The 144,179-nt window shown below is 42.5% G+C and overlaps 5 protein-coding genes across 7 annotated transcripts; 4 read left to right on the top strand and 1 right to left on the bottom strand.

The window, feature by feature from the left end:
* The first annotated feature begins 5,535 nt into the window (after nucleotides 1–5,535).
* LOC115129013 (retinol dehydrogenase 11-like) lies at nucleotides 5,536–9,866 on the top strand. 3 transcript variants are annotated; one of them, XM_029659153.2, is made up of 7 exons: nucleotides 5,536–6,044; nucleotides 6,637–6,771; nucleotides 7,020–7,259; nucleotides 7,419–7,580; nucleotides 7,672–7,791; nucleotides 8,621–8,825; nucleotides 9,556–9,866. In XM_029659153.2, exons 1-7 carry the CDS (start codon nucleotides 5,978–5,980, stop codon nucleotides 9,650–9,652), a joined length of 1,026 nt encoding a protein of 341 aa, XP_029515013.1. In that variant the 5' UTR covers nucleotides 5,536–5,977; the 3' UTR covers nucleotides 9,653–9,866. The 3 variants fall into 3 exon arrangements, with proteins under 3 accessions (XP_029515013.1, XP_029515014.1, XP_029515015.1); XM_029659154.2 differs by having other exon boundaries at nucleotides 5,538–6,044; nucleotides 7,068–7,259; XM_029659155.2 differs by lacking the exon at nucleotides 5,536–6,044 and adding an exon at nucleotides 6,105–6,364.
* A 501-nt stretch (nucleotides 9,867–10,367) lies between these two features.
* Nucleotides 10,368–38,576, top strand: LOC115128440 (vacuolar protein sorting-associated protein 45-like). Its single transcript, XM_029658289.2, has 15 exons — nucleotides 10,368–10,642; nucleotides 12,248–12,382; nucleotides 13,072–13,132; nucleotides 15,048–15,127; nucleotides 15,383–15,451; nucleotides 15,627–15,764; nucleotides 15,839–15,949; nucleotides 17,302–17,436; nucleotides 19,610–19,723; nucleotides 19,970–20,137; nucleotides 21,767–21,925; nucleotides 22,144–22,251; nucleotides 22,369–22,490; nucleotides 22,814–22,945; nucleotides 37,917–38,576. The coding sequence occupies exons 1-15, from the start codon at nucleotides 10,550–10,552 to the stop codon at nucleotides 37,999–38,001; spliced, it is 1,710 nt and encodes a 569-aa protein (XP_029514149.1). The 5' UTR covers nucleotides 10,368–10,549; the 3' UTR covers nucleotides 38,002–38,576.
* A 1,685-nt stretch (nucleotides 38,577–40,261) lies between these two features.
* Nucleotides 40,262–58,732, top strand: LOC115128441 (pleckstrin homology domain-containing family O member 1-A-like). Its single transcript, XM_029658290.2, has 6 exons — nucleotides 40,262–40,513; nucleotides 41,133–41,279; nucleotides 52,044–52,184; nucleotides 54,408–54,512; nucleotides 55,229–55,330; nucleotides 55,482–58,732. Exons 1-6 carry the CDS (start codon nucleotides 40,487–40,489, stop codon nucleotides 56,814–56,816), a joined length of 1,857 nt encoding a protein of 618 aa, XP_029514150.2. The 5' UTR covers nucleotides 40,262–40,486; the 3' UTR covers nucleotides 56,817–58,732.
* A 17,861-nt stretch (nucleotides 58,733–76,593) lies between these two features.
* On the bottom strand, nucleotides 76,594–91,988 carry LOC115128442 (acidic leucine-rich nuclear phosphoprotein 32 family member E-like). Its single transcript, XM_029658291.2, has 7 exons — nucleotides 91,784–91,988; nucleotides 83,936–84,085; nucleotides 83,643–83,765; nucleotides 81,371–81,533; nucleotides 81,163–81,281; nucleotides 81,000–81,042; nucleotides 76,594–78,419 (listed from the first exon to the last, which is right to left on the bottom strand). Exons 1-7 carry the CDS (start codon nucleotides 91,835–91,837, stop codon nucleotides 78,334–78,336), a joined length of 738 nt encoding a protein of 245 aa, XP_029514151.1. The 5' UTR covers nucleotides 91,838–91,988; the 3' UTR covers nucleotides 76,594–78,333.
* Nucleotides 91,989–138,899: 46,911 nt separating this feature from the next.
* LOC115129014 (cocaine- and amphetamine-regulated transcript protein-like) lies at nucleotides 138,900–140,554 on the top strand. Its single transcript, XM_029659156.2, has 3 exons — nucleotides 138,900–139,217; nucleotides 139,946–140,035; nucleotides 140,261–140,554. Exons 1-3 carry the CDS (start codon nucleotides 139,071–139,073, stop codon nucleotides 140,366–140,368), a joined length of 345 nt encoding a protein of 114 aa, XP_029515016.1. The 5' UTR covers nucleotides 138,900–139,070; the 3' UTR covers nucleotides 140,369–140,554.
* Nucleotides 140,555–144,179: the final 3,625 nt, after the last annotated feature.

The raw sequence follows: 144,179 nt of genomic DNA on the forward strand, positions 1-144,179 counted from the left end.
ACTTCCCGTTTTTGATGTCGACGCTCTGATTCGCTACAATCCTAAAAACATGGGCGGGGTGCCCATCTCCATCCTGAAAAGCACACGATTATGTTGACGTCTTCCAAAAATCGAATTTGCAACTCCTAATACACCCGCAGATATAATTTTGGTGTAAATTGTATGACTATTTCCACATTATGCATATTCCAATTCGATGCGTTTCTTAGTACAAGTTGTCAGATAGTTTGTTACAATGTTGCAGCCAAATGTAAAAGTCTCACCACTTTCGCTTTCAAAAAATCGTAGAAACTGCAATTACCAGAATCAATAGTAGCATGCTAATCTAACGTTACCTCCTAACTAACGTTAATATAGTTCATCTTCCATTTCAACATGTTTTGAAGAATGATCTGCAAATGAAAAAAGTTACTTGCACGACCATCTTAACCAGCACTGCTCTCAAACGCCAACCCGCGATAAAGTTATGGCCCCACAACCAAACTAACATTTAGCTAGTTTATACTTCTGAATGTCTTCCTTAAAATGTTGGGGGATTTGTGTGTATTGTTAGGTATTGCTGCACCGTTGCAGTAGTAAATATAAGCATTTCACTGCACCTGGGATAACATCTGCAAAATATGTTTAAAAATAACATTTGATTTGAGCTAGGCTAAAACAGAGACTGGCGGAACAATTCAAAACGTAGCTAGCTCGTGCTTGTGTTCATTGAAATAAATAGACGAGGACGTAGGTGTTGGCTAGCTAACTTATTTAGCCTGCTAACAATCTGTATGTAGCCTCGAACACCAGTCCAGCTGCCCGATATAAAACCAGGGTCGGGTGACAACTGGAAGTATTAGCAGTGGCTGACTAACGAAGCTAGTTAACTAACAAACCGACAAAATTGGTTAGCAAACTGCTAGCTAGCTAACATTATTGCTAGCTAGCTAATAATTCACGTATCGAACTGGCTGGATAACGACGGTATAACTAAAGTTAGCTAGCTGAGCTATCTATCTACTATTGTTCTGTATGTGAACATGAACCATAGCTAGCGATATGGGCAACCGCCTAAAACAAATATAGCTTTACCTGCCTAGGCAAAGCGAAAGCTAGCTAGTAGCTAGGTACCGGTAAACGTAATTTTACGCGGTGGCGCTGGTATACGTACAGGAGCGACCCCCTCTGGTAGACGATGGGTTTAGCTCAGCTATCTAGTTATATAACCTAAATTACAAAATTCACGCGACCAACCATCAACCCCAGTAATTCAGTCAAACAATGTTTACGCATATTTCCTCAATGTTGCAGTTGATTAGATTATTTCCAAATGCACTACTAACTCAATATCTATATCAGTGTAGCTTGCCAACAGTATGATTACCAGATTTGTACTTATAATAAAATAACTTACATGAATTATGAATAATTAGCCAATGCAAAATCTAGCTATAGCTTTTTGTCCTATTTGCCTTGACTATCGCTCTTTTAAAATGGTAGCCCAAAATAGGTGGCACACTAGGTCCTACCCATACCTCAGTGGGTCCTACCCATAGACTTGGTCCTTCCATGTGTCATCATAGCAAAAGTTGAGGTATTAGTAGTACACTCAACCACAGGGACTATGCCACTTCTGCTACTAATGTCGAAATTGAGGGGGAGCACTATTAAATGGAATACTAACTGAAATATGGAAACTGACTGTAGACCTAAACTCTGCAAAAAAAGAAACGTCCCCTTTTCAGGACCCTGTCTTTCAAAGATAATTCATAAAAATCTAAATAACTTCCTATGCTTGTTCAATGAACCATGAACAATTAATGAACATGCACCTGTGGAACGGTCATTAACTTCTTCAGAATTGGTGTCCCTTCCACAGGACAGTTGAACAAACACAGGCTAATTCGATTAGCATGAGGTTTTATTTATTTTACGAGGCAAATCATATAAGAACAAATTCTTATTTTCAATAACAGCCTAGGAACAGTGGGTTAACTGCCTTGTTCAGGGGCAGAACAACAGATTTTTACCTTGTCAGCTCGGGGATTCGATCTTGCAACCTTTCGGTTATAAGTCTCTAGCCACTGCCACCCCACATTTCCCAGGACATAGACATATCTAACATTAAATTATTGTTAATCTAACTGCACTGTCCAATTTACAGTAGCTATTACAGTGAAATAATACCATGCTATTGTTTGAGGAGAGTGCACAATTTGAACATGAAAAGTTATTAATAAACAAATTGGGCACATTTGGGCAGGCTTGATACAAAAGTTTGAACAGAAATGCAATGTTTCATTGGATCAGTCTAACACTTTGCACATACACTGATGTCATCTAGTGGCCTAAATCTAATACATCATGGCCTTTCTCTTGCATTTCAAAGATGATGGTACAAAATGAATGGTTGAACGGTTGGTTTTTTCTTTGTATTATCTTTTACCAGATCTATTGTGTTATATTCTACTACATTCCTATCACATTTCAAAAAACGTCAAAGTGTTTCCTTTCAAATGGTACCAGGAATATGCATATCCTATCTTCAGGGCCTAAGCTACAGACAGTTAGATTTGGGTGTCATTTTAGGCGAAAACTGAAAAAAAGGGGCTAATCCTTATGAGGTTTTAATCGCAGGGACTTTGTGGATGAGCTAGAGGAGGAGTTTGGTCTGGGTGCGTCGGACGGAGGAGATCTGCCCTTCGTAACCATCAGAACACAACAGGGCTTCAAGTACACCATGAGGGAGGAGTTCACGTGAGTTACAGACATATACTCAAAGATAATTTGGGACCCTGTCTTTCAAAGATAATTTGTAAAAATCCAAATAACTTCACAGATCTTCATTGTAAAGGGTTTAAACACTGTTTTCCATGCTTGTTCAATGAACCATAAACAATTAATGAACATGCACCTGTGGAACGATCGTTAAGACACTTACAGCTTACAGACGGTAGGCAATTAAGGTCACAGTTATGAAAACTTAGGACACTAAAGAGGCCTTTCTACTGACTCTGAAAAACACCAAAAGAAAGATGCCCAGGGTCCCTGCTCATCTGCGTGAACGTGCCTTAGGCATGCTGCAAGGAGGCATGAGGACTGCAGATGTGGCCAGGGAAATAAATTGCAATGTCCATACTGTGAGACGCCAAAGACAGCGCTACAGGGAGACAGGACGGACAGCTGATCGTCCTCACAGTGGCAGACCATGTGTAAACAACACCTGCACAGGATCGGTACATCCAAACATCACACCTGTGGGACAGGTACAGGATGGCAACAACAACAGCCCGAGTTACACCAGGAACAGACAATGCCTCCATCAGTGCTCAGACTGTCCACAATACGCTGAGAGAGGCTGGACTGAGGGCTTGTAGGCATGTTGTAAGGTAGGTCCTCACCAGACATCACCGGCAACAACGTCACCTATGGAAACAAACCCACCGTTGCTGGACCAGACAGGACTGGCAAAAAGTGCTCTTCACTGACGAGTCACGGTTTTGTCTCACCAGGGGTGATGGTCGGATTTGCGTTCACCGTCGAAGGAATGAGCATTACACCGAGACCTGTACTCTGGAGCGGGATCGATTTGGAGGTGGAGAGTTCGTCATGGTCTGGGGCGGTGTGTCACAGCATCAACGGACTGAGCTTGTTGTCAATGCAGCCAATCTCAACGCTGTGCATTACATCCTCCTCCCTCATGTGGTACCCTTCCTGCAGGCTCATCCTGACATGACCCTCCAGCATGACAATGCCACCAGCCATACTGCTCGTTCTGTGCGTGATTTCCTGCAAGACAGGAATGTCAGTGTTCTGCCATGGCCAGCGAAGAGCCCGGATGTCAATCCCATTGAGCACGTCTGGGACCTGTTGGATCGGAGTGTGAGGGCTAGGGCCATTCCCCCCAGAAATGTCCAGGAACTTGCAGGTGCCTTGTTGGAAGAGTGGGGTAACATCTCACAGCAAGAACAGGCAAATGTGGGGCAGTCCTTGAGGAGGAGATGCACCGCAGTACTTAATGCAGCTAGTGGCCACACCAGATACTGACTGTTACTTTTGATTTGACCCCCCTTTGTTCAGGGACACATTATTCAATTTCTGTTAGTCACATGTCTGTGAAACTTGTTCAGTTTATGTCAGTTTATGTCTCAGTTGTTTAATCTTGTTATGTTCATGCAAATATTTACACATGTATTTACACGTTAAGTTTGCTGAAAATAAACGCAGTTGACAGTGAGAGGAGTTTATAACCTTTCACATGTAGTAAAATATAATAACTCCTGCAGATTTATGCATTTTTTGCAGTTAAATGATACAACAAATATGTATTTTGTCTTTGTAACAGCAGTGAATTAATATTCTCTTGAGAAAATGCTAAGTGCGTGTAATGTGTGTTTTTGACTCTGTTATACAAGCAGACAGTTTTTCAACCACATAAAATAATAGTGCCCAAGACGAACTGAAGTCTAATCAGAAACGTGTTTCATTGTTTTCTCAGCTTTTCATTTCCTTAAAACCAGTCAAACTCATTACATTGGGCATTTTGCACATGATCTTTCCACTGTTTTGGAGTTATTGCGTTTTCTCCCGGTCCCTAAAGGAAACAGACAACTTCTAGGGCAACAAGTAATGAACGAAGAGAAGCTTCATGTATCTATACTGAACAAAAATATAAACATGTAAAGTGTTTTCCCATGTTTCATGACCTGAAATAAAAGATATCAGAAACTTCGATACGCACAAAAAACTTAATTCTCTCAAATCTTCTGCACAAATTGCTTTACATTTCTGTTAGTGAGCATTTCTCCTTTGCCAAGATAATCCATCCACCTGACAGGTCTGGCATATCAAGAAGCTGATTAAAATGGCATGTTCATTGCATAGGTGCACCTTGTGCTGGGGACCATAAAAGGCCACTCTAAAATGTGCAGTTTTGTCACAACACAATGCCACAGATGTCTCAATTGTTGAGGGACTGTTGTTGGCATGCTGACTGTAGGAATGTCCACCAGAGCTGTTGACAGATAATTTAATGTTAATTTCTCTACCATAAGCAACAACTCCAATGTTGTTTTAAATAATAGGGCAGTATGTGTTTGAGGAGTATTTCTGCCTTTAATAAAGTCCTTTTGTGGGGAAAAACTCATTCTGATTGGCTGGGCCTGGCTCCCAAGTGGGTGGGCATATACCCTCCCAGGCCCACCCATGGCGGTGCCCATGCCCAGTCATGTGAAATCCATTGCTGAGGGTCTAATTAATTTATTTCAATTGACTGATTTCCTTATATGTACTGTAACATAGTAAACTCGTTGAGATTGTTGCATGTTGCGTTTATATTTATGTTCAGTAAAAGGGTAGTTGATAAACAAATGGCCTACTAAATGTCTGAAATTATAAGCAGAAACTTGAAAGTAGCCAGTATGCTATACGGTCCAGTCTGGAGTATCAGCAAAACAAATGATTATGGTGGATCGAACTGCGCAGGTAGCCGACTTTTTGAAGTCATCACACACAACACCCTAATATGCGCGACTGAGCCTGCGCAGACCGCGAAAAACAACAGATGTTTACATGCCACAGTATCCCATCTAAAAATCAACATATCCCAGGCATCTTGTCCTGGTTTCACATAACCGGGATACAAGTTTTTTCGGGTTATTGTAAACGGGATATGATGTTTATATGCATCAACTCAAAAACAGAATACTTAAGTATCCCGAATAATAACGGGATATTGGTGGGCATGTAAACGTGGTCACTGACGGGTCAAGGGAGTAGTCCTGGTTTAATCGGACTATAAGACTTTAAACCTCGTATGTAAGATACTTAGACCTATCCATAGCTACTCGATCTGTATAACTGCTTGTGCTATAACAACATTTAAAGCAACCCAGTTCAAGAAGACGAGACAGACTCGATAAACTCATGATTTACCAGGCTAAAATGTAATTGTCTTGTCTGGGGTGGTCAAATTATTTTGGCAACAGCTGATAAGATGTGGAAAGAATTGAAGAAAAACCAGCTCGTCAAGTACGGCGCTGTGACCACAGTGTCAACCATCAGTAAGTCACAGCTCTACTGATATGCAAGTTATCTTGATGTATTGTAGGTTTCAGACCTCATTTCAATTACTTTTACAGTTTTTTGTAATGGTAAAATCGTTTCTAACATTTCTACATGGACATATAGTCTCGGTAAATTGTAGCCTAAGTTCAACAAAACCAGGAACTTGTTAGTAAACACTAATAAACTACCCACAGCGAGTATTGTACCGCATGACATATGTTGTGACGTACAGGATGTACAATTCTTCAGATTGTATTATACATTTATCTTGATCGACATGGAAATGAACAGAATCACTGAAGGATGATTGACCGTGGTATGTGGTTCATTTGTATTGTAGTGTCTATTTAAGGGTTGTGATTTTAAACGTGTTTATTCCCTGTAGCTCCAAGATCCTGATATATACTATTATGTGTGTAAATACTTTACAATTGCACATACAGTATATGCTACCTTGTCCATTAAGTATGTAAACAATTCCTACTCCCACAACAAAGGGTCTGTTGCATAGGCTTAAAAGGTTCATAGGTCAACATAAGAAGAAGTCAGAGTGATATTTCGTCTCAGTGCCGTTTGTCTCCAAACTAGGCTATGTTTTACTGAGAAAGTGGATCGCCGGTGGGATATGCCACAGCCGTGCCAAACTGCATGGAAGGACTGTGGTGATCACTGGTGCCAACACTGGTATCGGCAAGGAGACGGCCTGGGATATGGCCAAGAGAGGTACAGTAGGCAAATACCACTTCTCTATTGGACTGTAACTATGTTGTGATTTGCATTACCTTTCATGGGATGTCGCTTTTGAACACAAACAAGTTACAATGCAATCTGAGGGAAATTTGGGTTTAAGGGCAATTGTGGGGGCTATTCAATGGAAGGCATGAGAATAGGGGGCTTAGTGATGGGGTGTGGTAAATTTGTGGATGTTGTTCAGCTGATGATAGGACTGATCCTATATATTCTATTGGAAGGGAATGTGATGAGGGTGTTCTCAGATGGACGGTACTGCGTGTTCTCAGGAGCCCGGGTGATTATGGCTTGCCGAGACCTCACCAGGGGAGAGGCCGCTGCAACAGAGATCCGCAGTTCTACTGGAAATACTAACGTGGTGGTGCAACAACTAAACCTGGCCTCCCTCGGGTCAGTACGACAGTTTGCCAGGGAATTCATTGCCACGGAGACCCGTCTGGACATACTTATCAACAACGCAGGTGAAACTGATGCATTTAACCAACATGCTTTGAGAGCCTGAATTGTGTTGGTGTTACTCTGGGTATGTTTTGAACTATAGCATGTTTTTCGTTGTCAAAGTTGTGGGCCTGATTTTTTTTTAACCATCCGTTAAATACTCAATCCTCTATTCCTCACAGGTATAATGCTATGTCCCAAAAGCTTCACAGTGGATGGGTTTGAGAGTCAATTTGCTGTCAATCACCTAGGTCACTTCCTATTGACCAATCTTCTCCTGGACATGCTGAAAGCCTCCACCCCGAGCCGCGTCGTCACTGTGTCTAGCATCGCTCATCAAGGCGGTAAGCCCATTCTGACCAGATATTTTTGTAATAAAACAAATATCATCAATTGAGTTATAGCTTTATCTGGCTCTACCTCATTCTCTTTCAGGGAAAATCCACTATGATGACCTTAACTTTGATATGAAGGGGTACAACTCAGTAATTGCCTACAAGCAGAGTAAACTGGCCAACCTCCTCTTCTCTAGGGAGCTGGCACGAAGGACCAAAGGTGAGGGGTTGCCTTATTACAGCTCTATTACGTATTACTACTCATGTACATGTAGTTAGAAACCTAGTTATGCATAGAAAATTAGGTAATGTAACTAGGAGATTTTTCCATTTCCACTACATATCCTGTTCAATGGCTAAATGTACTGTATTGGTAATGGACCCCAGTTAACCATTTAACATAACATACATTTAAGTCATTTAGCAGACGCTCTTATCCAGAGCGACTTACAAATTGACTGGCTACTACTTTAACCAATACATGGAAATACAATACCAATGGGCCATAACTTTGTGCGGGTTCAGAAAACACCATAATAAATGCTTCAACACATACACTGTTAGTCTACATTTATTGGTTAACAATCAATGTGGATTTTACCGTAGTTATGGATGGATTTGAATTTACTTTATGGTGGTTTAGCAATGCATGGCTAAAGATAAGGGAACTAATGTTTATTAGTGGTTTCAAGCCCGTACCAAGTTGGCTGAGAAGGCTTATCTTTTGTTTTTGTAATGTGCATTGGGGTGCGGAGTGATTTGAGGCTGTTGTTGCAGAGTATCCATCAAGTATCTTGAAGTTAACCGTAAAAATAATCGGACCTATGCAATCACTGTATTTAACGATTATTTACCTATTAATGCTGTTTTCCCCCATTCTTCCCCATCAGTAGCAGTCTTAGTATGCACAACAAACATTATACAAACAAATCATGTTGCTTCAACATCAGGTCATAACTGGTGTACAGTGCATTGCTCTCTGCCACATGATGTCTCTGAATGTCAACATTCTAAGGTTAGTGGCCCTATCCCTACACTCACCCCATCAGGTACTGGAGTGACGTCGTATTCCCTGCACCCCGGGGTTATCCGGACAGAGCTGTGGCGTCACTCGCAGTCAAAGTACCCCATGCTGAGTTCCATGCTGTCAGCCCCCGCCTGGCTCCTGATGAAGACCCCCAGGGAGGGGGCCCAGACCACCATCTACTGCGCCGTCACTGAGGGGCTGGAGGAGAAGAGCGGCTACTACTTCAGGTAGTAGCATCCCACTGTGTAGAGTGAATTAGCCTAAATCGATCTCTCTTTGTGTGTGTATTTGTGTGTTAATTGGAGGGGGATGATTTTCATTTACAGTGGGAGTGTATCTTGTGTGTGTGATAGTTAAGCATCCCATCAAAAGTATGTGTGTACAATGCGGTATATATTCTGAGTGTAGACAATATACACTGAACAAAAATATAAACACAACATTTAAAGTGTTTGTCCCATATCATGAGCTGAAATAAAAGATCCCAGAAATGTTCGATACGCACAAATAGCTTGTTTCTGTCAAATTCGGTGCAAAAATGTGTTTACATCCTTTTTAGTGAGCATTTCTCTTTTGCCAAGATAATCCATCCACCTGATAAGTGTGGTATATCAAGAAGCTGTTTAAACAGCATGATCATTACACAGGTTCACCTTGTGGAGATGTATCGCGCTGCATGAAGTAAATGGTGGTCACACCAGATACTGACTGGTTTTCTGATCCTCCCACCTAACATTTCTTTAAGGTATCTGTGACCAACATATGCAAATCTGTATTCCCAGTCAGTTGAAATCCATAGATTATGGCCTAATACATTTATTTCAATTGACTGATTACTTTATATGAACTGTAAATCAGTAAAATCTTTGAAATTGTTGCCTTTATATTTTTGTTCAGTGTAAATAACTACTGTATATGTTTAGGTGAGCTTTAAGTTAGGATGTGTTTGTTTCTCAGTGACTGTCAGGTAAAGGAGCCAGCTCTTGAGGGGAGAGATGATCTTGCAGCACTGAGACTATGGGGCGTTAGCGCCGGGCTAGTGGGACTCAATTAAAACAACTGAACAACTCGCCTTGCAACACGGTGCCACTCCCAACCCCACCTGCCAGAACCCTCACGGATACTGGCATTTTTTTAAATGTTGGCTCTTAACTTTCATATCAGAAGATATCCTGTATTCTATATATATCCTGTATTCTATACATTTTCTATATTTTTTGATGTTGTCTTATAATACAGTATATTTTGATAAAACATTTTGTTCTGTATTTTATTGTATTGAAGCTTATTCTCGTTACAATGGTCTTCATGCTGAAATTCTGTATTTTTCATGTTTTCATTTAAAAAAATGTTATTTTGCTTCAGAAGTCTTTGCATGAGTAATAGTGTAGTTTTATTAATTGTAATTTTACACCCCAGTTATTTTGTCAGTTTAGCTAAACTACCTTTAAAAAGTGATACTTATTTTAAAGACTTAATAAAATTATATGCTATCTGTACATCTCAATATTTTATTTATATGTTTTCAGAAGTTGCTTGCATGCATGACATATTTCTCAAAATAACAAAATATATCCGTTTCATTTGAATGGTCTGCCCTTACCAAAATGGCGTCCTCGTCGTGCAACCATTAGCGGAGCATTGTGGGATATAACAAACACCTGCTGACTTTGGATCAGTGAAATGCATGCTCAGATTACGATTTTGCCTGTACTTTGCTCTACAAACTGGTCGTAGATCAGTCATTACACTCTTCAGTTGACCAAATGTTCACCCGGAAATGTAACTCGGGTTCATTTCGAAGCTGAGCTGAATATTTGTCAACAATAGACTCATTTAACATAAAAACGAATTGAAGCGTTGCCTGGTGCAAGAGATCTTAAGTTCATACAATTCGGCCTTTGGTTATTTTTCAAGCTATCATTGCTAAGAATTTAAGAACGTTGTCAAAATGAATGTGACACTTGCTGTCAAGCAGTATATCTCCAAAATGATAGAAAACAGCGGGCCAGGAATGAAGGTTCTGCTCATGGATAAAGAGACGGTAAGTAATGTAGATAGAATGGTTACAATGTAGTGGTTCAAACGATGGACAGTGGTTACAATGTATCAGGTTATTTTTGTTGGTACACTACATGCTCAAAAGTATGTGGACACCTACTCGTCAGACATCTCATTCCAAAATCATGGGCATTAATATGGAGTTGGTCCCCCTTTGCTGCTATAACAGCCTCCATGGTGCAGGGACTTGTTTCCATTTAGCCACATGAACATTAGTGAGGTCGGGCACTGATGTTGGTCGATTAGGCCTGGCTCGCAGTCAGCGTTCTAATTCATCCCAAATATGTTCGATGGGGTTGAGGTCAGGGCTCTGCAGGCTAGTCAAATTCTTCCATACCGATCTCAACATTTTTGTATGGACCTCGCTTTGTGCACGGGGGCATTGTCATGTTGAAACAGGAAAGGGCCAAACTGGTGCCACAAAGTTGGATGCACAGAATCGTCTAGAATGTCATTGTATGCTGTAGCGTTAAGATTTCCCTTCACTGGAACTAAGGGGCCTGGCCTGAACCATTTAAAAAAAGCCCCAGACCATTATTCCTCTTCCACCAAACTTTACAGTTGGCACTATTAATTCGGGTAGGTAGCATTCTCGTGGCATCCGCCAAAGCCAGATTCGTCCGTTGGAATGCCAGATGGTGAAGCGTGATTCATTACTCCAGAGAAAGCGTTTCCACTGCTCCAGAGTCCAATAGCTGCCAGCTTTACACCACTCCAGCCGACGATTGGCACTGCGCATGGTGATCTTAGGTTTGTGTAAGGCTGCTCGGGAATGGAAACCTATTTCATGAAGCTCCCGACGAACAGTTCATGTGCTGATGTTGCTTCCAGAGGCAGTTTGGAACTCGGTATGTTGTAATCGAGGACAGACGATTTTTACGCGCAACAGCACTCGGCAGTCCCGTTCTGTGAGCTTGCGTGGCCTACCATTTCGCTGCTGAGCCATTGTCACTCCTAGACATTTCCACTTTACAATAACAGCACTTACAATTGACTGGGGCAGCTCTAGCAGGGCAGAAATCTAATGAACGGACTTGTTGGGAAGGTGACATCCTATGGCGGTGCCTTGTTGAAAGTCACTGTGCTCTACAGTACAGGCCATTCTACTGCCAATGTTTGTCTATTGAGATTTATACACCTGTCAGCAATGGGTGTGGCTGAAATAGCCAAATATGTATTTATATTTATATAAATTAGCCACTTATTTGAAGGGATGTCCACATACTTTTGGCCATATAGTGTATGTGTTGTCTTTCTGAGACGGACACATTGAAGGAACAGAACCTTGAATTATTCACCAATTCCTGATAATTTAAAAAAAACGTGAAATCACAAAAAAGTCTCTGGACCAGTCTCTAAAATGCCATTCATATCAAATGTAGAGATTTGGTTATAAAAAAAGGAAACTTCTTCTTTAATGATTAGTATTAAATAATATAGATAGGAGAAACAAGCTTCTGATAATGTCATACTGTCAGCAGCTCCTTCCATTGGAAGATGCCAAATCTTTGGCTCATGTAGAAACAAATTTACTGCATTACAGTTGCGTTTTGTCATCATGCCTATTTGTTTGTGCTTGTCTCATCAGACCAGCATCGTCAGTGTGGTCTACACTCAATCCGAGATCCTACAGAAGGAGGTCTACTTGTTTGAAAGAATCGACTCACAGAGTCGAGACAACATGAAGCACCTCAAAGCCATCTGCTTCCTCAGGCCAACCAAGGTGCCCCAGTCACTGTATAGACATTGCAGCCAGCCTTTGCTCTGCATTAAAGGTCCAATGCAACCATTTTTATTTCTATATCAAATCATCTCTGGGTAACAACTGAGTACCTTACTGTGATTGTTTTCAATTAAAATGGTCAAAAAGAATATTGCTAGGACATGAATGTTGCTAGTACTGTCTTGGAGTGGTCTGAGTGGAGAGGAGAAAACAACTGAAAATGTGCTGTTATTGGCAGAGGGGCTTAGAACTCTTTGTTATTGGTATATTAACTTAAGTTATCTGCATGGCGATGTCAACATGGAAGGCCGAAACTCCATTCCACCAAAACAGACTGAAATTTACAAACAGCTGTTACACTAAAACCGATTATCATAATTTTCACAATTTCACAGTATTATTCCAACCTCATAGTGTGGAAATATAAATAAAACACAGGCAAATCATCTTTTTGACTGCACTGGGCCTTTAAGACTTTGTTACTTACCATCCACACACATTGTATCTACTGGATTGTGTCCATCCACAACTGTATGAATGCATATGTCAACTTTATTGTACGTATACTGTACGTATACTGATTATATTGCGTCCATACACTATGCACTATTTGGAGGCAAAGTACTTTAGTCATGCTTAGTTTTGGATTTGTATGACTCCCCTGACTTTCTCTCTGTCCTCTTTTACAGGAGAATGTGGAAAATCTGATACAGGAGCTCCGGCGACCCAAGTACAGTGTGTACTTCATCTGTAAGGACTTCTGCGCTGTTGTTTAAATCGTATGGTTCTGATTCTTGTGCAGGTTTTTAGACGGATCAAATACAGATAAAGTGGACTAAGATGTTATGTCCCTGTCTCATTTATATGGTTTAAATCTAAAGACTCAAAATTGATTGACATTGCGATTGACCACACATCAACATTTCACGGTGGCGGCTATTGCCCATACGTAAAAATGATACGGACAGTGAGTCATATGGCCATGGCTTGCTATGTAAAGCAGGCATTGAGGCATTCTGTTACGGTTCGATTGAACAATAGAATGGGCAAAACTATTGACCTTTTGAGTGTGTTATGATCTTCGGTGCCAAGTGTGCCGGTTTCTCGATCTAAGAAACGACCGGCCTCCTAGGCTTTTCATGAATTACAGTGTCTAGGACAGGGTACTCCAACCTTTTCGTGTATCACGAAATTATACATTTCGTGAGCTACACATTTTTTCAAGCTTTCAAATAGGCATATTCTTCTCTTATCCCCTGCAACCCTTCCCCGGGTACTTAGTGCACTACTTTCTCTTGTACACTATGTTTTCTGTCAATATACCTCATAAAATAATGGTTAATAAACAACTCTAAGGGGGGGCCCTATAAAATTTCCTCCAAATTAGGTCCTCAGTTACGTTTTTCCTGGTTTTAGATTTAATCTTAATTACAATTTTTCCTAGAGAAAAAACTAAATTGGATGTTATGAGTCCACGTCAATGCTTATATCACATCAGAAGACATTTTATTTAGGTCTGTAAGTAAACATTAAGATTTGAGTGTAATTCCTCTTTAATTGTGCATCTAACGAGAGGAATGTGCGTCTAACGCACTGGTCTAGCGATGGTTCTGTACTGCTGCTGCTCATTTCATGGCAAAGTTTGCAAACAATAGATACAAATGATATACTTATATACATAATATACAGTGTCACTAACTAGAAAGCTAGCTAGGAGGCATGTGCGACCGGTAGACAGTGTCCTTTGCCCCCTGCCTGTCGGGCACTTTTTTACAGCAGTTTTGTTAACAACGGTGAGGGCAGGTGGGAGCGAAAAACATTGTCTACTGCTAGCTAGGAAGGAGGAGTCCGGTAATGCAGGATTTAAAAAACTCATTCTTTAAACCCACCTCAGTCTTCAAGTATTGTGGTGGCAGCATCATGTTATGGGTATGCTTGTCATCTGCAGGGACTGGTGAATTTGTCAGGATCAAAATAAATATGAAAGGAGTTAAGCCCAGGAAAAAAGTTAGAAAACCCACCTCAGTCTTCTGAAAACCTAACCCTGCGACTAGTTTTATTTTTCAGCGAGACAATTTAATACCAAAGACACACCAGAATGACTTTCCAAGAGGTGTTGAGTGTTCCTGAATGGTCAAGTCTCAGTCCTGACTTAAATCTGCTCAAAACAATCTGAGGCACGGTTTAAATATCACTGTCCATAAATGATCCCCATCCAAATTTACGAAGCCTGAACGTTTTTGACAAAAATGATGGAACATTACGAATTGTGATTGAAAATGGAAAATATATTTGAAAATGTATTTGAATCTATTTAAAAATATATTTACAGATATGGTCTACGTTCAAGTGTCTTTTTGAAATAAACCTATTTTTTTCATATGTTTCATAAGTGACAGGTAGGACCTCAATAGCTGCAGAATACATTTTCAATTACAACTCAATGATCCAACTTTTGCATGCAAAATAACTCTTTGGGAACCTAATGCTAAGGTACCAGAGGTCAATAGAAACTCAACGTTGTCATTGGGGTAGAGAAGGTTGTGAGACGTGAGCGTGTATTTATTTGATATATTTGGTAAATACATTTTCCCAATATATTTAAATATATTCCAATATATAATTTTTCCTGTATGGGTGACATCCTCCTCATAATCCTTTCTAGACTTCAGCAACGTCATCAGTAAGAGTGAGATAAAAGCCCTGGCTGAGGCGGATGAACAGGAGGTGGTTGCAGAAGTGCAGGTAAGTTAACGCTAAGGGCAGTACTATAGGACAGTATCCATCAGTTAGGTACACAACTATTATTATTTGTAAAAAAATATATATTTTTTTGAACCTTTCGTGGTTTTTCCTACTAATCCTGATTCCACATTTTTCATAATTTCTATTTCTAGTTATAACCACTTTACAGTACGCGTCGTCTTGTAATAGCCAGGTTATCCTTTGACGTTTATACTGGAAACTAATAATTCAAATTTCTCTCATATATGACTGCAGGAGTTCTATGGAGACTTCATTGCTGTGAACCCACACCTTTTCTCCCTCAACCTCAGTGGTGTCGCAAGGGTAGGACATGCAAATATGCTATGACGCTTTGAAAATGTGACAATCTATAAAGGGGTTTATTATTCATCTGCATTGACTTTAGTTTAACGTTTTTTGTTTGTCTCTACACATGACATATTCCCTCTGTATTTTGGATCTGTTTACAGAGTGCATTCCCATCTTGTGTGTGTTGCAGGGTCGTAGCTGGGAGCCAACTCTCCTACCACGTACCACCCAGGGTCTGACCTCAGTGCTGTTGGCCCTGAAGAAATGTCCCATGATCCGCTACCAGCTGTCCTCAGACATGGCCAAGAGACTGGGAGAGAGCGTGAAGGTGACTAATATCACATGCACAACTATCGCACGCGCACGCATGCACGCAATCTCACTACCCCTCTCCTCCTCCAGCAAATCATCACCAAGGAGTATGAGCTGTTTGACTTCAGGAAGACAGAGGTGCCTCCTCTCCTGCTCATCATGGACCGCAGCGATGACGCCATCACCCCACTACTCAACCAGGTCAGAACTACACTACCGTTCAAGAGTTTGGGGTCACTTAGAAATGTCAGTGTTTTAGAAAGAAAAGCAAATTTTTTTGTCCATTAAAATAACAAATTGATCAGGAATACAGTGTAGACATTGTTAATGTTGTAAATGACTATTGTAGCTGGAAACGGCAGATTTTTAAAAATGGAATATCTACATAGGCGTACAGAGGCCTATTATCAGCAACTCCCGTGTTCCAATGGCACAGTGTGTTAGCTAATCCAAGTTTATCATTTGAAGTCTTATTGATCATTAGAAAAACCTTTTGAAATTATGTTAGCACAGCTGAAAATGGTTGTTCTGAATCAGAACAACAAAACTGGCCTTCTTTAGACTAGTTGAGTGTTTGGAGCATCAGCATTTTGAGGTTCGATTCCAGGCTCAAAATGGCCAAAATCAAATAACTTTCTTCTGAAACTCGTCAGTCTATTCTTGTTCTGATAAATGAAGGCTATTTCATGCAAGAAATTGCCAAGAAACTGAAGATCTCGTACAACGCTGTGTACTACTCCATTCACAGAATAGCGCCAACTGGCTCTAACAAGAATAGAAAGAGTAGTGTGAGGCCCTGGTGCACAACTGAGCAAGAGGACAAGTATATTAGAGTGTCTAGTTCGAGAAACAGACGCCTCACAAGTCCTCAACTGGCAGCTTCATTAAATCGTACCCGCAAAACACCAGTCTCAACGTCAACAGTGAAGAGGCGACTCCGGGGTCCTGGCCTTCTAGGCAAAGTTGCAAAGAAAAAGAGATATCTCAGACTTGCCAATAAAAAGAAAAGATTAAGATGGGCAAAAGAACACAGACACCAGACAGGGGAACTCTGCCAAGAAGGCCAGCATCCCGGAGTCGCCTCTTCACTGTTGATGTTTGTTTGAACTATTAGCCAGAAGATACATTTCAAAGATAATCAACCTGTTTTTTTAGTCTGACACCAGACTGAGCATTTTATCAGTCTGGAACCCAGGCTACATATTTACAAAAAGGTAGGCAATGACCAGGTCATCTAGTCAAACGACATACCTGTAGAATATTCACATCATTCTGATGTGTACTGCAGCCTCTGGTCACTTGGGGGCAGCAGCGTCTTATACATACATTTACCAGGCCTGCAACCTGCACACTAAACTAGGTCATGTACTCAAAGGCCCCTTGTGTCACATGTAAATGCACCATCTTTAGCGCAGATTAGAAAAGCTAATCAATTGGCAAAAACCTCATACACCCCTCATCGTTGAATGGAATTAGTAGAGATTAAATGTACTTTATTTTAATTGTGGGTTTCATTGCTTTGGTTTCATTGTTTGTTGCCCTGCTCCCTCCAGTGGACGTACCAGGCCATGGTGCACGAGCTGCTTGGCCTCAACAACAACCGTATTGACCTGTCCCGAGTCCCAGGGATCAGCAAGGAGCTGAAGGAGGTGGTGCTGTCTGCAGAGAACGATGAGTTCTATGCCAATGTGAGTCCCAGTCTCTAGGCCTGGTTCCAATTCTACACAAATGTTCCCTTCGGCATTGAGACGGTCTCATTTGAGCAGGCTGGCAGGTAGCCTAGAGCACGGTTCCCCCATGGGCCAAATTCGTTTTCTTATTGCTGGACATAAGACTGTAAAAACGGCAGCATTTCAGCACCAAGTGATTTTAATTTTGGATATCTGTTCCAAAGTATTCCCACACATAATAGAGAGATACAGGCGGGCAAAAAAGAATTTAGTCAGCCACCAATTGTGCAAGTTCTTCCACTTAAAAAGATGAGAGAGGCCTGTAATTTTCATCATAGGTACACTTCAACTATGAGAGACAAAATGAGAAAAAAAATCCAGAAAATCACATTGTAGGATTTGTAATGAATTTATTTGCAAATTATTGTGGAAAATAAGTATTTTTGGTCAATAACAAAAGTTTATCTCAATACTTTGTTATATACCCTTTGTTGGCAATGATAAAGGTCAAACGTTTTCTTTAAGTCTTCACAAGGTTTTCACACACTGTTGCTGGTATTTTGGCCCATTCCTTCATGCAGATCTCCTCTAGAGCAGTGATGTTTTGGGGCTGTTGCTGGGCAACACAGACTTTCAACTCCCTCCAAAGATTTTCTATGGGGTTAAGATCTGGAGACTGGCTAGGCCACTCCAGGACCTTGAAATGCTTCTTACGAAGCCACTCCTTTGTTGCCCGGGTGGTGTGTTTGGGATCATTGTCATGCTGAAAGACCCAGCCACGTTTCATCTTCAATGCCCTGCTGATGGAAGGAGGTTTTTACTCAAAATCTCACGATACATGTCCCCATTCATTCTTTCCTTTACACGGATCAGTCGTCCTGGTCCGTTTGCAGAAAAACAGCCCCAAAGCATGATGTTTCCACCCCCATGCTTCACAGTAGGTATGGTGTTCTTTGGATGCAACTCAGCATTCTTTGTCCTCCAAACACGACAAGTTGAGTTTTTACCAAAAAGTTATATTTTGGTTTCATCTGACCGTATAACATTCTCCCAATCTTCTTCTGGATCATCCAAATGCTCTTTAGCAAACTTCAGACGGGCCTGGACATGTACTGGCTTAAGCAGGGGGACACGTCTGGCAGTGCAGGATTTGAGTCCCTGGCGGCGTAGTGTGTTACTGATGTTACTTTGGTCCCAGCTCTCTGCAGGTCATTCACTAGGTCCCCCCGTGTGGTTCTGGGATTTTTGCTCACCGTTCTTGTGATCATTTTGACCCCACGGGGTGAGATCTTGCGTGGAGCCCCAGATCGAGGGAGATTATCAGTGGTCTTGTATGTCTTCCATTTCCTAATAATTGCTCCCACAGTTGATTTCTTCAAACCAAGCTGCTTATCTATTGCAGATTCAGTCTTCCCAGCCTGGTGCAGGTCTACAATTTTGCTTCTGGTGTCCTTTGACAGCTCTTTGGTCTTGGCCATAGTTGAGTTTGGAGTGTGACTGTTTGAGGTTGTGGACAGGTGTCTTTTATACTGATAAGAAGTTCAAACAGGTGCCATTAATACAGGTAACGAGTGGAGGACAGAGGAGCCTCTTAAAGAGGAAGTTACAGGTCTGTGAGAGCCAGAAATCTTGCTTGTTTGTAGGTGACCAAATACTTATTTTCCACCATAATTTGCAAATTAATTAATTAAAACTCCTACGATGTGATTTTCTGGATTTTTTTTTTCATTTTGTCTGTCATAGTTGAAGTGTACCTATGATGAAAATTACAGGCCTCTCATCTTTTTAAGTGGGAGAACTTGCACAATTGGTGGCTGACTAAATACTTTTTTGCCCCACTGTATGTGATCGTATACAAATGCAAGCAAGATTTGAAAGGATTCATGTTATAATCAAATGTTATATCTATTTGTTCTTCTTGTGGTAAATTTGCAGTCTACAAATTATTTGTAATTATGTTCCTGACCATCCTCTCAAGAAAAAAATAATAATAATCGGCCAGCGGCTGAATCTAGATGACGATCCCTGGCCTAGAGGTTAGGAAGGCGTCCAGCAACCCTCTGTAACAAGACTCTGAAGGAATGTCGGGCAAAATGTGTAGCAGTCGGTCAGTGAGAAAAGGTTAAAGAATTCCGACAGGGCCAGACGTTAGCTGACAACTTCCAATTCACTCTCACATTCTCTTATTCAGAATCTGTACCTGAACTTTGGAGAGATCGGCACAAACATCAAGAACCTGATGGAGGACTTCCAGAAGAAGAAGCCCAAGGAGCAACAGAAGCTGGAGTCCATCTCTGATATGAAGGTGAGAGCTGGGCACTGTAGGAACTCGATTTCCCAGTACAGGAACTCAATTTCCCAGCATGTCCTGTTGCAGTTGCTCATTTAGGACCACTAACACATCTCAGCCTCATTAGTTAATAACCACTCACAATTAGATAAATTATCTCTTCATTACAATAATGATAGGAGCTATAAATAATTGCTGCAAATTTAAGAAATGTCTTTCTGTTTTATTTTTTTAAATAATTCATTCTATTTTTCTCTGCAGGCGTTTGTGGACAACTACCCCCAGTTCAAAAAGATGTCTGGCACAGTGTCGAAGCACGTGACTGTGGTGGGCGAGCTGTCTCGCCTGGTGAGCGAGAGGCACCTGATGGAGGTGTCAGAGGTGGAGCAGGAGCTTGCCTGCCAGAATGACCACTCAAGCGCGTCACAGGTAAGACTCTGGGGTTGAAGGGATACTTCGGGATTTTGGCAACGAGGTCCTTTATCTACTTCCCCAGAGTCAGATGAACTAGTGGATACCATTTTTATGTCTCGATGTCCAGTATGTAGGAAATTATAATTAAGTCTGTCAACCAATGCTAACTAGCGTTATTTTTTAATTTACTGGTAGGAAACACATTTCTATTATTACCAATATAATTTCCTGAATTGTCTGAAATTAATCAACACTCCAGTCCTGCTCTGCACTGACTTGATGTCAGAGACTGACTAGAAATACACCACTAGATACAGTGTATTCAGACCCCTTGATTTTTTTCCCACATTGTTACGTTACAGCCTTATTCTGAAATGGTTCAATTGCTTTTTTTCCCTCATCAATCTACACACACTACCCCATAATGACAAAGCAAAAACAAATTTGTATACTTTTTGTTGTTGAAATATCACTTACATAAGTATTCAGACCCTTTACTCAGTACTTTGTTGAAGCACCTTCAGCAGAGATTACAGCATTGAGTCTTCTTGGGTATGATGCTACACGCTTGGCACACCTGTATTTGGGGAGTTTCTCCCCATTCCTCTCTGCAGATCCTCTCAAGCTTTGTCAGGTTGGATGGGGAGCTTTGTTGCACAGCTATTTTCAGGTCTCTCCAGAGATGTTCGATCGGGTTAAAGTCCAGTCTCTGGCTGGGCCACTCAAGGACATTCAGAGACTTGTCCCAAAGCCACTCCTGCATTGTCTTGGCTGTATGCTTTGTCCTGTTCTTTGGTCTTTGTCCTGTTGGAAGATGGTATTTTATCTGACATGCACTGTCAACTGTGGGACCTTTTTATATAGACAGGTGTGTGCCTTTCCAAATCATGTCCAATCAATTGTATTTACCACAGGTGGACTCCAATCAAGTTGTCGAAACATCTCAAGGATGAGCAATGGAAACAGGATGCACCTGAGCTCAATTTCGAGTCTCATAGCAAAGGGTCTGAATACTTATGTAAATGTAAATATTATCTTAAAAAATAATTATATTTTTTAAGATAATATTTTTTTATTAGCAAAAATGTATATTGGTGTCCTATCAACAATTGGTGTCCTATCACTGACACCAATGGAAATGTGACATGGGGGAGGGGCCTACAGCTCAATGTTATTTTATACAATAACACCAATAGTTCACATGAAAGCATTCAGAAAGTCACACAATATTACTTTGTGTTGGTTAAAGAGGAATACAACCCACTCCTGTATTGTATATTGACTTGGCCACTTATAATAATAGTGACTTTCAGAATACATTTACATTTAAGTCATTTAGCAGACGCTCTTATCCAGAGCGACTTACAAATTGGTGCGTTCACCTTAAGACATCCAGTGGAACAGCCACTTTACAATAGTGCATCTAAATCTTTTAAGGGGGTGAGAAGGATTACTTTATCCTATCCTAGGTATTCCTGAAAGAGGTGGGGTTTCAGGTGTCTCCGGAAGGTGGTGATTGACTCCGCTGTCCTGTTTATTGAGAATACAATAAAACACTGCACATAGAAGCCATAGTGAAGTAGCATTAAAGAATTGCAGTCTGTATTAAAGGCTATGTAAAATGTACTCCCTGTTTTTCCACAGAATGTGCGTCGGCTGCTGCAGAACCCGCGGGTGAGCGAGCTGGACGCGGTGCGCCTGGTGATGCTGTACGCACTGCGCTATGAGAGACACAGCAGCAGCATCCTGCCGGGCCTCATGGAGGAGCTCAACAGGAAGGGCGTGTCAGAGAGGCATCGCAGGGTAAGTGAACATTCTATACTGTACCACTACCTGACCCTTGGGGCAATACGAGGACTGTATACTGTTGTTGTACTCGTCTTATATTATGTAGATGTTATTATTTTGGGATCAACAATGTACATTCAGTATGTTGGTATGTTTGATGCGTCTGTTTTATCAATCTAGACTGGGTTAGAATAATCCTTTTTATCTTGTTTAACTGGCATCTTTTACCTCAGATGGTAATGTCCATGGTGGAGTATGGAGGGAAGAGGGTGAGAGGAAGTGACCTCATCAACCCCCAAGACGCAGTTGCCATCACCAAACAGTTCTTCAAGGGGCTGAAGGTACACCATTCTCCTCACAAATTATACAAATACTAGCGGTAGTTTTGTGTCCATCTAGCCACTCTCAACCAGATTCTAATAAAACACCTTTGGTTTTGGGTGCATGCGTGTCTCCAGGGAGTTGAGAATGTGTACACGCAGCATGCACCGTTACTGCAGGAGACCTTGGACCAGCTGATCAAGGGGCGGCTGAAAGACAGTCAGTTCCCTTACCTAGGACCCAGCTCCCTTCGAGACAGGTAGGGTGATATATATATATATACACACACACGCACATACACACACACACACACACACACACACACACACACACACACACACACACACACACACACACATCCACGCACACACACACAGTTAAAGACACGACCTCAGACCCTACACCTGAATAGCCAAACACACACACTTCTACACACTATCAATGATACGTAAACATTTTTTTTTTTTTAATTAAACACATATTTTGTGTGTATGAGCACATAAGCCCACAGTTCATCACCATTATTGGATGACCCCAACCGGATGGTAGCCTATCAATGATTACCATGTAGTTCCTCTTCAGGCCACAGGATATCATAGTGTTCGTCATCGGAGGGGCCACCTATGAGGAGGCGCTGGCAGTCTACAACCTGAACCGCACCATGCCAGGGGTTCGGATCGTACTGGGCGGCACCACCATCCACAATACCAAGAGGTCAGAATCATCAACCGCTCCTCGTGACCTACTGTAGTCGCCTCAGTCAATTTTCCAGACATAGCCATTAGCCAGTAGACATCCATTGTCTGTTACCAGGTCAACACATATGATCAAAATGGCTTAACCCTCTAGAGTCGACGGCCACGTGGAAATCTAATTGGCAGAATACAAAAATCCCCATAAAAAGTCTCTGTTTAACCTAGAGATATCTGTTGGGCTGCGTCTCAATCCACTACATATGCCAGTGGCGACCTTCCGCATCGGAGGCGGGGGGGTGAGCTACGGTGGTGTTTGTTATATCACGAGTCATCCCTAAAAAAATCGGTCTTCTCACGAATATGTCTGTAGCGTCCCGACCGGTTTGGCCTAACTAATATGATCGCTCCAATGGAATGATGAGACTCTCCCGAACACGGTGGTGTTCTCCGTTTTGCTCTACAACCCCCACAAGCGTCACAGGACGGAAGTCGGCACCACCGATATGTCAACTTCTGTCTGTAGCATTCGAACCGTTTTGGCTACACACTGATATGACCCCTCTATGAAAAGGTGAGACTCTCACGAACGCGTACATGTCAGTGCTATAGGGCGTCCACAAGCCTCACTTGACCTGTCTGAAGGTAGCCCGGTACCAGTTTTAAAAAATGAATGGAACTGAGTGTATAAAACATTAGGAACACCTTTCTAATATTGAGTTGCACCCCCCTTTGCCCTCAGAACAGCCTCAATTTGTCGGGGCATGGACTCTACAATGTGTCAAGCGTTCCACAGGGATGTTGACTCCAGTGCTTCCCACAGTTGTGTGAAGATGGCTGGGTGTCCTTTGGGTGGTGGACAATTCTTGATACACATGGGAAACTGTTGAGCGTGAAAACCCCAGAAGCGTTGCATTTCTTGACACACTCAAACCGGTGTGCCTGGCACCTACTGCCATACACCGTTCAAAGGCACATAAATCTTTTGTCTTGCCCATTCACCCTCTGAATTATCACCTCATCATTGGGTGAGTCAGTGTCACTGTAAGGTTTATTTTCTAGCCTACTCTAGCCTATATTATATACAGTGCCTTCGGAAAATATTCAGACCCCTTTCCATTTTCCACATTTTGTTACGTTACAGCCTTATTCTAAAATTGATTAAATAAAATAAAATCCTCAGCAATCTACACAAAATACCAAATAGTGACGAAGCAAAAACAGGTTTTTACGTATAAAAATTTGGCACGTAAACGGGCTGTCATGTGCCTTTTACTGAGGTGTGGCTTCCGTCTGGCCACTCGACCATAAAGGTCTAATTGGCTGAGTGCTGCAGAGATGGTTGTCCTTGTGGAAGGTTCTCCCATCTCCACAGAGGACCTGGAGCTCTGTCAGAGTGACCATCGTGTTCTTGGTCACCTCCCTCCCCCAATTGCTCCGTTTGGCCAGGCGGCCAGCTCTAAGAAGAGTTTTGGTGCTTTCAAACTTCTTCCGTTTAAGACTGATGGAGGCCACTGTGTTCTTGGGGACCTTCAATGCTGCAGACATTTTTTTGGTACCCTTCCCCAGATCTGTGCCTCAACACAAGCCTGTCTCGGAGCTCTACGGACAATTCCTTCGACCTCATGCCTGTGGGACCTTATATAAACATTTGTGTGCCTTTCCAAATCATGTCTAATCAATTGAATTTACCAAAGTTGGACTCCAATCAAGTTGTAGAAACATCTCAAGGAAGATGAATGGAATCAGGATGCACCTGAGCTCAATTTCAAGTCTCATAGCAAAGGGTCTGAATACATACAGTACCAGTAAAAAGTACCCAATTAAGGTGGTTTTGGATGAGTTGGACCGCAGAGTGAAGGAAAAGCAGCCAACAAGTGCTCAGCATATGTGGGAACTCCTTCAAGACGGTTGGAAAAGCATTCCAGGTAAAGCTGGTTGAGAGAATGCCAAGAGTGTGCAAAATTGTCATCAAGGCAAAGGGTGGCTACTTTGAAGAATCTCAAATATAAAATATATCTAGATTTGTTTAACACTTTTTTGGTTACTACATGATTCCATATGTGTTATTTCATAGTTTTGATGTCTTCACTATTATTCTACAATGTAAAAATAGGTGTGTCCAAGCTTTTGACTGGTACTGTATGTAAATAAAGTATTTGTTTTTTATTTTTCATACATTCGCTTTGTTATTATAGGGTATTGTGTGTAGACTGCGGAGTATTTTTATAAGGCTGTAACGTAACAAAATTTGGAAAAAGTCAAGGGGTCTGATCTTTCCGAAGGCACTGTATATATATATATAGGCTAAAGTAGGCTAGAAAATAAAGCTTCCAGTGACACTGACTCACCCGATGATGAAGATGAAGCATAGGCTACTCACCGGCGATGGGTTTGTGCCAATATGTCAAGATAAGCTACTTTGAAAAACAGTGCTGTTCACTCAAAAGTTGTTCAGAATAATCTTTTTAGCTTCTTCAGACAGATTACTCTTCTCTTTTTCAGCAGCAGGCATTTGCTTTTCAAACGGTAGGCCTAAATGTTTCTCGCGATTGTATTTAGAAATTTGGGATAGGCAAACTGACAGCCGCAACCAACCATAGAAATATAATCCATAGAGGGCAGTTCCCATTCATGTCAGGACTGTCTGCCAATGCTAGTGTACCCATGAGTTTAAAAGTAAAAATAGGGGCGGCAGGTAGCCTCGTGGAGCGTTGGGCCAGTAACCGAAAGGTTGCTAGATCGAATCCCAGAGCTGACAAGGTGAAAATCTATCGTTCTGTCCCTGAACAAGGCAGTTAACCCACTGTTCCTAGGCCGTCATTGTAAATAATAATTTGTTCTTAACTCACTTGCCTAGTTAAATAAATGTTTAAAAAGTGCCAGGGTTAGAGGTTCCAAAATCCTTCTATGGATTATATCTATGGCCACAACGCAACGAGCTGTTCTATATTTGGACTGCTTTCTGCCCTAACTGCGGCTTTCCCGGCTGTAAATGCTTGTGATTAAACTTAATCCACAGATATTTTTAGAAGCTATTAATCCTCTATCAAAATGATGCTTTCTGGTGTAGTATTTTGAATACTTTTATCTATGTCTGTTCAGACAGGAGTATTATTATGTTGGGGGGGGGGAATGTATAGCCTAAATTATTTTGATTTATCGGGGGGGTGCGGCAGCACCCCTACCTCCCGCGGCTTTGGTCCCAGTCAGTATAAGATGCAATGTCATGGCCCCGCACGCCTGTGGGGAAGACAACCTGTGGGTAGCCTATTGGCTCACGGAAAACACTTAACCTTTTTCAAATGCAGTTTTCTTGTCTCTTGTTTTAGTCAATTACAAAGTGCATTTAAGAGAAGTTCAACATGTCTAAAGATGACTTTTCAACATTGGCTGCTCCCGAGCGTTCTCAATACTTAATGTTATAAAGTCATATTGTAGGGCTTCCCTCATGGCCCTATTCATGATGGTGCTAGCAGCCACGTGAGTGAAGCTACAGTACCTTCAGAAAGGATTCACACCCCTTGACTTTGCCCCACATTTTGTTGTGTTACAGCCTGAATTTAAAATGGGATTCAATTTAGATTTTGTGTCACTGGCCAACACACAATACCCCATAATGTCTAAGTGGAATTATGTTTTTAGATTTAAAAAATATATATTACTTAAAAATGAAAAGCTGAAATGTTTTGAGTCAATAAGTATTCAACCCCTTTTGTTATAGCAAGCCTAAATAATTTCAGGAGTAAAAATGTGTTTTACAAGTCACATAATAATTTGCATGGACTCACTCTGTGTGCAATAATAGTGTTTCCTAAACAAATGTTATGACTACCTCATCTCTGTACCTCACGCATACAATTATCTGTAAGATCCCTCGGTCAAGCAGTGAATTTCAAACACATTCAACCACAAAGACCAGGGATGTTTTCCAATTACTTAAATCGGCATTAAAAATCTACGGAAGACCTGAAAATGGTTGTCTTGCAATGATCAAGAACCAACTTGAGAGCTTGAGGAATGTTGAAAATAATACATTTGGCACAATCCAGGTGTGGAATGCTCTTGGAGACTAAACCAGAAAGACTCACAGCTGTAATCGCTGCCAAAGGGACTTCTACAATGTATTGACTCGTTTGTGAATACTTATGTAAATGAGATATTTCTGTATTTAATTTTCATTAAATTAGCAAAAATGTCAAAAACATGTTTTCACGTTGTCATTATGGGGTAGTGTGTTTAGATTGGTGCGTAAAAATCTCTATTTAATCCATTTTGAATTCATGCTGTAACACAACAACATGTGGAATAAGTCAAGGGGTAGGAATACTTTCTGAAGGCACCGTAGCTACCGATGGGAACATTAAACTAGCCAAGACCAGCAAACACAAACGGACTATACAGCTACAAATAGTACTCCTGGAGTTACAAATGGCCTATATTAAACAAGTCAAATGTCTTACCTGTGAAATATATGTTTTCCACACGTATAACTAAGTGTAGCCTACTTGGACACTTCCAACTCTCCCACGCCGAATAGCCTGAAGCCACAGGACTCGTCTCGCAGGCTCTATTTCCCTGTGTGGGAGCATTGCAAACTGTAGGTTGGGATTTCTGACCTGATTACAGGTACATTGAACAACACAGTAGCTTTCTGATATGTTTTGTTATTTCTTTATTACAAAAAATTGACAATGAAGTTGGGAAAGAATGATTTTGTTTCCCCCAATTTGTTGGAATGGTCGAGGGGAACTCCTTCTTAGGACGGAATATCAACTCCGAGTCAGCCTACACTTTACGTGCAGAACACTAAGTTTCTATTCAATTTACTGAAATGACTTCGCTAATGTTAACGGGGCATTTCAGTTTTTACACAATTTACTGAGATTAACTTCAATAATGTTAAAGGGGAATTTTACTTGATGAACATTAATTTCACTCGTTACATATTTTTTTGTCAAATGTCCCTTTAATATCTAACCTTTCTGCTCATGGGGGTTCACTGTTCTGACGTTGACTACGGATATTAGTTATGATAGGTATGGTTTACTATGTCCATGTTATCCCTAGCTTGAATGGCGTCACCTAAAGAGTAATTCAACTTGCATACCTTCCTCTTTTGAACCTTATTAGTTATTTGTGTTGCTTTGTGAGGCCCTTCTTCGGAAAAGCAGTTTTTGCTTAATTAACCTGGTATTTACCGAATCGCTACTCTTCTCTCTCTCGTTCTCTCCCCCTTTTTCTCTCTGACGGTGTTGGCTGAATGAAGAGTTTGTCTACGCACAGCCTTTCTTTCCCGCTCCCTCCCTCTCCCTCCATCTATCTCTCTGTCTGACTGACAGTGTTGGCTGAATACATCATTGTTTAGCTATCTATACATATTTCTCTCTCTCGGGCTGAGCTGAATAGAACTTTGTGTGATCACGTGACACAGGGGTGCTCAGGAGATACTTCAGCGCTCTTTTTGCAGTGCCCCTTTCTGACACTCCTGTGTGGGATCACCCCTGTTCTCTTTCATCACTGGGTCTGGACACACACAAACACACACACACACACACGTCAAACCCTGACGTCAAACCATGCATTTCTCTCCCGGGTTATATGACAACTTAGTGCTCCTCATCAGCCTTTTATGAGTTTCCAACCTGAGCTGGCCTGAGATTGACCAGGTCTTACACGACAAAGGATTTAGGCAAGAGAGACCAACGGTCCCGGTTTGCAGTGTGATTACATTACCTAGGTTGCTAAGCAGCACCCATGTGCTGAGTGATGATGCTCCTTGGCCCCGCGCCTTTGACATTTATAGCGTTTGCTGACGCAACTCAGGTGAAGTGTCTCTCGCTCTCGGTTATGCAACACCATCTAACAATGTCCACCTCTGGGAATTGAACTTGCAACTTTCTTGCTCTGATCCTGAGGCGTTTCGTGTTATACTGCAGCACTCACTTTTGTGCTGCCGAAGATGATAGGTGCACCTGTGTGTGTTGTGAGGTTTATTTTTAGCGTGCTGTTGCTGTCCCATGCTAGGGAAATGCTGGTACTCGCTATATATGAGTTGTTTATATTGTTTATATTTTAGTGTCTTGATGTTGTCTCTGTTTTGTCTGTCACAGGCAGGCTTGTTTATATAAGCTGACCTTGGCATACTGTCACATGATCATATTTCAATTAACTGGTGCTAGCTGTATTTGAATTGTTATGTTGTCCAAGATTCAAAATTCTGCCCGTTTTATATTTGAGCTCTTAGGGTAGATTCTAGTGACCCTAGACAGCCGTCTCCTGTCGTTGTGACATTGAGTAAGACACTTAACCTATAGGTTGCACAGAGGGGCAGGGCAGGGCAAGGTGTTGCCCTCCTGACTGGTTGATCCTGGCTTCCAACTCTTCTGGGCATTGGTGTGTGTTGCTTGGGAGGTTGGGTTAAAAGCAACACACAAGAAAACTAAATTCTATGATCTGAACATTTTAATGCACATTGAAGTACTCTTCGAAACATCTACTTGCCCGTTATTTTGCCTTTTAATGTTGGCTGTGACGGCACGTCCCATGCTTCTTCTTTTTTTTTTTTTTAGCTCATAGCGCTGCGTGTGGCGCATTTGAACCATGTTCTACCCCCTCACCCAGAGGCACTATAAGCCAATAGGAATGGGGCTCTTTAATGCATCTTTAAGCTTCTCCTCTGTGTCTTTCCCCCTTTGTGTACTGCATGAGTTGCTCGCTTCCCATTGGTACTCACTCACAAGTTGTTTCATGATAATGTTCCCTGCAATCAGCAACACAAAGACACAGTTAACCCCTTTGGGGGATTTGTCCTAGGCCACCCTCTACTGCTGTGTACCGTCTCAGTGGGCCAAAAGCTGGAAATACAGTGCCTTCAGAAAGTATTCCCCTTGACTTATTCCACATTTTGTTGTGTTACAGTGCAATTCAAAATTGATTAAATATATATTTTTTATAGATCTCACCCATTTACACACAATTCTTCATAATGGCAAAGTGAAAACGTGTTTTTTGAATTTTTAACTAATTTATTTACAATATCTGAACATTTATTTTTCTTAAAGTTCTTCAGGCTCTGTCAAGTTGGTTGTTGATCATGGCTGGACAGACATTTTCAAGTCTTGCCATAGATTTTCAAGCTGATTTATGTCAAAACTGTAACTCAGCCACTCAGGAACATTCACTGTCTTCTTGGTAAGCAACTTCAGTGTATATTTGTCCTTGTGTTTTAGGTTATTGTCCTGTTGAAAGGTGAATTTGTTTCCCAGTGTCTGTTGGAAAGCAGACTGAACCAGGTTTCCTGCAGAATTTTTCTTGTGCCCATCTCTGTTTCGTTTCTTTTTATCCCCCCAAAAACTTGCTAGTCCTTGCGATAACATGATGCAGCCACCACCATATGTGTTACGGTTTTCATCTATCTCCTCCTCTGACGAGGAGGTGTAGCAAGGATCGGAGCAAAATGCAGTGTGGTTACTTAGATTCTTCTTTGGGGCGGCGATATTCTCCAGGCTGTGCCCAGGGTCCTTTTCCGTCCAATATCTCCTCCCAAGTCCAGAAGTCCTGTGATCGCTGCTCCTCCTGCCGCTGCTTGTCACCACGCCGCTTGGTCCTTTTGTGTTGGGTGATTCTGTTACGGTTTTCTTCTATCTCCTCCTCTGACGAGGAGGTGTAGCAAGGATCGGACCAAAATGCAGCGTGGTTACTTAGATTCATGTTTAATGAAATAAGAACAGGAACAGTACAAAAACAATAAACGTAACACGAAAACCTAAACAGCCTAATCTGGTGCAAACTAACACAGAGACAGGAACAATCACCCACGAAACACTCAAAGAATATGGCTGCCTAAATATGGTTCCCAATCAGATACAACGATAAACACCTGCCTCTGATTGAGAACCACTTCAGGCAACCATAGACTTTTCTAGAAAACCCCACTATACCACATTCCCGATACCTACAAAAAAAAACAAGACTAAACACATCACATAATAAACCCATGTCACACCCTGGCCTGAACAAAATAATAAAGAAAACACAAAATACTAAGACCAGGGCGTGACACCATGCTTGAAAATACACTGCTCCAAAAAATAAAGGGAACACTTAAACAACACAATGTAACGCCAAGTCAATCACACTTCTGTGAAATCAAACTGTCCACTTAGGAAGCAACACTGATTGACAATAAATTTCACATGCTGTCGTGCAAATGGAATAGACAACAGGTGGAAATTATAAGAAATTAGCAAGACACCCTCAATAAAGGAGTGGTTCGGCAGGTGGTGACCACAGACCACTTCTCAGTTCCTATGCTTCCTGGCTGATGTTTTGATCACTTTTGAATGCTGGCGGTGCTTTCACTCTAGTGGTAGCATGAGACGGAGTCTACAACCCACACAAGTGGCTCAGGTAGTGCAGCTCATCCAGGATGGCACATCAATGCGAGCTGTGGCAAGAAGTTTTGCTGTGTCTGTCAGCGTAGTGTCCAGAGCATGGAGGCGACAGGCCAGTACATCAGGAGACGTGGAGGAGGCCATAGGAGGGCAACAACCCAGCAGCAGGACCGCTACCTCCGCCTTTGTGCAAGGAGGAGCAGGAGGAGCACTGCCAGAGCCCTGCAAAATGACCTCCAGCAGGCCACAAATGTGCATGTGTCTGTTTCTGACCATTTGAGCAGACTCCATGAGGGTGGTATGAGGGCCCGACGTCCACAGGCAGGGGTTGTGCTTACAGCCCAACACCGTGCAGGACATTTGGCATTTGCCAGAGAACACCAAGATTGGCAAATTTGCCACTGGCGCCCTGTGCTCTTCACAGATGAAAGCAGGTTCACACTGAGCACATGTGACAGACGTGACAGAGTCTGGAGACGCCGTGGAGAACGTTCTGCTGCCTGCAACATCCTCCAGCATGATCGGTTTGGCGGTGGGTCAGTCATGGTGTGGGGTGGCATTTCTTTGGGGGGCCGCACAGCCCTCCATGTGCTCGCCAGAGGTAGCCTGACTGCCATTAGGTACCGAGATGAGATCCTCAGACCCCTTGTGAGACCATATGCTGGTGCGGTTGGCCCTGGGTTCCTCCTAATGCAAGACAATGCTAGACCTCATGTGGCTGGAGTGTGTCAGCAGTTCCTGCAAGAGGAAGGCATTGATGCTATGGACTAGCCCGCCCGTTCCCCAGACCTGAATCCAATTGAGCACATCTGGGACATCATGTCTCACTCCATCCACCAACGCCACGTTGCACCACAGACTGTCCACCTCATCAGGAGCATGCCCAGGCGTTGTAGGGAGGTCATACAGGCACGTGGAGGCCACACACACTACTGAGCCTCATTTTGACTTGTTTTAAGGACATTACATCAAAGTTGGATCAGCCTGTAGTGTGGTTTTCCACTTTAAGTTGGATTGTGACTCCAAATCCAGACCTCCATGGGTTGATCAATTTGATTTCCATTGATAATTTTTGTGTGATTTTGTTGTCAGCACATTCAACTATGTACAGAAAAAAGTATTTAATAAGAATATTTCATTCATTCAGATCTAGGATGTGTTATTTTAGTGTTCCCTTTATTTTTTTGAGCAGTGTATGAAGAGTGGTACTCTTTCCAGATAATAATGCTTTGTATTCAGGACAGAAAGTAAATTTCTTTGCTACATTTTTTGCAGTTTTACTTTAGTGCCTTATATACAAACAGGGTGCATGTTTTGGAGTAAAAAAATTAATTAACCAGCATCCTTTTTTAAACTCTGTCATTTAGGTTAGTATTGTGGAGTAACTGCAATATTCTTGATCTATCCTCAGTTTTCTCTTATCACAGTAGTTTTTCCAACAATTGTTTACAGACAGATAATTTCACTTATAATTCACTGTATCACAATTCCAGTGGGTCAGAAGTTTACATACACTAAGTTGACTGTGCTGTTAAACAGCTTGGAAAATGCCAGAAAATTATGAAACTGATAGGCTAATTGACATAATTTGAGCCAATTGTAGGTGTACCTGTGTATGTATTTCAAGGCCTACCTTCAAACTCGGTGCCTCTTTGCTTGACATCATGGGAAGATCAAAAGAAATTAGCCAAGACCTCAGAAAGAAATTGTAGACCTCCACAAGTCTGGTTCATCCTGGGGAGCAATTTCCAAATGCCTGACGGTACCACGTTCATCTGTACAAACAATAGTACGCAAGTATTAACACCATGGGACCACGCAGCCATCATACCGCTCAGGAAGGAGACGTGTTCTGTCTCCTAGAGATGAATGTACTTTGGTGCGAAAAGTGCCAATCACTCCCAGAACAACAGCAAAAGACCTTGTGAAGATGCTGGAGAAAACAGGTACAATAGTATATATATCCACAGTAAAACTAGTCCTATATCAACATAACCTGAAAGGCCACTGCTCCAAAACCGCCATAAAAAAGCCAGACTATGGTTTGCAACTGGACATGGGGACAAAGATCGTACTTTTTTGAGAAATGTCCTCTGGTCTGATGAAACAAAAATAGAACTGTTTGGCCATAATGACCATTTATGTTTGGAGGAGAAAGGGGGAGGCTTGCAAGCCAAGGAACACCATCCCAACTGTGAAGCACGGGGGTGGCAGCATCATGTTGTGGGGGTGCTTTGCTGCAGGAGGGACTGGTTCACTTCACAAAATAGATGGCCTCATGAGGTAGGAAAATGATGTGGATATATTGAAGCAACATCTCAAGACTTCAGTCAGGAAGTTAAAGCTTGGTCGTAAATGGGTCTTCCAAATGGACTATGACCCCAAGCATACTTCCAAGGTTGTGGCAAAATGGCTTAAGTACAACAAAGTCAAGGTATTGGAGTGGCCATCACAAAGCCCTGAACTCAATCCTATAGAACATTTGTGGGCAGAACTGAAAAAGTGTGTGTGAGCAAGGAGGCCTAAAAACCTGACTCAGTTACACCAGCTCTGTCAGGAGGAATGGGCCAAAATTCACCCAACTTATCGTGGAAGCTTGTGGAAGGCTACCCAAAACATTTGACCCAAGTTAAACTATTTAAAAGTAATGCTACCAAATACTAATAGAGTGTATGTAAACTTCTGACCCACTGGGAATGTGATGAAAGAAATAAAAGTCTCTCTACTATTATTCTGACATTTCACATTCTTAAAATCAAGTGGTGATCCTAACTCACCTAAGACAGGGAATTTTTACCAATATTAAATGTCAGGAATTGTGAAAAACTGAGTTAAAATGTATTTGGCTACGGTGTATGTAAACTTCCAACTTTAACTGTGTTATATATATATATATAAAAACTTTTAACTAGGCAAGTCAGTTAAGATTAAATTCTTATTTTCCAATGACGGCATACCCCGGCCAAACCCTCCCTTATCCTGGATGACGCTGGGCCAATTGGCAATCCCATAGGGCAGCGCACAATCACGGCCGGTTGTGATACAGCCGGGGATCAAACCGGGGTACTACTAAGTTATTTGGAATTGTTTTAAGACCGTTGTACCAAGGATAATTTTGCTATTTGATTTAGAATTTTAAGACCCCTTGAAGTTGTGTGTGTGTGAGAGAGAGAGAGAGAAGAAGGGGCCTTACTGCTATTACTTACCTTTTTGGGGCCTTACTGCTATTAGCCCATACAAACGCATTGCATAACAGATAGTGTCTCACAAAATGTTTTCAAGTAAGTTTGTTCTGAATTTTTGTATTTAACACCTTATTTTTGGCACCAAACAGTCTCCATATACAGTGCCTTGCGAAAGTATTCGGCCCCCTTAAACTTTGCGACCTTTTGCCACATTTCAGGCTTCAAACATAAAGATCTAAAACTGTATTTTTGTGAAGAATCAACAACAAGTGGGACACAATCATGAAGTGGAACGACATTTATTGGATATTTCAAACTTTTTTAACAAATCAAAAACTGAAAAATTGGGCGTGCAAAATTATTCAGCCCCTTTACTTTCAGTGCAGCAAACTCTCTCCAGAAGTTCAGTGAGGATCTCTGAATGATCCAATGTTGACCTAAATGACTAATGATGATAAATACAATCCACCTGTGTGTAATCAAGTCTCTGTATAAATGCACCTGCACTGTGATAGTCTCAGAGGTCCGTTAAAAGCACAGAGAGCATCATGAAGAACAAGGAACACACCAGGCAGGTCCGAGATAATGTTGTGAAGAAGTTTACATTTACATTTAAGTCATTTAGCAGACGCTCTTATCCAGAGCGACTTACAAATTGGTTTAAAGCCGGATTTGGATACAAAAAGATTTCCCAAGCTTTAAACATCCCAAGGAGCACTGTGCAAGTGATAATATTGAAATGGAAGGAGTATCAGACCACTGCAAATCTACCAAGACCTGGCCGTCCCTCTAAACTTTCAGCTCATACAAGGAGAAGACTGATCAGAGATGCAGCCAAGAGGCCCATGATCACTCTGGAGGAACTGCAGAGATCTACAGCTGAGGTGGGAGACTCTGTCCATAGGACAACAATCAGTCGTATATTGCACAAATCTGGCCTTTATGGAAGAGTGGCAAGAAGAAAGCCATTTCTTAAAGATATCCATAAAAAGTGTTGTTTAAAGTTTGCCACAAGCCACCTGGGAGACACACCAAACATGTGGAAGAAGGTGCTCTGGTCAGATGAAACCAAAATTGAACTTTTTGGCAACAATGCAAAACGTTATGTTTGGCGTAAAAGCAACACAGCTCATCACCCTGAACACCTCATCCCCACTGTCAAACATGGTGGTGGCAGCATCATGGTTTGGGCCTGCTTTTCTTCAGCAGGGACAGGGAAGATGGTTAAAATTGATGGGAAGATGGATGGAGCCAAATACAGGACCATTCTGGAAGAAAACCTGATGGAGTCTGCAAAAGACCTGAGACTGGGACGGAGATTTGTCTTCCAACAAGACAATGATCCAAAACATAAAGCAAAATCTACAATGGAATGGTTAAAAAATAAACATATCCAAGTCAAAGTCCAGACCTGAATCCAATCGAGAATCTGTGGAAAGAACTGAAAACTGCTGTTCACAAATGCTCTCCACCCAACCTCACTGAGCTCGAGCTGTTTTGCAAGGAGGAATAGGAAAAAAATTCAGTCTCTCGATGTGCAAAACTGATAGAGACATACCCCAAGCGACTTACAGCTGTAATCGCAGCAAAAGGTGGCGCTACAAAGTATTAACTTAAGGGGGCTGAATAATTTTGCACGCCCAATTTTTCAGTTTTTGATTTGTTAAAAAAGTTTGAAATATCCAATAAATGTCGTTCCACTTCATGATTGTGTCCCACTTGTTGTTGATTCTTCACAAAAAAATACAGTTTTATATCTTTATGTTTAAAGCCTGAAATGTGGCAAAAGGACGCAAAGTTCAAGGGGGCCGAATACTTTCGCAAGGCACTGTATACTGTACTTCCATTCATTTTTTGTCTCATGGTCTGACAAACACCGCTCTAGCTCTGTCACCTTTATTACTTAGGCGGATGCGATGGATTGAGATCTATCCAATGCCGAAAAACAGATACAGTATCTCTAGCTTAAATAGACAGATTTGGAAGTTTTTTTTATTTTATTATGCTAATTTGATTTCTCACCATGCTCAAAGGGATATTCAGTGTCTGCTTTTTTATTTTTTACACATCTACCAATAGGTTCCCTTCTTTGCGAGACATAGGAAAACCTCCCTGGTCTTTGTGGTTGAATCTGTGTTTGAAATTCACTGCTTGGCTGAGGGACCTTACAGATAACTGTATTTGTGGGGTACAGAGATGAGGTAGTCATTTAAAAAATCACAATTAACACTATTATTGCACACAAAATGAGTCCATGCAACTTATGTAACTTGTTAAGCAAAGTTTTACTCCTGAACTTATTTAGGCTTGCCTTAACAAAGGGGTCAAAAACTTACTGAGCTTTTCATTTTTTATTAATTTGTAAACATTTCCAGTTTGACATTATGGGGTATTGTGTGTAGGCCAGTGGCACAAAATCTCTAAATTTGATCAAATTTAAATTCCGTCTATAACAAAACAGAATGTGGAGAAAGTCGAGGGATTTGAATACTTTCTGAAGGCACCCATACAATATATGCCTACCACTACCATCGTAACACAAGGGTCGTAATCTGTCTTTTGATAACCAGGACTGTTTTTGAACTCTAATATGGCTGGATGAATGAGACCCAATCTAGGCAGCTTTGTTCCAAAAACTGCATATTTATGACCTGGAGGATGTAGGTTCAATACCATGTTCTTCTCTTGTGCCTTTTGAACTTAAACATCAGGATTTTTTTTTAAAGTTTTTTTTCGTAGTTGGGTGGATGGTAGGCTATCTGACCTAGGTCCTAGACATGTGTGTAGTCACTCATTGATATAGGCTAGTCACCCAGAGGAGGCTGCATGAATGGAAACCGACTGCAAACAGATGAACATTAACATCAGCAATTGTCACACTGGTATCTCTGATATATCACTATAGTACTCTGTAATTACTGCTCTATCAAAAGTCAACATTTAAAAAATAAAACAAATACAATTTATGAGGGTCTTTCATTGGCAGAGGTCTGTAAGAGAGACAAGATGGCTGCTCTTTAGAACCTTACATTTCGGTGACAGTTAGCCAAAATCTCTCTTGTGTCATTTGCAATGACACCTTTTAAATGTTTTGGGTTGATCAGCTAACAGAAATAGGTATTTTGACATTTGTCTAGAGGGTTTCTTATTTTTTTGTCATGTCTCCGCCCTATCCTTGCTTTACAGACCGGAACCCTAGTGACACACACTGACACAATAATTGTGTGTCTGTGTAACACAGGGCTAGAACCTGAGGTTATTGTGTCTGCATGTATACCTCTGTCACATGGGCTTCTGTTTTTAGATGAAAACGTATTTTGTGAGTCACAGAGATGATGCTGATGTACTGCTCATGCTTCTCTCAGCCTCGTGAGGAATGATATCTTCATGTCCCTTTTCTGCCCTCTCACAGCTTCCTGGAGGAAGTGACATTGACGGCGGGTGCGGGCCAGACCGAGAGGGTGCAGAGGGCGGGTGGTCATCCCAACAGACGCTGAATGTTTGTTGACACGCTCACACTCTCACTATATATTGTGTCTGTTCCTTATTGTTGTTACTAGACCATGCTTTAATGAATGGATGTGTCCCACTAAAAACATTCCAGTGCTCTCAGCTTTCACCACCACACAGCTGGACTCTTTATCGACCCCTTAAAAACTTGTTGTAACTAGGCCAATTAACTCCAACCAAATGAACATGTGACCCAATTAGAAAGCCAGGTTACCTAACCCTGGGTACCAAAGCAAACTGACTTGTGACTGAACAGAGCACAACACTCTCAATGTTAGTGTCCAACATTTGAACATATTGCAGTGTAACATTTCCCCTTAAATTGGAGTTAAGTGGAAAACTCCAGTCTGCTCTTATATTAGACCTTTATTTAATTTCTGGAAACAGAAGTGACACATACTTTTGAGTCTTGTTTATCTTAAAAGTTCCTATTTGGGCCCAGAATATTAAGAAAAAAATATATCTCTAAGATAACATGATGTACAGTTTTCCTTCCTTGCCTATGTACATTTCCCCATGCTATGAATATTTTGTGGAAAATACCAATAAATGTAAAGAGTGATGTGTTGTGTTTCTCGTTTATCTTGTACACATTTCCTGTTATGTTGTAATTATTTCCTTATAACCCATTTCTTGTCGCAGTTGATGGAAATAGCCCTCACTGTTTTGATTTCATTCATGTGTATTGTTATTGTGCACAAATGTCCCTCTTAGATCAATAATGATAACATCATCATCTTCCTCCGTCCAAGTCCATTATGCCAAGCCACACTCTCTCTGAATATCTTCGAGAAGTTACCCTCGGTTGTACTTTCATTGGAACAGTATTTCTGTTCTGTGTCTGCTATGACTTGAAAGTACAGTTTGTTTGGTTTTTTTTGTGGGCTAGTGTGACTGCTCTGGTTCCACTCAGAGATGTCATGTTTGGGTAAGAAATTGAATGCACAGTATCTAAACCCAAGGTGGAGTCTTTGCCCCCCCCCCCCCTCCCCACACGGCAAACAACCAAAATGTTTGGCAGCCCATGTTTGGCAGTTGATTGATTCTTTGCCAACTGCCTACCCCCACTACCAGCCACATGGGCCACAGATATTCAGCCTGCCTCCCTATAAAACCTCTCCAAACCCCCCCCACCACCACCCCCAAATCAGATCCTCTAATCCTCCGCAACAACAACAACATTGCCTGGGTTATGTTCATAAGGAATACAACCGAAAGTGTTTTCAATACGAAATGGAAATGAGCGTTTCTTATTGCAGTCTCGCCCCGTTTTAAGTAATTGTTTTTCCGTTTGCTGCCCAATGAACAAGACGCTGTTCACCATAACACAGCAGCAACTCCACAGTCAGAAATCATTCCCTGGAGATTGTGGGTGTGTGTTCTGGAAGATCTGGGGGTCAGGAAAAGGCTCAGAGTTTGTGCTCTGAGCAGCTTAATGCCGATTACTTACACAACACTGCTTTTTCTTATCGGAGATCCAAAAATGCGGTGTTCAGTTGTTTCGGTTTATTTAGAGGATAAGTAGATGGGAATATGACTACTAGGAAAGTTGCCCCAGGATGTCTCTAATTTGCCAACAACCTCCATCTGAACCCAAGAGACATGAGTCTTAGGACAGGAGAATTTGCCCAATTTGTGTTTGTTTTCGAATGACCAAGGTAATTCTGTGCAGTCATATGTACAGCATTTGTCTCTTCTTCATTGTGGATGGTATATTGAGGAGAGGGAATCGGCACAGCTGAAAATAGAGTTAAACCAATAGATGACAGAAAACCACGAACCTACTGTCTAGGGTGCATGCAACAGTCATTTAAAGGTCTCCATCACGAGACAAAATGTTGTGGTCTCCTAGAAATATAACGGAAAGAATAGATTATATTTCTATGGGGGTCTCCAAATACTCACTTCCTCCCCTGTAATATGATTTAAATTGAAATGTTGTACGGGTAAGTCTAGTTGGCCAATGCAAGAATGTATACATGTTCTATTGAAAAATCAATGGTCATTATCATAATGATATCAATTGTGGATTTTAGTTTATTGTTCCCATATGGGCAGGTTATGGATTTGGGTTTGATTACTCTCAACTGACCCTTGCTCTTCTATTTCCCAAACGTACTGTAAGAGCGCTTTGGCTTCCTCGGTCTTGGTGACATCACGCCGACAGCGCAATAGATGGAGCTGTCGAGCACTTTAATAACGGGAATGCCCTTTCAGCCCGCTTGTTTAAGATCAGTGTAGCCTACCTACCGAGGTGGAGGGACGATGCCACCGTCTCGTAATAACGGACAGTGCACGAACAGACCGCGTCATCGAAATTAAGAATATAAACCGTTATTGAAACAGATTGGGGAGAAAATAAAGGGAAAGACAGTTTATGCAATTAAAAAAGATATCTTCTCCGAAAGAAAGGAAAATAGTTCCAACTGTAGGAACTCCGTGGCTCACATCTACAAAAGTGATTCTGTCATAATGAAGAAGAGCAATCTAGCCAAACGGGTGAGATATAGCCTTTTTTTCTCCAAGTATTGGGCGCAAGTTTTTGGCCATGCATCTTTGCATTAGCCCATACATTTTCTAGGATATAACTGGCAATATGCCCATAATCGGGCATTATGCGCGCTTTGACACGACAGCACACATTAGCCGCTATATCATACACATTGTCTATATCACACATTTGATAGGATACAATTCCTAAATAAACGTCGTTTGGCACGTCCTTATGCGTTCCACATTCAATCTGTATGTAGCCTATTAATTTCCGTGTGTGCCATTACACGGATTTCCTCAACATGCGGATTCAATCTTCCAGTGAAGAGTACAATGTGTTGTCAGATGTCCGTTGCGCTGTATCGGTTGGTAGCTTTCAGATATTTTATTTGCCACACCCTGGATGTTATAAGACATGCACTTACATTTTACGCACAGAAGAGCGCATCGTTATGATTTTTGGGAAAAGACGCGAGGACACTCATAGTTGCCCGAGTGGATTTACTGAGGCTCAGATTGAAAAGTCATTTGCCTTTGAAAGGGCTCGTCTTTTCTCTGTACTCTCGCGAACATCTTGTTAAGCTAAACTAGGTTTTAACGGGTTTATTCCACTTCTAACATGCAGGGTCCTCAAGATGTCAACCAGCTGTCATCGCAGCCAGACAAAGTAGGCTGGATCCGCAAGTTCTGTGGCAAAGGGATTTTCAGGGAAATATGGAAAACCCGATTCGTGATACTGAGAGGAGACCATCTGTACATATCTGAGAAAGAGGTATGCACTTCTCTTTTACCGCCACAGTGGAGGCTGCTGAGGGGAGGACGGCTCATAACAATGGCTGGGATGGACCAAATGGAATGGCATCAAACCATGTGTGGCTCCAGCCATTACCACGAGCCCGTCCTCCCAGTTAAGGTGCCACCAACCTCCTGTGCTCCAATATTATGTGTATGCCAGTGGAGGCTGCTGAGGAGAGGATGGCTCATAATAATGACTGGAATAGAGACAATGGAATGGCATCAAACACATCCTATGTGGTTTCCATCTGTTTGATGTCATTCCATTGACTCCATTCCAGCCATTATTATGAGCCATCCTCTCCTCAGCAGCCTCCACTGGTGAAGGCTATAATTGTGTCTACAGTGGGCACACCTGTACTTGAAATTGTTAAACGGACAACCTGGCTACCTGTGTGTGTGTGTGTGTGTGTGTGTGTGTGTGTGTGTGTGTGTGTGTGTGTGTGTGTGTGTAGGGCCTGTACTGCCGTAGATATTTCAGGTTTCCTTTGTTGCAGGCTCGCTCCCCTTGCTCAGTAGAGATGCTCTGTGTGTGTGTGTCTGTCTGTGCACCACACAGTTGAAAACCAATGAACCACAAATACCACACAGCCCGTTTAAGGTGCATCATTTAGATGACAGCTTTGACAGGAAAACATGGATTTTGACTTTTTGGCCTGTGGAAGGACATCTTGGGTTTCTCAAGTTTCAGAGATCTGAGGAACCTGTTTTGTGAAATGCCTTTTAATGTAAGCTACAACTGAACTCTCTGCTCTTGCTCTGTTGTTTCCAGCAACACATTTCACCAGGAGTCCCCCTTGGTTTTGAATAGACAGATGTTGTTAGAAGTCTGGAAATCAAGGCCATGGGAAGGGGACAATGGAATTGATTGAAGTTCCTTAGCTGTTGAAAATAAATAGGATAAATTGTCAAATCTAAGCACAAGTCCCCATGCAAGCACAAAAAAAATGATGTGCTGAATTCAGATTACTTTCACTGATGCAAACGTTCCCACCTTCTGAGGTCAACAAAATGCCCACTGGGCACAGGCGTCAATTCAACATCTATTCCATGTTGGTTCAACATCATTTCATTGAAATGACCTGGAAACAATGTGGATTCAACCAGTGTGTGCCTAGTGGGTACAACTATGGGCATTGGTGGCGGATGGTGACTCAGTATAATTGTTGGGCAGATTTAGAACACTGTCCATTACAATACAACAGGTTTTTGGCCATGGAATAGAAAAATAACTATTTTGTTTGACCAAAAGTAATGGCTTATGTCCAAGTGCTTTAACACATGAAATGTTCCAGTGGACAGCCTTATTTATCAGTACAAGTTTCGGCGTTAAACCTTGAGATGTAGCGAATTCACACCCTTTCGTTCTGGGGAGTAGCACTGGTATCTTTTTGTTGTTGATAATGACCACACTATAGGGCATGGACAGAATCAGCCATCCATCTCTGTATTCTCTATTCTTTTCTGTCTTCTTTGTTTTTGAGGTCAGATTCTGTTTGATATCACTGTTTCAATACTCCCCCCAAGCAGTAATCATGGAGATAAACGCTACTGACAGCTGAGAGGGCACAGGTCTTTCTGAAAGTGGAATAATGCCCTTTAAATTATTCCTCTATGGGATTCTCAGAAAGTCTCATGACAGACAAACATTTAAAGATAATAACTCGCAGACATGCACTTGGTTCAGTTCAGGTTCAGTTAAGGCTAACCTTGTTCATAAAATGTGTATCTGGTTCAGTTGTGGATGTAGGTGTCACGCTTGCTAATGAAACAAACAGACCAATGACACCGTTGCAGGTTCACTTGACGATTCAGTCACATGCAATGCCTCTCTCGCCTTATCTTCAAGCCCCAGAGGCCTGACTGAGTTTTGAGTGCTCCTGCTGTCCATTCCAGAACCCCGAATAAGACCGGGGACAAGGCTCCAGCAGGGTACTCACAGGCTTCCCTTGAATGGAGAGAGCGGGGACTGAGGGCTCCAGCTGCATGCAATGCCAGTTTCCCTGATCATTTTAGAACCAACGTTTTTTTCTTCTTCTGTGACCCTACTCCCTTACAGTCTGCTGGATGAGCAACAAACACGTGTCAGAATCCCATAGGACCACGGCTGACGCAGCTGCGCCTCTCGCTGTGCCTGAGGATCCCCAAGCACCCCAAATGCCCCCACCCCTCAACCCTACCCTATACACACAGACAGGCTGAAGCTGAGGTTCAGTCGCTGTGTAATGCCATCACCATCCTCACCTGTGGTACGGGACGCATCAATTCAGTGTTGTTCACGTTCTCTCCCTTTTTTGGTCTCTTTATCGTGTCTCACACATGCTCTCTAATTTCTTGGATGTTTTAGCTCTGTTATGTAATGCATCGATGGCTCCTTTTACACTTAATACAATTCTATTTTTGATAAGGAGATATTTTTATATTAGGGTAATTGGTAAGTGGCATGCTAGCTATTTATCAGGTGAAGGTAACTGCTCCCTCAGTGCTGTTTGACCTGCGTGTCATGTGCTCCGCTGCAACTTCTTAATAACCACGGTTAATGGTGGTGCATTATTCAAATGTGAACTTTGAAAAGACAAGCACGCTGTTCATGAAGTGGGCCAGAAGGCTAAGATGAACACTAAGGCTTTTGTATCTCTGACACTCAGCGTAACTACAGCTGTACGGCCTCTTGGGGCCCGGAATAATCTTTTCATTTTCCTATAGAGTGCCCTCTTTGAGTTTGATTTAATGGCTTATCGACTTTGAGTGCTATCACTTTGTTAGCGAAGTTACAGCACAAATGACACTTTTGAACCATAATCACCGAATTAATTGCCCCAATAATTTCTATTAATCACAGATGAAGGACACTCATACTGTGAGTTCAGTCCAACACGTTATACTGTATTTCAACGCAGGTGTGGTTTTGAATCAGCATAGTCAAGCGTACAACTTGCGGGAGTATTTGCTTAAATGCGTTAAACACTTGCGTTAAAACGTGACCATCATTGTAGTTGAACTTTATCTGCAATTGATTGAATTGTGGCATGAGTGTGCAAACTGGCCAATTGTCTGCTGCCTCATAAGATTAGCTACATAAGCTCGGGGGAAGCACAGTAAGCAGGTATACTGTTCTATTACCTCGAAGCATCTTCACACGGGGCACCGGTTCGATGTGTCAGAGGTTCTCATAAGAGGATTTGCAGCCATGCAACTGGGACTCTGAGACGTTAACAGCTGGTGACATTACTCTGTACTTCCCCAGATTCAAACTTACTTAATCATTTGACCACTAATACAAACATGTATCTATCTGTTCTCTTGTCAATTTTTTAAATGTTTGATTGTAGGGGTGATACTGTATTTAGAGGGAAGTTTACAGAGAGAACTAAGGCGTAAACTGGGTTGAACTCCTGCCGCAGGAGGGAATATAGTCTGGAGGTCAGCAACCAACTCTACCACGAGACCGACCCAGCACAGAACACAAATATACACTACCGGTTAAAAGTTTTAGAACACCTACCCATTCAAGGGTTTTTCTTTATTTTTACTATTTTTTAGATTGTAGAATAATAGTGAAGACATCAAAACTATGAAATAACACATGGAATCACGTGGTAACCAAAAAAGTGTTAAACAAATTTAAATATATTTTATATTTGAGATTCTTCAAATAGCCACCTGTTGCCTTGATGACAGCTTTGCACACTCATGGCATTCTCCCAACCAACTTCATGAGGTAGTCACCTGGAATGAATGTCAATTAACAGGTGTGCGTTCTTAAAAGTTCATTTGTGGAATTTCTTTCCTTCTTAATGCATTTTAGCCAAGAAGTTGTGTTGTGACAAGGTAGGAGGGGTATACAGAAGATAGCCCTATTTGGTGAAAGACCAAGTCCATATTATGGCAAAACAGTTCAAATAACCAAAGAGAAACGACAGTCCATCATTACTTTAAGACATGAGGGTCAGTCAATACGGAACATTTAAAAAACTCTGAAAGTTTCTTCAAGTGCAGTCGCAAAAACCATCAAGCGTTATGATGAAACTGTCTCTCATGAGGACTGCCACAGGAATGGGAGACCCAGAGTTACCTCTGGTGCAAAGGATAAGTTCATTAGAGTTACCAAACTCAGAAATTGCAGCCCAAATAAATGCTTCACAGAGATCAAGTAACAGACACATCTCAACATCAACTGTTCAGAGGAGACTGTGAAACAGGCCGTCATTGTCGAATTGCTGCAAAGAAACCACTACTAAAGGACACCAATAGGAAGCAGAGACTTACTTGGGCCAAGAAACAAATTGGACATTTTTGGTTCCAACCGCCGTGTCTTTGTGAGATGCGGTGTGGGTGAATGGATGATCTCTGCATGTGTATTTCCCATCGTAAAGCATGGAGGAGGAGGTGTAATGGTGTGGGGGTGCTTTGCTGGTGACACTGTCGGTGATTTATTTAGAATTCTTACCAGCATGGCTACCACAGTATTCTGCAGCAATACGCCATCCCATCTGGTTTGGGCTTAGTGGGACTATCATTTGTTTTTCAGCAGGACAATGACCCAACACACCTCCAGGCTGTGTAAGGGCTATTTTTACCAAGAAGGAGAGTGATTGAGTGCTGCATCAGATGACCTGGCCTCCACAATCCACCGACCTCAACCAAATTGAGATGGTTTGGTTGTGCTCAGCACATGTGGGAACTCCTTCAAGACTGTTGGAAAAGCATTCCAGGTGAAGCTGGTTGAAAGAATGCCAAGAGTTTGCAAAGCTGTCATCAAGACAAAGGGTGGCTATTTGAAGAATCTCAAGTATAAAATATATCTAGATTTGTTTAACACTTTTTTGGTTACTACATGATTCCATATGTGTTATTTCATAGTTCTGATGTCTTCACTATTATTCTACAATGTAGAAAATAGTACACATAAATAAAAACCCTTGGATCAGTCGGGGGGGTTATAAAACTTTTGACCTGTAGTGTATACTGAGTGTACAAACATTAGGAACACGACATGACATAGACTGACCAGGTGAATCCAGGTGAAAGCATTATCCCTTATTGATGTCACTTGTTAAATCCACTTCAATCAGTGTAGATGAAGGGGAGGAGACAGGATAAAGAAGTATTTTTAAGCCTTGAGACAATTGAGACATGGATTGTGTGTGTGTGCCATTCAGAGGGTGAACGGGAGAGACAAAATATTTAAGTGCTTTTGAATGGGGTATGGTAGTAGGTGCCAGGCACACCGGTTTGTGTATGTCAATAACTGGGTTTTTCACACTCAGCAGTTTTCCGTGTGTATCAACAATGGTCTACCACCCAAAGGACATCCAGCCAACTTGACACAACTGTGGGAAGCATTGGAGTCAACATGGGCCAGCATCCCTGTGGAATGCTTTCGACACCTTGTAGAGTCCATGCCACAATGAATTGAGGCTGTTCTGAGGGCAAAAGGGGGTGCAACTCAATATTAGGAAGGTGTTTCTAATGTTTTGTACACTTAGTGTATTTTAAGACTATTGAATTTCATCACCTCCCTGTTACTTTGCAGTGTCAGGGGAAACTACTCAGAGAACAGCTCCAGTATTTTTGTGTTGAACATTTCAAGATATCATTAAAGGTTTCATCATCTCAAAGAGCCTGTTAACTGCAGTGTATTTTTCACATTATGCCCACTCAGCTACTGCTCAACGCAGGATTTTGAATAATTTGGTATCATCTTCCCATAATAGGCTGCAGAACCATAGCTCGGAGAGACTCAATTGGCCACACAGACGTGCTGCCATAAGAACGTGTATTACACAGCACAGGAACTGCGTAGACGCGTGGGTTACAGAGAGGTCTGTTCGTCCATAGAAGGCTGCTGTTGGTGTGTGAAGTGTACAGCAGCGTATGATGTCGTATGGTTGAGCATGAGATGTGTGTCTTTTTGCTAAGAGAGCAGGTTAAGGAGGTGCGTGTTCTCTGCTCCGACGACATCAACCCTGCGTATCGCTCTGTTCTTATTTTACAGCTGTGCTATTGGCTGCAGATTACGCACATCATACACCTTTCATAAGAGCGCTCTCTGTTCTCTTCTGTAGTCTCGGCACGTGCAGACAGAGAGATGCTCCTGTAGAATGTTCAAAGTGCTTCAACACGAGCACTCAATCTATGATCTATGTGAATAATTGACGGGATTTCCGTCTATGTTCATGTACTGTATATATAGAGTTTTCGTGGTTTTCAGTGGTGACTTGCACGGCATATGAAAGAGGACACTCAAACAAAACAGGATTTAGTGAGGGAAGCTTGTATTCGTCGGATACCGTATGACCTAGGCCAATGGGTACTTGGGGTAAGATTTTAGGCCCTACTTTGAAGAAATGTGGTGACAGTTGGACAAGGTGTTTTGTAGTTGGTCAAGATCTTTGCGATTGATGTAGCTTACAGATACTGCAATGTGATTGGCTCTACATCTGTGACAGAAGGCGAATGTGTGATCAAGTTTAGTAGTGGTTGATAGAGAAACCCTCTGACTGGAGGAGCTTAGCATGGAATTGGACTAACACACCTCTGACATTGGTCAGGGACAAGACAAGTGTTGTTGCTGGTCCGACGGATCAATGTGATCAGTGGAGAACTGGGTTATTGGTGGAAACTCGTATGTAATCGGATATGATATGATATGGATATGATACAGTGCCTTGTGAAAGTATTCGGCCCCCTTGAACTTTGCGACCTTTTGCCACATTTCAGGCTTCAAACATAAAGATATAAAACTGTATTTTTTTGTGAAGAATCAACAACAAGTGGGACACAATCATGAAGTGGAACGACATTTATTGGATATTTCAAACTTTTTTAACAAATCAAAAACTGAAAAATTGGGCGTGCAAAATTATTCAGCCCCTTTACTTTCAGTGCAGCAAACTCTCTCCAGAAGTTCAGTGAGGATCTCTGAATGATCCAATGTTGACCTAAATGACTAATGATGATAAATACAATCCACCTGTGTGTAATCAAGTCTCCGTATAAATGCACCTGCACTGTGATAGTCTCAGAGGTCCGTTAAAAGCGCAGAGAGCATCATGAAGAACAAGGAACACACCAGGCAGGTCCGAGATACTGTTATGAAGAAGTTTAAAGCCGGATTTGTGTACAAAAAGATTTCCCAAGCTTTAAACATCCCAAGGAGCACTGTGCAAGCGATAATATTGAAATGGAAGGAGTATCAGACCACTGCAAATCTACCAAGACCTGGCCGTCCCTCTAAACTTTCAGCTCATACAAGGAGAAGACTGATCAGAGATGCAGCCAAGAGGCCCATGATCACTCTGGATGAACTGCAGAGATCTACAGCTGAGGTGGGAGACTCTGTCCATAGGACAACAATCAGTCGTATATTGCACAAATCTGGCCTTTATGGAAGAGTGGCAAGAAGAAAGCCATTTCTTAAAGATATCCATAAAAAGTGTTGTTTAAAGTTTGCCACAAGCCACCTGGGAGACACACCAAACATGTGGAAGAAGGTGCTCTGGTCAGATGAAACCAAAATTGAACTTTTTGGCAACAATGCAAAACATTATGTTTGGTGTAAAAGCAACACAGCTCATCACCCTGAACACACCATCCCCACTGTCAAACATGGTGGTGGCAGCATCATGGTTTGGGCCTGCTTTTCGTCAGCAGGGACAGGGAAGATGGTTAAAATTGATGGGAAGATGGATGGAGCCAAATACAGGACCATTCTGGAAGAAAACCTGATGGAGTCTGCAAAAGACCTGAGACTGGGACGGAGATTTGTCTTCCAACAAGACAATGATCCAAAACATAAAGCAAAATCTACAATGGAATGGTTCAAAAATAAACATATCCAGGTGTTAGAATGGCCAAGTCAAAGTCCAGACCTGAATCCAATCGAGAATCTGTGGAAAGAACTGAAAACTGCTGTTCACAAATGCTCTCCATCCAACCTCACTGAGCTCGAGCTGTGTTGCAAGGAGGAATGGGAAAAAATGTCAGTCTCTCGATGTGCAAAACTGATAGAGACATACCCCAAGCGACTTACAGCTGTAATCGCAGCAAAAGGTGGCGCTACAAAGTATGAACTTAAGGGGGCTGAATAATTTTGCACGCCCAATTTTTCAGTTTTTGATTTGTTAAAAAAGTTTGAAATATCCAATAAATGTCGTTCCACTTCATGATTGTGTCCCACTTGTTGATTCTTCACAAAAAAATACAGTTTTATATCTTTGTTTGAAGCCTGAAATGTGGCAAAAGGTCGCAAAGTTCAAGGGGGCCGAATACTTTAGCAAGGCACTGTATGATATGGATGTGACTGGTCGTCAAGCATATCATGTGGTCAATGTAACAAAGCTATATGATTGGTGCAGGGAGGCCTGGTGGTTTAGCTTTTCACACTTGTTATGCTAGTTATTTCAGGAAAACCTACTGGCCAGTTCTGAGAATATTATATGTATATGTAGTATTACATTATAAATAAACCCGCCTCTTTCAACTCCCCAGCTCTAAACTGCATTACATTTTCCAGAGTGATTGAAAAGATGCTTTTAATCCATTTCTCCTTTTAATTCCAACCTGGTTTATATCAAATCCTTTCGTGCTTGATTACAGGGTATTACAGGCATGTCCACCAGATTTTGGAGTGTGACCAAAGGGACATCGCCTTTCCATTCACTCTAGGGTTTCCCCTTGCATTCTACTGTTGGATGGGCTATTATAGACTTTCGGTATCTTTGCGTTTCAGGGCTGTATGTTACTGGACTATTCTCAGTGATTCAGTGCAGCATTTAACCCCCACTGACACCCCCAACTCTGCTTTTCCATATACGGAGCAGGAGCGGAGGGAAATATCGATGGGTTCCAGAATGGATCCTCAGGGTTTCTTTTGCCCCATATTAGAGTCTCTCTCTGTCTCTCTCTCTCACGCACGCACACACACACACACACACACAAGCACGCACACGCATGCACGCACACACACGCATGCACGCACACACGCACGCACGCACACACACACACACATGCGCGCACACACACACAGTTCATGCTTAACTTTTACATTTTAAATGCAGTTTGGGTGGCTAACGAAAAGGTAGCAGCATGCGGGTGGGACACAGTTTGGATCTATGTTTTGTCATGAAGAAATTGGACACTATGTATTGTGCTCATCCAGTATACTGTATATCGCTAGGCATAATAGAGTTCCTCAATGAAATTAAAAAACACAAATGGCCAAATGTAGCCCTAACAAGTGCATTTCAGGCTGCTAGTGGATAGTGGATTAATAGTGGTTGATACTAGGCTGCGACACATTATATAATGATACCGTATGTGGTGGTTTCTTTGATCACAGAAGCTCTCAGTTGCTCCGTGTCTCGTTCGAACGTTGGCAGATTCCTCTGATGCAGGGCTCTGTTGCTGTGTAAAATCTCTATGCATCAAGATGAAAGTGGAACACCCCTGCCCCTTCCAAAAACACACTCACATCCACCCACACACACCATTGCTATGTATTCCAATGACGTTCAACCTCATTTTTCTGCGTCTTCCTTTAGTTCTCACAAGAGGCCTACACACAGGCTTGTACCCATGTCAAGAACCAACCCCCAACACCACCAAACACACACACACCTGCCTTGACCCCCATTGACCCCGTTGGTATGTAGAATCTAATGGGGCTCTCTGGGAAGTCCCACCGCCCGTGAGGTTGTATGTAATCACCTGTCAGTCAGGCTCAGTGGAGGGGTCGATGTCTCTGCCCCAGCGCTGTTGATTACAATTGATCTGTGTTTAAACAGACACTTTGCTGCGGGGCCACGAGACCAATAATGGGAGGCAGGGGAGTAACACAGGAACACCCGCTCCAAGAATACATTTTTCTACCAATTTGTCTGGCTGTTGCTTTTTGACGGTATTGGGAAGCAGGGTTTGAAAATGAACACATCTTTCAATGCTCTGTGCAAAAGCATGATCATGACATAGTAACATTAAGATGTCAGGCATGTAATGGATTTTTTTTTGTATAGACATTTGGACTTAAAAAGACCTTTGTTACACCTACAGAAGAGCTTCTGTATACGCATTTAAGGCCTGGTATTTCAGAACATTTCATGGATGATACGAATGTGAGAAGTGGCTGATTTTCACCCAGGCACCGTGGTGTGTCCATGTGCTGTTGATGGCTGATGGAACAAAGAGTGGTAATTAAGCAATAAGGCATGGGGGGGTGTGGTATATGGCCAATATACCACAATATACCACAGCTACGGGTTGTTCTTAGGCACGACGCATCGTGGAAGTGCTTTATTGTTATTATAAACGGGTTACCAACGTAGTTAGAGCAGTAAAAATAAATGTTTTGTCATACTCATGGTATACGATCTTATATACCACGGCTGTCAGCCAATCAGCATTCAGGGCCGGAACCACCCAGTTTATAATTAGTCTTTTAACCCTTGGGTTAAACTCAAGATGACCTGCTGTAATGCATAGTAGGTTGTTCTGTGTGTGTGTGTGTGTGTGTGTGTGTGTGTGTGTGTGTGTGTGTGTGTGTGTGTGTGAGAGAGAGTTTGAGCGTGTGTGTGTGTGTGTGTGTGTGTGTGTGTGTGTGTATGTGCATATGTGTGTTTCTGTGGTAGACAGATGTTTTAAGGTTCAAAACAAATTGACAAAGCTAATTTGCCAGTGCCATCTTGCACATCTCTATAGACCTGAGTTTTAACTACTTCCTGTTTTGTCTGCGTGTTTCCAGGTGAAGGATGAGAGGAAGGTCCAGGAGTTGTTTGACCTGGCTGACTACGAACGCTCTGAGGAGCTGCGCAAGGCCAAGAGTCGCAGTAAGAAGAACCACAGCAGGTTCACCCTGCTTCGCTGCAAGCAGCCTGGGAATATGGTGAGTCCTTCTGCCCAGGGAAAGTGAAGGAGTCAGGCAGGGAGGCTGCACAGGGCCTCGGGTGCGTAGGCCTCAGTAAGAAGCCCTTACTTTAGCTGAAAATACACTTAGAAGTTTAATTTGGCTGAAAACTGAAACTTGAGGCAAGTTTATCCTCAGACATAGTTTGTGGTTTTCTGTAAAGAGAGAGTATGATATGTTGAGTACACGTTCAAAATCAAATCAATCAAATTGTATTTGTCACATGCTGCCTATACAACAGGTGTAGACTAACAGTGAAATGCTTACTTACGGGTCCTTTTCCAACAATGCAGAGTTAAAGATAACGGAGTGGCTACGGACACCGATATTTTGTATCTCAATAGAGAGAAATAGTAATGCCGTCTTTTTGTAGGAACTATCTCTGCCATGGTTCATTGGACAAAGCCTATCGGGAAATGAATAGCGTTTTGGGATAAACACCAAAAATAAGGACATAAAGGCTTCATAATTCATAGAGGTCATGTTAACATGTTATCTCATAGAAACAGAACGCATAACGTATCTTCCAAGCCTGTGTTAACCTCCGACCTTGTTTACTGCTGTGTCCACTCCGCTACCTACGTAGCTGCTGTGTCCACTCCGCCACCTACGTAGCTGCTGTGTCCACTCTGCTACCTACGTAGCTGCTGTGTCCACTCCGCTACCTACGTAGCTGCTGTGTCCACTCCGCTACCTACGTAGCTGCTCTTGTCCACTCCGCTACCTACGTAGCTGCGGTGTCCACTCCGCTACCTACGTAGCTGCTGTGTCCACTCCGCTACCTACGTAGCTGCTGTGTCCACTCCGCTACCTACGTAGCTGCTGTGTCCAATCCGCTACCTACGTAGCTGCTGTGTCCACTCCGCTACCTACGTAGCTGCTGTGCTGACTGCTTCGCTGCTGGTCCCCCTTCCTTGATCGCCTTTGTCCGGTAGCTGGTGTAGCCTACAAACTTCATGTTGTACACAAAACTGTTCGCACTATTGTATTCCCTTAGTCGGCTATTAAGCATAAGTGCAATTACCTACACATGTCCTGTTGTCAACCAAACTGTTCAACCTACTGCATTTCATGCCTCAGTAAGCATAATTTCATGTTACGTGGGTTACGTGTAGCTATTTACATGTTTTACACAAAATACATGATCAACATGTACAAGTTTTGTTGTCGGTATTGGTGTCGACGGTGCCGACAGGCTGGTGGCAGTGGTGTAATGGTGTGGTGAATGTTTTCCTGGCACACGTTAGGTCCCTTGATACCAATTGAGCAACGTTTCAATGCCCTGAAGAATTCCGGCTGTTCTGGAGGCAAAGGGGTGTCCGACCCGGTACGAGATAGTTGTACCTAATAAACTGGCCACTGAGTGTATGTGGTGAAAGTGTGTGTGTGTGTGTGTGTGTTGGGGTGTCAGTGTGTGGGTAGAGTCCACTGTGTGTGCATAGTCCGTTCAAGAGAGGTGCAAAAAAAATTGTCTAGCTGATGGCATTTATTCAATTTTCTCGCTGGGAGATGATATGGTTGTGTTGCCACATTGGATTGAACATTAACACACCCCCACCGCAGACCGGGATTGGTGGATTTCTCCAGAAAGACATAATCCACAGAATCCCATTACCACTGAAGAGGCATTCTCTATAACGGCCAAATCCTATAGAGATTCCACCCACAGACGTTGTCACTTCTGACCCACTGCAGTTCCTCTCGATCTCGGCACCAGCTGCTGGTTCATTTCACTTCATTGTTCACTGTCGTAGTGTGATATTCTGTAACTACGTGTCGGGAATGGAAGGGGGAAGTGTGTGTTTGAGAGAAGATTTTAATTATACACAAGAAGATGTAACTGGATTAAGGGCAGATGCTCAATTTACCTATTTGTGTCAAGCTTTGCAGAGATTCTTCCTCCAGTTTACAGCTTAGACCCTGCTTTAGATAAGAGCCATCTTTAACATTTAGTGAGGCGCAATGTCCTTTTCTTGGCGATTTAGGCAAAGCCGCCCCATTAAGCTTCCTGTCCCCCATTCCATCTCTCACACACTGGCTATGTTCCAAATCTCCCTCCAAGCCAATGCTTCCACTCATTTATTGCTTTTAAATCCATGATGAGAGTGTGCAAGTGCACACTTACTGTAGGAAGAAGGGTGAATATTGGGAGGATCCCTTTCTCTTCTTTCAACCACTCAATCGATTCTGTCCTTTCCTCAGGTGCCCAATCTTGTGTTTTTGGCCGTTAGCCCCGAGGAGAAGGAGTCGTGGGTCAATGCCCTCAATACAGCCATCATCGAAGCCAAGAACCGCATTTTTGACGAGGTAGGTCAGTCACTCTTCTCCTCCCCTTCTCTGTCGCTATGTCGCCAGCTCTCACTTCTCCCCAGCTTTCTACAGCTTCCCTTATTTTTCTCTCTCATTATCATGTCTCTCATGCAACATTCATGATTTCAAATGAAACCACCGACACTCAAAACGCCCCCACGGCCAGCCTTAAAAAGTTTCCAGACAAATTTAGCCGTTGCAGTTGCTAGGCCCACTATGTCAAATTGGTGAATTTAGACAAAAGCGAAAGTAAGTGGTATCTCCCCAGGCGTGGATGAGAGATCAAAGTGTTTCCTCGCTGACTCTTCCATCTCCGTCGGGAACAGTCCTCGTTAACGCTCCGTCCCTGCCGACACCCACCGGTTTTCCTCGTGCCTCTCGATCAAACAGTCCCTCCCCATCACACACTATAGGGTGAAAAATCCATCTTCCGTATTTAGAGATCGGCGAGAAGTGAGAATGAACTCTGCAGCCACCATAGTGTGAAGTGCCTGCTTTCGCACAGCAGGTTGAATTGAACACCCAACAATGTACTCTGCTCTAATGCACTCTACTGTTCTCTACATTACATCTTCAGCTCATGCTAAGGAGAAGTTACTTGTTGCTCCTATAACCTTATACTCTTTCATCCATTCCCAACTTTCTCTCCACAAATATACATTTATGTTATTCTGAATGTAAAAATATATATATATTTCTGATTGTCTCCATAGGTCACAATTGAAGAGGACAGTGTCCTGGTGCACCCTACACGTGATCGTGTCAAGATTCCCCATGCACGGCGCTTGCCCACCCGGGGACACCTCATGGCTGTGGTGGGTGTTGCTACCTTGGCTAACACTGACATTTTAGTTCCAAGTCAATATTTTATTTGTGAAAGGCAAATACGAATTTGTACTGTTTGTAATGTAAGAATGTATCCTGGTCTGTTTCATTGAATGCTAAACTCTCTTGTGCTCTCCCAAGGCATCCACCTCTTCAGATGGAATGTTGACCCTTGACCTTGTCCACGAGGAAGATGGCTCCACCCCAGATGATGAGGAAGAAGGCTTCTGGGAAAATAACTTCCGGGTTGACCTAGACAAACGGACCACAGGTCGTCAGCGTTCTGGCACAGATGTCTCCAAACTCTGTGTCACCACAAGGGACCCAAGGGTACCCAAGACGGGCAGCCTGCCCCGCGGGAGCGAGCTCTCCTGGGGCCGGGCGCACCATCTTGAGGCTCAATCCCACACCCCTCAACCAGGGAAGAGGTTCAGTGCACAGGGTAGGAGCCGCTGTGCCTCCATGGACGAGGTCCTTTCCTCACGGCCAGTCAGAGGTGTCCTTCGCCCTCGCCCCACAGATGAACCTGTCCAGCCTGTTGGACAACTGCAGAGTCTTATCGCCCAGAAAATGCAGAGGGCTCAGGAACTGCTGGAAGAAATGCGATTGGAGGAACTGCAACATGCAAAGGGAATTGACTCGCCCTATCTGAAGGGCATTGACTCGCCTCGCTTGCACCATCTGAGAGGGTCTGAGTCTCCTCACTCCAGGGCCTCAGGCTCACCTCGCAGTAAGAATAGTGACTCCCCACGTTTGAGGGTAAAAGACTCGCCTCGTTTGAAGGGGAAAGACTCGCCTCGTATGAAGGGCAAGAAGTCCCGCTCAAAAGGTACAGACTCACCCCATTCAAAGAGTGATGACTCTCCTAATTTGAGGGGTAAGGACTCTCCCCGTCTCAGGGTTACTGACTCTCCCCGTCTCAGGGCTGCTGATTCTTCCCGTTTCATGGAAACACACTCGCCAAGTCTGAAGGGTTCTGAATCCCCACGTCTCAAGAACATTGGTTCACCGTTTTCAAAAAGTTTTGACTCATCTAGTCTGAAGGATTCTGTCTCGCCTCGCATGAAGGATACTGATTCTCCTGTTCTGAGGGGTAAGGACTCGCTAAATATAATTGGCAAGAATTCTCAGAGTCTGAAGAGTATCGGCTCAACTTGTCCGAAGGGTGCTGACTCGCCCCGTCTGAAGGGTGCTGACTCTCCCCGTCTGAAGGGTGCTGACTCGCTCCGTCTGAAGGGTAATGACTCGCCCCATAGTAAGAGTGCACACTCACTTATCAGTGACTGTGATTTGGAGAGTAGACGGGCAGAGGCGGAGCGTCTTCTGCAGGAAGCCGTCTCCTCCTGGCGTCAGGCTAAGGAGGTGCTGGAGGAGGTGAAGGAGCTGCAGACGCAGTCACTAAACCGCCGCTCCGAAAAGAAAACATTGGAGAGGCCCCCAACACCGCCACAGGACTATAGGCTGGGGGACCAGTGACTCTGTCGCCAACACAGCTGAAAAGCATGCTGGCTTCTCTCCAAACAAAGACAATAAGAAAGAGCACTAGGGGCATGGAGTACCTTCAGTAAATGTTCTGTCACGTTTTTGTTGTCATTGCTTGCCAGTGTTGAAGCACAAAACTTTTAGGCTTTACTGCTCATTTTACACTGTTCTATCTTGATCCTTGTTTCCATACCGTATACTAGTCAAATTAAGCTGAGCAAGTCATGACAGAATTATTTTATTAGCACGGCTGTTTCCTTGCTGGTTTGAATAGGTTAGATGGACCTTGACCTCATAATATGATTCTGGGCATTCGTTTTTGTTCCCTTTGTCAAAGGCTCTGTGGTCCACTCTGTGGATGGAGGGATGGGCGTCTGGGCTGTGGAAGCAGAGCAGAGCTTAATCCTGGTTTGTGGATGGGGGGGTGACTCAGACTGAGAGGCATAAACAAGGCTAGAGTGGGGGTGCCTGGCCTCGGTGACACTGACACCCCCAAGGAAAGTCATGCTGTTCATGTATTTACATGTATTATCCGCCAGAGGTCGATTAGGTTTCATTGCTAAATGCTTTGCACTGTAAATATAAGTATGAAATGCATTTTTATAATGGACAAATGGAATGAGAATGTTTGCGTGGAAACATTGTCTGAGGAGCATTATTTCAGTCTGAAATGCATACATGGAGAAGATACCTGGGATTTCTCTCTTTCGGTTAGCTTCAGTTATTGACAACATGCAGTCCAGTCCAATGACCTTGAATGGTCTTCTCAGAGACCGAATGCAAAAGGCGATCTCTCTCTTACTCTGAGCGCGTTATGTCCTCTTTCCCTCTGTGTCCTGAGCTGAGCAATACTATTCCAGGGACAGATTCAAGATGTTAACATTCTGCAATCAAACTGATTCATTTGCCAAGCTGGATTCCTGACATGTATAGCTAAAACTCACAGACCACTTTGATTGCAAGGATATCAAGTGACTAACTGCTTCGCTTTATTAAATGCACTTCTATTTTTGGGTCATGTAGCATGGTCTCTTGCTTATGCTCAGAATTCCTCGGTTGTTTCGGTTAATTGGGGTTCTGTGGTCTACCAAAGCCTGCTGTGAGTGACTCAGCGGAAGCCAGCAAGAGAACATGCTCGTTAACTCTGATCAGCTTCCGAGGAGAAATGCTATAATGGGATTATAATCGCAGGCGTCATGTTGGGTCTCTGTAGTGTTTGTTGCACTTCTAATCAGGTGGGAAGATGATTTTAACAGTTCTTCTGTCTCTCTTCCAAAAGGTGCACAGGTTAATCTCACAACAAGAGGATCAATGATTTAATTGAGAGAGAGATGATGAAAGCTTCTGAAAGGTTTTCAGAGCATAAAGATGTTACATTTGGAGATTTGAAGATGGGTTAGTTGCACTGCACTATTTCATACCAAAATAGGGTGGAAATCAATGTTTTTAGTGTCATGTCCTGGTTTAGTCACATGGTCAGTATTTCCCGCCATGTCATTGGCTGACTGCCAAAATGTGATTCATAGGTCACTGAGTTGATATTAACATGCACAGTGCATCTAGGACAGGACAAACATCGCTCCATTACACCAGGCTCACCTCACATACGGTTACAATCACTCATGTGTGATTGCGGTTTATCAGTTTATTTGATTATGTGTGTCCCTTAAGCAGCAATTATATGGCTTTGGTGCACATGACAACAAGCAATACAGTAGGCCTAATGTTGATAACGAAAGAGATCTCTACCACTGCTTTGTAATCTGAACTAAGCCAAAGACCAGCATATAGCAACTCTGCCAGAAAGAGGTGAAAAGTGGTTCAAATGTCTCAAGCAATCTACATAAATAGATTTTATTTACAGCAATTGATAAATTACTAATGTATGCATAAGTTAAATAAATAATTTACACCGAATTCCCTTTGTCTTTCATCACTTTCCTTTTAACTACTGATTTGCGTCCCTAGGGGCAGAATTGCATTTTTATCATATTACCCATTAGGACTGAATTAAGTATTCAAATTTAATTATACATGATTACGAACGTGAAGCATGGCTCCATCTTTACTGCTGTGCATTCGCAACGAGGATTCAATTCATTTAGCACCACATCCATTTTGTATTAGAGGAGTGTTCTTGCCAGTAGCCCTGTTTAAGCAGAGGGATTAACAGTTTAAAGGTTATATGGTTGAGCAGATGTGACTGTGTAGAAGATCCCTATCACCTGATTCCTCTGTTAGAAGGGAGGTAGAGAGAGAGAGAGAGAGAGAGAGAGAGAGAGAGAGAGAGAGAGAGAGAGAGAGAGAGAGAGGTAGAGAGAGAGAGAGAGAGAGAGAGAGAGGTAGAGAGAGAGAGAGAGAGAGAGAGAGAGAGGTAGAGAGAGAGAGAGAGAGGTAGAGAGAGAGAGAGAGAGAGAGAGAGAGAGAGGTAGAGAGAGAGAGAGAGAGAGGTAGAGAGAGAGAGAGAGAGAGAGAGGAGAGAGAGAGAGAGAGAGAGAGAGAGAGGTAGAGAGAGAGAGAGAGAGAGAGAGAGAGAGAGAGAGAGAGAGAGAGAGAGAGGTAGAGAGAGAGAGAGGTAGAGAGAGAGAGAGAGAGAGAGAGAGAGAGAGAGAGAGAGAGAGAGAGAGAGAGGTAGAGAGAGAGAGAGAGAGAGGTAGAGAGAGAGAGAGAGAGAGGTAGAGAGAGAGAGAGAGAGAGAGAGAGAGAGAGGTAGAGAGAGAGAGAGAGAGGTAGAGAGAGAGAGAGAGAGAGAGAGAGAGAGAGAGAGAGAGAGAGAGAGAGAGAGAGAGAGAGAGAGAGAGAGAGAGAGAGAGAGAGAGAGAGAGAGAGAGAGAGAGAGAGAGAGAGAGAGAGAGAGAGAGAGAGAGAGAGAGAGAGAGAGAGAGAGAGTAGAGAGAGAGAGAGAGGTAGAGAGAGAGAGAGAGAGAGAGAGAGAGAGAGAGAGAGAGAGAGTAGAGAGAGAGAGGAGAGAGAGAGAGGTAGAGAGAGAGGTAGAGAGAGAGAGGTAGAGAGAGAGAGAGAGAGTAGAGAGAGAGAGAGAGAGGTAGAGAGAGAGAGAGGTAGAGAGAGAGAGAGAGGTAGAGAGAGAGAGGTAGAGAGAGAGAGAGAGAGAGAGAGAGAGAGAGGTAGAGAGAGAGAGAGAGAGGAGAGAGAGAGAGAGAGAGAGAGAGAGAGAGAGAGGTAGAGAGAGAGAGAGAGAGAGAGAGAGAGAGAGAGAGGTAGAGAGAGAGAGAGAGAGAGAGAGAGAGAGAGAGAGGTAGAGAGAGAGAGAGAGAGAGAGAGAGAGAGGTAGAGAGAGAGAGGTAGAGAGAGAGAGAGAGAGAGGTAGAGAGAGAGAGAGAGAGAGAGAGAGAGAGGTAGAGAGAGAGAGAGAGAGGTAGAGAGAGAGAGAGAGGTAGAGAGAGAGAGAGGTAGAGAGAGAGAGAGAGGTAGAGAGAGAGAGAGAGGTAGAGAGAGAGAGAGGTAGAGAGAGAGAGAGGTAGAGAGAGAGAGGTAGAGAGAGAGAGAGGTAGAGAGAGAGAGAGGTAGAGAGAGAGAGAGAGGTAGAGAGAGAGAGAGAGGTAGAGAGGTAGAGAGAGAGAGAGAGAGTAGAGAGAGAGAGAGAGAGGTAGAGAGAGAGAGAGAGAGAGAGAGAGAGAGAGGAGAGGTAGAGAGAGAGAGAGAGAGAGAGAGAGAGAGAGAGAGAGAGAGAGAGAGAGAGAGAGAGAGAGAGAGAGAGAGAGAGAGAGAGAGAGAGGGAGAGGTAGAGAGAGAGAGAGGGAGAGGTAGAGAGAGAGAGAGAGAGAGAGAGAGAGAGAGAGAGACAGAGAGATAGAGAGAGAGAGAGAGAGAGAGAGAGGTAGAGAGAGGTAGAGAGAGAGAGAGGTAGAGAGAGAGAGAGAGAGAGAGGAGAGAGAGGTAGAGAGGAGAGAGAGAGAGAGAGAGAGAGAGAGGAGAGAGAGAGAGAGAGAGAGAGAGAGAGAGAGAGAGAGAGAGGTAGAAAGAGAGAGAGAGAGAGAGAGAGAGAGAGAGAGAGAGAGAGTAGAGGAGTATGGGTTGTGGGGGGAGGGGCTGCTCCGTGCTCCATTGTGACTCAATAGCCTTGCAGCATCTGGCTATAGCGTGGCCCCACTGAATCAAATGGATTAATAAGGACGCTCCAGTGATGGCATTAGTAATACTGGAGCCTGGAGCAAAAATGCTACTGCCTGGCCCCCGTTTTCAGCCGTTTCTTTTATAGGAGAGGACTTCATAATGATAATCGCTAAATATGACCCAAATACATGTGAATGGATGTAAGATGACAACTACAGACAGGTAGTTACTGCACACTACTGTAACCAACAAGAGCGGGAATACTGAAGCACAACATCAGGTCATAGCATGTATAAAAGAACCCAATGACAACATTGGGATGCAGGAGAGAGAAAAAAATATTTTCCTCACTTCACTCACTGCTCCACGTTGCCATGCTTGCCTCGGAGGAGGAGAACTTGTTCAATTGGAGGGTGGTTGCAACTTGCTCCTTGTCATGGCCCAGCGAGGGACGTTAGCAACAGCACAAAAAAATACCTCTTACTTATTACAACCATGGCGCAACAAAGCAACGGCACGTTCAGAAGCTGTATAGGAGGAACCATGTCTCTGAAGCGAATGTGCCGTTCCTATGCAGATGAACGCACAGCGCACATGGTTACTTAGAAAAATAACACGACAACAAAAGGCTTTTAGGGACACAAGGGACGGAATATTTCAGAGGCAGTAGCGTGGGACTGCGGCGATATGATAGCATGCTATTTCTGCTGTTATAAAACCCTTGATGTGGCTAAGCTATGGGAATGCTCAGCTGGCCGGTCTACTCACTTCAGAAGGGCTGGGCATGTTCTGTTGTGCATTGGCTGACACTAGGCCAAAGGCATATTTCAATTTGATTATGTGTTTAATTAACTCTATTTTGGGGTTTATATTTTCCTATCCTCATTTTTTGTTAAAAGGACTTTGGTCATGGTTTTTATATTTTTGGAGTTATAACGACACTAAATGGATTAAATATCCAACTCTCAGTGGGTTTCTTAAATGTAACTCAAATTGCCATTTCACTCTTTTCAGTGTAATTTTTAACGGAATCCCTTGTCATTTGACACTTGAGTCCATGCAACTTATTATGTAACTAGTTGAGCACATGTTGTACTCCTGAAGTGATTTAGGCTTGCCTTTAACAAAATCATTTCATACTTATTGACTCGAGACATTACAGCTTACATTTTTAAAAATGAATTTGTAAGGATTTCTAAAAACAGAATTCCACTTTGACGTTATGGGGGTATTGTGTGTAGATTAGTGACACACAATCTCAATTGAATTCATTTTCAATTCTTTCAGGCTGTAACTATATACAGGGTCAGATCAAAATCACATCACATCTTATTGGTCACATGCACATGTTTAGCAGATATTATTGCGGGTGTAGCGAAATGCTTATTTACGATGTGCAGGGATACTGGAGTGATGGGAGTAGATACTGTATGTATAGAGGTGACTAGGAAACAGGATATAAGATCAACAGAGTAGCAGCAGCTTGCATGTGAGTGGGTGTGTAGAGTCAGTATAAATGTATGTGCATATTATGTGTGAATGAGCAAATGATGGAGTGAGTGTGTATGGCCCTGTGAGTGTGTAGGGCCTGTGAGTGTGTAGGGTCCTGTGAGTGTGTAGGGTCCTGTGAGTGTGTAGGGCCCAGTGCGTGTGTAGGGACCTGTGAGTGTGTAGGGCCTGTGAGTGTGTAGGATCCTGTGAGTGTGTAGGATCCTGTGAGTGTGTAAGGCCCTGTGAGTGTGTAAGGCCTGTGAGTGTGTAAGGCCCTGTGAGTGTGTAAGGCCTGTGAGTGTGTAGGGTCCTGTGAGTGTGTAGGGTCCTGTGAGTGTGTAGGGTCCTGTGAGTGTGTAGGCCCTGTGAGTGTGTAGGATCCTGTGAGTGTGTAGGGTCCTGTGAGTGTGTAGGGTCCTGTGAGTGTCTATGTCGACAATGCAAAAATAAAAAATTAAAGGCCAAGAACGATACAAGGTTAACTCAGATAGTCCATGTAGCTGTTTTGTTAGCTATTTATCAGTCTTATGAAGCTGTTGGTGCCAGACTTGATGCACCGGTAACGCTTGCCGTGTGGAAGCAGAGAGAATAGTCTATGGCTTGGGTGCTTGGAGTCTAACAATTTTCCAGGCCTTCCTTCCACACCACCTGACATAGATGTCCTGTATGGCAGGGAACTCGGCCCCAGTGATGTACTGGGCTGTCCGCACCAACCTCTGTAGCGCCATGCGATCGAAGGCGGTGCTATTGCCATACCAGGCAGTGATGTAGCCAGTCAAGATGCTTTCAATGGTACAACTGTATAACTTTTGGAGGATTTGAGGGCCCATGCCAAACTTTTCAACTTCCTGAGGGGGCCCCATCGATGTGGATGGGGACGTGCCCCCCCCACCCCCTCCCCCCGTTTCTTGTAGTCCACGATCAGCTCCTCGGTCTTACTGACTTTGAAGGAGAGGTTGTTGCTCTGGCACCACACTGCCAGGACACTGACCTCCTCCCTGTAGGCTGAATCATCGTTGCGTCGTCAGCAAACCTGATGCTAGTGTTGGAGTCGCGCAGACCCGGGTGAACAGGGAGTATAGGAGGGGACTAAGCACACACCCCTGTGGGCCCCTGTGTTGATGGTCAGCGTGGCAGAGGTGATGTTGCCTACTCTCACCACCTGGGGTCGGCCCGTCAGGAAGTCCAGGATCCAGTTGCAGTGGGAGGTGCTCAGACCCAGAGTCCTAAGCTTCACACCATCCCTGCTCTTCTCCTCACATGGCGTCTCATCATTCACACAACAAAACATCTATTTTATAGCACACAAGGAGGCACCCTCCTGCAATGTCTCCAGTGGCAAAAACCCTTGAGTTTTGAATTTCACATTACACCTTTGGTACATAGGTTGAACTACGAGAGGACTTCTGGTGCTAGCCTTGACCTTGGTAGCACAGCGTTTGTCACTGAAACTTGTGGGCTTTAAGCTGAATCCTCTCCAGTCAGTTGAGGCCCTGTCTCCTCATGTAGTATTCATGAGCTACAGATGGCCTTGTCTGTAATTATAGGTTTTTACCATTGAGACAGAATTTAGCATCCCTTACTATTGGTAGTTGTTGACTGCCGGGACAGTTGCTATCAGGAGTCATCACCTCACCCGATTGACCTACGTCAGTACGCTAATCTCTGATTGATGTTTTGGTAATGCCATTCGAAGAGGCTGATAGTCGAGCTCGGGAGATACCAGGTGGGGTCCAGTGCAGTGATTGGGTGTGGGAGGGAGAAGGGCGTAATGGATTCCCAGGGGGATGGTGGCAGGGGACTCTTGAGGGTAGTAATGGAAGGGGATGGGGTGTCACAGCTGTTTGGCTTTTGTCCCTCAGTGCCTCGTTGGATCATTTATCTGGGGGCAATTGTCGTCCATTTTGAAATCTGGGCTGTGATTAACGTACCCTTAAGTGGTATCTCTAATAGCATGCTGCTTTTTTTTGCATTGCTATAAGCATTATATGTTAGAAGTCTTTTGATTTAATTAGCCATTATCTACTTGAGTGCAGTGTGCATTAAGGGTACACTTATATGTTCGTGTGTCCATATGAACAGTAGTCTTCAGGATTAGTGAAAAAGGTTTCCTCCACACTGTTTAACAGGAAACCAGTGTTGTCTTAGTCTTGCTATGCTGTGCACATCACAATCCAAAATCATCTCTAATTTTAAACTGTAGGTCTATGGTGTGTGTGTGTGTGTGTGTGTGTGTGTGTGTGTGTGTGTGTGTGTGTGTGTGTGTGTGTGTGTGTGTGTGTGTGTGTGTGTGTGTGTGTGTGTGTGTGTGTGTGTGTGTGTGTGTGTGTGTGTGTGCGCATCTCTTGATACTGAAATAGGGATTGTGTGATGTCCTCGTGGGAAGTGTGAAGAGAGACGCTGTGACACAACGGAAGCCAAAACGGCACGCTTTACCGCTTGAGCGATGCATTCCCATTACAACCTAGACGTTCAATATAAGGCGTAAAGAGGCCCTTGCTCCTAAAATAGTACCAAAGGGAAGGGCAGTGGAGGTGGATTGTGACATATGTGTACACGTGTTTGTCGTGTCAGACGTGCATAGACAAAATTATCACTCAATATTTCAGAGGTAAAACACTGAACATCAATTGTTTTGAGGTGGAAGAAAAGACAATAGTTCATTGTAAAAGGATTGGCTTGAATGTTGTTTTCAAAAAATACATTTGCATGTATGTAGAACCTTTGGAGGATTTAGGCTGCGTTTAGACATGCAGCCCAATTCTGATATTTTTTGACCAATCACATCAGATCTTTTCACGTCGGATCTTTTTCTGAGCTGATCTGATTGGTTGAAAGAATTTGATGAAGCCCTTTTTACATTAGCAGTTGTTACACAGGGCTTTACAGATACCCAGCCTAAAACCCCAAAGAGCAAGCGATGCAGAAGCACAATGCAGAGAGATATATTGTGAGGTCTGGGATCCACTCGCCAACCAAGAATTCACAAAATGGGACAAACACCAAAAATATCCTCCCTGTACAACGTAAAACACCAAATAATGCATGCAGAGCAGAATTAAGCCGATACCCGCTAATGATCAAAATCTAGAAAAGAGCCGTTCAATTCTACAACCACCTAAAAGGAAGCGATACCCGAACCTTCCATAACAAAGCCTTTACCTACAGAGAGATGAGCCTGGAGAAGAGTCCCCTAAGCAAGCTGTTCAAAAACACAAACAGACCCCACAGAGCCCCAGGACAGCAACACAATTAGACCCAACCAAATCATGAGAAAACAAAAAGATAATTACTTGACACATTGGAATGAATAAACAAAAAAACGGAACAAACTAGAATGCTATTTGGCTCTAAACAGAGAGTACACAGTGGCAGAATACCTGACCACTGTGACTGAGCCAAACTTAAGGAAAGCTTTGTCTATGTACAGACTCAGTGAGCCTAGAATTGCTAATGAGTCAGACCTGGCTCTCAAGAGAAGGCAGACTATGTGCACACTGCCCACAAAATGAGGTGGAAACTGAGCTGCACTTCCTAACCTCCTGCCAAATGTATGACCATATTAGAGACATGTATTTCCCTCATATTACACAGATCCACAAAGGATTCGAAAAACAAACCCAATTTTGATAAACTCTCATATCTACTGGGTGAAATACAACAGTGTGCCATCACAGCAGCAAGATTTGTGACCTGTTGCCACAAGAAAAGGTCAACCAGTGAAGAACAAACACCATTGTGAATACAACTCATATTTATGTTTATTTATTTTCCCTTTTGTACTTTACAGTTTGTCTCAGTCGCTTTGGTGCATTTCTTAGATCAAAAGTGCAATTCTTGAAACTACTTGTACAAATTCCAAATCATCTAGTCACTTGTGCACATCATTAAAGCAATTTCTTATTCCTTTAGAGCAAATTGCAATTGATAATGTACAAGTGTCAGCTTTTTTCCACATTATCAATTGCTCATGTCATGTTGATCAAAATGTAGTAGATGGTTCTCTGTTGAATAGTCTTACCCCTCAAAACATCTAGGCATTAGTTCCTTGCATAAGCCATTACATGCAAAATTATTGAACTATTTGTCATAAACTGTCAAGCATAGTTTTTTCTATTAGACCTTTTGTACAAAAACGTGAATTGATGAATCGTGCAGGTGAAATTGACCCTCACTCATGAAGGAATGTAAAAGTGTTAGTTCAACCAACAATCAACCAGTTGTCTACATTTCTCAAAGGTGCATCTCATGAAGAATCAATTGGCAAGCATATATAGACAGACCAAAAACACAGAGTTGCAATTTTCCAATAATGGATGGACCAGGAAATGAACAGGGTCAACAGCCAAGAGGAGGAGGAAGAAGAGGAGCAAGGATGCATGGTGGAAGGCAAAACAGAGGAAGAGGCAAAAGAGGACATAGGCTCCACCTGGCACAGCCAGAAGAGGACTGGCCACCCCTCATAGCCTGGTTCCTCTCTAGGTTTATAATCTCCACCCGGCACAGCCAGAAGAGGACTGGCCACCCCTCATAGCCTGGTTCCTCTCTAGGTTTATAATCTCCACCTGGGACAGCCAGAAGAGGACTGGCCACCCCTCATAGCCTGGTGGAAGGTGGAAGGAACATGCAATATATGTACATGTTATGTCACTCTTCCTTACCAAAACAAATTCAACTGTGTGTTCTGGGATATAGTGTATAATGGAGTTGGAATCAAGTTAACCCTCCCACATGCAGAAGACGGGGTCGGAATATCATCGGTCACAGAGCTACTGTGGATTTGCCAGGCCAACGGGGAGGAAATATCACCATGTGTGCTGCTATTTCGGAGCATGGTGTCCTAACCCATATCCCCCTTATAGGGCCATACAACACCCAGCATCTACTCAACTTTTTAGAGACTCTCTACAGGGCTCTCATCCCTGATGATGAGAGGGGTCTGTTTAGAGAGGATTTGCCAAAGTATGTGGTCGTTTGTGATAATGTGAGTTTCCATCGATCAAACATAAGGCAATGGTTTGTGACCCACCCGAGGATGCTCATAAAATTCCTCCCACCTTATTCACCATTCCTTAAGCAAATTGAGGAGTTATTTTCAGCATGGAGGTGGAAGGTGTACGATCGTTAGCCACACACATAGATGACCCTGCTGGCTGCAATGGATGCAGCATGTGAGGACATCACAGTAGACGCCTACAGAGGATGGATAAGGCATTCCAAAAGATTCTTTCCACGTTGCATTGGAAGGGAAAATATCCGGTGTGATGTGGATGAGAATATGTGGGCCGACAGACAGGAACATCTGGATGTGTAGAGACAGCACAACAGTGCTGCGGGCAAAGTTGTGCCTTAGGGGTGGTTTCCGGTGTTTCTTTCTAATTTAGTTTTTTTTCATTTGTGCCTCTTGGGTTGTCCAGTCTCTTTCAATCAATAACCCACATACAGTAATAAGTAAATAGCACTGTTAAAATTGATATATGCCATAGAAGTGCAGCCTTGTACATTTTCAATACAGTAGCTGTCATCCAAACTGTAGCCTAAGTTTACATCAGGTAATACTGTCAAAGTACACAGTTACATTGACAACATGCCTAAACATTTTGACGACCTTGTTCGTGAACAATGACTCAATGACTTATCATTCTGATGACACTGACATGATCATTGGCATGAATATTTACTTTTGAGAGATGTACTAAGGATTTTTAGTGACTGACTAGCTTTAGAAACATATCTATTGTATATTGCAGTTTGTACAAATTGTTCTGAGAAATGCACTTATTATTTTGCACATGTTAGGGATGATGTGAAAAATGCACCAAAGCGACTGAGAAAAACTGTAACTATTTGCACATCGTTACAACACTGTATATAGACATAATATGACATTTGAAATGTTTACTGTAAATTGTATTGTTTATTTCACTTTTGTTTATAACATATTTCACTTGCTTTGGCAATGTTACAGTTTTTCTCAGTCGCTTTGGTGCATTTGGGCAATTGATTCTTCATGAGATGCACCTTTGAGAAATTTAGACAACTGGTTGATTGTTGGTTGAACTAACACTTTACATTCCTTCATGAGTGAGGGTCAATTTCACCTGCACGATTCATCAATTCACGTTTTTGTACAAAAGGTCTAATAGAAATGTGTAAAACTATGCTTGACAGTTTATGACAAATAGTTCAACAATTTTGCATGTAATGGCTTATGCAAGGAACTAATGCCTAGATGTTTTGAGGGGTAAGACTATTCAACAGAGAACCATCTACTACATTTTGATCAACATGACATGAGCAATTGATAATGTGGAAAAAAGCTGACTCTTGTACATTATCAATTGCAATTTGCTCAAAAGGAATAAGAAATTGCTTTAATGATGTGCACAAGTGACTACATGATTTGGAATTTGTACAAGTAGTTTCAAGAATTGCACTTTTGATCTAAGAAATGCACCAAAGCGACTGAGAAAAACTGTAACATATGTTTCCCATGCCAATAAAGCCCTTGAATTGAAAAGCCAGAGAGAGAGAGAGAGAGAGAGAGAGAGAGAGAGAGAGAGAGAGAGAGAGAGAGAGAGAGAGACAGTCAGAGAGAAAGACAGAGGGAGAGAGAGAGACAGAGAGAGAGAGAGAGAAAGACAGAGGGAGAGAGAGAGACAGAGAAGGAGAGAGAGAGACAGAGAGAGAGAGAGAGAGACAGAGAGAGAGAAAGACAGATTGAGAGAGAGAGAGAGACAGAGAGAGAGAAAGACAGATTGAGAGAGAGAGAGAGAGAGAGAGAGAGAGAGAAAGAGAAAGACAGAGAGAGAGAAAGACACAGAGAGAGATAGACAGATTGAGAGAGAGAGAGAGAGAGAGAGAGAGAGAGAGAGACAGAGAAGGAGAGAGAGAGAGAGACAGAGAAAGACAGAGAGAGAGAAAGACACAGAGAGAGATAGACAGATTGAGAGAGAGAGAGAGTCACGATTTGTTAAATGCCTGGCAGCTACAGCAGATCAAAACAGCAGGTCTGGGACAAAGTAACACATCCGGTGAAACAGATCAGGGTTCCATCGCCGCAAGGAGAACTGCATCGGCAGCACGACCGGATAGACTGGGGATTGTTGATGTATTTGGATTTCAAAATGTAGGTTTATTTAATGTCACATCATTTTAAAATAGAAATGATTGTCGGAATATGGCCCAGTAATCGCCTGGACATATGTTGAGTTGACAAATACAAGGTCTCTAGTTTGGAACCCAGCTGCTATCCCCAGATTTGCTACAGTTTGAAGGAAGAATATCAAACCAGTACAAACCATCTATACCTGAACCTCAGGTGTTGAGCCTCCATCTCTCCCTCAGACAACAAACCCCAGGGTAAGAGAGGTAACAGAAGGGTTACACTGCCCCCTATGGGTTAAGACAAGCACAAACACAGCAATGAGGTCAGGCTTCAATACACATCGATAAACATACATTTCACACAAACAAACCTAGGCAATGACTAAATACTGTATAAAGCAACCCAACCAAAAAAAACAGTTCACTTGTGAAAGTAATTAGGCCAGAAACCAACCTTCACCATAACAGTCAAAACTGGAATCAGAGAACTGGATGAAAATTTGTTTCTGTATAATTGTACATGCACACAGATGCAGGACCTTAATTTGATCCCCCTGTCGCAGGAGAACCTTCCTGCAATGCAGGAAATGTTAAACCTGTAGTGCAAATCCACTTTGATATTTCAACCCCTACAAAAATGTCCATGAAATAAAATTAAGAAATATAATCCACATAATAATTCACATTTCTTGTAGCTGCAGGATTATTTTCCTGCTGTAGCTAAGTGGCTCAAATTAAGATCCTACATCTGTACACAGAGAGGGGATCGTTTCTCTGGATGCTTACGTTAAGTTGGTAGGCATAAATCAAAGGAGTCTGACCTGTCAGCACAGCAGTGTATTCAACTGGCCTCTGGTTGTCTGATGCAGGAGTTGTGCCTTGCAAATGCCCACGTATCGTCTGGATACCATTACAGAGAATATCAGGTTTAGCCAGGGTGCCTAATATGCAGGAGGCTCATATGTATTCCTCATTCCATCTTCAGCTCCATAAAACTGGCTGAATGGGGCGTAGTTTGGCGATTTAGTAGAATGAGTGTGTATTTGTGTAAGCGTATTCGAGTGCATAGGTGTGATTGAGTGTGTGTGTGTGTATGTGTGTGTGTGTGTGTGTGTGACATGCATGTGTGCTTTAGCGCATACGTGTGTGTGTGTACAGTTGTGACCAGGCACGTGTGAGTTGAATGTGTGTCAAAGCATCAACTAAACAGATGTTTTTATTCCCTCTGGACAGGCTTTTTTATGTGTTTCTGACTTGCATTGAGAAAGAGGGATGAGGACTCCTGATCCCTTCAGACCCACTTCACTGAAGAGGCCTGCTCCTCTGAGAGGTCTGCTAGGGTCAAAGGGTCAAGCTGTTGTTCCCCTGTTTTAGTAGTAACTAGCGGTAATTACAGTGCGTGTGCATTTATGAATGTGGGAATGTAATACAAGCTAATGTCTGAAAATGCTTTGGGCAATACTGGTGTGTGTGTCTGTGTGCATGTGTGCGTGAGTACACGTGTGTGTGTGTGTGTGTGTGTGTGTGTGTGTGTGTGTGTGTGTGTGTGTGTGTGTGTGTGCGTGCATGCAAGTGTGCTACAGCCTCTGTTACTCAACCAGATGTGGCTGATCTGAATATGGAAAGGCAATCATATTTTAGCAGCACGGTTTCCAATGAGCCAGTGCTGACTGACACAAGTCATACCAAAATAAAGATTGGAACATAATAGGTGATTTAATAGCCTTAAAAATTGGCATCTATAAACTTAAAATGTCCTTTGATGTGTAGTGCCAAATGAGAATCTAAGGTAATTAATGAATAAATGAATCTACATTCATTTTTTTCATGTTTAAACATTTTTTTTACCCACTTTTTCTCCCCAATTTCGTGATATCCAATTGCTAGTAGTTACTATCTTGTCTCATCGCTACAACTCCTGTACGGGCTCGGGAGAGACAAAGGTCGAAAGCCATGTGTCCTCCGAAACACAACCCAACCAAGCCGCACTGCTTCTTAACACAGCGCGCATCCAACCCGGAAGCCAGCCACACCAATGTGTCGGAGGAAACACCTTGCACCTAGCGACCTGGTCAGCGTGTACTGCGCCCGGCCCGCCACAGGAGTAGCTAGTGCACAATGAGACAAAGATAACCCTACCGGCCAAACCCTCCCTAACCCGGATGACGCTAGGCCAATTGTGCGTCGCCCCATGGACCTCCTGGTCGCGGCCGGCTACGACAGAGCCTGGGCTCGAACCCAGAGTTCCTGGTGGCACAGCTAGCACTGCGAATCTACATTTTAATAAATGTAACTGAAATAAAATGTTAAGTGAAATATAGAAAACCTTATGTTAGGTTGTTAATCGCTACTGGTAGGATGCTATTAGAGCACTCACACTCACACTCACCTCAGACAGTCCAAAGGGATCAAATAAAATAACAAATTATACAAAAATGATGGTAACAACAGAACAAAATTACATCAAATAAATACATTTGGACTGGATAAATGAGAACCTGGGATGACCCACATAACCTTTCGTGTCAATATTCTTTTTCAAGCCTGAGCAGCAAACACCAGCTGCTTTGACATCAGAAGTGGTAGCCATCGGTTACAGTACCGACCATATCGCCATCTAGTGGGACAGTAAAGACAGTGCTACATGTGCTTCATTCTGGATTCAGTTTCATTTGTTTTTAAACATGGAACTCACTCCACAGTTTTCAGCATGGTTTAATAGTATTGTATTTCACTTACTGTGATGCATTAGGGGAAATATTAAATTACACTGAACACAAATATGAACACAACATGTAAAGTGCTGGTCCCATGTTTCATGACCTGAAATAAAAGATCCCAGAAATGTTCCATACGCACAAAAAGCTTATTTCTCTCAAATTTTGTGCACAAATTTGTTTACATCACTATTAGTGAGCATTTCTCCTTTGCCAAGATAATCCATCCACCTGACAGGTGTGGCATATCAAGAAGTTGATTAAACAGCATGATCATTACTCAAGTGCACCTTGTGCTGGGGAAAAATTAAAAGGCCACTCTAAAATGTGCAGTTTTGTCACACAACACAATGCCACAGATGTCTCAAGTTTTGAGCGAGTGTGCAATTGGCATGCTGACTGCAGGAATGTCCACCAGAGCTGTTGCCAGATAATTGAATGTTAATTTCTCCACCATAAGCTGCCTCCAACATAATTTTATAGAATTTGTCAGTACGTCCAACCAGTCTCACAACCGCAGACCACGTGTAACCACGCCAGCCCGGGACCTCTACATCCGGCTTCTTCACCTGCGGGATCTTCTGAGACCAGCCACCCAGACAGCGGATGAAACTGAGGAGTATTTATTTCTGTAATAAACCCTTTTTTGGGGAAAAACTCATTCTGATTGGCTGGGCCTGACTCCCCAGTGGGTGGGCCTATGCCTTCCCAGGCCCACCCATGGCTGTGCCCCTGCCCAGTTATGTGAAATCCATAGATTAGGGCGTAATGCATTTATTTAAATGGACTGATTTCCTTATATGAACTGTAACTCAGTAAAATTGTTGAAATTGTTGCATGTTGCGTTTATATTTTTGTTCAGTATTAATATACTGTTACTGAAATGTATGTGAGACCATGCTAAAGTTGGTTTGATGTTGGATAGCCTATCTCTGGGGCTAGTTAGGGGCCGTCAATAAATTACACTGTAAGGTCCTGTATTTATTTTCTTAGTCAACCTTCTGTTCTGTTTCGTTGTGTTCTTGAACGTAGCCCTGTCTTTCATTTTCGTTCATTGATTTCACCTGTGTTAATTACTCATCTGGTCTCATCAGCTCCTTATTTAGTTCAGTTCATTCTGTTTGTGCCTTTGTGAGGTATTGTTCGTTTTGACTCTAGTAAGCCTTTTCCTAGCTCGTTTGTGAGAACCAGTTATAGCCTTCAGTCCTAGCCTTGATTCACCTGCCTGTTTTGCCTACCTGTGTATAACCATTGCCTGCCTGTGACCACGATTTCTGCCTTCTGCCAAGGCGTAATAAACACCTGCAGCGCTCTGCGCGTGAATCTACACCTTTTTCTCCCTGATTATTCATTACATGCACAATATTTGTACGTGAATTTCTACAATTTATAGTTGATTTGAGGTTAAGTCATTGAAATTTGGAGCTATTGACATTGAAAAAATATCGTCCCATGTACATTGTGTAATTTACTGATCGTCCCTAACTAGCCCAAAAGAGATATTGAATGTCAAACCAAATTGACCATGGGCATTTACAACCAGGTCTCATGCAGCTTCGCTCAGAATGGATGATTAAGTGGATGCTGCCAGCTGTGGACATGTGGGTAGGATTGAAATAAACCTAACACGAGGAAAACTGTTACCCTTCATTCTGTGACATACCATTTTCTTCTGTCATCTCTCAAATCCTATTTACACTTTGTAGTCGATTTTGATACTGGAATATACTGTATGTTGCTGACTTATAACCGATGTCACATAGGCCGTTTTCAAGGCGAGAAGTTGCTTTTCAGGAACAATCACTCTAAGTTTTCTGTGGGTTTGGTTATTGACAGAGGAAAATCTGAGATGTTTCTTACTGTTAGCAGTAAAACAGCAATTCACCCCCCGCATATGCAGATCAAATCCAATTTTATTGGTCACAAACACATGGTTAGCAGATGTTAATGCGAGTGTAGCGTAATGCTTGTGCTTCTAGTTCTGGCCGTGCAGTAATATCTAACAAGTAATCAAACAATTTCACAACAACTACCTCATACACCCAAATGTAAAGGGATGAATGAGAATATGTACATATAAATATATGGATGAGCGATGGCGTGCGGCATAGGCTAGATGGTGTAGAATACAGTGTATACATATGAGATGAGTAATGTAGGATATGTAAACATTATTAAAGTGCCGTTATTTAAAGTGATATCTTTATTAAGTCTGTTTATTTAAGTGGCCAGAGATTTGAGTCTGTATGTTGGCAGCAGCCTCTCTAAGTTAGTGATGGCTGTTTAACAGTCTGATGGCCTTGAGATAGAAGCTGTTTTTCAGTCTCTCGGTCCCAGCTTTGATGCACCTGTACTGGCCTTACCTTCTGGATGATAGCGGGGTGAACAGGCAGTGGCTCGGGTGGTTGTTGTCCTTGATCTTTTTGGCCTTCCTGTGACATAGGCTTCTGTAGGTGTCCTGGAGGGCAGGTAGTTTGCCCCCGGTGATGTGTTGTGCAGACCTCACTACCCTCTGGAGAGCCTTGCGGATGAGGGCGGTGCAATTGCCGTACCAGGCAATTAGAGCCCATCGTGATGCTCTCGATTGTTGTGCATCTGTAAAAGGTTGTGTTTTAGATGACAAGCAGAATTTCTTCAGCCTCCTGAAGTCTGTGTGGGTGGACCATTTCAGTTTGTCTGTGATGTGTACGCAGAGGAACTTAAAACATTCCACCTTCTCCACTACTGTCCCTTTGATGTGGATGGTGGGGGTGGTGCTCCCTCTGCTGTTTCCTGAAGTCCATGATCATCTCCTTTGTTTTGTTGACATTGAGTGTGAGGTTATTTTCCTGACACCACACTCCGAGGGCACTCACCTCCTCCCTGTAGGCCGTCTCATCGTTGTTGGTAATCAAGCAGCCTACTGCTGTAGTGTTGTCTGCAAACTTGGTGATTGAGTTGGAGGCGTGCATGGCCACGCATTCATGGGTGAACAGGGAGTACAGGAGAGGGCCGAGAATGCACCCTTGTGGGGCCCCAGTGTTGAGGATCCGCGAGGTGGAGATGTTGTTTCCTACTTTCACCACCTGGGGCGGTCCGTCAGAAAGTCCAAGACCCAGTTGCACAGGGCGGGGTCGAGATCCAAGGTCTTGGAGGGTACTATGGTGTTAAATGCTGAGCTGTAGTCAATGAACAGCATTCTTACATAGGTATTCCTCTTGTCCAGTTGGGATAGGGAAGTGTGCAGTGTGATGGTGATTGCATCGTCAGTGGACCTATTGGGGCGATAAGCAAATTGGAGTGGGTCTAGGGTATCAGGTAGGGTGGAGGTGATATGGTCCTTAACTAGTCTCTCAAAACACTTCATGATGACAGAAGTGAGTGCAATAGGGCGATAGTCATTTAGTTCAGTTACCGTAGCTTTCTTGGGAACAGGAACAATGGTGGCCATATTGAAGCATGTGGGGACAACAGACTGGGATAGGGATTGGTTGAATATGTCCGTAAACACACCAGCCAGCTGGTCTGCGCATGCTCTGAGGCCGGCAGCCCTGCGAGGGTTAACACATTTAAATGTTTTACTCACATTGGCCACGGAGAAGGAGAGCCCACAAGCTTTGGTAGCGGGCCTTGTCAGTTGCACTGTATTGTCCTCAAAGCGTGCAAAGAAGTTGTTTAATTTGTCTGGGAGCAAGACGTTGATGTCCGCGACGGGGCTGGTTTTCTTCTTGTAATCCGTGATTGACCGTAGACCCTGCCATATACATCTCGTGTCTGAGCCGTTGACTTGCGACTCTACTTTGTCTCTATACTGACGCTTTGCTTGTCTGATTGCCTTGCGGAGGGAATCGCTGCATGGCACTAAGCAACCTAAGACCAGTATAATACATTGTTCATGGCAGGTTCCAGTGGCCCCACCCCTGCATCTCTGACATAACCCCACCCCCTTCATGTCCAATGTCCTCTAACTACCAAGACCTCCCTCATGAATTATTCATGCCTATGACGCCCAGCAGATGGCACCTGTGTGTGATATTAGACGCTGAGCCAGCAGACTGTTCGTGAGGAACTGTAACTCATAGGCCTTACAGGTCACATTACACTCCCACTCCTCACATCTCACTGAATACCTTTTTATAAACAGAGAAACAGTTTGGATGGTTTGTGAAACATTTTTCATACATGAATTGGTGACGGCCAAAGATGTTTGGTCTAGCCAATGTAATATACTGAAATTCTCCCTCCTTTGGCCATTTGTTGGTAAATTGTACATAATTTGTACATAAATTGTTGCTACATGTGACATAATGTCCCTACTACTGCCTAGCAGTGAATGACATTCATGTAATTAGGTAATCATTTTCTGAAGACAAAAAACTATCAATTTATTTTAAAGCACTCTCTTTTCTGTTTATATATTGTTTTATTCAAAATCCTTCTTTTAAGATGTTTACACCACACAAAACACAACGTGTCACAACAGCCAAGGATGGAAAATAATCTATATTGAGTGTGTTAGGTCAGAGTTTGGCTTCTTGACCTGTGCTTTATATTAAAACAAAATGACGAAAAAAGTCATTAAAAAAAACACAAAAAAACACATGAAACATCAAACTGTTGGAACTGAAACTATTTACATATTGCCTTACAAATAATAGATTAAAGTTCCTGCTGTGTAAAATACCAGTACAATTATAAACTAACTTGCATCAACAGCAAGACAAAGATAAAATTTACTTCGGGATGCGGTTCATTCCTACACCGAAGCGGTTTGACCTTAACTTTTTCAATATAAACATTATGGCCGTTCCCCTCTATCACCGCGACAACAACATTAATAGTCAGGTTACAGTATTTAAAGCTGTTAACAGATATGGCCTGTTGAACCAGAAGGAAATATATTGGTTTGCATCCGTTAAGGACAGATAAGGTTAAGGCCAAACCGCTAGGTTTGATTTAGAATACAGATTACCAGCACCAGTCCTGGAAAGCCACAGCTCTATGGCCCTAACAAATGTCGTGGTCGGTTTGAACATCAGTTGGAAATACAACTCCCCAGGGCTAACGCTGGTATTGAAACTGCTAGACTACTTTTCTGGATCTCCCAACCTCCCACGATTAAAAAAATTCCTAAAACAAGTCATGTACTGTGTGAGGGATCTAACACAGTCTTTGCTATGCTTACGGGAGACAGGACTTTCATCGATGGCTGGAAACAATCTGGTACAAATGCATTGGGGTGGCTGGGGAGAAAGAGGAGACTCCTTGTGGCAGACAGTGATGACGGTAGAGGTTCCTAAACTTTCTGGTGCCTTTTTTTCTAGCCTGGTATGACTGGCCGCCTGAGTAGTGAGGGTGGTTCTGTGTAGAGTGTTGTCCTGTAGGGGGCATTCTCTTCTCACCGTGGCCCAGAGAGGTAGATCAGACTTGGCTGGGCCATAGAGAATGATAGAGGCCTCTAGTGGCCAAAAGGCCATATTAGCATGGGCAGCGCCATTGAGGGCTTCCAACCTTTTTAATGTCGTCAACTGAGTAGGACTTCTAACTTCATTGGCTGATCCCTCCTGGTGACCATGTTGCGAGTCATCATGAGGGATCAGCCAATCGTGAAGAAAATTGACTACTTTAAAATTGAGACTGCGCTGCCCATGCAGTCACAGATGCTATAATGGCACAGATACAAAGATGAGTCCTCTATCTCTTTGGGCTGGACTGGACTCTGGGCTGCCTGGCTTGTCATGGGTCTTGGAACGTCACTGGAGTTTTGTTGAACACGAATGTCAACGAGGGACAGCGTGGGCCACTTCTGTTGTGCGGATGGCTGGTCAATGTAGCGACAGCCCTTAAATTAGCCCATAACATAAATCCAGCCCCGCCCACCCCCCTACATCCATTCATTTTAGACTGCCTGCATATTGATGAGATTTTTGGGGTGGTAATTTAACTTAGAACGATGAACAAATTATTTGTCGATAAAATCTCCTTTTCGTATAGTATCTCATATATATATTTATATATAAAAGAAACAGCCTCTACAGTGATATCTATGGTTTACAAAGAGAAACAATCTGCAAGATCACACTTTTTTGTGGTTATTGTTCTACTTGGATCTGGATCCAGAGGTTCGCAGGGGAAGGACAAGCCTAGTCGTCGTCATCATCATCCTCCTCCTCCCCTTCATCCTCAGCATCCCTCTTCCTCTTCTCCCCTTTGACTCCTGCCTTCTCCTCTGCACAGGACACAAGCCAATCAAAAAGTCAGACTTTGTCGGACCTTAAAAAAGGTGGCGACAATCACTTCTAATCAGGACCAAGTAAAACAGCAATCAAATCCAATTGGCATTTCCCTTAATTCTGAATTCGGCACCCTTATGATATTGTATCCACAGGCAATGTGGGAGTTGATACAAGATCCACCGTATCTTCCGCCCACCGACAAGTCTCAAAAACACCAGAGGGGGAAAAACAAAACACAGTACCACTAGTATACATCTTTTCAGTCACGTAACAAAGGCCACTTTGTAGACTGAATTACCATTAGCGAAACAATGTAGAGGCTAAGGAGTCCATTTTGGTTTAATGTTAATGCGGCTCTCTTACATCAAAGTCTACTTTCAAAGGATTCCCAAGGCCTCAGATCTACTACTTACGTATAATATTGTAGCTAAGTATTTCCCCTGGCATGTTATATATATGAAAGGGTTGATTTATACTCCTTGCACACACATGCAAGTGCACTGCTTACTGATGTCATCTCACAGTAGGCACAGCTTCCCACTCAGAGTCCTGAAGGAGTAGTTCACATACAGTGCATTTGGAAAGTTTTCAGACCTCTTGACTTTTTCCACTTTGTTGGGTTACAGCCTTATTCTAAAATGGATTAAATACATTCAAATGCTCATGAATCTACACATAATACCCCATAATGACAAAGTGAAAACAGATTTTTAGACCTTTTTGCAAATTGAAAAAGAATAACTAAACTAAAATATTACATTTACACAAGTATTCAGACCCTTTGCTATGAGACTCAAAATTGAGCTCAGCTCATCCTGTTTGATTCCATTGATCATCCTTGAGATGTTTCTACAACTTGATTGGAGTCCACCTGTGGTAAATTCAATTGATTGGACATGATTTGGAAAGGCACACACCTGTTTATATAAGGTCCTACAGTTGACAGTGCATGTCAGAGCAAAAATCAAGATTTGTCCATAGAGCAAAGAGACAGGACTGTGCAGTGGCACAGATCTGGGGAAGGCTACCAAAACATTTCTGCAGCATTGAAGGTCTCCAAGAACACAGTGGCCTCCATCATTCTTAAATGGAAGTTTGGAACCAACAAGACTCTTCCTAGAGCTGGCTTCCCGGCCAAACTGAGCAATAGGGGGAGAAGGGCCTTGGTCAAGGAGGTGACTAAGAACTCGATGGTCACTCTGACAGAGCTCCAGAGTTCCTCTGTGGAGATGGGAGAACCTTCCAGAAGGACAACCATCTCTGCAGCACTCCACCAATCAGGCCTTTATGGTAGAGTGGCCAGACGGAAGTCACTCCTCAGAAGGGCACATGACAGCCCGCTTGGAGTTTGCCAAAAGGCACCAAAAGACTGCCAGACCATGAGAAACAAGATTCTTTGGTCTAATGAAACCAAGATTAAACTCTTTGGCCTGAATGCCAAGCATTACGTCTGGAGGAAACCTGGCACCATCCCTACGGTGAATCATGGTGGTGGCAAGATTATACTGTGGGGATGTTTTTCAGTGGCAGGGACTGGGAGACTAGTCAGGATCGAGGGAAAGATGAACGGAGCAAAGTACAGAGAGATCAGCTCAAGAGTGCTCAGAACCTCAGACTGGGGCGAAGGTTCCCCTTCCAACAGGACAATGACCCGAAGCACACAACCAAGACAACGCAGGAGTGACTTTGGGACAAGTCTCTGAATGTCCTTGAGTGGCCCAGCCAGAGCCCGGACTTCAACCCCATCGAACATCTCTGGAGAGACCTGAAAATAGCTGTGCAGCGACACTCTCCATCCATCCTGACAGAGCTTGAGAGGATCTGCAGAGAAAAATGGGAGAAACTCCCCAAATACGGGTGTACCAAGCTTGTAGCTTCATACCCAAGAAGACTTGAGGCTGTAATCACTGCCAAAGGTGCTTCAACAAAGTACTGAGTAAAGGGTCTGAATACTGTCATATTTCAGTTTTTTTTTTTCACTTGCAGAAATGACTAAACCTGTTTTTGCCTTGTCATTATGGGGTATTATGTGTAGATTGATGAGGTACAAAAACAACGTAATCTATTTTAGAATAAGGATGCAACGTAACAAAATGTGGAAAAAGTCAAGTGGTCTGAACACTTTCCGAATGCACTGTATACACATGGGGACTTTAGCCGCGTTCACAAGGTAACAAACTAAATGGCCTGAACCATCTCTGGATTACATGTACGCAACCTGCAATACCTGTAAAGCCCAAAGGATTTATCTGCCTACTGTGTAGGGAGGACTCTAACCTTGTTTTAAGTGTCGAAGGTAGACCTAGCTTGGCTCCAAAACACACAGATAAGTGACAAATGAATAGTCACACAGGGCTGAGGAACGGATCAATAGAAGTCAAACCCTCCCGAGTCAAAGAGCCAGTTATTGCCACAAATTGAGTAACAGCCAGCATGGAGCCGATGTCAATAGAGATTTTGATGATTGATTCCAACAGGAGATCTGTGACAGACAAACATATCTGCCACTTCCAGGCTAGAGTACTTGGGTTTGATTACTAGTGACAGGTCAACACAACAATTCTTGTCCTCACCTTCTTCCTCCTCCTCTGCGTAGTCGTCATCATCTTCTTCGTCCTGTGTGTGGAGGAGGAGGGGGGGCGGTTAAGATTCTTTAAATTAAGCGTTGACTCGAGTCGCCGGATGTAAAACATTATGACGTTTTGGATAAAACATGAGACATTTCAGTCGTCTCACCTGGATCCTTTCCTTCATCAGGTAAGAGAGCCCAACCTCTCCTCCTTCCTCCCCCTCCTCATCCTCATCTTCATCATCGTCCCCTGTGGGCCCGGCTCCATCCTCCCCCTCATCCTCGTCTATGAATGAAGAAGTATTTTGTTCAAGAAAGTTAGGCTGAAACATCACCAGCCCCACCGTGTGGTTGTGTTGTGGTAGCCATGCTCACCGTCGTCGTCTGCCTCTGAGTCAGGGGCCTCGTTGTCCTCCTGGTCGAAGCCGTCCAGGTAGGTGACCTGAGGCAGCAGCTCAAAGATGCTCTCACGGTACTCCTCCAGTGTGGTGATCTCACAGTTAAACAGGTCCAGGCTCTTCAGGTTCTTCAGATTTTGCTGTGGTTTTAGGAAGCAGAGGTTAGAGCTTACCAGACAATACTTATTAACAAATTCTCTCCATGCACACGGCTGGCAAGCATAGCCACATATCTCCTTGTGAATGGCATGATTAGTTTAGAAATATATATATTTTTTTTTTTAAAGCATTTTTTCATCAAATGCAATTCTACAAATGTTGCCATGGGGCAGAGATATTTTTTTGCAGTTTTAAAGAATTTCCTGCAATTCCACATATTTTGCCATGACTTATGCCAAGTTAATGATATGAGTGAAAGTGACTAACAAAATCAGTAGAGGCCGCCTGGATGTCAGAGGCACAAGTAATGCGTGGGTTGACTCATAACCCGCAGTCCACGCCTTCATATCCTCGAGGCGGACGGGTTTAGGGTCATTAAATATTGTGCGGATGGCGGACGGGCTGAATCAAGAGAAAACAATACCTGAAATTCATAATTGTATAATTTATTTTACCAGGTGACTGAAAACACATTCTCAATTTACAGCAATGACCTGGGAAATAGTTACAGGGGAAACGAGGGGGGATGAATGAGCCAATTGGAAACTGGGATGATTAGGTGGTGATGGTAGTATGAGGGCCAGATTGGGAATGGCCTCCATAAATGTAAGAAGTTTGGAACCACCAAGACTCTTCCCAGAGATGGCCACCCGGCCAAACAGATTAATAGGGGGAGAAGGGCTTTGGTCAGGGAGGTGACCAAGATCCCGATAGTCACTCTGACAGAGCTCCAGAGTTCCTCTGTGGAGATGGGAGAAACTTCCAAAAGGACAATCATCTCTGCAGCACTCAACCAATCAGGCCTTTATGGTAGAGTGGCCTGGCGGAAGCCACTCCTCAGTAAAAGGCACATGACAGCCCGCTTGGAGTTTGCCAAAAGGCACCTATAAATTACTTTCAGACCATGAGAAACAAGATTTTCTGGTCTGATGAAACCAAGATTGAAATCTTTGGCCTGAATGCCAAGCGTCACATCTGGAGGAAACCTGGTACCATCTCTGCGGTGAACCATAGTGACAACGCAGGAGTGGCTTCGGGACAAGTCTCTGAATATCCTTGAGTGGCGATAGCCAGAGCTCGGACTTGAACCTGATCGAACATCCCTGGAGAGACCTGAAAAGAACTGTGAAAAGATGCTCCCCATTCAACCTTTTATTAACCAGGCAAGTCAGTTAAGATCAAATTCTTATTTTCAATGACAGCCTAGGAACAGTGGGTTAACTGCCTGTTCAGGGGCAGAACAGATTTGTACCTTGTCAGCTCGGGGGTTTGAACTTGCAACTTTCCGGTTACTAGTCCAACGCTCTAACCACTAGGCTACCCTGCCGCCTCTGACAGAGGTTGAGAGGATCTGCATAGAAGTATGGGAGAAACTCCCCAAATACAGGTGTGCCAAACTTGTTAGCGTCATACCCAAGAAGACGTAAAGCTGTAATTGCTGCCAAAGTTGCTTCAACAAAGTACTAAGTAAAGATTGATGAAGGGAAAAAACGATTTAATCCATCTTATAATTAGGCTGTAATGTAACAAAATCTCAAAGGGTCTGAATGCACTGTATCTAACTATAGAAAAGTTGACTAACAAATAGCCTACCAAAATGTCGGAAATTATAAATAGAAACATATCTAAATCAGGCAACAACAACAAAAAACTGCACCCACTGTTAAAAAATTGTTCTGTCGTCTTTGACTGTAGCCTACAGTACATTTTCTATATTAGTGGGTTAGGGTCGGGTGCAAGCCATAGATATTCACTTTATTACATATCGCCGGGCGGTTGCGGATGGGTTATTAGCAATTGCGGGTGAACAAACAGCTGACCCGCGGACCACTACTGTGCAGGTGCCATGCATGCCGGTTGATATTCGCCCATAATTACTACGAGTTCAGATAGCTGGCTAGAATATCTTACCAATCTAAAAATGGTTAGCTGACATGGCTAATTGTGTGAATGATAAGAATTGCCGATCCACAACAACATTTCTAAATTGCACCTTGTCTATTCTACCTCAACAGTAAGTTGAGACCCTGACTTAATTCCAAAAGAAGCCTTAACGACCGGCCCTGAATAGACTTAACGACTCAACTAACCAGGGCCTCAACGTTGTTCAGCCCCTTGATCTTGTTGCCACTCAGGTTTAGATACGTCAGGTTGGGGCACTTCTCTGAAAGGGTCTCCAAATGACCTGAGATGTTGTTGTCACTCAGCTCCAACTGTGAGGAAATAACACACAATTTCCTGATGAATCGTTTGAAAAAATGTAATGCTCCACATCAAAATACTGGTCATTGGGAGTAAAGCCAGAGTTTCTTATAATTCTGCAAACTAAATGATTTTGATTGAGATAATCGATTGCTCAAAAGGATCCAGCTTCCCTAATCACCTTGCGCAGCTTGGGCAGAGAGGGTAGTTTGGCCAGGGAGATGAGTCCAACGTTGACCATGCTGAGGAATTCCAGCTCCTTGAAATCATCCGTCAGGCCCTCTACTTCACCATCACTGGTGCGGCAATTATCCACCACCAGTTCTTCCACCTGTAGGAACAGTAATCAAGATCAACTGGACACTTGACAATGAGATGGTGCATCAAGAGATTTCATCCTGCACATGTTAATGAATGAAACCAAATTAAATGCATAGCTAGTTTGTTACATTTTTTCTTCTTCTTTGTTTGTTTGGGTTAATTCACCATGTCACTTTATAATCTTATTACATGTTGATTGGAAAAGCTGACCCTTGACCTAAAGTCCGCTGTTTCCTGTGAGATCACACGCCTTTTCAATTATTTTCTGCTTGAATGCTTTGTAGTGTGGACACAAGGCGGAAGACCTGTCTGAAAAACGACGTGGCTGGAGTAGCTAACTAGCTACAAGGCTTCAAAAGAGGTAACAAAATAAAAATGTGCATAAACCCTGGGTGACTGACGGTGGACGCTGTATTGAAGCCAACACAGCCATCTTGGCACTCACAAAATAATTTGGAAGCTATAGATATGCATTTATTAATGTCTAAATGCATTTTTTAAAACATTTATTCTATTAGACAACTTAATGCATACTTTTGAATTATATTATGTGAGCTAAACATAAAACAATTATGAAAAGATATACACTGAGTTACAGTTTATATAAGGAAAGTCAATTGAAATAAATTCATTATGCTCTGGGAATACAGATTTGCATCTGTTGGTCACAGATACCTTTTAAAAAAAAGATAGGGGCTTTGATCAGAAAACCAGTCAGTATCTGGTGTGACCACCATTTGCCTCATGCAGTGAGACACATATGCTTTGCATAGAGTTGATCAGGCTGTTGATTTGTGTTGATTCCTGAAGTCAGCATGACAATTGCACGTAACCTCAAAACTTGAGACATCTGTGGCATTGTGTTGCGTGACAAAACAACAGATTTTAAAGTGGCCTTTTATTGTCCCCAGCACAAGGTGCACCTGTGTAATGATCATACTGTTTAATCAGCTTCTTGATATGCCACACCTGTCTGTTGGATGGATTATCTAGGCAAAGAGGAAATGCTAGCTAACAAAGAGAAATAAGCTTGTTGTGGGTATGGATCTGAATCTTTTATTTCTTATGTTTTTTTTGTGTTAATGCTAGTCACCACTAAAACAAAAACACATGTAATGGTGTCCTTGAAACATTTAATTGAAATACTGTAGAATTACATTCATTCCTATTGAGGACTGTTCCTACTGGGGAGTGCCAATATGGCCGACCGGTGACATCAAAGCCTCGCAATGGCCAATACATAACATTAACAATTAAGGTTTATATACATAATTGGTGCTAACCCATAGCAAGCCCTAGTTATCGTCTAGCAGCTCAACATTTGTTAATTACAGGTTAGCTAAGCTACAGTTAGCAAACGCACTAGCTCGCTAACAAGGTGTCTAGCTAGCTGGAGAGCAAAAAAAAGTAATCCTAATTTCCTAGTTTTTACCCATTGGGTAAACATGTTTACTTATCATGACAGGTGGGAATATTTTTCTATTTAGTTAAGTTATTTGGACAGAAAATAGGAGACAGTAAGTCTAGAAGCCAACTACTAGCCAAGATGTCAGCTAGATAGTAGTCATGCTAGCTAGTTAGCTAAAAACAATTGTGACAATGATTGTCGTGGTTGACACATTGTTAAGAAATTGAACAATGGTTTTTAATACCTGTACAAGCTACTATGTTTATATCAGCATGTGTGGGATATTTTGGTTTTACTATGTTCAATCTTCTCGGTGTGATGGTTGGGATAATGGGACATTTCGGAGTACAACGCATTTCTCATCACTGGATTGAGGTACGTGTCTGTGGACACTCTGCGGTGTCTTAATCTACACAGTTGCTGGTTTGAATCCATGTGCCCATGAGCAAGGTCCTTAACCCTAATTGCTCCTGTAAGTCGCTCTGAATAAATGACAAAAAACTTTTTTTTAATTAATTGTCAGGGAGACTCAGAGTCCTGGAATGTAATTGCGTGAATGCTGTAGGCATGGATAAATGACAGCCAGAAGTGCTACGAGACTGACGGACAGCTTGTACCTCATACCTGTTTAGCTAGCTAGCTACTTTTCATTGTCGCCAGAAGTTGTGATCACCGTGACATTGACAGGCATGAAACATCAGGTGCCACAGTCTCTTCAGTAAAAAGTATTACTATTTTGTTTTAACAAGTTTAACAGGATAATTCCAAAATGTGTATTCATAAATTGAGTCCCAGTTTTTTTGTGTACTATTTCATCCAATTGTGTACTATGTCGTCCATTTCGTATGATACGTTACGTCCTGCAATTTAAAAAAAAATGTGTGTACAATTGGTACGATATGATATGAATCCAATTTGTACAAGATGTTACGAATGTGTTGTGCTTAAAGATCCCGGACTACATCTTTAACTTCTTTGGGACTGGGGGGCAGTATTGAGTAGCTTGGATAATAAGGTGCCCAGAGTAAACTACCTGCTACTCAGGCCCAAAAGCTAGAATATGCATATAATTAGTAGATTTGGATAGAAAACACTCTGAAGTTTCTAAAACTGTTTGAATGATGTCTGTGAGTATAACAGAACTCATATGGTAGGCAAAATCCTGAGAAAAAACACAACCAGGAAGTGGGAAATCTGAGGTTTGTAGTTTTTCAAGTCATTGCCTATCAAATATACAGTGTCTATGGGGTCATATTGCACTTCCTAAGGCTTCCGCTAGATGTCAACAGTCTTTAGAACCTTGTTTCAGGCTTCTCCTGTGAAGGGGGAGGGAAGGAGAGCTGTTTGAGTCTGTTGTCTGGCAGAATGCCATGAGCTAAATCATGCACGCAGCCGTGACAGGTAGCTGCGTTCCTTTTAATTTCTAAAGACAAAGGAATTGTCCGGTTGAAACATTATTGAAGATTTATGATAAAAACATCCTAAAAATTGATTCTATACATCGTTTGACATGTTTCTACGAACTGTAATATAACTTTTTGGACTTTTCGTCTGAACTTTCGCCTGGACTCGCACCTCGTGAGTTTGGATTTGTGAACTAAATGCGCAAACAAAAAGGAGGTATTTGGACATAACTTATGGACTTTATCGAACAAAAAACATTTATTGTGGAACTGGGATTCCTGGGAGTGCATTCCAATGAAGATCATCAAAGGTAAGTGAATATTTATAATGCTATTTCTGACTTTTGTGACACCTCTCCTTCTTTGGAAAATGGCTATATGTTTTTCTGTGGCTAGGTGCTGACCTAACATAATCGCAAGGTGTGCTAAAGCCTTTTTGAAATCTGACACAGCGGTTGCATTAAGGAGAAGTTTATCTATAATTCCATGCATTACACTTGTATCTTTTATCAATGTTTATTATGAGTATTTCTGTAATGATGTGGCTCTCTGCACTTTCACCTGATGTTTGTTTGAGACAATGCATTTCTGAACATAACACATCAATTTCAAATCAGGTTTTTGGACATAAATATTAACTTTATCAAACAAAACACACATTTATTGTGTAACATGGAGTCCTGTGAGTGCCATCTGATGAAGATCATCAAAGGTTAGTGAGTAATTTAATCCCTATTTCTGACTTTTGTGAGCCCTCTCCTTGGCTGGAAACTGGCTGTATGGTATTTTGTGACTAGGTGCTGACCTAACATAATCGTTTGGTGTGCTTTTGCCGTAAAGCCTATTTGAAATCGGCCACTGTGGCTGGATTTACAAGATGTTTATCTTTAACATGGTAGCATCCCACATATCCCAGAGAGGTTTTAAGAGACTGATAACAAGAAACGTGTTATTGCAGTCGAGATAGGACAAGTATATCTTGCCCTTTTACACCATCTCAGATATGTCATCCCAGACTGTACTAACAAGAAGATACTAGGAAGAGAATCTCTTGCGGAAGGACCAAGTCCTCCAGCATTATAGTTAATCATCTTCCAAAAATGCAGACTCTCGCCTCACTTTTACTTACGCCTACTTCTTGTTCTGAGGGAGAGGAACAATGCAACTAGGTGGGACACTTTTACTGCAGAGGAGCGGGAGTGTGGTCACCTTTGTTATTAATAGCCTATTTCCTACACCACCTGATGGGCACCTTTCGCGACTGTCAAAGCTGGAATTCAACGAGATAAATTGCACACAGCAACACCCTCTCATGGAAGCCCTCTGCTCTTAACTGAAACAAAAACTAGGTGACCAGTTGTCCAGTTCTACGTCAAATCAGATTGAGTAGTTCTTACTTTACAGTTGCTCTGTTATTGGCCCTGTGGGGGCCCCTGTCCAGCATTGGGGAACAACCCCCCCCACACACACACACACACACTCCCCGCGTGCGTGCCACGTCTGTTTCTAAGGGCACACGCACTGTATGAAAATTGTGCCGATAGAGAGGGCAGCCGTGCTTCTAGCCCCTAGGCAACTTTATTGTGTTTTGTTTTTTTGTGTTATTTCTTACATTATTAGGCCAGAATGTGTTTTGTGTTATTACATACAGCAGGGAATAACATCCGGGAATAACTTTATCACAAGCATTTTGCTACACCCGCAATAACATTTGCTAAACACGTGTATGCAACCAATAAAATTTGGTGGGGAGAATTTTGCAGGTTTAAAGCTTATTTCCTACAATTCCTACAATATTTCCTACAATCCTATTTCCTACAATTCGGAGCAAAAGAGTAAGTCTGCTTCATGTTTTAAATTTTGTCATACTGGTATCATCACAGCCCTAGTTGTTATCACCAATGCTGGCCAAATGAAAATGTGGCTTTGGTCAGAGAAGAGGAAGAGAGAGGCCCAACTCGGCGGAAAATCTCTCCCTCCAGCAGGTGGCGTTTTTTTATTGTTTCGCCCACCAAGCATGGAGTTTGGTGGACAACGACTCCCAATGTTAGGGCGGAGAAACCTCTCGTCGATATATCTATCATCTTTGCTATGGTGTGTTCCGCTTGCGACTAGCTACCTCAGTTCTTAGTGAGTGGGGAACTATTGTGGCAAAAATCAAAATAACACCCGTCTCATTGACTTCAGTACCAAATAATACAATACAGTGACTAATAAATGATTATTGATAATAACATGTTACGACTACAAATCATCTTGGCTTTTGATTCGGTTTGTAGCTTGACCGCCTTCAGGGCCGAGGTTCACAAGTTTACCGCCCTCAATTTAAAAAAAAATAATAATATTTTTTAATTGAACCTTTATTTAACTAGGCAAGTCAGTTAAGAACAGATTCTTATTTACAATGACGGCCTACATTTCCAGCAGTATCATTATGATGTATATTCTTATTCAAAATAACTAATGATACAAACGAAAAATACAAACAAACCTCTAAAGCCTTTCTTATATTTCTTAAAAGTTTTAAGCGTGGTAGACAGGGTCTCAAATGCATTCTCAGAACCATGTTTGTTTCAGCACCCTCTTACGGTACAAAGCTCTGCTGCTACAAGGCGTTGAGATGATGTGCAATCAGTATGTAGTTTCAGTTGTGGTAGTCAGTCATTTGTTCTATACTTGGCAGCACAGGGGCCTTGGAGAGTGATGGTTATGAGGAATGGCTAAGTAAGTTGAAGTGTTACATTTAATATTGGCATCAGGGAAATTGACTCCAGTTGACTTGCACGTGTATAGCCTACATGTGATATGTGAGTTGTATTCAAGAAACGTTGAATAAGCATGATGCTACCCTTTTTTGTCTATAGGCACTCCTCGGGTGGTTATTCGGGTGTTGCACATAATAGCACTGTACTTGTACCAAACAGGGTTGTGGTCAATTCAGAAAGTACACTGGAATTCCAATTCCCTTCAATGCTTTTCAATTAGGAAAATGTGGAATTGGAATTTGGTTTACTTTCTGAATTGACTGGAATTGAAATTAATTGGCCCTAACCCTGGTACCAAGTTATATTCGGCAAAGTGTTTTAACAATGTTATTTATCACCAACAAAATGTGTATACAATGTGTATATAAATCGTACCACTAAGATATAAATAACACGCTCCTCAAAACCAGAGATGGCATTGTCACTGTCTTAGCCTGGTTTTATCTTCACGTAATACCTCGATTGAACGAACAGTTCTGTGCGCATCATCTCGATATTGTCGTCGAGAGAGGAACATCAGTTGAGATGTAGCCTACATCCTATACAGAAGCATCTGCACAATGGACTTCACTGCCGAATGCACAGCAGAGTTCTGTAACTATAGAAATTGTAAGAGAAATAGATTTGCCGAATGAAGGCAAGAGTCAGTGGCATGAATGAATGGGTTTTGTCCATCCTCAGACAAGCGCTGTCTCTGAGGGTTGGGGTTTTTACTGTAGCCTAATCTACTAAATAGAGGCGGAGGTCTGAGCCCCGCACGCCATCTGCCATATTACTTAAATTCGTAAAACGCAGAGCAGGACCACAAACTCTGCTACACTTGAATGCGTATATACACACGCATATATATATATATATATATATATATATATATACAAACACACCTTTTACAAAGACGTCGTCGTTTCCTACAGAGGAAAAGCCTGTTGTTACATAATCACCATCACATGGAGGCGAAAGACAACTTGCTTTTCGAGTACAGTAGGCTATTTAAATGGCCGGCAGGGTGAGTCCCATAGGCTATAGGAAATTCGTTTGGAAGTAGACTTTCTACATTTGGATTTAGGCCTACTATATAATACGCATAATTTATCCATTTGCGTGTGTCTAAATTGAGATAACCCGGTTATAGCCGTCAAAATGGGCTCGTGTATAGATGCAACAAAATGACTTCCACTCCCCGCACGTCAGAAATAGGGCTCAAAAGCCTGCACTGTACAAAAAAAACACACAAAAAAAACAGCTACACTGACGCCACCGTAGTCAGTGCCTGCGCGTCTCGCTCCGAGAACGGTCAACTCGCGTGCGTGCTGGTTTTAAATTGCGTATACATTCTTGCAGGCGTTGTTCATATAACATCGAAGTATTGATGTTTACATCCAGTGGACCTTTAAAAAAATACTATGGTAAAAGAAATGGTTATTAGCTAAACCCATTCGATTAGTAAAATGTCCGCTCAGAGAAACCAACCAGCTCGTTTGTGCCATTTGGTTAACCCGGTAAGACCGGTCAAGAGGCTCGTTACGCATGGAAAGCTTGCGTTTTTACAATCGACTTAAATAGTTATTTGCATCGGCATCCACATGGAATAACACCAGGGAACTTTCAAGACAAACAAATAAATCGCGTCTCAAAAGTTATTTCACATTTCCACGGCAGTCGTGAATTCTCTGTATTTGGATTAGCCTGCTGTACTACAGGAGTCAACACGACGTCACCGGAGCCTTATTACGATGTTATTGGCTTTTCACAATTTAATTACTCTCACAACAATAGCATAATGTTCTTCATAATTATGTCCGCTCCGCCACCTTGAACGTTCAATGGATCTCTGGCCGGGCACAAGACAAGGAGGATGATAGCAAAGGCAGTGTTGCAGATCTATAAAATGTTATTAGAATCACAAAGCGACCAAAATTGCTTTGTGGATAGTTGCAGTTCATTTTTGTACAGCAACCAACATATATTGTGGTATGACGAATAATCAGAATCCCCAAAAACAAAACAAAAACTTGTAATCGGACTCGCATCCTCTCTTGTTGTCCATGTGCAGAGCGGAGCCTCGCAAGAAGTCCGCTCTTCTCTGGGTTATCGGCTTGCATAGTTATCACCTCATTTTTAAGATAACTTACCTCCGCTGGTGTCCTATTCCTCAATTCTAAACTGATCCTCTTCTTCATCTCCATTATTAATAAAATATAAAACACTATGTTATCGTAAAAAAAATGCCAATCAAATTTTCTGAAACTCCAGTTCTTGGACCCACAGCTCAGCTTTCTTGGATGGCCACAGTTCTCTTACTGATCCTCCATGATACTTCGCACCCAGCCCCCTCTATCAAATCCCGCCCTGTGGAGTTCTTGATAGGCCAGTCCTGTCTTCCCTAATTTTAATCGGATGATCGACACACCAATCAAACAGATCATGCCGATCAACATAAACCGCCGGAGGTGATTGGTTGTGATTGGGCGCGCAGTAGATTTAGATGGGTCAATGCGAACGTCAATATCTTCATTTAAACCGTCGGGGTCGTCACTAGTTAGCACAGCCACAAAGTCATAATTATGGATAAACCACGCCCATTTCTAAAATGTATCGTCTTAACCCTAATTTTAACCACACTGCTCACTGTAAACCTAACATTAAATTAAGACCAAATGCCTAATTTTTGTAGCCAATTTTGACTTTGTGACTGTGTCATCTGGCGGAAACCAAGATTAGAGTGGCTTCCGATCCGACTTTTCTTTGACCTTTTATCCTCCGGACAAAAAATCCTGATGCTTCTGCACATGTGCGGTTCACGTTTTGCGCATGTGTTTAAATTCTACTTTACGTACAGACTGTGTTCGAGAAGATCAAAACCGTAATGTATCATGGGTAAATTGTGACTGATTGATCTACAAATAATAATGAGTACTAGTTATTTATGATACAAGGTTCTTTGTAGATCAGTCAGTCGGAGGTCGCCTCTACTGTCGGCTACAAACAAGCCCATAGCCTCTGCTCTACCAGAGATCTGTAGCCTACATATGTAATGATGAGATGCTCATGTCTCCACCCTAGCAATGAGAGTCGTCCCATTGCGGGAAGGCAGAATAATCACAGAGAAACGCTTTGGTCTTATTTTGGACAGATTTTGGTACGAGTGAAAACTCTCGCTTCATCTCTTCCTCTCTGGCTCTACTCGTAGAGAACAGGCTACTCTGGCAATGGTGTTAATTTAATAAAGTTAGATCAAAGCTGAATCAATGGGCGCATTCGAGCAGATCACTTATGTCAAATTGGTGACCCAATGGTCACGCCTTCCAGAGTGTGTTGCATTATGGGGATAAAAATTGTCCGACTTGCGACTACATGACAAATGCATGAACTTTACAAAGAAATATGTGATTAAAGGTCATTAAGTTTTGACTGCAGTCTACTGCAAATCTCTGCAGTTGCTCTTCACCAACTTTATCATGCATCCATCTTTAAATATATATTTTATTATTAACAGCAAATCAATACAAAAAGTACATTGGGGAACACAAGTATACAAAGGACAATTGGGATAGGTGGTACAATATTATTGTGCAGCCATCACCTGCATAGAGTACCATAGTGTCAGTCATAATACCCATAAAACCTAGCGGTCAAACAAGGAAATTGTTCCAATAGTTTTTTTCACCATTCATTTTCCCATGGGGGATTTTAGAAATACTTACAATAAGGGCTGTGTTTTGTGTAGGCTTACTCTGGTGTGACGTTTTGATAACCATGAACACCTCTTTAGGACAAGGTGACTTTTATCAAGATATTTGCCTGTATTTACCCTCTAAAAATGAAATGCTAATTAGCTGCTAATGTGGCTATCATAAAGAACTACAAATGCCATGATGATCTGGATGAGACTGCCGAATAGAGGCAAAGGTAAGAATCTCTGGATTAACTATCTAATGTTAGTCATTCATAAATTGGCTACATTTTAAAAAATTGACAATGTCTGTGAACTGTCTTGTGCAAGTTTTAAACTGACAATACCTGTTAGCGAAGGTGTCAGCTAGAGATGACTACGGAATTCATAGTCTTGCATTATGTCTACTTTGACGCTAATTAGCATTTTCTGATCTGAGCGAAGATAGAGCTGAATATATTGATTAAAGTCGCCTTGGCCGGGAGAGATTGACATGGTTATCAAAACGTAATGCCAGGGTAAGCCTACACGGAACACAACCATTAAATTCCCTATGGGAAAAACGAATGGTGTAAAAACGATTGGAATCATTTCCGTGTTTGACCGCTAGGTTTTGTGGGTATTATGACACCCCCACTGTGGGGCTCTATTGTCAACCAATCATTAGGATGTTTTTGTTTGCTCACGCAAATGTGACCAAAGACAAAGACTGAAACAGGAACTAACTTCGCATGATTCATGTACACAGTGAATATGTGAATGTGATATTTGAGTCTCTCACCAATTGGAAGTACAACGTACGCAAATGTATTTATATATATTTTAAAACACTACAAAGAAAAACTGATAAACAATGGCAGCAATGCCATGTTGCACTGAGCCTTGCTGTTGGAAAACCACATCAGTGTTCGACTTTCGGCTGTCACAGATGCATCCCCCCCGACTTCACTCCTGGACTTTCGTCTACTCTAGTCGTTTGCTTTTGCCTTACCATTCAAACGAACCCACTGTCTGCAAGATCGAATCATAATAGTATTCTACATAACATAACCACATATTTGGTTATGTTATGTAGAATACTATTATATATAACAGAACTGAATATAATAGTGTAGTATTACTTGACTCTAAGACAAAAACGCTACCTCATTTCCCCCTCGTGCGGCCAAAATTAAACAGCGCGAGTCACTCGGCAAAATACACAGGTAAACTAATTTACAGTTTAACACCCTCTTCTCTAAAATTCGTTCACCGTACATCATTAAACACAACACTGAAGGCTAATTCGAAACAACAATGTACAACTCAAGAAGATCTAAATGCATATCTCCGTGAAACTGATTTAGATCGAATGGTTGGTATGCAGATGCTGCATGGACGTTTTACCGGTAAAACTTACATTATAATTCACTATTAACAGTGGGAAATGTGAGGGGAAGGAAACCACAAAAAAAACATGTTTGCGTAAAGTAGAAGTAAAGAAACGTAAACTCAGAACCTGAAATATCTGACCCACTGCCTTAAACCAGAACTCCACCCACTCTTTGTTCTCTTTGGTGCCTTTATTCTAGAGCAACAGCCCCTGTCACCCACCATCCTTTAATTCCCTCACGTTTTATGTATCGGTCAGGAACTTGAGGTTTAAGGTCTAGAATGTAAAACATATTCTAAGGCATTTTATATACAAGGATTTGAGTTTCATAACCCCCCAATATGTTTTTAAATGTGGTGTCCAAGGCAGCCAACAGACTTGCTCTACCATTTGATATGCAAGGCAGAATATCCAGTTGAAACTGTAACAAAATGGCTGACCATGAACCACCCCAAGCATGGGGGCTTAAAGAGGACAGGCAGTAAAGCCACACCATCTGTGCAATGTTGCTTTGCTCTCATAGACCAAAGTCCTTTGTACTCAGTCTTGCTTCATATCAAGAATGTGGTGTTTTAAAAGCTATGCTTGCACTCTAATCTTTCATTGTTGATCAAATAGGGATGGAGACTCAAAATTACATGTCTGTTCGATGGTATTACTATAAATCTGTGTAGGCCTATTTTGTGTATTTGTCTTGGACAAATGTGTGGTCTTATGATGCAAAATTGCAGGAAACATAATGTATTCCAAAACATGCACATTAGTCTCAAGCTCTATTGATTTAGTATGTCACGTTATCATAAAGTATCCGCTAACCCATTGTAAAAAATAAAATAATAATGTTTATAGAATGACAAAGGATGAATGCAATGCCTCAAGGTGACCACCAGAGGGACAACCCACACTGACCTCTGAGAGTAGTGAATATCCTGAGGCTCACTCACTAAGCTGATTTGTTCATCAAGTTACCAGAATGGAGTTTGATATCCAACGTGGCTCTGTCGCCACAAGCGTTTATTTAAAAATGTTTAGTGTCACTTATGGATCCACAGATATTGCACACCCAGTCATGAGAAATGTAATTGTTTAAGTCATTATTACTACACTCGGGCTCCGGAGTGGTGGCACTGCATCTCAGTGCTAGAGGTGTCACTACAGACCCTGGTTCGATTCCAGGCTGTATGACAACCGGCCTTGATTGGGAGTCACATAGGGCAGCTCACAATTGGCCCAATCATAACTCTAGTAACTGTACAGGAGGAAGTTATCTTCCCAAAAAACAGTGTGCTGTACTACCAGTGTCCACAAGATGGCAGACGGCGCCAGGATGAAGTCAAAACCAGATAAAACTGGATATGTGTGATCACGATGCACAGACATTGCAATGCCTTGTAATCCTGGTACATGCATTTTTAATTGCAAATCGCTAGAGGGTGCAATAATGCTTCAACCAACGAGTTTATCTGCCTTGTCAACTTTGACTTTGAATAGAGGCTTAATAATGCAGTTGTAATATTTACATAATGTTTACCACAACTTAGCCGTTATTCTAGCTACTAAAACAGTGTTTTTTTTCTCTGCCATTCCACTTCTTATTGAGTACTTGTCAATAATCTGGATTGGTTAATATTCCAGCCCTTATTAGGGTGGCTATACATGCTTTGTGACCCGAAAATATTCAGAAGTGCTAAAACTTTCAAGGAAGTAAGATGTCATAGACCTTTTGATTTATATTCTGAAATGATCATTTCAGAAACATTACAGGTCAAGGGTCAAATTCGAGGACTCATAGCTGGGGAATTCCATTCATGGTGGAACCCCAGTGATTCTCCTCCTTGACCCTGATAGTGGACTGTTCTCACATAGTTGCAGCGTTTCCTACAGTCCTTTGTCCGCCAGCAACGTTGGGACCTACTGCTGTTCATAGACAGTGGGGGTTGAGGTGAGATCCAACTAGAACAATGCTAAACACACACTTGTGTATTCTCATGGAAAACCTCAACAAGGGGCAGCTCCGACAATGACTCTCTTGGGTCCTCAATGGGTTGAAAATGGGATTCAAATGCATTGAGACACAAAGGAATAAGAGGCTACCACTGCATTTCCTCAACTAGAAGTCTTGTCATTGAGTTAATTGAATGTGTATGTTAAATCGCGGGAGGCTAGTGGCACCTTAATTGGGAGGACAGGTAATGGCTGGAGTGGAATCAGTGGAATGGTATCAAACACATGGTTTCCATTCCATTTGCGCCGTTCCGGACGCTGTGAGCCGTCCTCCCCTCAGCAGCCTCCTGTGGTTCAATTATGAACGACCCTAAAACAATGTGATGGCACTTTTTAGCGTTCACACAGTTTAGGGTGTATGACTTGTCCAGAAGATTTGCGAGCTGTTGTACCGTATGTGTTGTATTTTAAAACCACAAGCTAAAATATTTTTTTCAGACAAACGGCAGCCCGGCCACATTGTTGCTATAAAGCTTTGGGATTGGGCTTGACAAATGTAATCACTCTCAAATGTATAGATGGAGTATGAATGCAGGGCTGACGGTCCATGACATTAACATAAGCATTTTAAGGATATTTCTCCAGTGAGTTTAAAAATGTACTTGTAAAAAAAAATCCTCTGGACTTTTCATAACATGTAGACTTATTGTTCAACATCAAAACATATGACCACATTCCCAAAGCTGTGAAACATTCCCCTCCTGAATGAAACTACATGTGTAGTATATGTATGCTATTTCGGTCAACCAGATAAAAAAAGTCAAATGATTTGCAAATAAAACTGATTTAAAGACTCAAACTTTAATTTAAATGCAATGCAAAACACAGCAAACAAATGGGGGTGGAAATAAGCAAAAAGTTCAAAGAAGTTGAAGCAGGCCTATACATTTTCAAAAACATTTTGTGGCGGGACTGCTTAATCTAAGGTGATGAATGAGAGTGCTGTGTTTTAGTTAATTAAATCAACTTCCAAGTCTTTCCTTGTGTAGCATAACCAACTGAACATGAATGACCATTGTAGTAAGTTGTAGTGTATACTGACCAGTGCATGCACAGGGTCTTTTCCTGCGCCCAGGGTTCCCCGAGGCAAGAGCTTGGCTGCAATCAGTCAGTTTGTGTAGGCTTGGAACAGGCACGACTGGCTTAGACAGCTCACTAGAGTTGGTGCTACCTGGGCTGCTCAGCAGAGACCGATTTAAGAGTCTGTGCTGGAGAGATGTTAGCAGAGTTATCACCAGGCTTCAATTATCTCTAAGACTGACATTTGTTAGCTAGCTAGCAGTCCAGAGCATTTAGACCCAGTGTTTTTCAAGGTGTGTAAACACACTCATAGAACCCATCTCATTGTGATAACATAGGCAAGCCAAAACAGAACTCTTTCATTACTTGATAAATCTGTAGGTTTGGGCTCAGTGTGGAAGGAGAGCAGCAGGCTGGGTTTGTCCTCGTGGTCCTGAAAGCAGAGGAAACTGCAGTTTAACAAATAGCATCGATAGCCTAATTGTTGTCCTCTTAGGCCAGCTATGGTATATAGAGCAAGAAAAGGCCTCAAGCTGACACTGGTTAATGTAAGAAAATATATTTTATAACAGATTGAATAACATTTTCCATAAGAAAACAAATCTTAGAGAGGCAGTGAATGCTATGAGCTTTTTGTAAAAAAACAACAACAGCTGCAGTATCGGGTGCATTGGTGTAGAACAAACAAACACACACAACCAAACAAATGTAGCTTTACTCACCATTGTAGAAACTCAGATTTTTCTGGTTTCTTTGTCTGAAAACAGTTGAATGCTCTGATGTGCAGTACTACTGCACCTGAAGATGTTTACTGACTACAGATACTTCTAGTTACATGGTTACGTTAGTTACATGGTTACGTTAGTTACATGGTTACGCTAGTTACATGGTTACGCCAGTTACATGGTTACGTTAGTTACATGGTTACGTTAGTTACATGGTTACGCCAGTTACATGGTTACGCCAGTTACATGGTTACGTTAGTTACATGGTTACGTTAGTTACATGGTTACGCCAGTTACATGGTTACGCCAGTTACATGGTTACGCCAGTTACATGGTTACGTTAGTTACATGGTTACGCCAGTTACATGGTTACGTTAGTTACATGGTTACGCCAGTTACATGGTTACGCCAGTTACATGGTTACGCTAGTTACATGGTTACGCTAGTTACATGGTTACGCCAGTTACATGGTTACGCCAGTTACATGGTTACGTTAGTTACATGGTTACGTTAGTTACATGGTTACGCCAGTTACATGGTTACGCCAGTTACATGGTTACGCCAGTTACATGGTTACGTTAGTTACATGGTTACGCCAGTTACATGGTTACGTTAGTTACATGGTTACGCCAGTTACATGGTTACGCTAGTTACATGGTTACGCCAGTTACATGGTTACGCCAGTTACATGGTTACGCTAGTTACATGGTTACGCCAGTTACATGGTTACGCCAGTTACATGGTTACGTTAGTTACATGGTTACGTTAGTTACATGGTTACGCCAGTTACATGGTTACGCCAGTTACATGGTTACGCCAGTTACATGGTTACGCTAGTTACATGGCATAGAAGTCCATTCGAGGATCCAATACCTAAATAAAGTCTGCGGCTTCAGTCAGATTCTCCACCTTTATCCCCAAGTGTGCACTTGTACACTCCCCTACATGAATTCAGCCGGTCGTGCACCAGTCCAAACCTTTAAATGCATGAGGAGGAGTGACCAAGTGCCAACTTCTGGCTGAATGGTAGATCATTGTAATACACAACCTGCATGCTATCATTGTAATATACAACCTGCTTGCCACAACCCTCCCCATTGTAATGTATGATGTCATTTCAAACAATGGCTGTATAAAATGCTCTGGTGCTTAAAAACAAAAAAGGAATGGTTGTGGTTGGCGTGAGCTATCACGGGTGAGTCCAAAGCTCTTTCACTCTGAGCATTTATGTCAACGACTCACCCTGAATAGAAACACAAACCCAGCAGAAAACACAAATTTGCGTCAGCTTGACCACTGATTTACCACTGTAACTTTACAATGTGCCAGACAGTGCTGAAAGAGGTACTACAGCTCCCCCCCAAAACGTCCCCAAACGGTCCCTTTACGCGAGCCTGCTATCAGCTGATTAGTAGTTACATTTTGACAGTCCTTAGTGTTACTGTTTTGAACGGTTCCAGGTGTGGTTCCATGTCTTGTATCCCATGTGGAGAGATCTGTGTGAAGGATCTTAAATCAAGTCAGAAATGAGCAGCGGTCAACGGGATGGCCTTGTCCCTGGAGGTGTTGCCATTGTGTAAAATGCACCACTCTTACCATCATTCCTGGAGAGAGGGATTTCTGTACCGCATAGACTGTCTTTGAATCATTCTAGCGTAACGTACAGTACACAGTATGGTGAGTATGGAAGGTGTTCTATATGTACAGTTTGATGGTGACTCAGGCCTTTCAGACTGCCTGTGTGTTCTTTAACTCTTCCAAGTCCCATCAGCAGTTAGACTGGCCAGGACTACCGCCAGATTTAGAACCATTTTCAAACCTAAATCAAGAGTTAGGCCTAACTTCTGACATATGGAACACTAACTAACTCAAAACAGTGAGTCAACATGCCTTTTGATTTAATTTGTCTGCTCATGATTTGGCAATGGCCATCTATCCCCGGTGTAGGGCAACGTGCCAAGGGCAACGTGCCAACGACATGCATTCACCATTACACAGATGGCATACCCCAAAGAGGAAAACATCTTGACCAGCCAAGTGATGTCATTGTCTATACAGGCGCTCTTGCTGTGAATGAACACTGCCATTCATTATATCATAGATAGAGGAAGTGGAGTGATTCATGTACTCAGTTATGTAGGAAGGTGAACTATAAAAAGGACTGCCTGAAACCTTTTAGGGTTTTTCATTTTCTCACGCAAAACAGGCCAAAATTGTGGGAAAAGCTGCATAGCACAATATAATGGTACAGCCAGGGTTGGGGATGACAAAAAAACGGTAACTGTAATCCGTTATGTTACCAGCCAAAATATTGTAATCAGATTACAGATGCTTTTGAAAAACTGGATGATTACTTTGAGGATTACTTTTAATTTCAGAAAGGATGTTTGCGAGATAAAAAAATCTTTGATACCACTCTGTTTTCTCAGTGACATTCAAAAAAAAGGCGCAAGTTTTTAAGTTTGTTCCACCTGAGTGAGTCTGACCACAAGTCAGAGACCACTATGATGACGCACCAAATGGGTTTGATGGATTGCGGGAAATTAGCAGGAATATGCTTTTGTAGGCTACAGTCCAAGCTATGACTTCCAATGGTACGACTGCTGTCGGCATCCAGAGATTATTCAACTTGAATAAATGCTTGGAGATAAGGATGACAGCAGTGGTGTAGTCTACAGCGATACAGATATCACTTATCATTGTTATCTGTATAGCGCATTGATGTGAATCCCACTGCTGTTCTGTCAGTTAGCTATTTGCACCTTATGGATTGTGGTTGTTGTGGATGGCTGTTCACAAATCTAAATGTGTATTCGAACCCAATAATGGTTGAATTCAAGACGTTTAAACTGCCTATCAATCATTGTTTTTGAAACCAGTGGACAGCCATTGAAAAATGCACTGTACAGGATCCCATTGTATGGAATACAAGTGGTGCTGTTATTACTCAGTCTAATTCATGCTGATACATTTTTTAAATCCATAGGCCTAATGGGCATGTGTTCAAACTCACACACTTTTGATAGACTTAAAGGGGCAATCTGTAGTTGCTACATCCATTTTTGGACGTATAAATTATATATATGTATATATATATGTGTGTATTTGTGTGCGTGTGTGTGTATGTATATATATATATATATATCCATTGATTCTTGAGGAATATAACTTAGAAATGCCTCATGAGCTTAGTTCAACTGTCACAATCCACGAGAACCCAAAATATAAGCTTGTTTCTCTCCATTGTTTTTAAACATTGTAAATGTAAACAAACACAGTATAGCCTCATATCATTGTTAAAATAATAATTTTGATATCATGGATGGTCAGTCCTTGCATCCATAGCTCTGTCTATTAATCTGAGAGTGGTTACATTTCTCCAGGCCCATCCCTCAGCTTTTTTATCAAAACAGTGGCGGGGCGAACTTTTTGTTATTGTTTCATCTGTGGATTTGCCCTTTAAACAGCTGCACATTATCAATATATCAAAGTGTCACCAACAAAAAGGTAAACAATAGGCCTATAGTAAATGCAGCATATGGCATTCATTTTTCACATGTAAATGGCATTTTGTCAATAGTGCTCAAAGCATGCCATTCCGTGAGCGCAGCATTTATTTTTCAGCTTGAATCAATGAGCTCAATCAGTGTTCCATGACAACAAAATCATAAACAACAGAGCAGGGCTGGCTAATAAGTCCTTCGTTTTAGGGTTATGATCAGATAAAACAATTTGGCAAGTCTATACTTCCATATTTCCAAGTCCTATTCTGAAGATCAAGGGGTATAACATTTATTGGAACGACTGGAATTCTGATAGACTGGTTTTTAATGTGAAGTTATAATTTAATCATATTATATGTAGTAGAAAGCGATGGGTTTAGAAGAAGCCTACATAACCAACCCATAAAGTAAAATTAAATTAACATCTGTATATGGCCAGCTATGGAAACTTTAGTATTGATTTATCCTGCAGTTGGTAACATACATTTTTGTCTTCTTCTAATGCCTCTTAAAGGGAAAGTAATCTAAAAGTAAAGGAATGTAATCCGATTACGTTGCTGAGTTTGGGTAAACCAAAAGTTATGTTACTGATTACAATTTTGGATAAGTAACTAGTGACTGTAACGGATTACATTTACAAAGTAACCTACCCAACCCCGGCTACAGCACAATGTATGGTGCAACTTTATTTCATGATGATCGCGGTGGCAATTTTTTGGTGAACAACAGTTGAACAGTTGTGACTCTCACCCTTCATCGTTCCCCCTCTTCGTCTTATGATGTAATAATTGTATGATCTCCCTAAATTAGCCCTCATCCACTAGTCTTACAGAGACCATGTCCTTGACCTACCATAGGGAGGACAAGTGTGTGGCAAGCTTTCATTCCCTGATCCTTGTAGTGGTCACCGAACAAACAATGTTAGAGAAGTGAGTAAGGGTACATGCCTTTACGGCCCAGCCCGGCCAGTGGGGGATATGGACCTTGAAGGTCTGCCTCGTGGGTAAGTGTTCTCAATGTAAGGCCAAATATAGGCTATGATGGGGGATAGCCAACTGTCATGTAGGTCTACGTGCACATCTTGGTAAAAGCATAGTTTGTGGTCCGTTGATTACTGTCTCGCTGACCGCCTCCTGAACTCTGCTTGACTTGTGCTGGCATTTAATCAAATCAATACTGAAACGTTGTTAAAACTGCACCAGGAATACAATTGTGTCTGTAGACCTTGTCCAAGCAGTTATAACAAAATCAGAGTTTACAATGTCATTACCTATCCAAATATCATGTAAACTAACTAGGTTTGCGGACAGTGGGACCTTTGCAGAATATACAGTGCCTTCAGAAAGTATTCAGACCCCTTAACTTTTTCCACGTTGTTACCTTACTGCCTCATTCTAAAATTGATTAAATAGTTTTTTCCCTCATCAATCTACATACAATACCCCATAATGACAAAGCAAAAACAGGTTTTTAGACATTTTTGCTAAAAAACTGAAATAATACATTTACATAAGTATTCAGACCCTTTATTCAGTGCTATGTTGAAGCACCTTTGGCAGCGATCACAGCCTAGAGTCTTCTTGGGTATGACGCTACAAGCTTGGCACACCTGTATTTGGGGAGTTTCTCCCATTCCCTGCAGATCCTCTCAAGCTTTGTCAGTTTGGATGGGGAGTGTCGCTGCACAGCTATTTCCAGGTCTCTCCAGAGATGTTAGATCGAGTTCAAGTCCAAGGCTCTGGCTGGGCCACTAAAGGACATTCCGAGACTTGTCCCGAAGCCACTCTGCGTTGTCTTGGCTGTGTGCTTAGGGTCGTTGTCCTGTTGGAAGGTGAACCTTCGCTCCAGTCTGAAGTTCTGAGCGCTCTGGAGCAGGTTTTCATCAAAGATCTCTCTGTACTTTGCTCAGTTCATCTTTGCTTCGATCCTGACTAGTCTCCCAGTCCCTGAAAAACATCCCCACAGTATGATGCTGCCACCACCATGCTTCACCTTGGGGATGGTGCCAGGTTTCCTCCAGACGTGAGGCTTGGCATTCAGGCCAAAGAGTTCAATCTTGGTTTCATCAGATCAGAGAATCTTGTTTCTCATGGCCTGCGAGTCTTTAGGTGCCTTTTGGCAAACTCCAAGCAGGCTGTCATGTGCCTTTTACTGAGGAGTGGCTTCGGTCAGGTCACACTACCATAAAGGCCTGATTGGTGGAGAGTTGCAGTTTCAACTGTTCTGCCTTATTATTATTCGACCATGCTGGTCATTTATGAACATTTGAACATCTTGGCCATGTTTTGTTATAATCTCCACCCGGCACAGCCAGAAGAGGACTGGCCACCCCACATATGCTCTCTCTAATTCTCTCTTTCTTTCTCTCTCTCAGAGGACCTGAGCCCTAGGACCATGCCCCAGGACTACCTGACATGACTCCTTGCTGTCCCCAGTCCACCTGACCGTGCTGCTGCTCCAGTTTCAACTGTTCTGCCTTATTATTATACGACCATGCTGGTCATTTATGAACATTTTAACATCTTGGCCATGTTCTGTTATAATCTCCTCCCGGCACAGCCAGAAGAGGACTGGCCACCCCACATAGCCTGGTTCCTCTCTAGGTTTCTTCCTAGGTTTTGGCCTTTCTAGGGAGTTTTTCCTAGCCACCGTGCTTCTACACCTGCATTGCTTGCTGTTAGTGGTTTTAGGCTGGGTTTCTGTACAGCACTTTGAGATATCAGCTGATGTACGAAGGGCTATATAAATTTGATTTGATTTGATGGTTGTCCTTCTGGAAGGTTCTCCCATCTCCACAGAGGAACGCTGGAGCTCTGTCAGAGTGACCATTGCATTCCTAGTCACCTCCCTGATCAAGGCCCTTCTCCCCCAATTTCCCAGTTTGGCCGGACGGCCAGCTCTAGGAAGAGTCTTGGTGGTTCCAAACTTCTTCCATTTAAGGATGATGGAGGCCACTGTTCTTGGGGACCTCCAATGCTGCACAGAATCCACAATCCAACAAAGCTCAACAGACAATTCCTTCGACCTCATGGCTTGGTTTTTGTTCTGACATGCGCTGTCAACTGTGGGACCTTTATATAGACAGGTGTGTGCCTTTTCAAATGATGTCCAATCAATTAAATTTACCACAGGTGGACTCCAATCAAGTTGGAGAAACATCTCAAGGATGATTAATGGAAACAGGATGCACCTGAGCTCAATTTCGAGTCTCATCGCAAAGGGTCTGAATACTTACACTACCGTTCAAACGTTTGGTGTCACATAGAAATGTCCTTGTTTTTGACAGAAAGCAAATGTTTTGTCCATTAAAATAACATCAAATTGATCCAAAATACAGTGTAGACATTGTTAATGTTGTAAATGACTTGTAGCTGGAACCGGCAGTTTTTTTATGGAATATCTACATAGGCATACAGAGGCCCATTATCAGCAACCATCACTCCTGTGTTTCAATGGCACATTGTGTTAGCTAATCCTAGTTTATCATTTTTAAAGGTTAATTTATCATTAGAAAACCCTTTTGCAATTATGTTAGCATAGCTGAAAACGGCTGTGCAGATTAAAGAAGCAATAAAACTGGCCTTCTTTAGACTAGTTGAGTTTTCTGGCTCAAAATGGCCTTTCTTCTGAAACTCGGCAGTCTATTCTTGTTCTGAGAAATGAAGGCTATTCCATACAAGAAATTGCCAAGAAACTGAAGATCTCGTACAAAGCTGTGTACTACTCCCTTCACAGAACACTGCAAACTGGCTCTAACCTAAATAGAAAGAGGAGTGGGAGGCCCCGGTGCACAACTGAACAAGAGGACATGTACATTAGAGTGTCTAGTTTGAGAAACAGACACCTCACAAGTCCTCAACTGGCAGCTTCATTGAACCATACCCGCAAAACACCATTCTCAACGTCAACATTTTGTGGATTCTTACCATTGTCCCTAAGGGGGCTATCCAATTAAATGACACTAATATACAGTGGGGCAAAAAAGTACTTATTTTCCACCATAATTTGCAAATAAATTCATGAAAAATCCTACAATGTGATTTTCTGGATTTTTTTGGTTGTAATTTTGTCTGTCATAGTTTAAGTGTACCTATGATGAAAATTACAGGCCTCTCTCATCTTTTTAAGTGGGAGAACTTGCACAATTGGTGGCTGACTAAATACTTTTTTGCCCCACTGTATTTGTATAGTTTTTCCCAGTTCCAATTCCATTCATGTGGGATCTGTATGTGGGATCTGTATGCCTGTTAGTTCTCAACAACTTCTGCCAGGGGACCCTATGACTATATTTAGGCAGCTCAATGTCATGTGCACGTAAAACCATCAGCCAGTGGTTCATCAGGAAACCCTTCACAGTATATGCACATTCCCCTTGTCTGATCAACATAATAGGCGTTAAAAGCTGTAGTGGATTTATTTGTAATGAGAGCAGCTAATGTATTAATTCCTAAGAATAAGTAGCTTGTTTGAAATCACAATAAGCCCAGAGGGACTATTGAGTCATTTTCACAGCTGGGGGATTTCATACACATCCTCAACACGTCAGACCAAGGACTTAAGAGTCTCACTCTTAAACTCTTGGTCAGACAAACATCTGGTCAATTAGTTTCACACTTCCTTTAGTTTATTGTAAATACAGTTGTACATTCATGATTCCATGTTGTCCTCTATTGTGGGGGAAAGTACTATTTATTTCCTGTAGTGGATGCTGTATATTGTAGGTTGCTATGTACAGGATACTCCTTTCTTCCCAGAGAAGCCATCAATAATATCTTTATGTACCTCCTACCAATATACTGTAGGGACTTTCATGACGTCCTACTCGGTGTTTGGGGAGTAGTATATGTAGCTCAACTAGTAATGTGACTACATTTTGCAGTAGCTTGGTGGCTCATAGTTGACCTAAATTCAAATCTAGGTAGTGTTTTCAGTAGCCAATTCGTTTTTTTTGGGCCATGTAGAGGTGTAGCTAACTACTGGAACTACAAACTACTTTTTCAAAATAAAATAAAATATGGGTAAAATAGGCAATTTACTTTATTTTTCTCCATCAAACCTGCCTAAATCTCACTTGAAAATCGCCTTAGTGTTTAATAGGCAAAATTGCATATGACCTCAAAGTGATCTGTCTTGCAATTTGTCATCTATGACATTTCAGATTTACATATGATAATCTTTCCACAAAGTACGTTTTTTTCACAAAGTAATTCAAAGTAACTTTAGTTCAGTAAACCAATATATTTTTTAAAGGTGGCTTTAGTGTATCTTAACTTCCTCCAGTGTGAAGTAATTGGTAGCTTGGTAAACTATATTTTCAGACTAGCTTCCCCAATACTCTTCCTACTCAAAATATGCTTAAGTCTCCTGTAACAGCATAATAGGTCGAGAACTCAAGCGTCACTTTCTTCTCAGTTAAGCCCATTCATGATGCATTAAATGTTTTCTTTACCATGACAATGTTTAACTTCTTTTGAAGAAAAAAAAACGCCACAGTCTACATTTCAAAGAATTAATCCTTGTGCTTGACAGTTTACACTGCAACACATTTCCTGACCAGCATTTGTGGGAACGGGAGGCCTTGCAGGTGCCTGAGTCTGGGATCTCATCCAACTCCCAGTCCCCCACTCTTCTTTCACTTCATAGCCTCAGTCCTTTGCCTCTGTGGGCAGTAATGGGAACAGACATTTCAGAGCCTAACATACCCACAGGCAAAACCCCCTATCAAATTCCATTTGAATCAGATTTTTATCCCACCTAATTATTCTATTAAAATACTGTAGCAATTTCTCCCGGGTGGCGCAGTGGTCTAGGGCACTGCATCGCAGTGCTAGCTGTGCCACCAGAGACTCTGAGTTCGCGCCCAGGCTCTGTCGCAGCCGGCCGCGACCGGGAGGTCCATGGAAATTGGGGAGAAAATGAGGTAAAATTCAACAACAACAACAACAAACAAACAAAATATATATATATATATATATATATATATATATATATTTTGTTTGTAGCAATTGATCTTTATCCACACAATGATTAGAGATTTGTTGAATCAGATCGTCTGCAAATGTAATCCTGCCACGGTAATGACTGAACCACATTGCCTCAACATTTGGAAATAGTTTCCAAGTTTTTTCTTCCACCCACATCAGATGTTGGGGATAGGGTTGGGTCGGGATGGGCTGAACAATACATTTTAGAGTTTTTTGTATTTTTTACTGGGTTTCTGTTCGGTTACGTGCTGAGTCCTCCAGTGAAGGGAGTTGCATTCCCCTTCTACATATACTTGTTTAAAACGAACCCATCTGTATAAGTCACAAAGAATTAAAGTGAAGGGTAGTTCCAGTTTACCACCATTGAATCCTGTCATTGTCTTCTCTCCTTTTGTGTTTATGCTTCCCTGGATCTCCTAGATCATGAGTCTGATGGCTATTCTTATCACTGGTGTAAGTCCCCATCCATCAGCTTTAGTTTCAGAGGATGTCTTGAGGATGACAAACAGGCACTATTATCTGTGGCTAGATTTGATTCAGGGCTCTAAGAAAAGAGGCGGATAGTTGTGACTTCCTCTTTATGGTAGTAGCCAAACGTCTGTCCCTAATTTTGAACAAAAATGGCAAATCTGCGCATGTTTAACACTGCAGTACAGACTTTCTAATTCATGTGTTTGCTTGAAAATATAAGCCTAGTGCTCAGTATAGGTTCACTCTCAGATATCAACAGTAACATTATTCTCAAGTATCAAAAACCCTTTTAGTCTCATTTGAGAAAGCCTTGGCTATTAGATGGGCCACCGTGGGTGTATTACAGGCTCTCTGATCTTCCATGTAGATAATGAGCATTGGGAAGATTTTATACGAGGAGATGATTGAGAAGCCATGATGGAGAGGGAGTGCACGTATGGAAAACAGTTGCTGGAACCATGCCCAGATTCCATGCAAATGTCCAATGGTAAACATTCACAAATGTGTTCTCCCGCTGGGTTGGACCCTCTGCAAGCACAACAGATCCATCACAACCCCACCCCCATGGGCCCCCTGGAGCCCAGAGAATTATCTTCTGGATGCTCCCACGGAAAAAAAAATCTTGTAGATTTCCCTCACACCCACACACGTTTTTCTGTGGGAGAGAACAAAAGCTGACTCAGTCTTCAGAGAGAGAGAGCTCTGGTATTTATAGTTACACAGGGTGTTTGGACTTTATGGCAGTAGGAAGTTGGGATAATAATGAATGGAGGCTTGAGTGTTGTGTGGATAATGAATTTTAAGAGTGAATATCATCCAAGTCTCTAAGAACTCGGATCATATTGTCGAACGTTCAACGAATATCCAACAGCACCATCCATCAACGCATATAATAGATAGGGCCGCCAAGGAAGCCCTAGAAAGGAAATAACACCCAAGACCTGTCTATCACCTGCTACCCTAACACTTCATTAAACTACCATTCCCTGTCCTCCAGGGGTCCTCTCATCTGCCTTTCATATTTCTACTTCATTGGTAAATAGCACTTCAAACTGGGCTAGGTTACACTTACTCTAAAGGAGCACACTCTTGCAGGATGCTGACAAGCCGTGTGGATTAAATGAGATTCTTTGGAATATGTATGTCAGCCTGCAAAGCCGACACAGTGACAACCACAAAACCAGTCCCGGGACATGGCCTCGAACCAAGTTTTGTCCACTTCATTGAACACTGCCTTACAGCCAGCCTGGGGCATGTTGGGCGTCCCTGCCAATCCCCCTGTCCATGACTATTTTCAAAACCCTTTCCCCCCACTCCTGTCCCATATCTCTCCGTCAGGGTGTCAGCAGCGTGAATTGTTTACATGCCCTTCCCCGCCACGTTGTTAATGCTGAGGTCAGGGATGTCACTCTTGCTCTCGGGGCTGGTTTCCCAGACATCCCCCGGTCACCCTGCAGTCCTGGAACTGGAGACTTGGAGAAGGGTGCATTTGTGCGTATTCCGTTCGTACCATCTGCCCCTGGCAGTGGACCATTCACATCCCTTGACCAGCGGTTCTCTGTGTAAAAAATAACAAATAGGACAGTTCTGTAAAGATTTTTTCCAGGCTGCTGCACTCGCCCTTGCCAACTCTGCAGGGAAACCGACGAGACCCTTGGGGTTTGGGCATTTGTTCACATGGGGAAATAAAACAGGCCTCAAGGAGAGAGGGAGCAAGAAAAGAGTTTAAGACCGAACCAAACTCTGACCCCGAGATGTTCTTTGGAACTCAACCCCTGTCGGGAGCCGAGGCTGATCTCGTGAGGAAAGTTTGACTTGGCTCTGGGTCGGTGCACTCTAGGTCATCGCCCGTACACTCCCCTATGCACGACAGTGTCCTTGCTCTCGTACCCATGCAAATGATATGAGCTTTCATCCCTTGCAGTTTGTGGGGCCTCTTAGTTTACTGTGATGTGATGCAAGCAGATGGGTTGGACTCTGACACCAGTCAGACCCTGACGCTCACTGGCGGCGAGAAACAAGAGCTGCTTGTAGGAGGCGAATGCGATGGCTCACGTATACACTACCGTAGCCAGTCACCTACATGGTCCCACGGTCCTGCTCACAGCCGGAGGTGCTTTACAGCAACAACAGAAACCAGGCCAACTCTCACTGAGTCATAGAGCTGACAGGGGAACACAGCCAAGACACAATCATCAGGAGAGCTGAGAGAGCCATGGGATGGAGGGGGCAGGATTTAGGCATACCCACCCCTCCTACACCTACCCAACCCCCTTCTCTTCCTCATGGGGCATACTTAAATATACCTTACTCATGACCCCCCCCTGCTGACTGGAGAGGATGGGGGGGGGGGGCAGTCAACCCCCACCCCTCCTATGTAAAACTCAAAAACATCTGGCATTTGGTAAAGAGCATTTCCTCTACTACAGATACAATAGGGAGAGGGTAGTTGCTTGTGTCTTAACTGGCCGGCTCACAGCAAGATGTCCAAACAACAAGGGCTTTTTTTTTTATAGGCACAATTTAAACACGTGTAAAATATGGATGACTGGATACACGTCGTTATACTATGTTATCTAATGGTCATGTTAGAATGTATATTCATGTATTGTGTAAATGTTATGAAACACCGAATATTATTCCTAATCTCTCCACTAGTTGTGAAAGGCAGATCCGTGTCAGTGCCTTTTGTACTGGAGTCTGTTTAACTGAACACATTGTTCGTTTAGTGGACCCACTGACTGGACGATTGACCATAACTCCATGTCCTTTATAACCTAAAGTTTTACAACCCAGAATCAGGTCATCCAAATATAATCCCTAACCCCAAACTACAGTTTGTAAAAAAAAGTGGTGCTGACTCAAAATCTGATTAATCCTCTGTAATCCTGACCTCAACTCATCAGTGTTAAAAAGTCACGATGGATCCGGAATCATTTTACCTCACCCTAATCCAGACCACAGCCACTTTGTGTGCCACTGACAATTGTTGAGTATGTTTGGTTTACACCCCTTGCAACATTGAGGCAAAGGAGAGCTCCCCCCTACTACCGCCTCCTTCCTTTCCCTCTTCCCTCTTCCCCCACCCCTCACTCCCTCCCCTATCACACACACTCACACACCACATTCATTCAGAGCCCAGTTTGGAGTCTGATCACTCACTCTCTCTGTCTGGAGCAACATGCACAGGCTGACCCACTACCACTTTCTCTTGGTCTGCTTGACTGGAGTGCTGTTGTTGCTACCTCTCTGCTGGGGTGAGTACTGCATTAGGCAGTGTTTTTGTTTGTGGGTGCGTAGTATGGTTGTCTGTGCGGAGATTGAGTAACATGAACAAAACAGAATGTAAGAATTGAGAACCTGTGGCATGTGTATTTGTTTGCATTGAGCTCTGATAGAGACAGGCATGTGTGTTAGCGTGTGTTAGAGTATTATTGGGTGATCTAGAACATAGCTTGAGTGAGTACTGAGGGGGGCAGGTGTAAGAGCTTTCCCACTGGTCGCACACTGGTTGAATCAATGTTGTTTCCATGTAATTTCAATGAAATGACATTGAACCAATGTGGAATAGAAGTTGAATTGATGTCTTTGCCCAGTGGATTGTGTATGTAGGTGAATTTTAAGAGACTGGGAACTTGCTGCAAGATCATTTCAACGTTTTTTTTTTTTTTTACCTGAAGTTATTGCCAGACTTGTACAATTGGAGTTACAGGGTAATAGCGGGATGAGGTATTGCCGACTATCAGATTTACAAATCTAGTTCATTTCCATCAAAATATTTTATCAGAGGGCTACTCAGCTAAAATGCTTAAAAGTCTGCGAAAAGTCTGAAAACACACAAGCCAGTGAATCTAGCCGAGTGTAACAATTAACGTTGCGCGGAACAAGGCTCCTCTCTCAAGCACAGGAGAACCCTGGGGGCAGAACAATCAGCCGGCGATGTAATCCCACTGCACTTCCCACAGCACAGCTGTTATGTGTAGACATGTTTGTAAAGTGAGCACACTATCCCAGCATCCTCCTTCACTCCCCCTCACACCAATGTCCCACCGTGGGCTGAGCTGGCTTTTAGTCAGTGAGTGGGAAGTTTGATTGTTCTCAGGATATGTCTGCAAGTCCCTGTCAAACCCTCGGGCCAAACGGATAGCAGTTGTGGGTTCAAGTCTGGATGAAAAACATGTTGCATCTTCTGACATGACCGGATGCTACTCATCTTAATGATGATGAATGGCATGTGTTACTTGACGGTTGCCTTTTTGTTTTGAAATCTCAGCACACAGTGTTTGATTGTTTTTCCCCATTTCATTATGGTTGGAGGCTTAACATGGCATGGTGTTTTCATGAGGCTTGGCAACTTCCTCTTGTGGGGGTGTGACAGATTGTACCGACAGGGATTTTTTTCTTTTATATTAATCATAAAAGATTAGATTAGAGCCGAATGAGGGAAAAATGCCATGTGTCACGCTAACCCTTTTTGCCAGTCTCAAATGTTGTTGGTGAGAATCTTTTCCCCGTGCTTTGCAATGTTCAGGCTGTTTTCAGGCTCCTTAGAATAAATGTTCCTTGACATTGGCCACCTGCCAGATTTAGGAAATTTGATCATCTTGCAAACCTTGGTGAGAATGACACATAGAGGTTGAAATGAAGGCCTAAAAGCCTAACAAAGCTGTATGGGGTGTTAAAGTCCTACACCAGACTACTTTTCACCGCAATTAACACTCTACTCTTATCACCTGGGGTCGGCCCGTCAGGAAGTCCAGGATCCAGTTGCAGAGGGAGGTGTTTAGTCCCAGAGTCCTTAGCTTAGTGATGAGCTACGTGGGCACTATGGTGTTGAACGCTGAGCTGTAGTCGATGAACAGCATTCTCACATAGGTGTCCCTTTTGTCCAGGTGGGAAAGGACAGTATGGAGTGTGATTGAGATTGTGTTATCTGTGGATCTGTTGGGGCGGTATGTGAATTGGAGTGGGTCTAGGGTGTCCGGGAGGATGCTGTTGACCAGCCTTTCAAAGCACTTCATGGCTACCGACATCAGTGCCACTGGGTCGTAATCATTTAGGCAGGTTGCCTTCACTTCCTTGGGCACAGGGACTATAGTGGTCTGCTTGAAACATGTAGGTATTACAGACTCGGTCAGGGAGAGGTTGAAAATGTCAGTGAAGACACTTGACAGTTGGTCCAGGCATGTTTTGAGTATACGTCCTGGTAATCCGTCTGGCCCAGTGGCTTTGTGAATGTTGACCTGTTTAAATGTTTTGTTCACATCAGCTACCAAGAGTGTTATCACACAGTCATCCAGTACAACTGGTGCTCTTGTGCATGCTTCAGTGTTGCTTGCCTTGCACAATGGCTTCTGGTTGGGATATGTATGTACAGTCACTGTGGGGACGACGGCTTTGTATGCATCTCTGTGTGTGGAGTAAAGGTGGTCTAGGATTTTTTTTCTGGTTGTATATTTGACAGTAGCATTGTTTGGCAATGCATATCCGTGCATATTGCTTATGGTCTAGATTCCAAGCTATCTGCGCTAATGTTGCTATTTTGTAGAAACCCCTTGTTGGTACTAGCTAGATGGCCACAGCTGGATAACTACCTAGCAAGATGACGAAGAAACAATTAAATTCACCCTCCATAATCCCATAATGCCAGTGCAAGGCCAAAGCCAAATGTTTAACAAGCTAGCTAACGTTAGCATATTCGCTAGCTAGCACAACACTCGGCAGCTAACACAGGCAGCAGTTTCATGGAAACTCACTAGTCCATTGTAATTGAATTATAATGTCAACACTAAATACAGTGGTTAACTAGCTTGGAGGGAGTATTAAGTGTTGTGTGCATTGTGTCTACCATCCCATAGCCTACATTACATATGAAGTGTGACAGAGGAAAATGCCCTACTTTTTTTATTTAAAAAATTGTTGGCTCCCAGTGTTTCATGCGAGGCAACATTTTGAGTGACTTCATTAATGTTCCCTGTTGGAGGGAGACATGAAAGGACCACTCCTTTAATAATAGGGTGTGTGAAAACGGTCCTTCCAGACCTTACTGTCTGTTTGCTAATATATTTTCCCCTACGGGCTTAGCATGTGATGTGGTGGGTATTCTGAACTTGTATCTAGTTTGGTATCAGAGCCCACTAGGTGAATCAGCTGAACCTGCAGCATGCAAAGCAGCAGGAGTGAGATTCTCTTCCCACAGTTCTTTCCCTGTACAACACATACAGTGACCACAATGGGACCTTGTCTTCCTAAACTGGAGGGCATGGTTAAAACAAGCAGCCTGTCTTCTCAGATGAAGCACAGATCCACTTATACTATTTAAAGGGTTGTGTCACTCATGGTTGTGTATGGGAGGGTTTTTCAACACTTGTTCATTGACTTTCATAGAGGTAGCATAAATCTCAGTCCTGAGAGGAGACTGCGACTCACAAGCATTGTGGAGGGATTGAATATAGAGGACAGGAGGCCACACACTGCCTCATTAATGATGCATGTGAGCTTCAACGTAGTTAGCCTGGACCCGAGATTCAACGGTTTTCTTAAGTGGTCCACACAATGGCAATGATACTAGTGCATTGATGTTTAGCTCCGCGTAGCACTCCGCTGCCAGTGGCGTGTTTAAAGAGAATGGGATTGTATATCTGAAGTCACGATGGCAGCCTGCCACAAGCTACGGAGTATGGTTCATCTCTGGGTTCAACTTTTCTTTCTTTTGTTTTAAGTTTCAAAAAGAGAAGCTAGAATCAAAGCCCATCTGATACTATTTCTTTGGTAATAACATTTCCCACGTGTATCTTATCGTTTTACCCTGACCCTCCCCATCAGTCATTGTAATGTAGGCTATCTCTTATACTTCAAGGCAGTCATTATGACTTCACCAGAAACAGATGATCCGGGAGCGGGACTGGTGATTTATTGGGGTCGGCTCAAGTAGACAAATTGAAGCAGGAGGATGTTTGGGGCAGTGGTTGCATGTGGGAAACTGGAATGAGGAGGGAAATTAGCACAGGGAAAAAAATGACCCATGATGATCACGATAAGTCTCACTGATGTAGAGAGCAATTGAACACATCTGGAAAAAAAGTTGATGTAGACTTCATAGCAGGGAGTCCCAGTTCAAGCACAGAGGCAGGCAGATACAGTATATATTGTGTCCTCGGGAAATGCACTCGACTCACAGTGAAACGAATACAGCTGTATAAATGAATCACGTGCAGCTGGTGGATCCCTATTTAGATAGACATTTTTTGGGGGACAAGGAAGTGGGGGGGTCAGTTCAGTTCCCATCGTCTGTTCTTCAGGACCTCCGAAACACCAGAGGAGGGTCCAGAGCTTCTGTGAGTTCTAATAGTCCCAGAACCACCACAGCGTTGGCGGGCAGGGTGGCCCCTGTCCTGAGGTCTCCCATATCTCTCATGCGGGAAAGCCTGGAGTTTTTAACATTTTATTTTTAGAAGCAGCCAATCATGTCTTCTTTTCCTGAACTCTAGCCCTGGTTCGCATGGCCTAAGTGATGTGTGACCTTCCTAACCGTTTGATGACGAGATGTCCTCTGGCTGCCATCGTCTTTCCCTGATGTCCAGGTGACTGGATGGAAGTCCTGCAGCTTGAATGCTTGAGTGCTTGAGGAAGTTAGGGGTCCCAGTAACTTTGAGGTGGACAGATCACTGGTGAAAAATGTTGGTGCAGTAAAGAAAAGTGTTTCAAAGTGTCACTTATTTAATTCCAATGTTTCGGCCTTGCAATCTTCGTCAGACCTACAAAGGTAAACTAATCATACAAAATACTCTCAAGTGAGCGAGACCGATTCGTAACTGTTTCAACACAACATTTGGGGATGCAGTGAAATGAATGACAGACGGATATTCTAACAAAACAATTATGTCAATACTTATATTGGGGTAGTACATTATTTCCTTGAGTGACATCAGTGCTGTCCAGATAAAAGCTGACTTCCTGTAACCCTTTTGCCACGTGTCCACCATCATGACTGACTGATAGAACAAGCTTTGCTGTGGCTTTACCTGACCCACCTTAATAACCTGAGTTTGCCTCAAATATTGCCTTACCCGATAAGCTGTTCTAAATTAAGTTTGAGCAACAACTGACAGAACATTTTGTGAACCCACTGCTTTTAACTGTAAAAGATGCACAGATTTTTACACGTACGTACATTTTAGTAATTTAGCAGATGCTCTTATCCAGAGCGACATACAATTAGAGATGGCATTCAACACCCGGTATATTTAGGACATATCGTGAGAGAGAGAAATTTCCCTCACAGAAACGTCTGTTGGCCAGGCACGATTCATGGATCCCATGCTAAGCTCCCCCCTCACCACACTGCTTGTGTGACAAAACTAAGCATGATTTCCCTTGAGTCAGCTTCTGTTTTTGAGTCGATCAGCTTTGTTTAGCGCTGGATTCTACATACACGAATCGTCGTAAATTATTACGGCTGTCATTAACGTTCAACAGCCTCTGCTGAATCTTTACTGACCAAATGGCATTAGATTATTCAAAATATAAAGGTTCATCACATAATTTTAGTAGTGTTAATGGGGTGACTGTAAATACTGATTAAAATCACTTTAATAATGCTTGACGATTAAAGAGCTCAGGGAATTTAGACAGAGGGCGAGATGGATTAACCCATTTTAAAGGTTTACTGAGATTTAGGATTGGCACCATGATCTATTCCTCCCCCTTTTTTTACTGTCCATTTGGGATCATTTACTCTAAAATCACTGTTTGCGAGACATTTTCAGACCTCTGAAGTCCCAAGCTATCGGTTGTATATATACAGCTATATGCCTCAACCCTAAATGAATATAAGATAAGCCCTGTCTAATTTACTGATTTTATTTGGCGCCTATCTTTCTCATTCTTTTGGAATTGAGGCATATACAGTGGAGAGAACAAGTATTTGATACACTGCTGACTTTGCAGGTTTTCCTACTTACAAAGCATGTAGTGGTCTGTAATTTTTAGCATAGGTACACTTCAACTGTGAGAGGCGGAATCTAAAACAAAAATCCAGAAAATCACATTGTATGATTTTTAAGTAATTAATTTGCATTTTATTGCATGACATAAGTATTTGATCACCTACCAACCAGTAAGAATTCCGGCTCTCACCGAACTGTTAGTTTTTCTTTAAGAATCCCTCCTGTTCTCCACTCATTACCTGTATTAACTGCACCTGTTTGAACTCGTTACCTGTATAAAAGACACCTGTCCACACACTCAATCAAACAGACCCCAACCTCTCCACAATGGCCAAGACCAGAGAGCTGTGTAAGGACATCAGGGATAAAATTGTAGACCTGCACAAGGCTGGGATGGGCTACAGGACAATAGGCAAGCAGCTTGGTGAGAAGGCAACAACTGTTGGCGCAATTATTAGAAAATTGAAGAAGTTCAAGTTGATGGTCAATCACCCTCGGTCTGGGGCTCCATGCAAGATCTCACTTCATGGGGCATCAATGATCATGAGGAAGGTGAGGGATCAGCCCAGAACTACACGGCGGGACCTGGTCAATGACCTGGAGAGAGCTGGGACCACAGTCTCAAAGAAAACCATTAGTACACACTATGCCGTCATGGATTAAAATCCAATAGAAAATCTTTGGAGGGAGCTGAAAGTCCGTATTGCCCAGCGACAGCCACGAAACCTGAAGGATCTGGAGAAGGTCTGTATGGAGTTGTAGGCCAAAATCTCTGCTGCAGTGTGTGCAAACCTGGTCAAGAACTACAGGAAACGTCTGATCTCTGTAATTGCAAATAAAGGTTTCTATACCAAATATTAAGTTCTGCTTTTCTGATGTATCAAATACTCATGTCATGCAATAAAATGCAAATTAATTACTTAAAAATCATACAATGTGATTCTCTGGATTGTTGTTTTAGTGTACCTATGATAACAATTCCAGACCTCTACATGCTTTGTAAGTAGGAAAACCTGCAAAATCGGCAGTGTATCAAATACTTGTTCTCCCCACTGTAGCTGTATCCATACAACCGATAGCTTGGGACTCGTCTTAACATTAGACCACTTTTTAGGTCTGGAAATATCTGATAAACCTTGCATTTTGAGTGGACTATCCCTTTAAGCAATGCTGACGCTAGCCATGTGCCAGTCAGCACATGGGAAATAAAACATTGTAGGTCAGCTTTCCCCCTCTCATCTTTGACCTTGATTTTCGTTAAATCTTTTTTTTTTTTACCCAAACACAATCTGTTATTGACTCACTGCATTGACATAACTTCTGTTTCTGCTCCTTCCCTACAGGCCAAAATGAATATGATGACTACGGTGACACAACGCCGACACCGGACTACGACTACAATGCCACCTTTGAATACACATTTTTCAGTATGTTAAAACATTTACTTTTATACATTTTGACCGATGTGTTTATCCCCGTTGGGGGCAACATAATTACAACAACAAAAATCTTTAATCTGCTTGTTTGTGTTTAATTCTTTTGAAATACAGTAAGTACTGGAAAGTTACCTCACAAATAAAATGTTGTTCACTAGGTAACACTAGTACTGAGGACCTGGACAAGTTTCTAAGTGGGAGTGAAGAGGAGGATGATGAGGGAGAAGATATGGAGGAAGAGGAAGACACAACCTTCTCGACCACTATGTCGACCACAGACAGCAGCATAGTCATGGCGAAGGTATCCCATCATATTGCTGTAGTCGCTTGTGTCTGATTAGACTCCCTTTTTTATCTCCCAAATGAAATGGTTGACCTTTGAGTGATATATCTTTTAAGATGGAGGCTTAAACCAAAACCACATACCTCTGCCCTGAGAACACGAATGTCACACTGACCTGTTCCATGCCTGCGGACGTTACGAGGATGATTACTTGTGTTCTACGTGGGTGTGTGGATTACCCAGGGGCAAACCAGCACTGGGGAGATTTGATGGGTTCATTCGGAACAATACATTTACTAGGAATCACAGCAATTTTTGGAGCCGCTTCTCCTGCTATTTCCACCACAGTACTTTGTTTTTGTTCATTTCAAATAAACAGCATTTCTACATCCAAATCTTAACTGACAGCAAGAACAAACTATGGCAACCCACTTTTGTTGAGTTAACCTAGTCCTATTTCAAAATGAGTGGATAGCTTTACCAAACTGATAACTGTACTTGATTATTGAACATGTTAAGTCCTCAGACAGGCATACTTTCCCCCGGAAAGACAATACCACTTAATGATGACATCTGATACATATTGCTTTGAGGGTACTTATTTTAGAAGTACAAATTCAGCCCATTTCAGTGGCTTAGTCTAGATCTCAACAGGTGGATCCTATTATCGATACGGGTCTGTCTGAAAGCCCCATCCGCTTTGTATCTGTAAACTCAAGTCCAGGAAACCCTTATCAACAAACACCCTGGGATTTGTCCAAAGCCTCCCAACCATGAGAAAGCAGGAGGACCTTCTGCCAAAAAGCAATATCAATCCCCAACAGTCAGTGTGTGTGTGTGTGTGTGTGTTACTACTTTGTCACTTTTTTATGTTGGTCCTCTTGTAATTCCTTTACCATTCATACAAACATAAATTCCAATAATAATAGTGATAAAAATACTAAAACTCCTTAGAGTTTACATTAAGAGATACCACAAACGTTTATGTGTAAGTTATTACAGCTGGTCATGCACATTCACTTATAACATCAATAAGATGTGATCACTTTATTGGTCAATTGCACACGGGGTCCAACCAAAATTTGACTTCCGCTTATAACCCAACCCCTCCGAAAGGGGAGGCAGCCAGTGTGGTAGTACAGCCTGTCTAAAACCTGGAATATGTACGTGTATGTGTGTCTTTCGGAGGGGTTGGGTTATAAGCGGAAGTCATATTTTGGTTGGACCCCGTGTGCAATTGACCAATAAAGTGATCGCATCTTACTGATGTTATAAGTGCGCGTGAATGTGCGTGACCAGCTGTAATACCTTACACATAAACGTTTGTGGTATCTCTTAATGTAAACTCTAGGGGGTTTTAGTCTTGACATTTAAACAAACACTAGTATCATTGGAATTCATGTTTAGATAGAAACTCTTTCTGTGTCTGTGCAAGAATAAAGAGAGTCTGGGATGGCCACCTTGCTCAAGGCTCATACAGGACCTTTCCAAGAATTGTCTAGTATATATAACACTAAGGTTAAGTAACAATCCAGCGCCATTCTTTAGTGGGTGTGTGATTAAATCATTTGAGCGTTGCACATTCATATAGAGTTAGCACTGAAGATGCAGACTGCAATACACAGAATATAGACACTGAGTATACAAAACATTAAGAACACCTGCATTGGAGTCAACATTAGCCAGAATCCCTCGACACCTTGCAGAGACCATGCCCCGATGAATTGAGGCTGTTTTGAGGGGAAAACGGGGAAGAGGTGCAACTCAATATTAGGCAGATGTTCCTCATGTTTGGTGTACTCAGTGTATTGTATACATAGTAAAGTGTTATGTATGTACATACATGCAAACACATTCACATAACTGTATGAATGTTAAAGGCAACTGTTATTATTGCCTTCTAGCCCAACCAAAAACATACTGCATTTATAAGACAGACTTGAACCATACATCTCTCCCACAGTAGATTACGCCCAACCTTTCAGCTGACCGTTCTGCTGTTTATAAGACAGACTTGAACCATACATCTCTCCCACAGTAGATTACGCCCAACCTTTCAGCTGACCGTTCTGCTGTTTATAAGACAGACTTGAACCATACATCTCTCCCACAGTAGATTACGCCCAACCTTTCAGCTGAACATTCTGCTGTTTATAAGACAGACTTGAACCATACATCTCTCCCACAGTAGATTACGCCCAACCTTTCAGATGACCGTTCTGCTGTTTATAAGACAGACTTGAACCATACATCTCTCCCACAGTAGATCACGCCCAACCTTTCAGCTGAACATTCTGCTGTTTATGGCACTGGTGGACATTGGTGGCAGTGGTTGCATCTCACTCCGTTCTCGTCTGGTCACCTTGCCACTCCTCAGTTTATAACTCTCTTGCACGGTTATCTTCTGTTTTTATCCTTGGCAGGACTAATTTATCTTGTTACGGTTGAGAATGACTTACATTGGTGTTGTGTATTGGTTTGTCCAGGGCTCCAGGACCGCTCGTCCTTGTTTGCTGCTGGCCGTGGGCTTAACCGTGCACCACCTGGGCCAACTCCTATGAGCGGGTCGGGACCAATGACGTTATAGGACACACACTTAGGAGGTGGGTCTGACCCACGCTAAAATACATGTACTGAATACACACTTGAACATACAGTATGTATACACATTGGCGGGTCAAGGACACTAATGCATAATAGTGCATACTACAGATTTAAGTGCGAAAGGTTCTAATAAGTGTGTTCTACAGTTATAATAATAACAACATGGTAGGTAGATGTAGTGATACTTTTGATAAAGTTGATGGTGCTTTCTGCACACTAAATGTGGTGAATATGTCTGATTGCTACAGAGCTATTTGCAACCTACGTGTTGATTATGAAGTGGATGCCATTAGTAGCATGCCTCTTTCTCAACCTATGTGCATTACATCGTGTATAGGGTGATGAGTTCATTCTTATTTGGCGGGAAAACATGACTGTTTTTCCTCGAACATTTCAGATATCCATGGGTCGAAGCATGAAGGCAAGAGCGTGAAAGGACAGCAGTGACTCTGGGGGACATTTCACCTAAATACTGTGAACTCAAACATTCGTATGTAAAAGAACCCCTCAGTCTATGACTGCGCCCCCCTCAGGACCTGAAGCCCAAACCGGGGACTCAAACCACTGCTCCCACTGGACATGTCACTGCAACACATCACCCGTAGTATTCTATTAGCAGTCAAGAGACGAAAACCACTACATAGGATAAACCACTTCACATCCTGTTGTTTTTATGTGTTAAGACGCACGCAACACTGCTTATGTAGCAAACGCTACCACCGCACGATATTCATATGGTTTTGCATCATTCAGGGAGGTAGCTGATCTGTGAAGTTGGTACAGGCAATATGAAGCTGACAGAAATAAATGCCCAACGACGATGTATTAAAGGGAAGCAGGTCTTAGAAGAAAAAGGAGGCCAGGTTAATGAGAGGATATTAAAGTGTTGCTCGAGAAGTAAGAAACAGATTGGAAATATCTACAATACCGAAGCAACCTGTTACGCGCTTTGCCCATCAGGATGTTCAATCGTATTTTTCTTCTGTTTTGGAACTACTTTGATTCACGTGGCTTTGTGTTGAGAAAATGTGTCATTCTGTTAATGAGAAGCTCCCAAAAGACCAGTTTGAAAAGATTGTGAATCTCGATACCATGGGCACAAATATATCTGATGTTCCGTTTTACACGTGTTCATTCCGAGATTCACTACTTCCTGTGTGTGGCGCATTTACCCTGGTTTGTCTGTGTTTAGGATGTAAGAAGCATCACACACAAACATGGCACAGCATCCTAATCTGAGCCATGCTGTTGACCACACACACAGGCACTTTCCTTAGAAAATGGCACTTCTGCATCACCAGTCACCCCCTCATAAGGGGCCGGTGACCCTCTGCAGCACACTCTTATTACCATGTTGTGTTTTCCATCATTCTTACAAGTGTTTTATAAGTGTTTTATAGACAGTGAATAAATGAACTCTACAGAGGCGGTCATACCGACTACTCAAATGCACACAGGGTTAATCATGTCAACTGGTTAATGGTTTTGTCAATGTAGTGTATGCATTTATACATATGGTTTATATTTCATAATGAATATTTTTGAATACATTTGTTCTCCTTTTTAATGATTGTTATGTGTCTGATGGACCTATTCATTTTCACATGATATAATGCATTTTTGTGTATTCAAAAGATTAAACTCTGTGAAATTCCACAAAGATGTGTTAAATTCTGACTTCCTACATTGAGTAATCCACCCGGGTTTCGTGTATTTGTTAAGGGAAGCATTTGAGAATTTCTCAACTGATACATTCAGCAAATTTCAGCACCTGGGTACACTTGTGCACTCCACTCATGACAGCTTTATTGAAGAAAAGTGGCAAATAATTGTTTATCTTGACTTTGTTTTTATGAATATCAGTTTGTGCAATCGTGTTACATTTCTTCCCTTGACTATTCCACCAAACTATTGCACCATGAATGGTGTCTGGGGGGAGGGAGACTTGGTCAGGCTTTGCAGGGTAGAACTACAGGTCAAAAGTTTGGACACACCTACTCATTCAAGGGTTTTTCTTTATTTTTACTATTTTCTACATTGTAGAATAATAGTGAAGACATCAAAACTATGAAAAAACACATTGAATCATGTAGTAACCAAAAAAAAGTGTTAAACAAATCAAAATATATTTTATAATCGAGATTCTTCAGTCGCCTCCCTTTGCCTTGACGACGTCTTTGCACACTCTTGACATTCTCTCAACCAGCTTTCATGAGGTAGTCACCTGAAAAACATATAAATTAACGGGTGTGCCTTGTTAAAAGGTCATTTGTGGAATTTCTTTCCCTCTTAATGCGTTTGAGCCAATCAGTTGTGTTGTGACATGGTAGGGGTAGTATACAGAAGATAGCCCTATTTGGTGAAAGACCAAGTTCATATTATGTGAAGAACAGCTCAAATAAGCAAAAAGAAACGACAGTCCATCATTACTTTAAGACATGAAGGTCAGTCAATACGGAAAATTTTAAGAACTTTGAAAGTTTCTTCAAGTGCAGTCCCAAAAACCATCAAGCGATATGATGAAACTGGCTCTCATGAGGACCGCCACAGCTGCAGAGGATAAGTTCATAATTTCAGCAAAACTGAAAGCGCAAATCACCGCATTTAACCATGGCAAGGTGACTGGAAATATGGCCCAATACAAACAGTGTAGTTATTCCCTCCATATGGCAATCATACAGGCAAAACATCAGTACAGAGACAAAGTGGAGTCGCAATTCAATGGCTCAGACACGAGACAAATGTGGCAGGGACTTCAGACAATCACACATTACAAAGGGAAAGCCAGCCACGTCGCGGACACTGACGTCTTACTTCCTGACAAGCTAAACACCTTCTTCACCCGCATTGAGGATAAAAAGTGCCACCGACACGGCCCGCTACCAAGAACTGTGGGCTCTATTTCTCTGTGGCCGACATGAGTAAGACATTTAAGCGTGTTAACCCTCGAAAGGCTGCCGGCCCAGATGGCATCCCTTGTCACGTCCTCAGAGCATGCGCAGACCAGTTGTCCGGAGTGTTTACAGACATATTCAATCTCTCCCTATCCCAGGCTGCTGATTCCACTTGCTTCAAGATGTCCACCATTGTTCCTGTACCCAAGAAAGCAAAGGTAACTGAACTAAATGACTAGGGCACTGTAGCACTCACTTCTGTCATCATGAAGTGCTTCGAGAGGCTAGTTAAGGATCGTATCACCTCTACCTTACCTGACATCCTAGACCCACTTAAATTTTCTTACTGCCACAACAGATACACAGACAATGCAATTGCCATTGCACTGCACACTGCCCAATCCCAACTGGACAAGAGGAATACCTATGTAAGAATGCTGTTCATTGACTATACAGTGGGGGAAAAAAGTATTTAGTCAGCCAACAATTGTGCAAGTTCTCACTTTTAAAATGATGAGAGAGGCCTGTAATTTTCATCATAGGTACACTTCAACTATGACAGACAAAATTAGAAAAAAAATCCAGAAAATCACATTGTATGATTTTTTATGAATTTATTTGCAAATTATGGTGGAAAATAAGTATTTGGTCAATAACAAAAGTTTATCTCAATATTTTGTTATATACCCTTTGTTGGCAATGACAGAGGTCAAACGTTTTCTGTAAGTCTTCACAAGGTTTTCACACACTGTTGCTGGTATTTTGGCCCATTGCTCCATGCAGATCTCCTCTAGAGCAGTGATGTTTTGGGGCTGTTGCTGGGCAACACGTACTTTCAACTCCCTCCAAAGATTTTCTATGGGGTTGAGATCTGGAGACTGGCTAGGCCACTCCAGGACCTTGAAATACTTCTTACGAAGCCACTCCTTAGTTGCCCGGGCGGTGTGTTTGGGATCATTGTCATGCTGAAAGGCCCAGCCAAGTTTCATCTTCAATGCCCTTGCTGATGGTAGGCTTTGTTACTTTGGTCCCAGCTCTCTGCAGGTCATTCACTAGGTCCCCCCGTGTGGTTCTGGGATTTTTGTTCACCGTTCTTGTGATCATTTTGACCCCACGGGGTGAGATCTTGCGTGGAGCCCCAGATCGAGGGAGATTATCAGTGGTCTTATATGTCTTCCATTTCCTAATAATTGCTCCCACAGTTGATTTCTTCAAACCAAGCTGCTTACCTATTGCAGATTCAGTCTTCCCAGCCTGGTGCAGGTCTACAATTTTGTTTCTGGTGTCCTTTGACAGCTCTTTGGTCTTGGCCATAGTGGAGTTTGGAGTGTGACTGTTTGAGGTTGTGGGCAGGTGTCTTTTATACTGATAACAAGTTCAAACAGGTGCCATTAATACAGGTAACGAGTGGAGGACAGAGGAGCCTCTTAAAGAAGAAGTTACAGGTCTGTGAGAGCCAGAAATCTTGCTTGTTTGTAGGTGACCAAATACTTATTTTCCACCATCATTTGCAAATAAATTCATAAAAAATCCTACAATGTGATTTTCTGGATTTTTTTTCTCATTTTGTCTGTCATAGTTGAAGTGTACCTATGATGAAAATTACAGGCCTCTCTCATCTTTTTAAGTGGGAGAACATGCACAATTGGTGGCTGACTAAATACTTTTTTTGCCCCACTGTATCTCAGCATTCAACACCAAAGTACCCTCCAAGCTCATCATTAAGCTCTGGGCCCTGGGTCTGTCCCCTGCACTGTGTAACTGGGTCCTGGACTTCCTGACGGGCCACCCCCAGGTGATGAAGGTAGGAAACACTTTGCTGATCCTCAAACAGGGAACCCCACGAGGGTGCACGCTTAGCCCCCTCCTGTACACACGCCTCCAACGTAATCATCCAGTTTGTAGATGACACAACAGTAGTAGGCAGCCTACAGGGAGGAGGTGAGGGCCCGGGAAAATAACTGGACCAGGGAAAATAACCTCTCACTCAACGTCAACAAAACAAAGGAGATGATCGTGGACTTCAGCAGAGGGAAGGGACCGCAGTGGAGAAGGTGAAAGCTTCAAGTTCCTTGGCGTACACATCACTGACGATCTGAAATGGTCCACCCACACAGACAGTGTGGTGAAGAAGGTGCAACAGCTCCTCTTCAACCTTAGGAGGCTGAGGAAATGTGGCTTGGCCCCTAAAACCCTCACAAACGTTTACAGGTGTACAATTGAGAGGATCCTGCTACTTAGAGACTGCTACATAGGGCAGCAGTCTCTAAGTCTCAACTACATCGCCCGCAACTGTAGGGCTCTCCATCACTGTGGGAAAACTACCTGCCCTCCAAGACACCTACAGCACCCAATGTCACAGGAAGGCCAAAAAGATCATCAAGGACATTAACCACCCAAGCCATGGCCTGTTCACACCGCTATCATACAGAAGGTCGAGGTCAGTACAGGTGCATCAAAGCTGGGACCGAGAGACTGAAAAACAGCTTCTATCTCAAGGCCATCAGACTGTTAAACAGCCATCTCTTGCCGGCTTCCACCCGGTTACGCAACCCTGCACCTTAGAGACTGCTGCCCTATGTACATAGACTTGGAATCCCTGGCCACTTTAACAACGGAACACTAGACACTTTAATAATATTTAAATAATGTTTACTTATCTCATATGGATATACTGTATTCTTTTGTACTGTATTTTAGTCAATGCCACTCCGACATTCCTCAATCTAATGTTTATATATTTCTTAATTACATTCTTTTACTTTTAGATTTGTGTGTATTGTTGTGAATTGTTTTTAGATACTACTGCAATGATATATACTACTGCGCTGTTGGAGCTAGGAACACAAGCATTTCTCTACATCCGCAATAACTTCTGCTAAATATGTGTATGTGACTAATTAAATTTGATTTGATTTGGAGTTAACTGCAATCTGAAATAAATGCTTCACAGAGTTCAAGTAACACATCTCAACATCAACTATTCATAGGAGACTGCATGTATCAGGCCTTCCTGGTTGAATTGCTGCAAAGAAACCAAGAAACACAAGCAATGGACACTAGACCGGTGGAAATCTGTCCTTTTGGTCTGGTGAGTCCAAATTCCCGATTTTTGGTTCCAACCACTGTTTCTTTGTGAGACGCAGAGTAGGTGAATGGATGATCTCTGCATGTGTGGTTACCACCGTGAAGCATGGAGGAGGAGGTGTGATGGTGCTTTGCTAGAGGCACTGTCAGGGATTTATTTAGAATTCAAGGCACACTCAACCAGCATGGCTACCACAGCATTCTGCAGTGTTACGCCATCCAATCTGGTTTGTGCTTAGTGGGACTATCTTTTGTTTTTCAACAGGACAATGACCCAAAACACACCTCCAGGCTGTGTAAGGGCTAGTTAACCAAGGAGAGTGAGTGTAGTGCTGTATCAGATGACCTGGCCTCCATAATCACCCGACCTCAACCCAATTGAGATGGTTTGGGATGAGTTGGATCGCAGATTGAAGGAAAAGCAGGCAACAAGTCCTCAGCATATGTGGGAACTCCTTCAAGACTGTTGGAAAAGCCTTCCAGGTAAAGCAGGTTGAGAGAATGCCAAGAGTGTGCAAAGCTGTCATCAAGGCAAAGGGTGGCGACTTTGAAGAATATATTTTGATTTGTTTAACCCTTTTTTTGGTTACTACATGATTACATATGTGTTATTTCATAGTTTTAATGTATTCACTATTATTATACAATGTAGAAAATAGTAAAAATAAAGAAAAACCCTTGAACGAGTAGGCGTGTCCAAACGTTTGACTGGTACTGTATGTCTAAGAGAAGAGCACACACACACATCACCTTTGACCGGCTAAAAACAGTCAGTGGCCTGAGCAACTGTCTGCCAAAATGGATATGAAAAGTCACACCGGAGAGAATGCCTGACATTGGTCACTTAGAAAATGACCTAGATTCAGGCAGCAATTACAATCATTTCCCCAGCTTGGCTTTTTAATCTTCACTTTGCATGCTGCCTGTTGTCTGACCTGAACTTTCAAGCCAGGGAAACACACTGTGCTACCGTGCCATAAAGAAATTACTAATCTTATGAATTTGTAGCAGTCTCACACTAACACAAGGTTTTGCCCATCTTATTTATTGTGGAATAAAGTTGCCCCATCTGAATTCTGTTATACACTAAAAGACGCCTCCAGGGCACACATTGACTCTTCAGTATTCAGAAACACGCCATTTTTTGGGGGGACTATTTCCAAGACAAACACCTAAATGTGGTTGTAGCGCTTGTTTTCAGGGCACGTTCACCATGACGTCTATGGAACTAGTCAGTCAACATGGTCTAATTAGTCAAACCTGAGAAGCTATTTAAATCATCTCTTTGCCTGATGGTAGGTTGTACATGTAAAAACAGCCACTACGGTGCATCAACTCACTGTCATAACGTCTATCTTTCTATATACTGTACTATAGTACATAGCTAGTTGCTGCCACTCCAGCTTCTACCCCCAAGCCATAAGACTGCGGAACAATTCATCAAATGGCCACCCAGACTACTTTACATTGACCCCCCCCCCCTTGTTTTTACACTGCTGCTACTCACTGTTCATTATCTATGCATAATCCCTTTACCCCTACCTACATGTACAAATTACCTCGACTAACCAGTACCCCCACACATTGACTCGGTACTGGTACCCCCTGAATATAGCCTCGTTATTGTTCTTTTGTTACTTTTTATTTAATTTTTTACTTTAGTTCATTTACTAAATATTTTCTTGAACTTTCTTGAACTACATTGTTGGTTAAGAGCTCGTCAGTAAGCATTTCCTGTATTCGGCGCATGTGACAAATAAAGTTGGATTTGATCAGATAATTAAGAAACAAAACAAATGGGAAATGGGCATTGAAACTGTACCGCTGCTTCGGAAATCATGCGTCAGATACTTTCATTTGGGAGAGCATAATATTCATGACGCCCGCACTGGACTGGAGAAGCAGCGTCAGTGTCAATAGGTCAGAGAGAGAATAGCGGTGTCAGAGAGAGAATAGAGGTGTCAGAAGGCATTTAGAAACAAACGCACGGTAAGGTCAGCAGAGATGTACCTGGCCGGCTCGTTGATGTGGAGGAGAGATAAGACGAGTCAGCCGGAAGCGTTTATTAATCAGCTCTCTTCAGCTGGATTCCTCGGAAATCTGAACATCGTGACAAAGCATTGTGCAAATAACTCAATATAAGCTCTATTATATCATTCATCTGGAGCTACACCATGTCCCCCATTAAGAAGAAAACCAAGCAAGACCTCTGGGTTTACAGAGAAATGTATTGCAGTCATGCTTACCCAAACCTAATTGTTGGGCAGAACACTGGACCCCAACTGAAGCGAAATGGCTTTCACAGTGTCCCCTCACATTGTCTCATTCATCTCAAGTCTCTCATACAAATATTTGGTTGTCTTATCTGCGGTCTACAATTCCACTTTTGACACCAGTGTAACAAGGGGCTCGTCTTGAAACCAGCAACCTCATTAATTTCCTATTTGAGAAACAATAGTGTAACATAATCTGTTGGTCCTTTTCATTGCCCTGAATGAATTGTCGTATTTCCCTAGAACAATTAAGCACGTACTAAAAAAACGAAAACAAAATAGGTACAGAGCGGGCTGTTCTTTGGAGATAAATTAGTCTTTGTCTATAGTAGAACATCTAGACGTCTTTGCTTACGGTAGACACCTATGGTAGAGATGCTAGCCCACAACAGATGTAGAACCTTCCCCCTTTATTTTCACACATGCTAATCATGTCATTATCGATCCACTTTCAGCAGAAAACCTCCCACACACACACATTGGAAACGGCAACATGACATGGCAGAGCATAAATTAACATTCGTATGCCATGGCATTCAAACTACAGTACAGGACTATGTTCCTCCATTTCCATGACGTTTTTAGAATGCATCTCTACTCAAAAGAAAATCGTTTAAGTTACTATCATTAGCTACTGGCTGATAATGTGAAGAAATTCATTGTAGTTGTCCAACTGCCTTAAGTCAGGCTCCATCAACATTGAATACTCTCGGCTAAAACAGTACATGCGAGTGAACCAACAGAGACATGGAGATGTCCCTCTGATATACTTTTGTCTCTATTCACAGCTCCACTGTACACTTCCAAAATAACTACTGCCACTACAGTAAACAATGGAATGAGTATTTCCGAATGTTGTTTATAATGAATAATAAGTGCCTAGAATTGATCCCTGTGGCACACCTGAATACAGGTGTAAAATGTCTGACTCATGGCCACCTGCTGATACAATGATTTTAATCAATAAGCCCAGGCTTGGGTAATAAATCCCACCCACTAAGCACACGTAAATATAGGCTTGTTTACAATAGAATACTATAGGATTCAGAGTGATATCATCCCATGCCCTTGAATTACACAACCCGAACTGTTCATGTAGATGTGTCTCGTCAGATTAAACAGCTCTTTAGGATTTTTCTTTGAAAACAAAGAGCATTTAATCCACATTTCATTAGCTTCTGTTAGAATGCTGTACTGTATTTATGGAGTCCGGAATTAAGGATACGTATATTGAGACATGCTTGTGCCAGCTTTCAGCAGCTTTAAATCCCCACCGACTACATGTGAGTGTGGTGATGTGCAGCCTAAATGGCTATGGCAACTCAGAAGTGAAGTGTAGTAAAACTCATAAGTCCTTGGTGGACAATTGCAGACTTGTTGGGTCAGTTAGTACTTCATAGAACCCAGTCCAGAGTGCAACTCCTTCCTATGTGAGAGGTCCTTGGGAGGCTTCGCACGGTGCCGGTGACGCACGGCCTTTACATATTTCAGAGTGTTTGTTCCTCTGTGAGTGTGTTTCACAAGGTTATTGCGATAATCAGGTGAGGGAATGAAAAATGACCTGACATCTTGTAGACGGGGGACATGGCAGACCCCACACCTCTGAATAATGCAGGGCTGTCTGTCAAGGGCTCACACTCACACATATGTGCACACACAGACATGTAAACAATCAAAATCGACCAATATATGTTGCCAAGTTTTAATTTACACTATGGTCTTGGTGAACAATCTACTTTCTGCTCTTTGCCTAAATTATTCTCTCTTAGTGATCTTCGACTGCAAACATTTTCAGTAATATCTTCCAAATAGTTCAGCCAATTACTTCAAATACTTCAGCCAATTGCTGTGTGGCATGTTTTTTTTCTTCCAGTATTGCATTTCGACAGGACTGCATCACTGAAATTGAGTAGTTAATTTGTAAGATGGGTCACTCCAAAAAAACGAGGGAGAGTGAGTCATCGAGTCAGTACAATTGTAAGTCATTCAATAATCAATAAAATGCTGGGGGAGCGGATCCCTCTCTATTCCCTATACACGAGGATGCACTGCAGGCTAAAGACCAACTGTCCATTCCTATAGTATTATAATGAGCGGTAGTAAGGGTGGACCAATAATTTACCTGGGAATCATTATTAGAAACTGGTTTGAACTGGCCAGCAAGGCCCTGGCCATTCCACATTCAGGGGAAGGAGAGATGGAGTTAGGAATTGTGATAGAGAGGTCAGAATGCACTCACAGACTGCCAACATGGGCCAGCATCCATGTGGAAAGCTTTCAACACCTTGCATGACGAATTGAGGCTGTTCTGAGGGCAACTCAATATTGGTGAGGTGTTCTTAATGTTTTGTACATTCAGTGTATATTGGGTGTTTGAAGTGCAGAATTTTAGATTCGATTACACGTTGGTTATTTGACTTTGTTTCAATGTTGATAGCGAAATGGTATATTTTAATCATCGTTATTGTTTTAAAGTCATTCTGTCAGCCTCAGCGACAATTATTAGAATAATTTAATGGATGTTTTGTGCACAAATGTGATGACTGAAGTGTCTTATTATAGATTTTCAAATCTGACTTCTCTATGTAGTCATCTACGGAGATTGTCTTTCTGGGCCCGGCGTCAGTTAAGCTGCAGTACCGAAGCAAGACTGTAGGAGCAGTCAAAAACGTGCTCCTAGACTGGATCCCTGGCCCCTTTTACATTTACATTTAAGTCATTTAGCAGACGCTCTTATCCAGAGCGACTTACAAATTGGTGCATTCACCTTATGACATCCAGTGGAACAGCCACTTTACAATAGTGCATCTAAATCTTTTAGGGGGGTGAGAAGGATTACTTTATCCTATCCTAGGTATTCCTTAAAGAGGTGGGGTTTCAGGTGTCTCCGGAAGGTGGTGATTGACTCCGCTGTCCTGGCGTCGTGAGGGAGTTTGTTCCACCATTGGGGGGCCAGAGCAGCGAACAGTTTTGACTGGGCTGAGCGGGAACTGTACTTCCTCAGTGGTAGGGAGGCGAGCAGGCCAGAGGTGGATGAACGCAGTGCCCTTGTTTGGGTGTAGGGCCTGATCAGAGCCTGGAGGTACTGAGGTGCCGTTCCCCTCACAGCTCCGTACGGCAAGCACCGTGGTCTTGTAGCGGATGCAAGCTTTAACTGGAAGCCAGTGGAGAGAGCGGAGGAGCGGGGTGACGTGAGAGAACTTGGGAAGGTTGAACACCAGACGGGCTGCGGCGTTCTGGATGAGTTGTAGGGGTTTAATGGCACAGGCAGGGAGCCCAGCCAACAGCGAGTTGCAGTAATCCAGACGGGAGATGACAAGTGCCTGGATTAGGACCTGCGCCGCTTCCTGTGTGAGGCAGGGTCGTACTCTGCGGATGTTGTAGAGCATGAACCTACAGGAACGGGCCACCGCCTTGATGTTATTTGAGAACGACAGGGTGTTGTCCAGGATCACGCCAAGGTTCTTAGCGCTCTGGGAGGAGGACACAATGGAGTTGTCAACCGTGATGGCGAGATCATGGAACGGGCAGTCCTTCCCGGGAGGAAGAGCAGCTCCGTCTTGCCGAGGTTCAGCTTGAGGTGGTGATCCGTCATCCACACTGATATGTCTGCCAGACATGCAGAGATGCGATTCGCCACCTGGTCATCAGAAGGGGGAAAGGAGAAGATTAATTGTGTGTCGTCTGCATAGCAATGATAGGAGAGACCATGTGAGGTTATGACAGAGCCAAGTGACTTGGTGTATAGCGAGAATAGGAGAGGGCCTAGAACAGAGCCCTGGGGACACCAGTGGTGAGAGCACGTGGTGAGGAGACAGATTCTCGCCACGCCACCTGGTAGGAGCGACCTGTCAGGTAGGACGCAATCCAAGCGTGGGCCACGCCGGAGATGCCCAACTCGGAGAGGGTGGAGAGGAGGATCTGATGGTTCACAGTATCGAAGGCAGCCGATAGGTCTAGAAGGATGAGAGCAGAGGAGAGAGAGTTAGCTTTAGCAGTGCGGAGCGCCTCCGTGATACAGAGAAGAGCAGTCTCAGTTGAATGACTAGTCTTGAAACCTGACTGATTTGGATCAAGAAGGTCATTCTGAGAGAGATAGCGGGAGAGCTGGCCAAGGACGGCACGTTCAAGAGTTTTGGAGAGAAAAGAAAGAAGGGATACTGGTCTGTAGTTGTTGACATCGGAGGGATCGAGTGTAGGTTTTTTCAGAAGGGGTGCAACTCTCGCTCTCTTGAAGACGGAAGGGACGTAGCCAGCGGTCAGGGATGAGTTGATGAGCGAGGTGAGGTAAGGGAGAAGGTCTCCGGAAATGGTCTGGAGAAGAGAGGAGGGGATAGGGTCAAGCGGGCAGGTTGTTTGTGTGGCCGGCCGTCACAAGACGCGAGATTTCATCTGGAGAGAGAGGGGAGAAAGAGGTCAGAGCACAGGGTAGGGCAGTGTGAGCAGAACCAGCAGTGTCGTTTGACTTAGCAAACGAGGATCGGATGTCGTCGACCTTCTTTTCAAAATGGTTGACGAAGTCATCTGCAGAGAGGGAGGAGGGTGGGGGAGGGGAGGAGGATTCAGGAGGGAGGAGAAGGTGGCAAAGAGCTTCCTAGGGTTAGAGGCAGATGCTTGGAATTTAGAGTGGTAGAAAGTGGCTTTAGCAGCAGAGACAGAAGAGGAAAATGTAGAGAGGAGGGAGTGAAAGGATGCCAGGTCCGCAGGGAGGCGAGTTTTCCTCCATTTCCGCTCGGCTGCCCGGAGCCCTGTTCTGTGAGCTCGCAATGAGTCGTCGAGCCACGGAGCGGGAGGGGAGGACCGAGCCGGCCTGGAGGATAGGGGACATAGAGAGTCAAAGGATGCAGAAAGGGAGGAGAGGAGGGTTGAGGAGGCAGAATCAGGAGATAGGTTGGAGAAGGTTTGAGCAGAGGGAAGAGATGATAGGATGGAAGAGGAGAGAGTAGCGGGGGAGAGAGAGCGAAGGTTGGGACGGCGCGATACCATCCGAGTAGGGGCAGTGTGGGAAGTGTTGGATGAGAGCGAGAGGGAAAAGGATACAAGGTAGTGGTCGGAGACTTGGAGGGGAGTTGCAATGAGGTTAGTGGAAGAACAGCATCTAGTAAAGATGAGGTCGAGCGTATTGCCTGCCTTGTGAGTAGGGGGAAGGTGAGAGGGTGAGGTCAAAAGAGGAGAGGAGTGGAAAGAAGGAGGCAGAGAGGAATGAGTCAAAGGTAGACGTGGGGAGGTTAAAGTCGCCCAGAACTGTGAGAGGTGAGCCGTCCTCAGGAAAGGAGCTTATCAAGGCATCAAGCTCATTGATGAACTCTCCAGAGGAACCTGGAGGGCGATAAATGATAAGGATGTTAAGCTTGAAAGGGCTGGTAACTGTGACAGCATGGAATTCAAAGGAGGCGATAGACAGATGGGTAAGGGGAGAAAGAGAGAATGACCATTTGGGAGAGATGAGGATCCCGGTGCCACCACCCGCTGACCAGAAGCTCTCGGGGTGTGCGAGAACACGTGGGCGGACGAAGAGAGAGCAGTAGGAGTAGCAGTGTTATCTGTGGTGATCCATGTTTCCGTCAGTGCCAAGAAGTCGAGGGACTGGAGGGAGGCATAGGCTGAGATGAACTCTGCCTTGTTGGCTGCAGATCGGCAGTTCCAGAGGCTACCGGAGACCTGGAACTCCACGTGGGTCGTGCGCGCTGGGACCACCAGATTAGGGTGGCCGCGGCCACGCGGTGTGGAGCGTTTGTATGGTCTGTGCAGAGAGGAGAGAACAGGGATAGACAGACACATAGTTGACAGGCTACAGAAGAGGCTACGCTAATGCAAAGGAGATTGGAATGACAAGTGGACTACACGTCTCGAATGTTCAGAAAGTTAAGCTTACGTAGCAAGAATCTTATTGACTAAAATGATTCAAATGATACAGTACTGCTGAAATAGGCTAGCTGGCAGTGGCTGCGTTGTTGACACTACACTAATCAAGTCGTGACTCTGGCTCAACCCTAGCCCTAATTATGAGTCTTTTGTTCAACTCTGGCTCAACCCTTACCCTCACCCCTCTTAAACTCCCCCACATCCAAATACCCAATATAATCCCAAATTACCACATCAAGAACCACTGTGATGAGGCCAAGCGGTTCACTTTGGAATGACTGAATCCGTTCATTACTTACAACTTTACTTGACCTGTCAATTAGTCAACAATGGATAGCAGCAGCCCGAAGGTGACCAAATGTGAAAGTCCACATCACTTGCACAACAACATGTGCCTTTCTACTCAGCAAGTGCTAATTGCATGTCACCTGTAGCCACTTTCCCAATGGACGTCCATCATGGCTCAACACTGCAGTCCAGTTTCCACCTCCACTTGTCTGTGGCTGGGGAGTGTCAGGAAAGTAGGAACATAATTACGCCTTGGTGATGGAGAGGGATCCTTGAGCTAAACCTTCTGCAGTGAATTATAATGAGATGACAGTGATGACAGCTGTTGAACTACAGTGGCAAGAAAAAGTATGTGGAAATTACCTGGATTTGTGCATAAATTGGTCATCAGATTTGATCTGATCTCCATCTGTCACAACAATAGACAAACATAGTGTGCTTAAACTAATAACACACAAATTATTGTATTTTCTTGTCTATATGAACCAAGAAAGGATAATATGCTACTTTAGACAAAGACCTGGAGGCGAACAGTGAGGACGAGTCTGTAGATGTCTTTATAACTTTAGGTCTAATATAGGACGTATCAAGACCCACGTGGTGCGCACCATAGAGGCCTGAGGCTCCATGCACTTTGAGGTCCACGAAGCGCAAGCTGCTTTCTGACTCATCAAAGTCCTGATGCGAAGAGAGGCCAGTGCATGCTTGGTCCCGTTTAACGCTCCTCGGGTGTCCAATCCCAACGCGCCTTACTAAATTTGAGAAACGCACAACTTGCCCTCATTCTCTGAAACAAGCTGTGCACCTGACACCGGTGCTCTTCCTTCTAGATTTACATTGACGAAGGAAAAAAATCAGTATTGACTGTAGGCAAGTTGTTTACGGACCAGAAATTGCTCAGATGTTACCTAGGCCTAGGATATATCTGCTGGATACCATAGATTGAGTCATTTGATATTTATGGTGGACCTATTCTCTAACCGTAGACTTGATTGCCCTTACACACTAGCAGATACTTATTGGATTCAATCACACTAGAATAACATTAAAGAGAGGAAATTCCACAGAGGCAATAATTCAAGCCTCAAAGCCTAGAGTGATGTCACCCTCTAGCAAGGGGGGCATGCATGAAGTATCCCAGCAAATTACATATGTACCATTTGCTTAGGTACTTTCGGCACTGTAGGCAGAGTCATTCACACAACATTGAGAAACATCCATAAACCCATTTAGACCTAGATATTGAAGAGCAATACGGCATTTGATTTAATCACACCAGTTAAGCCAATAGTAAAGGTGACTGTGGGGAAAGGGAAAAGGGGGATACCTAGTCAATTGTACAACTGAATGCATTCAACTGGAATGTGTCTTCCGCTTTTTACCCAACCCTTCTGAATCAGAGAGGCTTAATCAACGTCCACGTCTTCGGCGCCCGGGGAACTGTGGTGTAGTGTAGGTCATTTTTGACTGACAATGAGATGATCAGTAATCTCACATTAGGCTACATTATATAATCTTGTCCTATTCGTGACGGTATTAGAAGGCACTTTCCAAGTGATCCATAAATTAATTAACGTAATTCATCAAAATGAAACAATTGCAAAGTAAGTTGTGCTTGATATGCATTTGAACAAGGCATGTTGTAGTTTCCTTCCTTCGGACTGTTGCGTATTGAAGAAATGAGAACAACATCAATCATAAAGCATTATACAGAATGTTGACTTCTCTTATTTGATGTAGCACCATAGCAATATGGTAACATGACACCTTTCAACCTGGACTCGGGGATAGATGTAACAAAGTAAATATACATTTACATTTACATTTAAGTCATTTAGCAGACGCTCTTATCCAGAGCGACTTACAAATTGGTGCGTTCACCTTAAGACATCCAGTGGAACAGCCACTTTACAATAGTGCATCTAAATCTTTTAGGCCAGAGGTGGATGAACGCAGTGCCCTTGTTTGGGTGTAGGGCCTGATCAGAGCCTGGAGGTACTGAGGTGCCGTTCCCCTCACAGCTCCGTAGGCAAGCACCATGGTCTTGTAGCGGATGCGAGCTTCAACTGCTTCAACTTCAACTTCAACTTCAATATAAATCTGTCTCCCTCCATTTAGTATGATATGTTACATTTCCGTATGATATGTTACGAATTGCAATTCGTACAATATGTTAAAAAAAGTGCAATACGAATTCCAATTTGTTGTGGCTAACGTTAGCTAGGTGGCTAACATTAGCTAGGCTAGGGTTAGAGGTTAAGGTTAGGTGTTAAGGTTAGGAGTTAGGGGAAAGGGTTGGCTAACATGCTAAGTAGTTTCAAAGTAGCTAAAAAGTAGTAAGTAGCTGCAAAGTTGCTAATTAGCTAAAATGCTAAAGTTGTCTGTGATGGGATTTGAACACGCAACCTTTGGGTTGCTAGACGTTTGCGTTATATGGCGTCCATCCTCCCCGACCAACCTCCCTCTTTTAGTTTTAGCATAAGTAACCTTCTGTCTTATGTAACTATAACAAAGTAACATATCATACTAATTTGAGTGTCACAGATGTACATGTACTATGTTACGTCTAATCTGAGGCCAGGCTGCAACTTTGGAGGCACAATATAAACACCATGGTAATATATGGATAGGCTCCTAAAGTTTCACCCTGGTCGATGAATTCCTTGGTGTCGCGTGAATGTTTAATATCATTGACCGAGATATCCATCTCACCCAATCCATGCAACAAAAAAAAGTCTGAGGAGACGACGGTGTGACGTTTGAGCGAAACGGGAGCAGCACGGGGTTGGTTCTGTATAAATAGCCATCAAAAGTTTCCAAGCAACAACAGAAGCAAGTGCAGTACCCACGAGAAGAAAGAGTGAGGACCTGAGCTGTGAAATAGAAAGGGAGAGAATAATACCAAAAACACGGATAGTTGCCAAGAGAAATTAGCTGAAATTCGACTTGTTTCGCATTCTCTCAGTTCAAGCGCAAGATTTTGAGAACCATGGACAGCATCAGGGTTCGCTCACTCTTCTACCTGGGCGTCTGTCTGTCTGTCTTCAGTGTTGTTTGCCAGGGGCAGATGTCAGATGACAACAGACTCTCTTCACAAGAGGAACAATTTCCACTGGGATATGTCACCAGAGATTTGGTAAGTCACTTTACTAATTCACTTGGTTTTGTCCTTTTTGAGGATTTTAGGATAAAGCATTTTGTTTCGATTCAAACCAATCCAGAACTTGTTCAGGTTTGATCTATTGATCTATTATTTACCATCAACTGATGTGTGACTATACTTTGATAGAGATGGAGGATAGTCTACTTTTACCTTACTTATTCAAATTAGCTATGTAGGCTATATGTTATCTACATCAGTGGTTCTCAACTGGGTTTGCCTAGTTACCCACATTGAACCAGGTTGTCTCAATCGTGGCCCAATATTCGCATAACGAAAAAGCATCGGCAAAATACATCCTGGAAAACTTAAAAAATATATATATATATTATATTGATATTACCTCTTTCATTGTGATTGAAGATAAAAAATTACGTTAATTACGTTAATTATAATTTCTACACACTTGAATTCTAGTCGTTTAACTTCAGACTGTAGTATTTTTTCATAAAATAAAAAAAATTAAAAGTTGTTTTACTCAGACCCATTCAAAACTTTACTCGACCCAAATGTGGGTCATGACCCACCAGTTGAGAATCGCAGATCTACATGATACATTTGTGCCCATTCTTTCCCAATGTAAAGTAGCCGATTCTATCGTCCCAACTTCAAGCTAAATGTCGAAAAATCGATGACATGCAATATGTATTTAGTCTGATAATGAAGATGGTTCTAATAATCTTTATTGGGGACTTTTTTTTCAGGCTAATGCCCTCGAGAAGCTTCTGGAAGGGGTACAGCAAGACGACAGGATAGGTCTATCAGTGGAGAAAAAAGCAAGTCTCATTCCAAGGGTAAGTAAATTAAGTCAAGAACCTTCGTTCTTTCACATCTACCTCATATCTCTCATTTCCAAAACGCAACAGGTTGTACCAGAGCCATCTATTTGGAGAGCCAGCATAGCCTATGGTGCTGTGAGAAGTTGCCTGTTACATTGAAGATGCTTTGATTTGGGAACAGAAATGTGCAAGTAGGACCTAATGAATTTAGGGAATTTCTCTCTTCTCTCATATATACAGTGTGATGTTGGAGAGCGGTGCGCTATGAAGCACGGGCCGCGCATTGGAAGGCTTTGTGACTGTCTGCGAGGCACCGCGTGCAACACATTCTTCCTGCGTTGTTACTGACCCCGGTCACATACCTATACCCTCAGACGCACAACGTTTCCGAGACCCATGCTTGTGATACTCCCGTGCACGCATGCCATTACCAATGTAAATGTCAGTCTGCATGTATGACTGTCTTGAGTTCCTTTGTCTTTTTCGAAGTATAAGTAAATGTATTTCTTTGTTTATTAAAACGTCTTCTTAAGCTCCACGCGTCCTCTTGCATTGTAGAGTACTAGCCTTTAGATGACCCATTGAAAAAACAGTTCACTTACTATTTTCCTATTGCATTTGTAGCCCTACACCTACATTTGAATCAGTTTTGGTAAAACTCCAAATGGGTTGTTTATAATGACATTGAAAATTGAAACATTGGATTAAGTTTCATCCATCAGAAATACTGTCAAAAATGCTATTTTTTATTAGGCCTACATTTTTTTAGGTCGGAATTTTGAACACAGTTTAGTTCATGGATAAAAGACCAAGGTGATAACTGCACGTTTGGAAGTAATTTTACATTGTTGCAGAAGATCAGATGTCTTCGCTCCATAATGACTAGGCCTATGACTAATTGTGCTACCATCATAAGACTTTACAATCAAATATGAATCAACCTCTCAAGAATTGAGTTGACCTGGATGGACAAGTGTTGATCTTTAATGCCAGATGGATTTGGAGTCTGTCTCAGTCATTGGTTAATGGGCCAGTGTATATACAAACATTTATATGATGCACATTTCTATCACCAATAGTTTATATCAACTTGTCTGACCTTTTGGCTGAGATAATATGAAAATAATGTAATAATGCGTGAGATATGAAGATGACCTATGGCCTTTTCAACTAGCAGATTTCAGATATTAAAGGCCAGGTGTCTTCAAAAATGTGATTCTCATGTATTATATATATCTACTTCCACACTATAAGGTTGGAATAATACTGTGAAATTGTTAAAATTATGATAATGCCCTTTAAGTGTAAGAGCTGTTGGAAAAGACCAACTGAAATATCAGCCTGTTTTGGTGGGATGGCGTTTTGGCCTGCCTGGTGACATCAGCAGGTGGTAAATTAGTGGATAGACCAATAAGAAAGAGAGTTCCAAACCTCTCTACCAATAACAGCTAGTTTTCAGTTTCCCCTCCACTCTCAGACCACTCTGGCCAAATTCTTTCTAGAGAAATAGCTTATTTCTAAGAAGTTATTTTTGACCATTTTAATTGAAAACAATCACAGAAACCATGTATCATTCAAATCTTTTTATGAAAATAAAATAGTGCCTTCAGAAAGTATTCATACCCCTTGACTTAATCCCATTTTGTGTCTTACAGCCTGAATTCAAAATGGATTAAATAGATGTTTTTATCATGACTCAGTATATGACCCAGATGCAGACACGAGAGGCGGATAGTTCGATTCTCAGAACATTTATTATAACAAAGGGACAGGCAAAAGGCAGGTCCAGGGCAAGCAGAGGTTGGTAAACCAGGTCAGAGTCAGACAGGTACAGGACGGAAGGCAGGTCCAGGGCAGGCAGAGGTTTGTAAACCAGGTCAGAGTCAGACAGGTACAGGACGGAAGGCAGGCTCAGGGTTAGGACAGGCAGAAATGACAGAACCGGGAAGACTGGATAACAAATACTTGGGAACAGGAAACACGCTGGTAAGACCTAACAGGGCAAACTAGCAACAGACAGAAAACACAGGTGTAAATACACAGGGGATAATGTGGAAAATGGGAGACACCTGGTGGGGGGTGGAGACAAGCACAAGACAGGTGAAACAGATCAGGGTGCGACAGTTTTTCATCTCACCTATCTACACACAATGCCCCATAATGACAAAATGAAAACATGTTTGACATTTTTGTAAATACAGACATATCTCATTTACACTAGTATGACACTCCAAATTGAGCCCAGGTGCATCCTGTTTCCATTTATCATCCTTGAGATGCCACTACAACTTGATTGGAGTCCATCTGTGACCAATTCAATTGTTTGGACATTTAGAAATGAACACACCTGTATATATATATATATATATATGGTCCTAAAGCTAACATTGCATGTCAGAGCAGAGACTATACCATGAAGTCTAATTTACTATCTGTAGAGCTCCAATATATAATTGTGATGAGGCATATACAGTATCTGGGGAACGGTATAAAAACAATTTGTAGATTGTTGAAAGTTTCCAAGCACACAGTGGTCTCCACATTGGGAAATTGAAAAAATATTAAAGTACCCAGACTCTGCCTAGAGCTGGCCGTCTGACCAAACTGAGCAACCGGGAAAGAAGGACCTTGGTCAGGGAGGTGACAAAGAACCCAAAGAACAGAGTTCCTTGGCTGAGACTGCAGAACCTACCAGAAGGACATCAGTCTCTACAGCACTTCACCAATCAGGGCTTCATGGGAGAGTGGCCAGATAGAAGCCACACTTGAGAAAAAGGCACATGACAACACTTCTGGAGTTTGCAAAAAGATGTGAAAGGCTCAGAGCATGAGGCCAAAAGATTCTGGGGTCTGATGATACAAAAATTTAACTCTTTGGCCTGAATGCAAATCTATATGTCTGGAGAAAACCAGGCACAGCTCATTACCCGTCTAACACCATCTCTATGTGAAGCATGGTGGTGGCAGCATCATGCTAGCTGGATGCTTTTCAGCGGAAAGGTCTGGCAGACTGGTAAGTATAGAGGGAACAATGAATGGAGCCAAATAAAAGCAAATCCTTGATGAGAACTTGCTTCAGAGTTGAACATCTGCAGAAAGACTTGAAGATTGTTGTTCACTGCCACTCCCAATCTAAATGGAGGATAGATGCTTGACTGCCGTTTGACAAATAAAAATATTCTAGTGCTTTTGTCCATAATAATCTCATCATGTAGTAGGCTATATCTGCAAGCTGTTGGCTTGAGCACACGTGCCAAGACCATGGTGTGCACATATACTATATAACGCAAAATGTTTGTGCCAAAACCAACAGTAGAGTTTAAAATGTGATGAAAAGCCATTTAAAATGTGGGAATTTAACGCAAAAGTTATTTTTATGTTCACTACCTCATCATGCTTTTATCCGCAACAAGTAAATTAGATGGAAAAACATGGTGGGAAAATGAGCATATTGTTTTTATGCAGATTATTTTGACTATTGGCATGAAAATCTCACCAACTGGATGGAAACCTAGCTAGTAAGGTTGTTACCCAGAAATGAGTGGATAGTGATAAAAATGATAGTACACTATTTATTGCACACAGTGATTCCATGCAAATTGTGACTTGTTAAGCTATTTTTACTCCTGAATTTATTTAGGCTTGCCATAATAAAAAGGTTGATTACTTATTGACTCAAGCCATTTCATATTTCATTCATTTGTAAACATTTCGAAAAACAATTCCACTTTCACATTATGGGGTATTGTGTGTAGGCCAGTGACAATCTAAATGTAACATGTGGAAAATGTCAAGGGGTGGGAACACTTTAAGGCACTGTAGATTAACAAAAATTAAATTGTGTGATTAGCTAATAGGCAATGTTTGTCCTGTCTTGTGGATATAAACCATGTTTGGTTCATTTGAGCTAAACGGCAAGGCCTACAGCCTGTGTCAACCTGTCAAAGTGTCATTGCACCTGATGTGATCATTAAATCCGTTCCCTTCTCTAGGCTAGGGGGCAGTATTTTCACGTCCAGATGAAAAGCGTGCCCAAAGTAAACTGCCTGCTACTCAGGCCCAGAAGCTAGGATATGCATATTATTAGTAGATTTGGATAGAAAACACTCTAAAACCGTTTGAATGATGTGAGTATAACAGAACTTATTTGGCAGGCAAA

Source organism: Oncorhynchus nerka, linkage group LG4 (assembly GCF_034236695.1).
Source record: "Oncorhynchus nerka isolate Pitt River linkage group LG4, Oner_Uvic_2.0, whole genome shotgun sequence".
NCBI classification, from domain to species: domain Eukaryota; kingdom Metazoa; phylum Chordata; class Actinopteri; order Salmoniformes; family Salmonidae; genus Oncorhynchus; species Oncorhynchus nerka.

Coding starts and splice junctions, on each gene's coding strand:
- LOC115129013 (XM_029659153.2), top strand. CDS start 5,978: ATGTGGAAAGAATTGAAGAAAAACCAGCTCGTCAAGTACGGCGCTGTG. Junction 6,045..6,636: donor GACCACAGTGTCAACCATCA/GTAAGTCACAGC, acceptor TCTCCAAACTAG/GCTATGTTTTACTGAGAAAG. Junction 7,581..7,671: donor TAGCATCGCTCATCAAGGCG/GTAAGCCCATTC, acceptor ATTCTCTTTCAG/GGAAAATCCACTATGATGAC.
- LOC115128440 (XM_029658289.2), top strand. CDS start 10,550: ATGAATGTGACACTTGCTGTCAAGCAGTATATCTCCAAAATGATAGAA. Junction 20,138..21,766: donor ACCACTCAAGCGCGTCACAG/GTAAGACTCTGG, acceptor GTTTTTCCACAG/AATGTGCGTCGGCTGCTGCA. Junction 22,491..22,813: donor CCCAGCTCCCTTCGAGACAG/GTAGGGTGATAT, acceptor GTTCCTCTTCAG/GCCACAGGATATCATAGTGT.
- LOC115128441 (XM_029658290.2), top strand. CDS start 40,487: ATGAAGAAGAGCAATCTAGCCAAACGG. Junction 41,280..52,043: donor TGTACATATCTGAGAAAGAG/GTATGCACTTCT, acceptor GCGTGTTTCCAG/GTGAAGGATGAGAGGAAGGT. Junction 55,331..55,481: donor GGGGACACCTCATGGCTGTG/GTGGGTGTTGCT, acceptor TGCTCTCCCAAG/GCATCCACCTCTTCAGATGG.
- LOC115128442 (XM_029658291.2), bottom strand. CDS start 91,837: ATGGAGATGAAGAAGAGGATCAGTTTAGAATTGAGGAATAGGACACCA. Junction 81,282..81,370: donor CTCAGAGGCAGACGACGACG/GTGAGCATGGCT, acceptor CTTCATTCATAG/ACGAGGATGAGGGGGAGGAT. Junction 78,420..80,999: donor CGCAGAGGAGGAGGAAGAAG/GTGAGGACAAGA, acceptor TGTCCTGTGCAG/AGGAGAAGGCAGGAGTCAAA.
- LOC115129014 (XM_029659156.2), top strand. CDS start 139,071: ATGGACAGCATCAGGGTTCGCTCACTCTTCTACCTGGGCGTCTGTCTG. Junction 139,218..139,945: donor GATATGTCACCAGAGATTTG/GTAAGTCACTTT, acceptor CTTTTTTTTCAG/GCTAATGCCCTCGAGAAGCT. Junction 140,036..140,260: donor AAGCAAGTCTCATTCCAAGG/GTAAGTAAATTA, acceptor TCATATATACAG/TGTGATGTTGGAGAGCGGTG.